At 37.3% G+C, this 115856-nt stretch overlaps 6 protein-coding genes, 1 non-coding gene and 3 pseudogenes across 8 annotated transcripts; 4 read left to right on the top strand and 6 right to left on the bottom strand.

Annotated features, from left to right (window-relative positions):
* The first annotated feature begins 12832 nt into the window (after positions 1–12832).
* Positions 12833–28633, top strand: LOC148959874 (uncharacterized; annotated as a pseudogene).
* On the bottom strand, positions 19559–21037 carry LOC135682973 (uncharacterized). The gene is made up of 2 exons (XM_065198098.2): positions 20910–21037; positions 19559–20584 (listed from the first exon to the last, which is right to left on the bottom strand). Exons 1-2 carry the CDS (start codon positions 20967–20969, stop codon positions 19559–19561), a joined length of 1086 nt encoding a protein of 361 aa, XP_065054170.2. The 5' UTR covers positions 20970–21037.
* Positions 28634–31702: 3069 nt separating the features above from the next.
* Positions 31703–44873, bottom strand: LOC148959873 (uncharacterized). The gene is made up of 2 exons (XM_089109717.1): positions 44796–44873; positions 31703–44345 (listed from the first exon to the last, which is right to left on the bottom strand). Exons 1-2 carry the CDS (start codon positions 44857–44859, stop codon positions 43900–43902), a joined length of 510 nt encoding a protein of 169 aa, XP_088965843.1. The 5' UTR covers positions 44860–44873; the 3' UTR covers positions 31703–43899.
* Positions 44874–51867: 6994 nt separating this feature from the next.
* On the bottom strand, positions 51868–71503 carry LOC135694779 (uncharacterized). Of its 2 annotated transcripts, none has more exons than XM_089109704.1 (2): positions 71389–71503; positions 51868–61179 (listed from the first exon to the last, which is right to left on the bottom strand). In XM_089109704.1, the coding sequence occupies exon 2, from the start codon at positions 53332–53334 to the stop codon at positions 51940–51942; it is 1395 nt and encodes a 464-aa protein (XP_088965830.1). In that variant the 5' UTR covers positions 53335–61179; positions 71389–71503; the 3' UTR covers positions 51868–51939. Both variants share the same exon structure in this region, with proteins under 2 accessions (XP_088965830.1, XP_088965831.1).
* On the top strand, positions 64596–65729 carry LOC135694772 (uncharacterized). The gene is made up of 2 exons (XM_089109710.1): positions 64596–65072; positions 65457–65729. The coding sequence occupies exons 1-2, from the start codon at positions 64596–64598 to the stop codon at positions 65727–65729; spliced, it is 750 nt and encodes a 249-aa protein (XP_088965836.1).
* An 8290-nt stretch (positions 71504–79793) lies between the features above and the next one.
* Positions 79794–83592, top strand: LOC148959872 (uncharacterized; annotated as a pseudogene).
* A 138-nt stretch (positions 83593–83730) lies between these two features.
* Positions 83731–93787, bottom strand: LOC135694966 (uncharacterized). The gene is made up of 4 exons (XM_065213873.2): positions 93601–93787; positions 93253–93424; positions 92833–92981; positions 83731–87773 (listed from the first exon to the last, which is right to left on the bottom strand). Exons 1-4 carry the CDS (start codon positions 93785–93787, stop codon positions 87631–87633), a joined length of 651 nt encoding a protein of 216 aa, XP_065069945.2. The 3' UTR covers positions 83731–87630.
* Positions 93788–102542: 8755 nt separating this feature from the next.
* Trnac-aca (transfer RNA cysteine (anticodon ACA)) lies at positions 102543–102615 on the bottom strand. Its single transcript has one exon. It is a non-coding gene; the product is annotated as a tRNA-Cys (tRNA).
* Positions 102616–102827: 212 nt separating this feature from the next.
* On the top strand, positions 102828–108651 carry LOC148959870 (uncharacterized). The gene has a single exon (XM_089109718.1). The coding sequence runs from the start codon at positions 103912–103914 to the stop codon at positions 104281–104283; it is 372 nt and encodes a 123-aa protein (XP_088965844.1). The 5' UTR covers positions 102828–103911; the 3' UTR covers positions 104284–108651.
* Positions 108652–113465: 4814 nt separating this feature from the next.
* LOC148959869 (uncharacterized) lies at positions 113466–115270 on the bottom strand (annotated as a pseudogene).
* Between the last annotated feature and the right edge of the window lie 586 nt (positions 115271–115856).

Genomic DNA, 115856 nt, shown 5'->3' with positions numbered 1-115856 from the left:
ACTTCTGCAGTCGCTGTCATATCCAAATTTCATAAAAATATTTTCTACTCACGAAATACCAGAAAAGCTGATTAGCAACAATGGACCTCCTTTTCAAAGTTATGAGTGGGCATGATACATGAAATAATGGGGTATCAAACATGTACCTGATACACCATTATGGCCCCAGGGTAATGCAGAAGCTGAGGCATTTATGCGACCATTAAAGAAACTACTTCAAACGCCTCAGATTGAGAGCAAGAACATAACTAAATAACTTTTTCAACTTTTTCTGAATTACAGAAGCTCGCCTCATTGTGTAACTGGAATATCTTCTCAACAGTTGTTGTTCAACAGAACAATAAGCGCAAAGATACCACATCTACCAGAAAGTCCAGTCCCAATAAACAAGCACAAAGACTTAGCAGGAAAGGAGAAAAAAATCAAACAGAAAGCTAAAGAGTATTATGACAAGAGAAATCATACAAATTATTCAGAAGTAAAGCTAGGACACCAAGTCCTTGTAAGACAAAAGAAGAATAGCTTGACAAGCCGGTACAGTACAAATCCATACATTGTAACAGAATTCAAAGGCTCAAGAGTCACAGCTCAAAATCGAAATCACAAAATTACAAGAAACAAATCGTTTTTCAAAGTATTCAAAGGAATAGCAAATATTAAAGACAACAGCTTCGAGGACAGTGAAAGTGAAGATGAATTCAATGAACAGAATAATGAACAGAATAATGAACAGAACCAGGAAGAAGAACAACCTCAATGTAGATATCATGTACGAAACAGGATGATGACAAACTTTCACAGAACAGTTGTATCTCATTAAGTACTTACCATGTTCAATATAATCACATAATATTTGTTTTGGTTTGCTTAGTTATGTAAATAGTTAGTTGAAATTTGAGTATTGATTCGAGAACATGGCGTTTCTTTAAGCATTTCTACATAGTGAGAATATAATAGATTCTTTGGCATAAGTTTCATATGGCTTTTCTTTTTTGACAGCAAGTCTTTATTATACTTAATGCTGTTAGATGTTCCAAAATCATCATCACATGTTTGATTACAGCCACGTACAAGACATTTCAGTTTAGTTCTTTCTCTTTTTCTTGGGTTCGCAGAAACTTTTTTGCTCATTTTGTTAATCACACGCAGGCCACAGAAAGAAGGAAGGTAGTGAGAGTGACCTTGCCTCACTTAGCACAGTGTGATACCTATAGGTATCTATAGACTACAGAGTATGATGATTTTGGAGACAACATTAAAAAAAGCGAAAGCAAAGTTTCAAGAACGGAAGCAAAGTTTCAAGAACAGAAGCAAAGTTTCAAGAACGGAAGCAACGTTACAAGAAATTTAGTACACCTGGAAAAGATTTTACAATGTGAACTGAAACATATTCTCAGAACTATGGGTTGCCATTTTCAAGAGGTTGCTGACAAAACTCTCATTTATGAAGATTTGCTGACAAGATTTCGGTCTGGGGGTGTCACAGCAACCAAACCTCCAATCCCCCCTCCCCATAGCCACAGCCTTGCTCTTTGTCAGATATTGACACATTGTAAAGTTGGCTAATATATTTGATTGCACCTGAATGTGCAATACCAACTAACATTGTGTGATTTTTATACCTTGAATAGAGAGAGCTCTAAACATTTAGAGATGATGGGGACTGAGAGAATGGTTCTGTGCTGTCAATGATCTTCTTCTACCTGGATATGTTGATAAAAAAGTTATAAAGGTGTAAATACAAAGAACAACAAAAATTAAAAGCAATAGAACAAACTTGAACGAGGTTTTAAAAGTTAAAAAAGCGATCCAAACATAAAAACAATCAAACATCAAAAAGCTACAATCCTCCCAGGTTGTGATGCAAGAAAAGCAACCTCTTGCCATTCTTTGGAAGAAGTCTTGATCGCTTCTCTTCAAAAATGTTTCCAGCCCCCGAAAAAGCCGCTCCGAATAAACACTAGATTAGTTTGGCAATATGGGGGAAGGTGGTTTTGTGCTGCTTTCACCAAAAGAAAGGACTTTCCATGCGTGGTATGCATGGCATGTTGACATACCTGTCAAGTTCTGCAGCTAGAACAGAATGTGGGACGCTCAGCGTCTCTTTCCTTTTCCTAACAATGGCTTCCAGTGTGAAGTCATCGTCACCTACATCATCATCAGACCCCAAAACATGGTCATTCTGCTCAGAAATTTGGTCATAGCATGCTGAAAAGTCGTAGTGAATCTCTTCCTGTAGAGTCTCCAATTTTTTTTCATATGCCCTGGTGTGCAGTCCTGTTAGTCTGTATTCTCTTTATTGTCACCTTTTTCTTCAGAAGACTTTAGCACTAAAGCTGCTTTTCTGATGTCTTCTAGCAGCATGACCTGTCTATTGCTTATAGTCAGGGCTGTTAGCCTCAGATTTTGAGAGTCGTGCAAAATCCAATACCAGCATTTTGGGTGCTGAACAAGATAAGATGCAGATCCCAGCTGAGAAATGCCCCCAAATGCCATTTTTAGACTGCTGTACTTGGTCCCAGGCCCCAGGCTCCAAAAGTGTTTATTGTAAAAATACTGTTGCTAGTTGTGATAACAACATTAAATTTAAAAGAATTTGGCAGTTTGATATGCTCGAAAAGATAAGATGCAGACCCTAGCTGAGAAATGCCTCCAAATGCTATTTTTAGACTGTTGTACTAGGTCCCAGGCCCCAAAAGCGGAAGAAATTTTAGTGGAAGAAATCTGATACCTTCATTTTCAAACCCAGTAAATGAACCGGATGTTGTAATGGTTGCATTTCATTTCTTTTAAAAGTTTACTTTCGGGCATGCATTATGAAATTCAGTGGACAGGATCTATTGTCTTGTTTAATAATAGCCCTCGATGAATGTGTGTCCACTTTGGCAATCACAAAATACATGTGGTAAGAGTTCAGATGAAATATCTGCGGGGGCCATTGAAATTGCAAACAATTCATATACGTTTTTTTGAGAAATAAGACAATGATACGTGGAAATGTCTAAGAAAATATTTCAACTGGTTAACCCCCATAGCCAGTTGACCAGACCTAGTTTAATGAGCAAAGAAACATTTGAGACAAATTGGGAAAGTTTTTGTTGTTGCCAAAAATCGACATCAGGTGTATTAGAATGTCCAGCAAGGAAAAGCACTCCCTCCAATAAAGGTTCAGAATGAAGAAGCATTGTAGAACAGCTTAAAAGGTTTCAGGGCATTGGTGAGCTTCCTTCTTTCCTTGATACAAGGACAGGCTTAACAAGCAACGAGGTACTAGCTGGCAATCTCTTGCAAAATGAGGCAAAATTTCATAAGCGCTGCAAAAATAAATATGACAACTACCATTACCGAAGGTTATGTAGGAAAAGAAAGAAACAAACAGCTGATGTTGAAATTGCTTAGACCCCACCTAGCACACGCCAAAGGTACAGCGCAGATAATTCCAAAGTTAGGTGTTTTTTTGTGATTTGGAAGTGAATTTGACAAACGCTTGAACACTCAGAGTTCTTCAATGAAAAACTCTTAGCCAAATAAAGCGAAGGTGACATGGTAACAGTGAGGCCTGATATCACAAAGAATGCCTTTCCGCTCTTTAAAACCGTCTGAGAAGCTTTCTTTGAACAAAATCTGTTCAAGAAACAGAGGACACTATTAGAAAAGGGATAGTGTTGGCTGAGATTATTGATTATCTTAGAGACATGGTAGAATCTTCCAATAATATTTCCGTATTCAAGTTAAGCAGTATCAAAAAGCTCTTTTGCGATTGTTTTGTGGCGTGTGGTGCCACTGTAAAGAAAGTGCATAGTACTCGTTTGAAGAATGACATCTTACATCACATCCCAGAGCTTGAAGAAGAAAAGCCAGGAAACAATGTTCTCCTAACACAGAAGGAAGAAACCGGTACCGCAATTTATCAGGCAAGTCTAGAGAATGACCAGGATGATGGAATTTGCCTTTCTAAACCTGCCAATATCATTAGGGAACAAGTATTTCGCATAAGATTGAGTGGTGCAAGGTAAGCGGTCAAATACCACCAATGAAAGTGCCCGACATAGCAAAGAGCAAGAAACACAGTTTCCACTTTACCTTGGTGGTTACCGTTGATGATTCATTCTGAAACAAGAGAGAAAGCATTTTCTTCCCTGAAATAGGCAATGAGAACTTTTGTTGGATCCTGTGCCACAAAACTGTTAAAAGTTGCAACTGCTTCTTTTAGCAAATAATTTGCATTCTCTTTCTTTGTTCCTTTTTTGTAGGGACATAGAGTTCTTTATTTGTTTTGGTGGCTGCAGCTGTTGAACTGTCACTAGAACAGACATTTGAGCCATCAAGCTTAATATTAATCTCTGAAATTTCAAAAGATGGCTCAGTGCCCTTGTCTGGGTCACAAGAATCTCTTGATTCAATAAATGGATACAGCTTCTTGAACCAAGAACCATAGCCTTTCTGGTTAATAAAATTGTCTATACCGCTTGCAGTCTTTCTCATCATGGCTGCTTTTTTGCAAGCTGCAACACATGCTTTAAATTTGATTCTCACCTGACCAACAGTAAATAGAAATTTGCTATTGCGGCTGGCAAAGCGATCTTGGACATCTTTAGTAACTTTTTCATAGATTTCTGAATTTTTTGTTGCTTTGTTGTTAATAAATATTAACTTTTTCCTGTAATAATCCCTTTCACAAATAACCTCGTCAAAAAACGTCAATGACCTCGTTTATGCTTTCTTCGGACCATACTGATTTGCGTCCCTTTTTCTTCTGGCTGCGTTTCAAAGTGCAAGGGAACCCTGATTTTTTAGGGCCTGGGTAATTCCATGTCAAATCACCCAGTAAAACTTGGAAATGTCACCCACTATCTCAGATTCTCTTCATTTTCTGTCCAAAGGTTAATCACATGGAGATAAGGAGATTTTGAAAATTTCAGTTCAATATCTTCTCCCGTTAAAAAGTTATAGATCTTTGAAAATTGAATAAAACCCCGCAAAATTTGCTTTTTCCGCCATTATGGATTTCGCAACTTTTCAAAGTGCCTCACAGATTCTTCAATAGCTACCTTTCAACAAACATTTTGGTAATAAGATTTTGTACTATAGTTATTTCGGCTATGGAAAATCCAAATTTTTCATTAGTTTTCCCTCAAAATTTACCTGGAGAAAGATATGACACCTTATTTGGAACAATACAAAACAATTGATGACGTCACTAAGTAAAAAGTACCAATTGGTAACTTTTGAATATCTTTTGTCTATTAGGTAGCACCAACTAGATATTTGGCATACATATACAGCATACAATGCTGTTTATTAGAAAAGTGTTTAGATGTTGGTGTCATGCCTAGAAATAGAGAACCAGATGTTTACTACTTTTGAATTTTCATTAACGCTAAATACCAGAAATATCAAGTTTGTCACATAACTACCATATGATAAGCAAGTAAATCTAGGAGAATTCTGAATTTTCTATTTTACCATTTGAATAACAAGTTCTGAATTTAATTCCACTATGATCAGTTTGAAACAAACATACACTTATGTGCCAACAAAAACTCTCAGATCAAAGCTATTGTAATGGGTAGAAATCATTTGAAGTATGTATCAGGAAAAGTCTTTCCCTCTTTAACTTTTTCAAACTAATGAGAATTCTGATGTTTGTTTATGATCAAAGCAAGAAACAATCAGGAAACAACTCTATTGTCAAGCCTATTGAAAAATGAAGATCAATCATAGCAGCAATTCTACAGAGAGAAAAGGAGAGGCAAATAAATACATAAAAGGACAATTTCTATAGGTCTTTCCTGAAGAGGAAAGGACACCTATACAAAACAGAGGAATTGTCTAAAGTGATGATGTCAAGTTGCATCATAATTCCCAATGCTTTTCAATCCTGTTAGGCAGGTGTGAATGGTGTGAGTCAGACACAATCAATACAGAATCACAGGAAACAAAGGAGACAACAATAGAAAGGGAAGTTTATGGTATTTTAAGTTCTTTGCAAATCCTGTGTTAGACTATCACACCAAGGTTGAAAAACGACATCAAGTTTGAGTTAAGCAGTTATCATTCATTCTGTTTTATTGAAAGAACAAGAACATAGTGCTCTATAATCTGACATGGCCTTCAGTAAACAACTTGCAAAATGTTCACGGGGAAATTTTCTAAATGAGGATTGTCATTTGCTGACATTTACAAGAGAAAATGGGTTTAAAAGCCTTACAGAAATGAGTGAAGAAGAGAGGGAGCTAGTGAGGCTTAGGACTATGATGGATAGTATTGATTCACAATTTCTGATATGTTTTCATCATGAGCAATCTATCTTACAGCAATACAAGACACTTCAAACCAAGTGTTGTGATCCCTTACACACGCACAAGAAAGCTGTAAAAGGCTCATTGAGGCCTATATCTCTGAAAGCATGGAATGAGTATAGAGCAGTTGGAATCGAAACAATTCCTGGCAAGAAATTATGTCCAACATGCAGACGGAAACTGACAATGATCAGAAACAATGACAGTTATGATAATGATTATCATGACGATAATGATGACACTGAGGATGTATCCTTTCAGTCTTTTGAGCGTCTGGATGGTAGGAAGAAATTAAACAGAAGTTTGGATTTACTTGATGTAAGTTCAATTAAAGTACACAGCATTCCAGCACACTCAAGACCCTCATACGGGAAAAGGAAATTTAGCGAAGCTGCAAGTAGGCTGGATACTCATGGCAAAGAAATAAAGGAGCAAATTGCTAAAGCCATTTGCATACCCTTAAGTGAGCTATCAGAAAGTCAAAAATATCAGAATGAATTGGAAGAGCAGGAAGAAAAGGCTAAGGATCTTGACAAACTTTTGGAACTTATGAAATACAAAATGAAAGTTTCGACCAGAAGTGAACAAATTCAGATTTTAACACTTGCACCACCATCCTGGTCAATCAGCAAGACACAGAAAGAGTTTAATGTTTCTGAATACATGGTAAAAAAAGCAAGATCAGTATGCTCAGCAAAGGGTATTTTTGGACTTCCAGAAAGAAAACGTGGGAAAAGATTGCCTGCTGAAACTGCCCAGCTTATTGAGAATTTTTACTGTAACGATGAGAATAGCAGGCAGATGCCAGGAAAAAAGGATTATGTCAGCATAGGAAGAAATGTACATGTTCAGAAGCGTTTACTCCTGTGTGACTTGAAAGAAATTTATGCATCATTCAAGATTTCCAACCCTCACATAAAAGTTGGCTTTTCAAAGTTTTGTCAGCTTCGACCAAAATGGTGTATCTCAGTTGGATGTTCTGGAAGTCACTCTGTGTGTGTATGCACCATTCACCAGAATGTTGTCTTGATGCTTAATGCAATCAAAATTAAAAAAAATAGGAATGAACTGATGGAAATGTTGGTCTGCAGTTTGGATTCCAAAGAATGCATGATTCATAGATGCAAAAACTGTCCTTCTGAAGACAGACTAAAAGAGTTCTTGCAAAAGGAAATACTTGAGGATCCTGATGAGTTTGGTGATGATTGCTACCTGGAAATCAAGTTCCAGCAGTGGACAACTGTAGACAGGTCACAACTTATAAGCCAATGCTTACCAGCCACTGACTTCATTTCTTTACTGGTCAGGAAATTAAATGATCTAACAGGACACTCATACATTGCAAAAGCACAAGCTGCTTACCTCAGGCAAAGAAAGGATGAGCTGAGGGATAATGACGCTATTGTACTCCTTGACTTTGCAGAAAACTATAAGTTTGTTGTGCAGGATGAAGTGCAAGGATTCCATTGGAATCAACAGTCATGCACACTTCATCCTGTTGCGGTATATTATAAGGCAAGAGGAAAGACCATTCAGCAATCTGTTTGCTTCATCTCAGATGATTGCTGCCATGACACAGCCTTTGTTTACAAAGTAGTAAAGGATACAATATCATTTACGAAAAAGAACCTGGTATGCAATCTAGAGCATGTTTTATACTTCAGTGATGGATGTGCTGCCCAGTACAAAAACTGCAAAAACTTTCTGAACATTTCACGGCACAAAGAAGATTTTGATGTTTCATGTACCTGGTCTTTTTTTGCAACATCACATGGAAAATCCCCCTGCGATGGGATAGGAGGCACCCTCAAAAGGCTTGTGTCTAGGGCAAGCCTACAAAGACCCTTTCAAGATCAAATACTCAGTTCAAAAGATGTTTTTGAATACTGTCAAAGAGAGATTCAAGGGATTGAAGTATTTTTCATTTCATGTCATGAAATGGGGAATGTTCGCCATACTCTCGAAAGTAGGTTCCGAAGTGCCATCACGATCCCAGGAACAAGATCTTACCATCATTTTCAACCATTAGAAGGAAGCATCATAGGAATGAAAAGAGTCTCATCAGATACTAATTTTGACCTTCTTTTTGATGTCAGACTTGGTAGGATCCAGGAGGAACAAGAGGAAATAAAAAATTCAGATTTTGTGTTGTGCAGATATGATGAGAATTGCTGGATTGGTATTGTTTGTGACATTGACAAGGAACATGGAGATTTTGACATTAAATTCATGCACCCATCATACCCATCTAGATCATATAACTGGCCATTACGAGAAGACCGATGTCATGTCCCATCAAGTCATATTATTGCACCACTGAATCCGCCAGTTACTGTTACTGGACGACAGTACAATATAAAAGATGAGGACATCAGACTAATTGAAGAGAAACTTAGACAAAAAATAGTTTGATAAGAACAGAAATTTAAGAATTTTCCTAGATTTACTTGCTTATCATATGGTAGTTCTGTGACAAACTTGATATTTCTGGTATTTCGCGTTAATGAAAATTCAAAAGTAGTAAACATCTGGTTCTCTATTTCTAGGCAAGACACCAACATCTAAACACTTTTCTAATAAACAGCATTGTATGCTGTATATGTATGCCAAATATCTAGTTGGTGCTACCTAATAGACAAAAGATATTCAAAAGTTACCAATTGGTACTTTTTACTTAGTGACGTCATCAATTGTTTTGTATTGTTCCAAATAAGGTGTCATATCTTTCTCCAGGTAAATTTTGACGGAAAACTAATGAAAAATTTGGATTTTCCATAGCCGAAATAACTATAGTACAAAATCTTATTACCAAAATGTTTGTTGAAAGGTAGCTATTGAAGAATCTGTGAGGCACTTTGAAAAGTTGCGAAATCCATAATGGCGGAAAAAGCAAATTTTGCGGGGTTTTATTCAATTTTCAAAGATCTATAACTTTTTAACGGGAGAAGATATTGAACTGAAATTTTCAAAATCTCCTTATCTCTATGTGATTAACCTTTGGACAGAAAATAAAGAGAATCTGAGATAGTGGGTGACATCACCTAGGTGACTTGACATGGAATTACCCGCCTGGCTTATGCCAAAATCTTCTGGATCTACGACAACATCGTCTTCAGATCCTTCCTCTTCGTCAATATCATGCTCTACATCGTCTTCATTGTGATTTTCTGTAACTATTTGGCCCTCTGGGTAACTTTGATCTGATAGGCTGTCGCTATCCTCTAATTCTTGATTTCCACGTAAAAACGATGGGAGTTTTGTTCGGAAAGCAGCCATTTCAACCAACAAGGAAACTAATGGAATTTTGGCGCCACAAGTATACACGCATGCGTGTTGTAATTTAATCACTCTTCAATCATTCAAAATCAAGATTAATCACAAATTTCTTTTAATTCGCTTCGGCAGGAATACGGCGCCTGAAACCAACCCGCATTTCTGCCGCATTAAACTAATAAATTTTTGTTTGGTTTCAGATGCCGTATTTCTGCCGCATTTAATTGACACTTAAACTTTTTCAGCCTTGTCAATTTAATTCGCTGCGGTGTATGAACTGGGCCTAAATAGACATTTCTAGAGAATGAATAACATTTTGGTAAATTGGATCTCAACTTTTTTGGAAAAATCACATATATTTTTACTTGTTTGCATGCGGCAGAAAAGTTAGAGATTTAGGACTAATAATTAGCACCAAAGATAAATATGAATGTGTAAGAACTATTTTTATTTCTTAGAGTCTCTCACAGGAAATGTATATTGAGATCTTCAGCTCAAAATATTAATTACTCTTTGAGCAGCACTGTAAAAAAGGAAGAGATACGTCCGTTTTTCAAAAACTTAAGAAAACGGAAAACTATGTTAGTACAACTTGTTCTTTTGGACAGAAACCTCTTAGTAGGCTCCAGACTCGTACAACTGAACCTACTTTTTCTTTCTCTTTGTCTTACAGTCCTTTTTTGATGGCCCTTAGCCTTTGCCTCTGCCTTTTTACCCTCTCAGTTGATCTTTTCTCTGCACAATACAATCACAACACAATACAATCGCAATCGCACAATACAATCGCAATCGCACAATACAATCGCAATCGCACAATACAATCGCAATCGCACAATACAATCGCAATTGCACAATACAATCGCAATCGCAATCAATTGAAATAAGGCAATTGTTTGTGTAATGACCAGGTCGGATTCCAAGCCTTTCAAGAATAGCAGCTGGCCCTTTCCAGGATACTATTGGCAACGGATTGACACTGCTGAACAGATTCAAATAAGGGACAGCACCACTGATTTGGATACCTTCTGATGTCCACATCAGTATAATGCTTCTCACAAAGGAATGTAGATAGTGTAACATCAAAACCATCACATCCATTTGCGGGTTTTATGAGACTACACCAACGAAGCTTCTTGGGTTTCTTTTGTGGGAAATTCTAAATATCAAGATGTGAAGTTTTGGAAAATCACGCCAATCTGCATACTTTGAGTTACTATTTCAGCATAACTAAGGCCCCTAATGCAAAAAAGGTTTATGAAAAAATGTGAACTGGGAGAGAAAGCTTCATGTTTGATATCTGACAGATTGAGGCTAGGGACATATGAGAGAATTATTGTAACCATACATCATACATAAAATATACCTGTCATCAAAATTCGCCAGGCACTTCATCTGATTCATCTCCCTCTTTCATGTCATAATCGTCATCTGATTCATCTTCACTGGAACTATCTTCTTCATTCTCACAAATTTTTTCATCTTCTACTCGATTGCTAATGGGTAATTTGGAAAGGGTCTCCATGACTTTAACCTCATCTCTTCTCACTCCTGCAAAAAACCGACATGGGCTACTTTATATCCATACATGGGATCATATAAGCTTGACACTTGTAAAAAAACAAAACCTCTTGAATGAGAGATCAGTAACAATATCAGTTGAGCATCTCCCATTGTTTAACCCTGGTTAAATGGGGAATGTTCCCTGTGAACATGTATTGGCTTATTAACATGTTTTGAAACTGATATTGCATCTAGTTACCCTAACAAAAACAGGAACATAAAAAATATGGAACATAAAATATCTATTTTCTTGTGCTTTGTTTTAATTTGCGAAGCTTGAATTTGTAGGCTAGCCATTGGTTTCCTAAGCCTCATGTTTTGTGTAGCATAGGGCTCAAATCTTGATTGGCTGAGAGCTTGCGCTAAGTCACGTGGTCTCTCTCGCCGCTAAGCCAATCACGGTCCCGGAAAGTGTAAACAAACTTAGGCCAAAGCCGAAAATTGGGCATTTTTACCACCCTCCATTAAAAAAATAACGTGTAAAATCTGCTGCGATAAATTTCAAATTTTTTCAACTACAGCCCTACACAGATAAATTTCCCACAAATCTACCGTGGAACATGACCTGATTTTTAATTGTTTAGAAAATACAGCGTCTCAAACCTAGCCAGCAGAAACATTTATATTGAAGGAGATTGTAATGAATGAATTAACTGTCAAAAACAACAGATTAACAAGAAAACTCAAATTTTAATTATTATTGTTTTTTCACAATTCATAAACCATGTTTACTTCAACTTTATACCTGGGAATTTTGATGAAAAACGATTTCATTCATGACTATAACGTAGGCCGACGCAACAAAATCAGCAACTGGTAGCTCTCCTCAGATTACGGAATTCAATTTTTTTTATTCTATGTGGTAAAATCTTGTAAGTGGTCAGGAAATTATATTTAATGGCAGTGCTAGTGCCCGAAGCGTTGACGTCCACATTATCCGGGTCACAAAATAGAAATGTCACTTCTGTTCTGTGTCCGGGTTATGGTATGTTCCGGAATGTTCAAAATGACATGTGCTTTGCACTCGAGTGACTCGAACCATAGTTAATAGAATAATCCCTGGTTAGGAATGCCAGCGAACTTCAGAAGCTGATGTCTTTGTTCCGCAAAAATAGCTGTCACGTGACATTGATAGTGCACACCACATCATCTCACGCGACACGAGATGTTGATAGTGTACATGATATTCTCGTTTTAAAGAGTACTTTGCCAAAATAAAGTTGAAACTAGAAATGCCGAGAGTAAATTGCGCTGTTTTTGGTTGTGGCACTTGTCAAAGATCGAAGGGCATAGGTATTTTTAAACTTCCAGCTGCCAAGGATGAAAAGTACAAGTCTTGGCGCGAGCAATGGCTCAGTCAAATTACTAGGACACGGGTTGTTGATGCAGATTTTAAAAGGCAGATATTAGAAGACAAAGTTTTTACTTGTGAGAAGCACTTCAAGCCAGAAGAAATCGAAATATGTAAGTCGTTATATTCTTGCGTTCAAATATATTTGTGAAGCTTTCTAAGTCTTAGCAACACTTGGGACTTAGGCCCATACTCGGTTGTATCTGTTGATAAAAAAGGCTATAATCCTATATCAAAAATAAGATTTGTCCAGCGTCTTCAAACGAATGGGACATTCTACATTGAAGATCGAACAGAGATCAGTTGTTGATTTTTGTTCTTGTTCTTTTTAGTTGAGACTGATAAAATGGTCAAGAAGAAACCTGTTTTTGGTGCTATACCAACGCTGTGTCTGCCAATCAAGGCCCAGGACAGAGAAGAAAAAACAGCCAGACCTTCAAGGAGCATCGTCCAAGACATTCCTTCTAATGTAAAGAAATACAGTTACCTGTCGTTCAAAGATTTTACAACAAGAATTCAAAAGTTGAAATCAATTAGCTGCTGGGGCATTCAAGTGTTGGATGACAGGGTTATCTTCAAATTGGCAGAAGTACCATATCTCTTACCAAGATATGAGATTCAGGTTGATGATAGCCTTGGGTTTACAATTTCTTGCTTTGGTTTTTTCCTTCCAGAGACACATTGTATTTACAAGGAAAACAGACGCTCCACGAGGCAAGTGAATATCATTGATTTGATCAAAACTGTTGAAAGTCATCAAATTTGTGATGGCATCAGTGAAGATATTCAACATGGGGAGATTATTCAGCATGTTATACCTGAGTCACATGACCCACTTAGAGATGACTACATTGCATTCAACTGTACAAACAGTAGAAGGCATGTATCTTGTGATGTTCTTTGTGACAGCCAGCCTTGTAATGGTTGTGCGGACTTTAAAGTGCTTTGCACAAAGGAAATGGCAGTGAAGAAAAGAAGACAACAAGTTCCTGCCAAACTTAAAGCTCCTGTTTCTTTCACATCACCCCAGCGCCTTAAATTAACACTTCAAGAACAGCGCTTGAAGTGCTCACAGCTGGAAAATAAAATTATGCAAATGACATCAGAGCTTGAAAAGTCGTCAATATTCATTGACAAGGAAGTTGGCCAAGACATAATCAAGATATTTGGTGGGACAGACGAAAAAAACATCACACCCTTCATGAACCTATTTTGGCAACAGCAACAGAAGCTTTTTACCTCAAACCCTAAGGGACTCAGATTCCATCCTATGGTAATTCGTTTCTGTCTATCTCTTGCAGCCAAATTATCCTCTTGTTATGAAGAGTTGAGAAATAGTGGCATTCTAGTTCTTCCAAGTCAAAGAACTTTGCGTGACTATCACAATCATATACGACCGAAACCTGGCTTTAATAAGCAAGTTATGCAGGAATTAATACATACAACACATGAATATTTTGATGTGGAGCGTTATGTAATTCTGCTCTTTGATGAAATGAAAATCCAGTCTAACTTGGTTTTTGATAAAGTAACTGGAGAACTAATTGGATTCACAGACTTAGGGGACCCGAGTCTTAATTTTGCAACTCTCCAAGACGAAGATGAACTTGCTTCTCATGTTTTGACTTTTCTTCTAAGAGGAGTCAGAACTAATCTGAAATTTAGCTTTGCATATTTTCAGCAACAAATGTCACATGTTTCCAGATTTTCCCTTTGTTTTGGGAAGCTGTTTATATTCTGGAGAAAACTTGCAATCTGTGGGTAATTGGTGCAACATGTGATGGGGCTGGTGCCAACAGGAACTTTTTCAAGATGCACAAGGACATGGCTGGTGATTACAATAAAGATGTTTGCCATCATACTGTCAATTTGTGGGCAAGGTACAGACATATATTTTTTTTCAGATGTTCCACATCTTCTGAAAACTGCATGAAATTGCTTGTATAATTCTGGTAGTGGCAGACAGTCAAGATATATGTGGAATGCAGGTAAACATTTACTTTGGCAACATATATCTGAAATTTATTCTCTTGATGCTGAGAATTCTTTGAAAGTGATACCAAAGATCACATATGAACATGTAAATCTCACTCCATATTCAAAAATGCGAGTGAATTTAGCTGCCCAGGTGTTGAGCTCCACTATGGCCAAAGCCCTTCTGCATTTTGGTGGAAATGAAGTCTCGGCTACAGCACAGTTCTGTCAACTCATGGACTCTTTTTTCGACTGCATGAATGTTAGAAGCACCACTGAGCATGTACTGAAACGAAAACCAAATCTTGCTCCATACAATTCTTCCACTGACCCAAGGTTTGACTGGCTACAAGGGGTATTCCTACAATTTCTTGTAGATTGGAGAGAATCTATAAATAGCAGGGAAGGAGACTTCAACAAGACAGCCAGAAGCAAAATGTTTATTTCTTGGCAAACATTTGAAGGATTTCAGGTAACTGTCTATTCTGCCATTGATGCTATTAAATTCTTGCTAGCTGAGGGAGCTGAATTTGTCTTGTCTGAAAGATTCTGTCAGGATCCATTGGAGGAGTATTTTGGAAATCAAAGAAAGCTAGGGAGGCGCTCCGATAACCCAGACTTGCAAGCTTTTGGTTACAATGACAATACCATTCGTATTCAGAAAAGTTTAACCTGTGAGAGTGGCAATACCCGTGGTCGATATGACAGGAAAACAAGTTGGCAGAATGTTTCCAATGACCCTCTTGCTATACGCAAGTAAATATTTTACAAAAGTTAAGTTGACATTATGTAGAAAAGCATTAGATGACATTGGCAACAATATGAGCTATATTCATTATTGGTCTACCCGGCATTAACTTTGAGTTATTTAAAAAGGAAATGTTTTGGATGCTAGCTGCTTGAAGATTTTTCATTTGGCACCAAAAAATATGTTAATTATTCTGTCAATAATTCAAAACAATCAAAACATGAGATAAGATGTAGACACCTACAGATAATTAAAACTCAAACCATGAATATTATCAGTTTAGACTATATAACAACATTATATACAGTATAAGAAGAAAATTCAGTGAAGTCAGAAAAACATAATAATACAGTAGCTATAGAGAAACCTGTTCTTAAATTATGTAGAGGCTTGTTAGTTTTTAAGTTGTGATATAGAAACGCTATTATTTAGCAAAATTGCTATGGTTCCTATCTTTATCCTGTGAATTTCCATCCTTGGTGTTCGCTTCGATTACATTCTGATATTGCTTATTTTCTTGGATGTTTGTATTAATCTTTAATTACCACTTTTTGGAACATGGCAATCTTTTCTTTATTGCCGAGGAAAACTTCATCAGTGGCAGTATTTTGTTACATAAGTTTTAGTTTGAGGCATTTCTTAGCTTGCAATTTGACACATAAAAAGAGAGTAGAATAAAAAAAGGTTACAAATTTCAATCTTTCAGAAACTTTAGAATGTTGATATAAGCAATTTAATTACATAAACATTAATCTGCATCATTTTTTTTGCTTTGTCTTCCTGTGATAACTTTAATTCCTTTCTCAAAGCTTTGCTTTTAGAATGTTTAGCTTTTATCTTGTGACCCTGCACAATGTCTTTAGCAAGCGAAAGGATCGAACCCTTATGTAAAGTTCTAAAATGCTGTTCGTTACATCTTGGGCCAAATTAATGTCAATTTCAAGTTCTGCAGAGTCAGCCAGATCATGTATGTTTCTTAGCACTGTTTTATTCTCCATTGAAGATTGCAAAATTTGCATGAAGTCAATCCTATGTCCAACCAGCATCTTGGTTTCATTCCGAAAACACTTTTCAGCAGTTAGAAGAATTGTCTCCATGTTTGAATTAATTCTCCACAAACCACCTCGATTCATCAATGCAAAAAAAGATTGCGTAGGGTTGCTGTCCTCAGTGTCCAACAATCTCCCTGCACAGAGAAAAGACATGCATTTTTGTGGCACATCCTCAGCCCAGTTTTTAGAATTTTTAAACTTCTTATGAAGCTTATGTAAAACAAAACCACCAATATAGCGTAAACCATGCCTTTCCTTTTCATTTAGTGTCAGTTCACCATCATAGCTTCCATCTGCTTGCACCTCTGATTTCCCTCTTTGTTTGTAGCACAATAGTAATCTGTCAATTACCTTGCATAAAAGCATAGAGGCAATATCTTGGTTTATACCAGGGAGGAACTTATTCGAATTTAATGCAATAGTTGCATAAGTCTGAGAATAAAACCTTTCTGCATTACCATTTTCCATTAAATTGTTAAAATGGTCTGCAAATGCTCTGAGTAGTTCTTCACTCAAAAACTGATTCTGATCAACTCCCTCAAGCTCTTTTCTATGACCTTCTGGGTAGCATTCATTGCTAATAAACTTTACCTTTTCCTCACATATAATATTGTTTAACAGTGAAAGATCCAGAGGGCTTTCTTCAACAGTGTTTTTGTGGCTTTTTGTGTGCCTCTGTAATCCACGCCTACTTTTGCAGACTTTTTTGCAAATATCACAGGTGTAGTTCCCAGTTGTTACCTGATGAAAAGTAAACATTGTAAGCAAATGTATACAGATAAATAGGTAAAATAATTGGTAAACGGACCATAGGTAGGAACAAACATGATAAACTCCTATCAGTTCTATTGACTGTGTAATGGTAACTGTCAACAATGACAGTTATCATATTGAAGATTATTGAAGGTTATTATTGAAGATTTCTCGCATCGTAATAACATCAAATTTAATTGTGCTTTGTCGTTGTGAACTCTATCAAAGCTCTCACTCATCGTTATAACATAAAAAACATTGTCTTAAATCAATTTGGTTGATATTATGCTTTCTTATCAATTACACTCTTTTTTTTATAAGAACAATTTTATAAGAACACAAGCCTCAAAATGGGTCAAAATTTAAGAACAAAATAAGAACAAGCTGAGGCTGAGCTACTGTAAAATGAAATTTTGAACAACGTTTTATCTCAAAAACGAGGATTTTAGCCATGTGTGGGTGCTTTTTCGATGAATATTAAAACATGGCGGCAAATTAAGTTTGTCTCTACGCCTTTTGTTGGAAAAAGAGGCCTGAAGACCTCACCATAACGAAAAGCTAGAAATCGCATTGCTTATACCCTATAAATTTAAGAACAAATTAAGAACCATCCAGCCTCAGATTTTCGGAAAAATTAAGAACAATCAGCCTGAACTCAAACTTACTGGTTCTTATAAAAAAAGAGCGTACAATTAAATCGAGGAATAAACTCTAGGTAGGCCAAGAGGGAATTATCAACTCGAAGTTTGCTTTGCAAAATCTATATTTCTCAAAGAATGGATGCAAAAATAACCTACTTTATCGATTGCTTCTTCAAGAGTATCTTCTAATCCTCCGTCCTCTTCAATCTGCGTCCATTATTGCATCAAAATCGTCCCCCAGTATCCAAAGCACATTATTCAACGTAGCCATTATCGCTATGCTGTGCACCATCAATGTCACGTGACGTTTGCAAACTCTCTTGCTCAACATCAAAAACAGAACAATAGAAATCCCTTCTGAAGTTCGCCGGCATTCCTAACCAGGGATTATTCTATTAACTATGCTCGAACTTGAACAGCCGTGATGTGCATCCATTCTTGCTGTTCGTGTACCTTAGAACGCAGTTAGTTTCTTTAATTTTTATGGCATGATGCAACCTTATAAGATATTAGCACTTTGGCTACAGTTTGCTAACACAAATGATAAAATTCATTTTTCGCAAGAAGTTATCTTAAGCACGTGTTTTAGATCTTAGGCCGACATGCTATGTCATCTTATTGGATTGTTCTTTAGTTCAAGATCTTGCATCGGAGTGCCGCTAAAAAGAAATTTAATACACTCATAAAAACTTTTTCCACTCAGTTTGATGATTTTTAAAACATTTGGTCACCATTTACTATTCCAATCTGGTTAGCAGTATGTGTGTGTCACTCGGTAGGTAGAACCTAAGCTGGTGATTTGGTGGTTTTTAAAAAAAACCGTTTGATTTGTGATCCCAGGATTTCTGAAAACGTTAAGCTTCTGGTCCTGGAATAAGGCCCCATGTAAATATATCTCTTTTTAACTCGAGGAAGGCGTCAGCAATGGTTGCGGGATCACAGCCTTTTTCGTAGGTAGTAAACTCTTCCTCACCATCGTCACCCTTTTCTTTATCGTCGTTATCGCGATCACCAACAATTGGCACCGAGTCTGGATTGAGAATGGATGCTGATAAAACTTTGCTTCAGATAAAACTTTGATCGCATCAACCAACTTATCTTTGCAAATGCTACAAATGCCAGGGCCAGAAGGAAAGCATTCCGGATGAAAGGAGTGCCCACAACCATGGAGAATTCTCATGTTTGTATTGATGGATGGTTGCACACAATTAGGTAGGTCGCATCGCTTTAAAACGGAGAGAATAAAAAAATTGCATGTTTTGTTTGAAATTTTAACAATTGTGAACTATAATGATACAGTTGATCTACAAAGAAAAATAATTGTTTGTAATTTGTTCATAGGTTAAAATGTCAAAAGCCTAAGAAGTTCCATTTTTCTACGGTATTCTATTTTTGGCACAGGTAAACATTGAGTGTAAAATATACATTTTGGATACATAAGGGCATATTTAATGTTCTGGGGCTGGGGCCATTAGATTAGAAAGTCTCTCAGCAGCAAGTAAGTTATTTTTCTCAAAGGAGTAAACGATATGACATAAATAATTTATATTATATGAGCAAATGTTATAATATACCGAATTACATTATATATATATGCACTTTTTTTGAACATGAACATAAGAACATGAGTTTCAAGATTGGTCAAAAGCTAAAAATAAAATAGGAACAAGCTGAGGCTGAGCTACTGTTAGATGCAAATTTGAGCAATGTTTTATCTAAAATAATGATGGTTTTTGGTCATTTGTGTGCTTTTTCAGTGATGAAAGAGGAAATTTACTGGTTCTTATCAAAAAGAGTGTACCTGCTTGGATTTGGTTCCTTGTTGAGAAACTGGAATCCAAGCGGAAGGACCTTGGATGCTACAACTGTGTCTTCTCCATAAAGTACAGGCAGTTTCCAGTATGTCATATTTTTGCTTTCCTAGCTAGTCGAGGCACCTGATATCCAGAATTGGGATTTTGGGCAATTTGCTTCAAAGTGCTGCAAATGAATTTGGCGGCATCCAATTTAATTCTTTGCAGTTTTGATCTGCTGAAGGTGTATTTTTTTGGAACTTCAAAAACAGATGAAAATTTTGCTGAAGTGGCTTTGGTGTTGTCAAATGCTCTTGCTTTTTGACGCAGAAGATCACCACTGTCGCTATGGCTTGACTGAGCTCGCAGTATGGAATGGAAATTTTCCACAGGGTACTCATCAAATGCATTAAGATTTGTCATCAGTGTGTTGAAAAGAGGACGATCTTGATTCTTCCAATGCATGGAATTGCTCAGCCAAATTAATGGTGCCTTATTGTAGTGGTGTCGTTTATAGCAAAAGAACATTATCCAACACCTGAGAAGTGATGTGGCATACTCCTCTGTGTTTTGCCTTTTAAAGATGACAGAATAGATAGAAAGGACAACAGGAAGATAATTATCTAACAGATTTAAAAGGGCTAAGTACTCTAGGTCTTTGCAGTTTGAGAAAGCTACAGTAACTTGCTCTCTGATTGATGTCCAACCACCATAAAGTATCTCCTCGATTAAAGAAATTCGACTTGCTTCTGGTTTATTTGAAAGGTGTTTCCTAGCACCAAAGATGAAGGAAAAGGCCTTTTTGAAAAACTCGATATTAAGTAGACAAACAGATTCTCTTGCATTTAGTTGAATCTGCAAGGGACCAATGAAAGGAACAATATTTTGTAAAGACAAAGGAGCAAAACTGGGGAGGTTATATTGAACCTGTCTCATGAAGAACTGTGCTGGCCAATCACCTACAAAAGGGCACACAAAGGAAGAAAGATAAAGGTGGAGACCCTGGTTTACTGCATGAGTTGCAGCATCAAGAAATTTTTGAAAGCTCTTAAGTGGAAGCTCAAGCTCATCAATTAGTCTACAGTCTTTCATCTGTCTAAATGTTTTGCAAGATTGCTGTTCTCGATAATCATGCTCCTATGGAAAAAGGGACACATTGATAATGTACACTTAGGAAGAATTAAATTTGTCTAATGTTATTTTAGATTTCAAAGCAGTTTTCTTAGGCCTCCAAAGTGCTTGGAAGGTTGGCTAGCAACCCATGTTGTTATATTACCATACCAATAATGAGAAAAAATGTATTAAGGTGTATAATTGCTCTCTTTTCTGTCAATGATTTCTAAGTAGTATCAGATTTATTTTTATAAGCATTGTTAAAATGTATATGAAACATTATGTTATGTTGATATGTATTGAAGTTAAATAAAGATAATATATATCTGCAAAAAAACTGTTGTCTAACCTCCATTCGTTTTCTTTCCATCTCAGGGTCAAAGAAGGTGGTTCGGATCCAGTGTGGCATGACAGAGGCATAAGTACTTGATAAGTTAGAGATGTTTTCTGACAGAATTTGTTCCAAGAGAGCAGAGTCGACAACCTTTGGATTTGTTGTTGAAAAAAGAGATGGAATGGCTGGAACACCCTAAAATCTCTTCAAGAGAAAAGTTGCCATACTAATTGCAGTCGAGGTTTTAGCATCATTAGGGCGGCTCTTTGTGTGAATATAGTATGGTCATCTATCATAAGAACCAGGAGATCTTTGTTTTCAACAGCTTCAGATACAAATGTTGAAACAGCTTTATCATGGTTGAATGACAGTTTCACCCGTTCTCTCTTTTGAGTTGATTTGGAGAGACTCACTCCACTTTTATTGAGAATGGATAGTCCTGTCTCACTTATCCCTTTTCCTACTACTCGTTGGGATAGTACTCGTTTGGAACCAGCTTTCTTTTTGTGACTGGCCAAAGACAAGCATATAGAGTGCAGCAACAACCTTCTTCTCATTCTGAAGCAGTTTACTTGGTGTCTGTTCTTGGACTGACATGGCTTCTAGAAGGGTTTGGAAAATGCTGGTTGCTCCTGCATCTTGGCACATTACCTTGACAGCCTTTGGGTCAAAAGGTGGTTGCTGATCATTGTGGCCATACTTTGATCACAACAGTTCTCTAAAAAGGGTCACCTCATGCTGTAGGTCGATGCTCCTGGAAAGAAGTGCCTTCATCTGTGGCAGGAAAAATGCAGGCACGTACACAAATTCACTACCCACATCAACATGTCCTAGTCCAACAATATCATCAGTTATGATTTCTGATGTAGGGACATATTTGACAAGGCTTGTTGGAATCAATGAAAACTTCTGGCCATTAATCACAGTTTCCTCAAAACATGGCACAGAAGTCTCATCCTGCTCATCTGGTATTTTTTCCAGGCCCGTGTTTGTTGTTGCAGTACTGTCCTGAGATGATGAGCTCTCTGAAGAAGCGAACTCAGATACAATTTCCTGCAACTGAAGAAGCATACCTGTTTTAGACTTAAACTGACACTGTGATAATCTGTAGTTTTAAGTTGATAATGAATTAAAGATAATCAACTGCATTCAACTTTTTATTGTTTTTTTTGTGAAAAAATATGAGATAAGGAATTACGAACTAAATATGTTTATATGGAATTACTAAATTCTGTTGCTTTCTCTAAAAATTAATCTCAGAAAAGCTTGTGACTTGTAACATATGGGTTATTGAAGAGTAATAGAGGTTTCCGTTCTTGTATAGATGGACACGCCCCCTTTTACAAAGTGTTTGCTTTTTTTCTATATTCAGTTTCAACATAGGTAATGATAAACAAATTTAGCTCACCTTAGCATAAGACAAAAGTTCTGTAAAATTCGGAGGCAAAAGAGCGCTTCTTTGTGCAGGTAATGACGCAATCTGTACAAAACTTGTCGCTCAATTTTCTTTCATTGCGTTGGTCGAACGCTTTAAATAAAACACTACTTCTTCCAATCCTTGCGTCTAAGTTAACGAGGTGTTTGGAATGGCTGTTCCATTCGTCATGGTGTGCATTGGCACAAAGTTTTCGTCAACTTAAAAAATTTAAGCAAGTAATTGGAAATAATTGCGTGACACAGGTACCTTTTTTCCCGCTATTCGACGGGACCCAGACCCTTTGTAAATTGACCTTTTGTTCATATGTGAGTGATTTAGATACGTGCTCTCCACGAGGACAGAAACTGTTTTGTAGGGGTTGGAAACATTAAGATGTTATGGTTTTTTTGGTGGAATTATTTTAAACGCGTGCGTTTGTTGGAGGTAAGTGGACCAAACCATGGTTATGTCAGACTGATTTTGTTGCGTCGGCCTAAGCGATAGTCATGAATGAAATCGTTTTTCATCAAAATTCCCAGGTATAAAGTTGAAGTAAACATGGTTTGTGAATTGTGAAAAAACAAGAATAATTAAAATTTGAGTTTTCTTGTTAATCTGCTGTTTTTGACTGTTAATTCATTCATTACAATCTCCTTCAATATAAATGTTTCTGCTGGCTAGGTTTGAGACGCTGTATTTTCTAAACAATTAAAAATCGAGGTCATGTTCCATGGTAGATTTGTGGGAAATTTATCTGTGTAGGGCTGTAGTTAAAAAAATTTGAAATTTTTTGCAGCAGATTTTACACGTTATTTTTTTAACGGAGGGTGGTAAAAATGCCAAATTTTCGGCTTTGGCCTAAGTTTGTTTACACTTTCCGGGACCGTGATTGGCTTAGCGGCGAGAGAGACCACGTGACTTAGCGCAAGCTCTCAGCCAATCAAGATTTGAGCCCTATGCTGTTTTGTGTACCCAACCATTTACAGCTAGAACAACCATTCAAAGCAGTCTGGCAAGCAACATCTTTTACCTTCAAGAATTCAAAAAATAAACAGTAATTTTTTGTCCCAAATAAGTGAGGGAGGGTCTGATATAATGTAATATAAGATAATATGAGTGGGTCTGATATACAAGCCAAATATTAATAAAAAGGGGAATCGTAATAATAGGGGGATCCCAAATATTTTTGTTTTTCAACAACGTTTTAACTGAAGCCATCAAAGTCAGATTGTCTTAGCTGCTTGTCAAATCAAAAGAAAATCATGTTATATCAGGTAGTGAATATCAGGTAAAGGAAACAATCATCTGACAAAAAATCAGGAATTATCATAACAAACAGAGTAAATGCCTACACTAAAGCCTTTATGGGCTAACTCTGTTTCACGTTCTTGTAAAACCATGGCGAATTCATCGGTCTCAGTGTGGTCATAAACAGTTGATGTTGATGCCTCTGTTTAGTGTTCGGTCTCAAAGTTACACAGATTTAACTCATAGAACACACAGGACTTTTTCTGCTCGCACAGTCATCCTCTCCAGCTACAAACAACAACCACTATAATAACAGGGGGCCTGGTTCAACGGGGCTCCCAGACTAGTTAAACTATTAAACATAAATACTACACTCTGTAGATGACGAGGGAGAGAGCATTGCGTGAAATAAACTTCTATTTACTTCTGTAAGCAATTAGAAGTAGTATTAAATAGGAAAATAAAGACAAATCTAAATACACTGAAAAGTAAACGCCAAAACTGTCCTTACTTGACGATGATCTCTCAACATTTTTCTTGAAGATGCCGTTAACTTATGCCATGCAGAAGGTTCTTCTTGTGGCGTTGGGAAGTTCACAGATGGAAAGGCAACAATACCAAAATCATCACGTTTAAGAACAGCCTGCATCTTACCCATAAATCCAGGCAAGGAAGATATTCTGTTTTCGAATCTTCAGCCTTGAAATGTTCGAAGGAAATAAGTGAGTACTGGGATGGGGTAAAGTTTGCAGATTGGAATATCAATAATCTTTTAACAAAAAATCCTTTACTTATCTAGTTAATCATAAGGTATTTACTTTATTTTCTTACTGGTACTGAACGTTTGTTGACTGATTGTCTTCATATCATTGTCTATTTCAATAAAACTGTTTTTGAATAAAACTTTGCAACAAGCTCTGGGAGCCAGCATTTCTCAAAAAACTGTGAGCATTTCTTTAAATTTGCTGCCCAGAATTCCTCATCAGGATAAATCCTTTCTAGGTGATAATCTTTCTCAGTAAAAACAAAGAAGTCACAATATTCCTTCTTGCAAACCAACATCTGATTTTGGACCTGATAATAGTGAGGATGCTTGTGACTCCAAAGGAACTCGTTGTTAACTGCTTTTAGGCAAAATTGTTTATAACCCGCTGCCTCAAAGATAAACTGATATTTTTTTGCTTAAAGGACATTTGATTTCGGTACAACCATTTCCACGGCAGCTTCATGACACTAGGCCATCAGGAGATGCTCCCATGAATGGATGATCCATTCAAATATGAAAGCCACACTCAGTAACTTTGAAGTTTTCATGCAAGTCAAACATTACACATAAATATGTTATCAGTGCAGTTTTCTCTTGCACACAACCCCAACTGGTTGCTTTGGTTGAGAACTGATAGCTTTCAGGGTAGCAAATCGATTTTAACGAGCTTTGGGATGGTAGGGCAACATTTGTATGGCATACACCGTTGGCTTTAGATGCAGTTATGCAACCTGCTCTATAATAAAACCATGCACTGTTCTTGGATTGTTTTTGCGTTTCACTCACCTACTTGCACCTGCCTTTATGTGCCTGTAATATTTATCTTTTGACAAACATCCAATATCCAGATAATATTTTGATATCAACTGGAGATCAAATAACTCTGTTGGGTGTTTCCATGTCAAATCAGCAAGCAAAACATTATTTTGACACCCACCATCTCAGAATTGGCTAATTTTGTGTCTAAAAGAGCCTTACCATATGACAATCACATCTGTACAAAAGTTTCTTAAAATTCAAAACCATTTAGAAATTACGGGGATTTTAATTTCATCAAAATTCTCCAAAAGTTGGCAGATGGTGGCCATTTTGAATTCCGGTAAGAAATTAAAAATAGAAATAAAACCTCAAAACCCTGAAGGATTATGTGTTTGGATGAATTGGTCAACAAAACTGTACTATTTCATGTATGGGGATTCTGATTATGCTATTGAATTCACCATTACTGTCAAACCTAACCCCCCAGAGTTTCATTTGTGCCCCCTGTTCTTTAATTGGGTACTTCCGATGTAATTTTTCTTACATCTATTCAAGTCTTGATAAAAAAATTTGACAACACCATTGAAGGGCAAATTTGGCTAGGGGGTTCCTGAGACATTGAACTTTAACTTAAATAAAAGCTGTGATGGTCTTTTTCTTCATTTTCAAGTTATTGGTATCTAAACTTTCACAATATTCATAATTGCATTTGCAGACTTATGTTAAATTAATCATCGTCCTTCATCTCATAAAACATATTTTAAAAAACGATAGGCTTTTTAATATTATGTCTCCTCAGTAAATCTTAAGTAAAAATTCATTGCAGGTTAGATTTTGCTGTGGAAGGAAAATCTAATTATATTTTCTTGAATCAATTTCTCTTCAGTTTCCTTAAATTGGTATTGCCTCCCTGTGTCATTGGTGCTGGAACTTTGCATAAAATGTCTAGTTCTGGTATATAACAGATATCTTTTCTTTTTGGCAACGAATAAGATCTGCTGGGGTAGCTTGGTTGCATAAAATTGACAAGAATGTCTTTATTTTCATTGTCGACTTCCATAACAAGTCCAATCAAGTACTTCCCATAATATACAGAAACAACAAATCTGATTCCTCTATTCTAACCTTTTGATCATAGTCAATACCTTAACCTAGGATAAGATCAAATTTGAGACTATATTTGTCATCATCAGAGACACGTTTGGCAACAATGACTGTTTCTGAGAGTGGGGTAAATTGATGAAACCCTCTTGTTCCTGGCAATGTTCTTGCTTCACTAAATTGACCAGTTAAAACATCACGCACTTTTTCCATTTCTGCCTTGGATATAAAATTGATTCAATGTTCTTTATTTCACTCTTACAATGCTGGTAAACTTCAAAAGCTGACACAAGTTGATTTGAAATTGGTTGCTGAAGACTGACTCTTGCTGTCAATCTCTTGATGGTTCCTCCGATCCCGTTGCAAGGAGACTTTCCATGGGATGTTGCAAAAAAGTTCCATGCACAACCAACTCCAAATTCTTGCCGATGGAGATAAATAAAAATAAAATTTTTGCAATTCTTGTACTGTCCAGCGCAACCATCACTGAAATAATGCACCATTTTAACACCACTATTTATGTTCTCTTTAACAAAATTTATTGTTAATTCCATAATCTGATGAACAAAACAAGTATCATGATTTAAATCATCAGAAATAAAGCAAAGGGCAGTATTTTGTAATGTACCCTCTGATTTATGATACCAAACTATAGGATGCAGTTTACATGCCTGTTGATTCCGATGATAACTTTGAACCTCATCTTGTACCACAAATGTAAAATTTTCAGCAAAATCAGCAAGAATTATAATTTCATTGTCATCCAGCTCCTCCTTTAGTTTTTTTAAATATCTGGCTTGTGATCGGGCAATAAAGGAATGTGCTGTCATGTCATCAAGCTTGCTGGTCAATGAAGTCGTGTATAGGCAGTGTGACTGTTATGAGTTCTGATCGATCAACAGTGGTCCATTGTTGAAATTTGACCTGCTGCTCGGTGAAATCATTCTCATCATCTGTATCTTCTTCTTCAAATGGGCCAACGAGTTGCTCTCCAGAAGTAGACTTTAGCATTACTCACACCAGGGCACTTTTCACAGCGATGAAGCATACAGGCTTTACTGACTCTGCTGCATACCACCATATTTGTCAACTCTTGGTACGTTTTCCCTATTTGGACAGCATTCATCATCATCAAAATGTTTTGGTGAGTTGTGCAAACACAGACTGAATGGGTACCAGCAGAACCAACAAGAATACACAATTTTGGTCTGAGGCTGCAAAATTTTGAAAACCCAAGACTCACTTGAGGATATTTATCCTTGAATGCTTTATAAAGCTCTCTTAATCCACAAAGAAGAAGTCGCTTTTGCATATGGACATTTTTCTTGATGCTGACAGAGTTTTTCTTTCCAGGCATCTGGCGGCTATATTCATCATCAGAATAAAGTTCCATAACAAGTGTTTCAATTTCCTTTGGAAGACGCTTTCCACATTTCCTGTCTGGCAATTCCAAGATCCCTTTCTCTTCTGACAATTTTTTTGCTGTGCGAACTAGGGACGATGAGAGTGAAAAAACTTCTTGTGCCTTTTGTATGGACCATGACGGTGGGATCATAGTAAGAATTTTAATCTTTCTTGTCCGATTAGATGTTTTCAGCTTCTCCTTCATTAAAAAAATTAGTTGATCCAAGTCTTTGCTTTTCTGGACCATCTCTTCTAAATTTTCAGGTAAATGTTCTTTATGTTCTTCTAAAGATTCTGTAGATACTGTCAATGATGCTGCAACTTGACTCTGAAGGGACAATCTTTTCTCTTCAAGCTTGCCTTTAACTCGGTGTATTTTTCTTTTACCATATGGAACCTTAGAGTGGCTTGCTACTGCATGTAGCTTGATAGGGCTAATGTCCATCGCCTCTAATGTGCTATTCAACTGTTCTCTGCTTTCAGCTTTGCAATGTTTTTCTATATCATCATCATCATCATCATTGTCATTCTCGACATCAGGAAACAACCCTTGGGGGTCTGTTGGATCAACTTTCACTTGGACACGATTTCAGACCTGGGATGAGCTTAAAGCTGGTATTTACGGACTTTTTAGACAGATCCAAGCTTATTTTTCGCAATGAAGACCTCGCAGCCTTTTTATATCTCTGAAAAGGATCACTGCATTTCTTCTAAAGACGAACATACTCTACAACAAGATTTTCCTTATGATTATGGCATATTTTGTCATCATCCTTCAATTCTGTGCCAACCCTCAAGCTTAACTCTTCCTTCAAAGCAATACTTAAACTGCAAACTGTTGTGTCCGCTATTTTTGGGGTTGTTGTTGTTGGAAGAGGAGGAGGAAGGCAGAAGGAGGGACTGCAGAGACTGACTGAGACTGTTTGCTTTGCAACTGTTATAATGTGATACTTGTTGTGTTATTTACATATATACATCAACAGCAAAAGGATGATGTCTGGTTTTCTTGTCTCGGAGACTTTATAATGGCGACGAGGATGGGATTCAAAATGGCGGCGAGTTATGGATTGCATGCAATGACCAAGTTTGACCCGGAAGATCACCAAGGGAATGTTTATGAAGCATTTTGTGACTTTATTGATTCTTTTCATTATGAATATGATGCAATAGCCAAAGAGCCACCGAAGGAAGGTAGTAACACAGAGAAAGCAGCATGGGTAGAGCAAGATAAACGGAAAATTTTTTTTAGGAAGGTTTGCCTCAAGAAACCTTCAAAGGGATTTTGAGGAAGTTGTTCCTGAAAAGGATAGGGGTAAAATCACTTTTATGGAGATGACAGCAGCACTAAAGGGAAGATATGATATCAGTAGGAACAAAACACTTGCCAATTTTGAGTTTCACAAGTTGTTTCAGAAGGAAAGTGAAAGTTTTGATTCTTTTACAGTAAGAGTAAAGCACGAAGCCAAAACATGTGAATTTTCTTGCACCAGTGAAACTTGTACAGTCAAGAATATCCTCACCAGAGACCAAATCATCATTGGAACATCGAATAATGAAATTCGCAAAAATGCCCTAAAGAACCAGTGGGACCTTGATAATCTGATTAAAGGTGGGAGACAACTGGAGGCAGCAGCAAGAGGGGCACAGAGAATCCATGAAAATAGTGAAGCACCTGTCTCCAGAACAAAGAGACCAGGAAAATACTCCAGAAAAGGGTCAAAATCAAAATATGAAGGAAAATTGCGAGAGAAATATTCCAACTGTCCAAATTGTTCATCGAGAGTATGTAAAGGAGGAAAGCAGTGCCCAGCAGCAAATCGTGAGTGCTTTGACTGTGGTAAAACAGGACATTTTAAAGGCTCGGCAATATGTAAAAAGAAGAGAGAGAAGATTAAACCTCGCACTCTGCGGGTAGAGAGCAGTAGCAGTAAGGATGAAAGCTCTGATACTGAAACATGCACATCTGAAAGTGACTCAAGTTCTAGCCAGAATATTAACCGTGAACGGTTCATGAAGAATGTTACAAAAATACGACGCATGCGTATTCGCCAGCAGATGCGCAAAACATCAGAAAAATCACGCTATCAAGTTGAGGTGATAATTAAAGAGCGAAGAGTAAGTGCATTTGCTGACACAGGGGCGGATATTTGTGTAATGTCTAGGAAACAAGCTAAAGCTTTGGCTTTGCCCCTTGGAAAAACGAAGATGAAAATACGCCCATATGGATCAAAATCAGTAAAATGTTGTGGTTACTATATAGGCACAATCATGCATGGAGAATCAGTTGCCAATGCATGCATATACGTGGTCAAACAGGATCTTGAAACTTTGCTCAGTGGAAGAGTTTCAGAAGAGCTAGGAATCATAACATTTAACCCAACTCCAGATAACCAACAGCCAAGTATCCGGCGCAACACAGAAATCAGAGATGACGTTAAAGCAAGCATTATTTCGCAATATCCAGAGGTATTTACAGGTATTGGTACATTAAAAGACCATTTTGTGAAGTTTCACATAAATGAAAATATTCCCCCAGTAGCTGCACCGGCCAGACCTGTTCCATTTCATTTACGGAAGAGATTTGAGAAAGAGATACAGACCATGGAAGAGAACAATATAATAGAAGAACATATAGGACCAGCACCATGGATTTCAAATGTAGTGCTCGCCCCAAAAGATGATGGTGGTATTCGGGTCACTGTTGACATGCGTCAAGCAAACCGGGCAATTGAATCAACAAACATTCCAATTCCCAGAGTAGAGGACATTAAAACACAACTTGCAAGGTGTCAACATTTTTCTAAACTTGATTTTAAGTCTGCATTCCATCAACTGGAGCTTGATGAAGAGTCTAAGAAGATCACAGTGTTTCATGCAGGTGACCGACTGATGCGGTATCGAAAACTTACTATGGGCACGAAACCAGCCTCTGGCGAGTTGACAAAGGCGCTTCTTCTGCTATTTCAGCCCATTCAAGAAGCACATGTTATCCATGATGACCTCATCATAGCAGCCAAAACAAAGAAACAACATGATCATGCATTAAATCGCGTCCTTCAAGTAATTGCAAAATCAGGAATGACTTTGAATCCTGATAAATGCATGTTTGATAAGGAGGAAATTCCATTCTGGGGACTACGTGTCTGCAAAGATGGTATTAAACCGGACCCAGAAAAGGTCAAGGCATTGCAACATGCCTCACGCCCACGTTCAAAGGATGAACTACAATCTTTCCTCTGTATGATCCAGTCAAATAAAGACTTCATACCAGACTTAGCAAGCAAAACAATGAACCTTCGGATGCGAACAAAGAAACACAGTCGCTTCACTTGGGATAAGGAGTGCCAAAGAGAATTTGACAGGTTGAAAGTTGCATTCAGAGAAGACACTCTTCTCCGCCGAAAAATTATGAAATTAGTAATTTCATGGATATCTATGGATTAAAAAATCTAATAAAAAGTCCCACTTGTTATAAATCTGCTGACAATCCCTCTTCCATTGATATGTTTCTAACGAATAAAACCTCTGGTTTTCAAAACACTACGACAATAGAAGTGGGATTGTCTGATTTTCATCTAATGATACTAATAGTGTTAAAGAGTGGTTTTGTAAAAAGAGGTCCAAGGATTGTGACATACCGAGACTACAGTAAATTTGATCCTATAAAGTTTCGCAGTGACCTTAGAAACAATCTAGCTAAGAGCAGCGAAGCATACTCTGAATATGAAAATTTTAATTCTGTAGTCGAAGAAGTTCTGAATAACCATGTACCTCTAAAACAGAAATATTTACGCGCAAATGATGCACCCTTCATGACGAAAACTTTAAGAAAGGCAATTATGCTCCGTTCACAGTTACGTAACAGATTAAACAGGCATAATACTTCTGAAAACTGGAACGCTTTTAAAAAGCAAAGAAATAGGTGTGTGAAAATTCTGCGACAAGCAAAAACATCATATTATGGTAACCTTGATATAAATTCTGTCACTGACAATAAAAAGTTCTGGAAAACTGTAAAACCACTTTTTACTGACAAGGTACAAACCTCTTCAAGTATTACGCTTATCGAAAATGAAAAGTTTATTATGAATGACAGTGAAATAGCTGAGATCCTTAATGAATTTTTTACAAATATCACAAAGACAATTGACATTGCCCCTGGTGAATGCATTCTCAATTCGACAGACCATTTGCTGGATCCTGTTGAAATTGCTGTTGAAAAATATAAACATCATCCCAGCATCCGCAAGATTAAGGATAAGGTAAACCATGGCACATTCTTCGAATTCAAACCAATTACAATGCAGGCAGTCAATGATGAATTATTGAGACTAAACACAAAAAAAGCGTCTACAATTGAAAGTATTCCTCCGCGGATACTGAAAGAAAACGAAGACATTTTTGCACCATTACTGACGACAATTTTCAATAATTCATTGCTCCAGAGAACGTTTCCTGAAGATCTTAAATTAGGAGACATAACTCCACTATTCAAAAGTGACAAAACTACAGAAAAACGAAACTATCGACCTATCACCGTTCTATCCGCATTATCAAAGGTCTTTGAACGGCTTCTATATGCTCAGATGGTCGACTTCGCGGATACGTTCCTAGTTCCCTACTTATGTGGTTTTCGGAAAGGTTTCAACACACAGCATGCGCTGTTGAGATTAATGGATATCTGCAAGAATTCCCTAGATAAAAAAGGGGTGGTTGGTGCCTTGCTAATGGATCTCTCAAAAGCGTTTGATTGCATAGACCATGAGCTATTAATTGCGAAATTAAATGCCTATGGTTTTTGTAAAGATGCTCAATTATTGATTTATAATTACCTGTCCGGTAGAAGACAAAGGGTAAAATTAAATGGTTCATTCAGCACTTCGCTAGAAACCTTTGCAGGTGTACCACAAGGATCAGTCCTTGGGCCTCTTCTCTTTAATTTATATATTAATGATTTATTCTTAATGGTAACTGATACTGCAGTATGTAACTTTGCTGATGATACTACGATTTTTGCAGCTGACTGTCAATTAGATAAAGTTTTAGAACGGCTAGAAACTGATGCTCTTATTTTATCAAAATGGTTTCCAGAAAACTTTATGAAATTGAATGCAGGGAAATGTCATCTTCTTACTTTTGGAACAAATCAAGATGACTTTAAGATCAAAATCGGTAAGGCCATTGTTGAAGAAAGCTCTGAAGAAAAACTGCTAGGGGTGATAATAGATAAAAATCTTAATTTCAAAAGTCACGTCTCAAATTTATGCAAAAGAGCCAGCCAAAAACTGCATGCTCTTGCTAGAGTTTCGCCATTTATGGGTTCTGATAAACTGCGTCTCCTAATGAACAGCTTCATAAAAGCTCAGTTTAGTTACTGCCCCCTAATTTGGATGTTCCATGACAGATGTCTGAATGCTAAAGTAAATAAAATCCACGAAAGAGCACTCAGAATTGTTTATAAAGACAGTCATGCTGACTACGAAGCATTGCTGACTTTGGATAATGCAGTATCAATTCACCAACGCAATCTACAGTACTTGATGATAGAAATATACAAAACCAAACATAACCTGAACCCTAGTTTCATGAGTGAGATTTTTGAAACAAGAAATGTACATTATGATTTGCGAACTAAAAACAATCTTTGCATTCCAAAAGCCAGGACAACTTCTTATGGTATAGAAACTGTGAGATATTTAGGTCAAAAACTGTGGCAAACACTACCTCACAGTATAAGAGAGTCCCAATCATTGGCAACATTTAAAAAAGAATTAAGAGCACACCCTATAGAATGCGACTGTAGATTGTGTAAAAAATTTATTGCTGGGTTAGGTTTTATTTAGAACATTATACCTTAAACCTTTTTAATATTGTATCATATATTTTTATTTCATACTAACTCTTATTAGATAGTTGGCCTTAATTAGCTTCTTTATAGCTATCAACCGTTCATTTAGTACACCAACTTTAAACAAATTATTTATTATTATTTATTATTATTATTATTATATATATTTCAATCCTGAAGAGGATACATTTATTTTTGTGGATGCGCATCTTTCAGGACTATCTGCAATTCTGATGCAAGGAGAGACAAGTGATAGTGCAAAGCCAGTAGCATTTGCCAGCCGTGCCACAACCCCAGAAGAGCAGAGATACCCACAGCTAGACTTAGAAGCACTAGCCATTGACTTTGGATTGCGTCGGTTTCGCTACTTTATTGCAGGAGGTCCTGAGATCAAAGTCGTTACAGATCATAAGCCCCTGGTAAGCATTTTTTCTAATGCTAGAAAAGGGTCGGTCAGAACAGACCGGATAAAGCTGCGTCATCAAGACATGAAATATAAAGTAATCTGGAAGGAAGGGAAAGTTAACCCAGCTGATTACCTTTCCCGACATGCAACACCATTTAGTAGCATCAGCAGAGATCAACAAAAAGAAACCAGTGAACTAGAAAAAACGGTCTGGCTTCTTCAATATGCTCCATACACCGAGTCCATTTCTATGAGTCGAATCATCGATGAGACAGATAAAGACAAAACACTTCATGAGTTGAAGAAATACATTAGAAAGGGATATGTACCAAAGACAAAGGGTAATCTCGCTCCATTCAAAAAGATCTTTGCGGAACTTACCATCTCAGATGAGGAACTGATAATGAAAGGAGAACGCATTATTCTTCCTGAGAGTTTGTGGGACATTGCCCTTGTAAAAGCCCACCAGGGAGGTCACCCTGGAATGAACAGCCTTAAACGCCGCCTACGCAGTCATTTCTGGTTCCCAAAAATGAACCAAAAAGTGGAAGAGAAAGTGGCATTCTGTAAAGAGTGTCAACTATTTACAAACAAGACAATGCACGAACCCATTCAATCTCACAGAGCGCCGGAACATGCATGGCAAGATGTAAGCATTGATCTGTTTGGTCCTATGCCCGACAGTAAGCATGTGTTGGTAGTTCTGGATAAAATGAGTCGATTTCCTGCAGCAAAGCTTGTCCCAAACACCGCAGCTAAGCCTGTCATTAAAGCATTGGATGACATTTATACAGATTTCGGTTATCCTGAAATGCATCACACAGACAATGGACCACCATTTGATTCAAAAGCATTTGCTGAATTTTCCCAAGGCAGCAGTATTGATCATGTTAAAACCTTCCCGTATCACCCACAAGCAAACCCTGCAGAAACATTTATGCGTCCTCTCGGAAAAGCGTTAAAGGCGGCCCATTTCAATAAAAAGGATAAACATACAGCTATTAAGGAAGTCCTAGCAACATATCGGGCGACGCCTCATCCTGCAATGGGAGTACCACCGGGAGATCTCTTGCTTCGTAGTGGGTATCGAAAAGATTTTCCGCGACGGCAACTGACTGAGCAACAGATACGCGAGGCTCAGATGCAAGACAGAGCACAACGTATGTCTCGAGAGGACCAAATGAACAGGTCGACCCATAGAAAGAAGTCCATCTACACTCCAGGGAATCTTGTGTACATACGGAACATGCAGCGGTGCAAGTTTGATCCCATCTTTGGGCCAGAGCTGTATAAAGTCCTGTGCACAGAAGGTAGCGGCCTGTTACTAGAAAGTTTGGCTGATAATAAAAGTTTCAGAAGGCACTGTGATGACGTAAAGCCTGCAGTTAGCCAAGGAAAAATCGAGGACCATACTATTTGGATAGAGAACCAAGCCCATCAAACAGAAAACGCGAACAACCAAGATCCGGTTCCAGACATGACAGAAGAGCCAGTAATTGCCCCAGCTGGCGTTACTGCGCAACATCCAAATGAGGACAGGGCTACAAGACCTCGGAGAGAAACTCGTTTACCTGCTAGGTTCAAAGACTACGTCCGTTACTAAAAAAGGGGAAGTGGTGTTGTGTCCGCCATTTTTGGGGTTGTTGTTGTTGGAAGAGGAGGAGGAAGGCAGAAGGAGGGACTGCAGAGACTGACTGAGACTGTTTGCTTTGCAACTGTTATAATGTGATACTTGTTGTGTTATTTACATATATACATCAACAGCAAAAGGATGATGTCTGGTTTTCTTGTCTCGGAGACTTTATACAAACGTATTCCAAGTCTGTAGACTTGCAAAGTTCAGAAAGCAGCTCACCGATGGAACAATTTTGATAAGAACACATGATTTCCAAGATACCTGTCTCTAAGGATTTCAGTAATACTAACTGGAAAGCAAATTCTTGCACCTATTTCTAAAGAAAAGAAACGGATGACAGGAATTTGCTTATTGTGAAATATTCAGATGAGTTGGGTGGTAAGCACTGCAATATGACTCATTCATTCAGCACTGTCATTTTAATTTCTATCTGAGTAGGTCTGATTTCCTGTTATACAGGGGTTTCTATAGTAACATAAATTATCACTTAGTAAAGATTACCTTCAGTCAGGATGCTAATTCTTGTGCAATGACAAGCCATTTATAGTAACTATGAAAACCCTTCCAGTACAATGCATGTAATCTTTAGCTTCAACAGGGGTAAGCTTAAATCTTTGAGAAGTAAAATTTCTATTTTTCCACGTTATTGTGGGCAAACTAAATTCTTATTAGGAACTTCATCTTTTTTACTTTTACTTAAGACACACATGCACCGTCGATAAATTACAGCCCAAATATTTATTAACTATATTTGCTAAAACTAATTATCACATTTAAATTACCAGCACCCATGACTTCTCCAGGGCCGCAATATCAATTTAAAGAAACTGAAGAGAAATTGATTAAAGAAAATATTATCAGATTTTCCTTCCACAGCAAAATCTAATTTTCAATGAATTTTTACTTAAAGAGCACATGAATCAAAATTGTTTAACTACTACATTTGTTCAAAAAAATGCGCTGAAAACGAATTTGATATTCATTTGTTGCAATTTTGATTCACATTGATTAGTTTTTAGAATCAAAATTTGAATTCCCCACCGAAAATGCTGCCCAAGGGTTCTGGACTGAGTTTAGCGCGCGTGACATCAGATTGTTTGCAAAAGTTTGGCAACTCGAGAGAACAACAACACATTCATCAAGCTACCGGCTTTGCGTATCAGAATAATTTCTTCCTCTTCCGATCAAGATAGCTCGTACTCAGCGCTACAAAGTGAGTCTGAGGAAGAACTGGACAGTAATAATGGTGAAGTTTTTACACGTTATGAGCCCTATCAAAACGAACCTCTTGCACCCAACACAGCTGCCGCTCTTGGCCTAACCGAAGAGCAAACTGTGGCGATGATGATGGCGGTGATGATCAAAGCACGCCAGCTGAATCATGGTGCAAATGTAGTCGAGAAAACCTCCAAGGTGCACGAGAATATCGTTGTTGTAAGGAGGTGGCCGAGGCATACGGAAAAGTAGTTTTCGAAGGGTTGCAGGATCAGTGTGTCTGCATTACTAAGCACGAAGATTTTGTTGCATTAGTAAATAAAAGGCTTCAAAAATGATCGGACCCCTCTAAAAAATTAACAAGGAGGCAGATACAAACAAAAGTCTGGCCAAACAGAAAACGAGTAAGTACCAACATATCCATAATTCGTCCAAAATTTACAACAAAAACGTACTTGAATTGGCCTAGGCCTTTTATCAACTCTAACAGTTTAGTAATTAATCTTCAGGATTTGACTGTAAACGATACCAAGAACATTGTTGAAATTTTCTGCTTGTTTTTCAAAAGGTTATTAGAGTAGACTGAAAGTTTTCCACTCTGGTGGTAATCATTTGACAACTACTAAAAAGTTAATTTAATTTATTTTAGATAGAAGGGAATACATGATATAAGTGACTTTTTCTAGAATGCCTACATTGTTTCTCAGTCTTTGATAGCTATAAGAAATTGATTTATTAAAAAAATTTTTATGTCAGGTATCTTCGAGCTGTTGCTTTCAGGTGGCTGGCACATTGGCTTTTTGGCTACTTGGCTTGGGGCAATACTAGGGTCCTGCCAGCATGTATGTACCACTACATACGAAAGAAATACCCTTCAAGGCAACATACTGGCTATGCAACTGCTAATGAAAGAGAATGGATCTAAGAAGTGCAGTTTGCTTGCTATATACTTATTTTACACATATATATCCGCATTATTTTTGAATTTTGGTTTTTCAATATTGTACTTAGTTTATATCAGATTGCTTATCAACGTTTCATGTTTTGACCTAACGTTAGGCATAACTAGATATTAAAATGCCTCAAGTTGATATGAAAATGCCCTAAAGGTGATGTAAACTCCTACCTTTATAATCTATTAGCTTTAAACCTTATTTATATTCTATTCATTTGTTGGCATTTGGTAAAATGGCTTACCTTTGATACTTATTGATAATACATATTAAGATACAAAATACAGGATGAAGTATCCCTGAACATAAGCATTGCTTAGGTACAAGAATTTCGCTTATGACCAAGCATGGGCTTGTTGCATTTGAGGCACTTTGGTTTTGATTTTCTCCTCTTTGAGCTATTTGTTGCACTTCCATGTGAGCTGTCTTTTGGTTCGCAGACTTTGCTTTTTCGGAGAAGCGTTATTCGTAGAATCTCGAGTTGGGATAGAGCCTTTCAACAGATTCCTTCTCCAAGCAATACCAGTGGTATCTTGCAAAAAACAGATCGATTGTAAGAAGAGTCCTCAAAATGTGATGAGCGCAATGAGACATATTTCCCATAGTTTTGAAAATTAGGCCGGTGCCGCTGAACAAATTTCATCCACAGTCTTCGGATAACAAGATCTTTAGGAAATTGATGCATTTGGATTCCTGGTGTGTAGCTTGTATTTTTACAGCTTAAACCACCCGGAGCCCTGCCTACACAGTAGCGGCCACCGTGTCGAGTAACTTTTTTTAAAGAAGTTGAAGATTGTGCTTCTGCCATGTTGTTCCGACCATGGAAACGGGTTGTTTGCAAACAATGTGACGTCACACACAAATTGCGACCGCACAGAAAATGGCGCACAAATAAGATGAAAAGGTAGCAAACAAAGTGCTTTGTAACTTGATGGATCTTTTCTTTTTTAACACAAAACTTAGCAAATATTCTTATCATACCTAAGGCAACATACATTAATTCGTTTCAGTTCATGTGCTCTGTAAGATTTACTGAAGAGACATAAAATAAATAGTCTAAAGTTTTTTTTAAAGATGTTTCATGCCTTGAAGGACAATGATTAATTTAACATAAGTCTCCAAATGCGATTATAAATTTTGTAAAAATTTAGATACCAATTACTTGAAAATGAAGAAAAAGACCATCACAGCTTTTATTTAAGTTAAAGTTCAATGTCTCAGGAACCTCCTGGCCAAATTTGGCCTTCAATGGTGTTGTCAACTTTTTTTATCAAGACTTGAATAGATGTAAGAAAAATGACATCGGAAGTACCCAATTAATGAACAGGGGGCACAAATGAAACTATGGGTGGTTAGGTTTGACAGTTATGGTGAATTCAATAGCATATTCAGAATCCCCATACATGATATAGTACAGTTTTGTTGACCAATTCATCCAAACACATAATCCTTCAGGGTTTTGAGGTTTATTTCTAATTTTAATTTCTAACCGGGATTCAAAATGGCCACCATGTGCCAAGTTCTGGAGAATTTTGATAAAATTAAAATCCCCGTAACTTCTAAATGGTTGTGGATTTTAAGAATTTTTTTTACAGATGTGCTTGTCATATGGTAAGGTTGTTTTAGACATAAAGTTTCAATATAAAACATCAAGCCACCAACATGTGTACAACTTTCCCCAAGACTTGCCATACAGTCGCAGTGGGCTGACAATACCTTTCCAATCTCTTCTGCAATTAGTCAGTACCTAACAACAAGGAAAAACATAATTGAATTATATTTATTTAAAGGGTGGACTTTTAAGGGATATATTATGCCAAGCCATTGTAAAGCGAAACTACCCAAGAATATATTGATATAATTCTGATAAGATTTTTAACAATAGCAAAAAACAGTTGTCCACATTTCAATATGTCAAAGTTTTCTTACTTTCACAAAAATTCCATTCTGATGTCCAAATTTGTACATGGGCGAAAAAATCAGGGCAGATAGGGGGTAATTGAATTGGATATTTGGAAAATAACAATTCTTTCAGAAACTCGTAACTTTATTGTTTTGAAGAATTCCTATGTGAAAATGAGAATTTTCCGAACCTTCAAAAATTGTCTGTCAGGGGAGTCAAAACTGGAGGCAAATACTGCTATGTGTTGCTACGTTACAAATACTACTTTCACAAAAATTCCATTCTCATGTCCAAATTTGTACATGGGCGAAAAAATCAGGGCAGATAGGGGGTAATTGAATTGGATATTTGGAAAATAACAATTCTTTCAGAAACTCGTAACTTTATTGTTTTGAAGAATTCTTATGTGAAAATGAGAATTTTCCGAACCTTCAAAAATTGTCTGTCAGGGGAGTCAAAACTGGAGGCAAATACTGCTATGTGTTGCAGAATAATAGCTTAGTGAAGAATTTCAATAGAAAGGTTTTCCATAATGGGAAACCTTACGTTGAAAAGAACAGCCTGCAAACAATATTAACGAACAATATGGTTGCTACCTACCTAGAAATATTTATACTAAACTTGAAATGAAACGTGAAATAGTTCCACGAGAAGCAATGCTTATCTTCGTTGAGACTACATATGTGTTCTACACCCCCCCCCCCCACCCATTATTATAATCCTGTATAAAAACAGGATAGGAATGGAAATTTTAACCTATCTATACATTTCCTCATAAATTCATTACAAAAAGGGATATATGGTACCACATATTTAAGTATGTATTAACTAAAATACATAAGAACACTATATATGCCCCCCCCCCCCCTTTTTACCACCGTAGTTTGTTGGGAAATTTTGCTAGAATGTTAGAAATTGTTGGAAAATTTATCATTAAAATCCGAATTATTTCATGAGATGATTATTATGTCTCTACTATCATAGTAGACATAGTAGAAATATCGTTGATGAAAAGCATTTCGAATAATTAATAATACTATAATAGAATTTTTGGAAGTTTTTTTCTATTCAATTTTTTTTTCTAAATCAAGAATAAAGAGAAACGCAGTACACACAAATGGGCCTACTTACTTGTGGAAAGATATGTTTGTTTGAACGGGAAGCAAGTCTTTTTTAGGAATCCATCCATTCTGGCAGCCAAAAGCAGCACACGACACTACCATTTTCTTATCTTAAAACGCTGAATTATCTTTAAATGTTGACAACAGTATATTAGATTAATAAGTGAGCCAAGCGCGTATACGGTGATAGTAGGCAATACTGTCCGCTGTGATTTCCCGCGTATTTTTTTGCCAACTTGTTGCTACCATTTTGGATCCCCATAGTTCGCACGCGTGATGTGATAGACCGCACATTCTAGCGTTACTATTTCTATGAGTACAACCAACCATAACCAACATAAGCAGATTCAATCAGGGCAAACATGGGCTAAACGTTTCATTGCTTATATTTGTTTTACAACCAAATTTTAAAAATGTTTTCATTGATAATAAAAATGTCTTAAAACGAAAGACTTTATCTATGACAGCATGATTCTGCCATTAGGGTAAATTTCATTGAAATGGTCAAAAATATGATCCAAATCCAGCATCTTTGCATGTTTCACATGAATTCCAAGCAGCAAAAAGAATTTCAATCGAGAGTCACTCAATTGTGCTCCTCGTGTATTTTTAATGATGCATAGAGAGCTGAAGGACCTCTTGCTGGAGGCAGTTGAAACTGGAATAACAGGCAATAGTCAGTAATCTGTGCAGCTCATAAAATGCATCACGGAGTTGACTAGTTTCCATTGTAAATTCAAGCAAACAAGATGGATATTCTTTGCCCCTTTTTCTTGCAAGCGGCCTTTTCATATTGCGTACTTCCAATTCCAAGTTGAAGAAGTTGGATTTGTACATTAATGCAAGAGGACTTATGAATAAGCAGTTGAGAAATATCGCTGAGCCTGGTGTTAATGTAGATACACCTACATCATGACTTTGTTCTCATGATTAAATCTGCAATTTAACTCAGAAAGGCATCTGTCGAGGAGTTGGTGCTCTTTTGCCAACAGTAGATAAAAGGATGCTGCTTTCCAAGCTCTTTGGCAACTTTTGCTGCCTCAAAAATTTTGTTTCCTTCACTAAGTTCAGCTCATTAGCAATGGTGTCTGCTGTCTTTTTCAAGGAATTGTATTCTGTTTCGCATCGGAGGGAAGACAAGCTTTCAATCATTGTGCTTAGAAAGCTCAGCTGCATCTGCTATAAAGTTGCCTGCATCTTTCGAGAAATGGGAAGCAGCTTTGCAGTGTAAAAGAATCTCCGTGATAACAACCAACATCATACAGTATTGCTGAATCATTGAACTAAGAAGGCCCCTCGCCTTGTACGCTCTTTCTCTATCTTTATGATTTATCCCTTTATCTTCCAACATTGCAAGAATAGCTTGAACTCTTTTCATTATTGTTCTACGCATTCCAGACTGGCATGACCATCTGGTGTCTGATAATTTCTTTAACTGCATTTGCTTTTAACCAAGCGTTTTTTGTACATCCATCCACTTTATGTGAACTGTACTGCCACTTATAAAACAGTATAGCTTTCAGAAAATAACTTCTGGTTCGTAAACAACTACTAGGTTCAAGCGATGATTGAAGCAATGTATATAGTTAGCCATTGATGAAGCTTCATCCTTGATGACCATTCACCACTCACATGACCATTCATAACAGAGGCGCCATCATACCCCATACTGCCCAACACAACTCCCAAATTGTATTCCTATTCCATGAACGATGTCAATAATGCTATCGGCAACCATTTTGGATTTGCGCCAGTAGCAGTGATTTCCTTGTAAACCATTCCATCTAAAAAGTACCTCAACACAATCTAAATGTGTTCCTTTTTTGATACATCTTTTGACTCATCCGCTAGGAGGGCAAAGTAAGTTACAGCATTAATCTCATCTCGAATCATTTCATGAATGCGGCATTTTTTTATGCAAAGATGTTCCTTTCATTGGTGGCAGCCCAGACAGAATAATTGATTGCCTGTGTTGTGGAAAATCTTGCTTAGAGGTCAAGTGCCCATATTCTATCAGAGACAAATCACCTTTGGATGCTGATGTTACATTGCCATACTTGAATAAAGATGCTAATATAACAAGTCTCAAACCCATTCACAAGTATTACACACAGTGCCAAGTCCAGATGGCTCTTCCGACATCCATACATGCCACTTTTATGTTTGGACCCCCAATGGTGTTTTTGCACAAATATTAAGCTTTGACAAAGATCTTTGGATGGGACTGAAGGAAGATTTTTCAGAATTTTCTCTTAAGTTTTATGTTCCTTCATTATTTAAAGAGTAGCATTGTAATATATTCACCCTCCTTGAAATAACGCACACTCCTTGGAGCTGTAGTAGTAGCACAAAATGAGGCACATAGCTGGGGGTGCAGGTTCATTTTTGAAAAACAACTGGGACTTTATTTTGAAGATTTATTTTCATACAATATGCTCAAAGTTTTTGCCATTGTAACAAAAAAATCATTACTTTACATATACTTTTTTCACGGATTAATGGTGGCTTTATGTTGCAAATGGCTGCACAAACTCTAATAATATCATCAGCCAATGGTAACATTGTTATGGGAAAAATATTTTTCAAAATTCGAAATGTTTTTAATCTGTTGATGGCACGCTCCACATGAATTCATAAATTTGCCATCTCTTTGGTTTTGTCGCATTCTGCTGATGTCATCTGTGACTTCACTTGGGCACCAGGTGGGACATTCAAGGAACAATGATGGTGCAACAAATCTTCTCTAATTTGAAAGCCCCTACCTGCCATAACTTTGTCACCATGTTCAAGTAAATTATAAAAACAACTGTTTTGGCAAATGTATTGGTCAGTTATCCTTCCTCCATAACAATCTGAAAGAAACATTATATAGCCTGCTATATCACACGTTGTGAGATTGTTGTATTTCGTTTAAAAGGTATTTGCGTGCTGATGATTTTTGTGTTTTCGCTTTCACCTGATGCTTTCTATTTTGGCTTATAATCTTTTAAAATCTTTCATAAAATTTTTGGTATGTTGATTTGTGAATTTATGTGTACCCTCGGATCCTGTATGCAGCGAGAACAATAGAAGACTATGTAGCCTCGATACAATACCAGTGTATGCACTGGTATATCTTTTTCTGGCCATGTCTATGTAGTTTTGTGGAGATCATCTTGCGATGACCTCATTGATTCGTGATGGGAGGCCAGTATGTTGCACATGGTCCTGGCGAACGTGCAACAGGCCTCAGCCACGTTGTTGTTTTTGTTGCTTTTGCAAATCCGACGAGAAATCATTTCTGTATCGGACATTGACCTCCGGGTAGAGAAAAATCAGATATCGACCTTTCTCTGCGTGTCTCTGAAATTCTTCAGATTTGTCCTGGTCGTAGAAGCTACTCGCCAGGCTGTTGGGTATGAGAGCAGTCAATTTGCCGTTCTGCTCTTGGTGTGCCCAACCATTATGCTGGCTGGGGGAGTGTGTGTTTTTTTCAGACCTCTTTCTGAGAGGGGAGGAGTGTGTGTTTTTTTCAGACCTCTTTCTGAGAGGGGCGGAGGACGGTTGCTTTTTCTTCGGTATCTTGTAACCAGAGAGGCCGTGCCTGGTGTTTTCGGTTGTGCGTTGGCCACATTTCATAAGTTCATCCTTGCTGGTGGTTTCCAGCACCATGTCCAGAAGTTCTTTTGTGTTATCTGTGCAAGTATAGGTATAACAATGTTGTGAGATATTACCCTATATATATACAGAAACATATACACACATATGAATATTTGTATACAGGTTTCACTCTTTGGATGATATGTATAGAAAACTTTTTGTTCTCGATAATTTTCTGGACAACCAAAACTGTGTAGTCGTGCCCGTACCCTAAAGGTAGGTCGTGTAATGTTTCATAGGTTGCATGATGTACCAATGTCATAGATATGTAGATACAAAGATATATTTTCCTATGTGTACGTTTGCTTTATATGTACACGTGTATATGCTTTGCGGATCCTGGTATATATTGATATAAATAAGATTTTTGGCCATATATGTAACGAGTATCATATGAAATACTGGTATAGAGTGCTAAACTTTCTGAGGAGAACGAACATTATATGTGTGAATAATTTGTTATTTGTAAAGTAGAAATGTAGTACCTTTCTTGGTAGTGGATGAATCGTGTGTGTCTTCGTTGTCTTTTGAAATGTAGTTGCTGGCCATTATAACGTGCTGATTTTGTAGATAGTCTTGTATTGTAGATTCGAGCAAAAGTGAAGCTCAGGGCTGTTGTATGCCTATTTCTGGAGCATGATTGATGGATCTTGTGGTTATCGTCATGTCAGGCATCCACAGTGATGATGTACGAACAGCAAACATGTGAGGGTGTGGCAGTAGACAAGCCTGAAGCGATCTTGGGTTCCACCAACGCAGCAATGTTTCAAACAAACCTTACAAAGGCACAACAACCTTGGATATTGGTTAACTCATACTAAATTTTGAGTATCATATGACATTGTAAGATGCCTCGATACTACACCATCAACACAATTATTATGTCACACCCACCTCCAAGGCTTTTTCTATTTGCGGTTTATCTGCATAAAAAGGATATCCCAATTTTATAACCATTTATCTCTTATGCAATATACTTCTACATTCAAAGGATGATACATGCTTCTATTGCCACAATATACATACTTTATATACACTGCCACAAAAAATTGACACACCTTTGCTGACATCATCCCTGGACGCAGGGGTGAGGGGCACCCAGGTGTGAAAGAACATACTGATCATAAGCCCCAAAATGCTATGTCTGGTTGATTAGCTGAGGAGCTAGCAAGGACTCATAATCACAAAATATATCATATATATCCCAGATCTTGTTTGGCACAATCTATATACATTTATAACACTCTATATAAAAGAGAATAAACAGTATAGAATGCCTATGCTGAAACACGCCCCTTTAATGCGGGTACAGTACTGCAATAGCACACTGGCCCCAGATCTTATTCGGTACAAGGCTGTGGGACAACGTCCAGTACAGTAGGGCTGCAGTTGGTATTACACCATTATTTCTTAGTTTTCTGTCAAGCCAAGCTTGTTATCATGTATGGTTTCAAACAAACCTTCCAGAACTTCTGACAGATTCTAAACCTTGTTGATGCCAAAGCAACTCCATCTGTGCAGAGCTTCTGTTTACGCTGATTGCCTCTGAAAAATGAGGAACACAAATTTCAATATTTACATTTACCAACAAACATGATCCAAGATTAATTTTTTGGTCTTTGACCAAGGCTGACCAGGTAAAAGACCACTATTTCTGTTATACAGAAACAGATTTTTTAAAAGTTTGAGTCCGTGATTTAATTGAAAGTTTTTATATCATGTTTTGTTACTTGATGACTTCTGTTTATTGTTAATCGATTCTCACTTGCATTTTGCACCTTTATCCCATAGAATATCATTTCCCTTTCCAACCCCCTGCTTTTTGAGTTTCCAAAACCTTTTTTGCTTTTGTATAAAATATTGAAGTAGTTTACATTTGTTTAAATGGTTTAAAAAAAAGTGCAAAATTCAATATTTGGGTTATTTTGATGTATTAAAGACGGTGATATGGAGCCCACACAGAGAGACAAGGAGTCCCTTTTTCCATAAAGCGAGTGCCCCTGGTGTTGTCGCGTCATTACCAATAACGTATCTCAGCTGTTACACAATAGAACATTGTTAGGCAGTTATACAAAATGAAATAAGAATCATATCACTCACCATGCTTTTTTTAATTCTTGCTTAGTTCTTTGTCTTGTTTTGTTTTGCAAACTGAGGGTAGAGCATCTCATTGAAAAAATGTTTTAGTGTTTTAGGTGTCAAAACCAGAAGGAGAGGGAAATGTACGGGAAAAATCAGTCGGAAAAAAGTGCTCTTGAATAAGATGATGGCTCGATATCTTTAAACTGCATGTTTAATAAGTAATACCAAGCAGCAAACTTCTGTTTGGGCAGATTTTTCAGGATGGCAGTCAAGCACATCCGTATCTTCCTCAAAGGGGTATTCGTTCCCTTTGCACAATGGTTTACCGTATCGCACTTACCTGTTTTAGAGTGAATGTTTTCTAATTTTGTTCTTGAAAATCATGTTTATTTTTGAATAAGCTTTTCTTGCAAACCAACTTGGGTTGGCCATATGATAACATTGTGAGTTGCGAAATTATGATCATAGCCGGCTCACTTTATTTCAAATTTTATCAATTTTATAATGAACCAAAAAAAATTTCTAAATTACTTTCCGACCTTTGATGGCATTGCTTGAGTTATCTAAATAAAACTTATTACAATTATGGAGGAAAAAAGTTTTTCAGGGGGACAACAGTGACCGCACGTGGTGAAACCATACAGAAGCCTTGTTCTATTCAACGGAAACACAACCACTTTACGTCACAGGGGTCACGTGACCACAGGTTCAACCACGTTTTTGTTGTGACACATTTTAGCTCGAGTGGGTGTTGGAAAACCCCTTTTTTGGGGAAAGTAAGTTGCAAATGAAAAAAACTAAGTTTACCATCGTTACCAGTGATGTTTCTTTGATGATTTAAGTGAATTAATATTTTTGTGTCAAATGCACTTGAAGAGTTTGCTCTGGTTTTTTTCCCAGTGAATATAGATAGCAGGGAAGAGCTGAATTTGCCTGCATCACAATACTGTCTGGCAGGCTATTCCATACAGAAACGATTGAATAAAAAAATGAAAACCTAACAGCATCAACCCTTCCGAATTTAGGCATGATCTTCAATGAGTTAGAGTTCCTTGTCATCGAACAAGTTGCAGGGGAAAAGAAAACGCTAGGGTCCAAAGATACCTGATTTGTAAACATTTTATGAACATATTTCAGTTGGAATAGTAATCCATGTCATTCAAGTGAGTCCCATTTCAGTTGCTTCAATAAACTGTCACGCTACAATCTCGGCCAAAACTCCTTGGAACACCTACATATTTTGATAGTTTTTCGTATATTTCCTGTGTTAGAGTGTGCTGTTTTGAAAAATATAGAGAAACTGCTTTTTGTAATCGATAATGACCCTAGCCAGAACAGAAGAGTAGCCAAAGATGCCCTACAAGATATTTGAGCTGATCTTGTCAAGATACCACCACAACAGTGGCGGCTTTTGCTAATGGGCATCTGGGCCAATGCCCCCCCAAAACGTTTCAAAGGAAATCTATGATATTCATATTTAATTTTGAAGATAGTCTTACTGTGGTTAATTATATAAGTTTGTATCTCTGCTAGAAAAAGCTCCTTGCTATCCCGTCTCGTCCTTAGCCTCGCTTCTGGCCTGCTAGTGCCTTGAGCGATGATGTCATTTTATGGGCAAAATTTGTTTTGCCTCTAGCCGACATGCGCACAAGCCAATTTTCGACCTTGAGTATTGCGAAACGCGGCCTGTGATTGGCTTATTTGGAGGAATTCGGGGCAAGAAAAATTTTTTCCCATAAAATGACATCATCCCTAACTACAACCACATCTATATATCCGTTTTCTTCTGCGCTCCATGACGATCAACATTGAACCATGAATATAGTGAAAAATTTGCAAACTCGACCTTTCTATCGATTATCGCTCGAAGAAAAACTCGAGGTAAAACGTTTGGGTCCAGATAGGCCTGATCTTTCGATATTAAACACTACAAGATCGGCAACCAGTCGTCGTTTTACAACAACATGGTACTCGAAATACAGTTGGCTAACTGGATGCAGCGATTCAGGGAAAGTTTACTGTTTTCCTTGCTTACTCTTTGGCGGGGCACTACGTGAAAAAGCTTGGACAGACACAGGGGTGAACGATTGGAAGCATTTGTCTGAAAAGGTGAAACGCCATGTTAAATGTAATAGCCATGTCGATAACTGTCTCAACCTTGCATTTTTTGGTCATTCCAACATTGCTGAACAGTTGAGCCATGCATATCGTGCTTCAGTTCAAGAACACAACCTCGAAGTTGACAAAAATCGCCACGTTCTTTCAAAGATTATTGACTGTGTAAAGTTTTGTGGTGCTTTTGAGCTGGCATTAAGAGCCCACAATGAGACAGACGATTCTGACAACCCAGGTGTTTTTCATGGATGTATGTGAACTTTGCTGCTGCACTTGACTCGGTTTTAAGCCAACATTTAGAAACTGCAACGGTTTTCAAGGGCACATCAAAAACTATCCAGAATGAGCTGCTTGATATAATGTACAAGATAGCACAGGAACAAATACAGAAAGAGATAAGAGAGGCCAAGTTTGTTGCAATAATATCAGATGACAAAACTGATGTTTCAAGCTTTATGCAGAACGTTGTTGTGCTCAGATATGTTGTATCTGGAAAATTGTAGAAAGGTTTTGGTCTTTTGCCAATTTACCTCAAAGTGATGCTGAGACGATATCAGCAAATGTGCTTAATTGCTTAGACCATGTTTTGCCAAGTGTAGAAGATAAGCACAAGCTTATTGCACAAAGCTATGATGGTGCAGCAGTTATGAGTGGTAGCCATAGAGGTGTCCAGAGCATTGTAAAGGAGTCTTATCCAAATGCTCATTATGTACACTGCTATGCTCACCAACTCAATCTTGTTCTTCAGCAGGCTGCATCCCAGATATCTAGGGTATTCTTTGCCAACCTGAATGGATTTTCAGCCTTTTTCTCAAGATCTCCTAAGCGCACTGCCTGCCTTGATGAGTGTGTTGCTAGAAGAATTCCATGTTCTGTGCAGACAAGATGGAACTTCAGATATAGAATTGCCTCCACAGTGTTTGAATACAAAGAAGATTTAATTCAATGCTTAGAAAAAACCATGTTGACTTGGAAAAGGACCAGGTATCAGTTCGAGAAGCAAGTGGACTTGTACGGTGGCTCAAAGACAAGGACTTCCTGCTTTATTTGGAATTCTTTCATCATCTAATGCCACATGTTGATATACTGTATGCTCAATTACAAAAGCGTCAGATATGTCCAGTATCTATCAAGAAGAGCATACAGTATTTTATCCATGCCATCAACAATGTTAGGGGAAAGATAACTAGTCTTTTTTCACATATACATTATGCTGCTCCTTCTGCCAAATGGCCATGTTATGAGACATCTGATGCAGAACATTCAAGAGTTTTCAGTGAAGTGTATGACATAATAATTACAAATTGCTGCCAGAGATTTGACTTCACTGATCACCTTATTACTGCTACATTATTTGAAAGTGACTCCTTTTCAAGGTATGAGCGATGCTTCCCATCAGATGTTTTGAAAAATGCCATTGAGTCATTTCCTTTCCTAGATGGAGTAAAACTGAAATCTGAGCTTTCAGTGTTATATAGCTGACAAGTGTTTCGAATTTGCTTTGGAGCTGTTGCATTACTTCAACTTCTGGTCGAAAATAACCTTCAAGATGCCTTCTCTGAAACTGTAGGGCTTTTGAAGCTTCTAATGACAATACCAATGTCTTCTTCTCAAGCAGAAAGGTGTTTTTCAACACTCGAACGTGTCAAGACATTTTTAAGAAACACAATGTCAAAGGAGAGACTTAATGCTTTGGCAATGCTGTCAATAGAAAAAAGTCTCATAAGGAACTTTGTGGACTTAATTCCAATGTGATAAATGCTTTTGCAAGCCTTAAAAATAGAAGAGCTAAATTCTTGTACAAGAAGTAATAATGACTCGATATAATTTTTTTCTCCATTATTTTCAATCTTATTGCGAAATGTTTCTGTTAGTATCAATAAGAAATCTTCCTTCAGGTTTAATGACTCCTCCTTGGTTTGAAAAATTAATTCTTCATAATATATTCCTATCACAACAAACAATAGGATGTTGACCTGGTTGGTACTTAAGACAGAGCAGTTGGCTTTAGCCACATTCACATGCCATTATGCTCCTAATTTTATGATTGACTTTCTATCTGGCAACAAAGATTTACTTTTCATGACTAGTTAATTAGAAAATCTAGAAAAAACCCTTAGAATGTCTACAACCAAGAGCTGGGGAGCATATTACAGATTGAGGGGGCTAAAAAGTGTTTTTGGGGTCTAAATATGTTAAAAACAAAGATAAGGGTGATTTGTTGATGGATTTAAGCACATTGTGGAAATAATTGGGGGGGGGTGGTCTGGCAAAAACCTATTATTAAGATAAAGAGTGTACTGTTTCGTGTTCTCTGAGGCCTTGTGTATTTTTATTCAGATTCCAAGTTTGCCAACCTTATGAGCAAACAATTTCTCTTGGCTGTTTCATTTTACAAACATAATCTTTTTAAGTTTTGCATAGTCTGTAAATTTTTCGATTTTGAAGTGCTGTTTTTTCTACTTTTACTTAAGGCTTAGGGCTGGTTTTTGTGAAAAATTGGCATGATTAAATTACTTTTCATTACATTCTGGTAATTAGGGTGAGAAATCACATTGCGCATGCGCTGTAGCAATATTGATGGTCTGCCCTCCCAACTGTGAAAGTCACGAGCCGCCACTGCACCACGATCACCAGATCTGAACCCAATAGAAAATGTTTTCCACATCGTAAAAAGGGAAAATGTTGAAAGAAGCATTACAGAAAAGGATAGAGAAGGAGGATTTCACAGCTTTTAAGGAGAGGGTGTTACGGATACTAGCCAATTGCAGTGGTTCACTCATTGACAGAACTATCATAACTATGTATAAACGTCTGAAAACGTTAACAAAAAATGGAGGATACAGAACAAAATAGTGAAATAATGTAAATTTGTATATAGCTTTGAAAAAAGCAAACATTTAGTAAACTAAAGCTTTTCGTCTGACACTCTTCAGAGTTTAAAACGTCAGAACATAGATCGAAAACTCTACGCTAAGAAATATATATACCCAGTTGTGGATCGAAATAGGCCAATCAGAAACACGAGCACATGACTGTAAAGGTTGACCAATCAGTGCCGCTTGCCTATTAGAATGTTACCAATGGAGTGCTAAGGTGAAAACGAACTCCTTTTGTCTACACAGTCGCGGTTTTTTCGTGCTTATGTAGATAGATTCTAAAACTGCTAGGTGGAACGACGATTGGGCTTTACCAATAATCCGAAACATGTCGCCATTATAGTTTTTTGCACAATCTGAGTTTTCTAGCAAATGCTGCGCGATGGCAGAATCACAGGTTTTATTAGTAATTTTGGATTTGCAAGACCGAGGTGGCTGTTCTCTTTGGGGATGTGTTTTGTTTCTAATATAAGATGGAACGTGTTGTTTTATCCTATCCTCCAATCTTTGGGTGGTGTGTCCTACGTAGCCAGAATCACACTGGCACGTGAATTCATACACAACAGAACTTTTTTTTTGTGGCAGGAACGCAGTCCTTTTGAATGGACGGAAGGGCCTTTTTTGTACTGTAACCTTTTTTGTGTTTTTTGTACGGTTTACGGTATACACTGGTGAGAAATCCAGTGTCAGATTTTTCAACCAAAACATCAAGAAATGGCAAGGAGTTATATTCTTCCTTTTCAAATGTAAAATGTAGGGCTGTGTGAAGACCATTAAGGCGTTTTAGGAAAATATCACACTCAGCCTCTGTTTTGAAAATAGTATATGTGTCATCCACATACGGAAAATAGACACCTGGCTTTTGGTCGCAGTCAAACAAACGCTCTTCATGAAAGCCAACAAAGATATTGGCCAATGCAGGTCCCACAGGGCTACCCATAGCGACACCATCCTTTTGTTGGTACATTTCATTGTTAAAGCTGAATTCAACTGAACATGTTGCAGTTTCCATCTGTTCAATGAATACTTCCTCTGAGAATGGTGGGCTATTAAGCTCGCTCCGGTACAAAGCGTCGGCACATATTTTGATGGTCTCATTCAAAGGGACATTAGTGAAAAGACTGCTAATGTCAAAAGAACACATGAAAGATGTTTCGTTTTCGATGTTCAAGTTTTGCATGAACTCAGCGAACGTAAAAGAGTCCTTGATACAAGGTTTTGAATATTTTTGAAGAACAGGGTCCAAAACTTCAGAAAGCCACTTAGCCAGTTCGTGTTGTGCTGAACCAATCATAGACAAAATGGGTCTAAGTGGGACATTCGGCTTGTGTATTTTAGGGAGGCCATACATTTGTGGACGTTGTGAACCTGTGGGTCTTATCCTATCATAAACTTCGTTGGTCAACACTTTTGAGTTAACCAGCTCCAAAAGGCGTTTTTGAAGTTTCCGCTCTAACTTGGCCGTTTTATCCTGTGTTTCGACGTCACCCAATTTTTCGAACTTTTCTTTGTCGAGGAGAATACTCTCCATTTTTTGGATGTAGTCCTTTTTATTCAAAATAACCACTCCTGACCCTTTATCAGGCTTTGTAATAAAGATGTCATTATTAGACCGTAGGGATTTTAATGCTTGAAAATGTTCTCTATGCAAAAGAAAATCTGAGTGGTCAATGGGAGAGCCGCTGTAAGCGTACGCCAAATCGCTTAGTCGTGCTCGTAATTTGTTAAATTCCAAAGCATCAGAAATATCGTGTCTGGCAAGTTGAGCGTGTAAAATTTCGAATTCAGCAAAAAGTTCCTCTCTGTTTATTCGTTGTGGTGGGATACAAAATTCAAGACCATTACCTAAGACAAATGTTTTGGTTCCAGAGAGAGAATAGTCCGACAAATTAAAAATATGTTTTTTTGAATAGCTCATCAAGCCGCCAAAACGTTTCCTAACTAGCATGCCATACTAATAAAACCTGCGATTCTGCTATCGGGCAGCCTTTGCTAGAAAACCCAGATTGTGCAAAAAACTATAATGGCGACATGTTTCGGATTATTGGTAAAGTCCGAGCGTCGTTCCACCTAGCAGTTTTAGAATCTATCTACATAAGCACAAAAAACCGCTACTGTGTAGACAAAAGGAGTTCGTTTTCACCTTAGGACTCCATTGGTAACATTCTAATAGGCAAGCGGCACTGATTGGTCAACCTTTACAGTCATGTGCTCGTGTTTCTGATTGGCCTATTTCGATCCACAACTGGGTATATATATTTCTTAGCGTAGAGTTTTCGATCTATGTTCTGACGTTTTAAACTCTGAAGAGTGTCAGACGAAAAGCTTTAGTTTACTAAATGTTTGCTTTTTTCAAAGCTATTTGCAAGTTTTGTACCACCAAAAGATTGTTTAAATTTGTATATATTTGTAAAACATATATGTTTATAAACAGCCGAGTAAAAAATGGCTAAAAATGCACACGTAAATCACAAACAAGTAGAATTTTTTACAGCGTGTTGCCCCTTCCCACCTACAGACATCAGCAAGGTAGAGAAAGTGTTTTGTGATTCCTTCAGATTTTATGCTTATCTCTGCTTTTGTGTGGAATCTTCAACTTAATCATGGTAGAAGATTGGCATATCAATATATTTCAATACTTAAAATCATTAGACCTTACACGAAATTGAATTGAAAACTATTGGTATTCAAATGTCACAGGGCCATTTCGTAGTCTGAAAATGTCTTCCCCACGGTTAACAGTCACGGTTAACGATTTTTAAAATGCCTGCAAAAGTTGTGTTAATGAGACAAAAAACAATCCAGATTTTGCCAAGAGGTGTGTTTGTTTCAAATGGTCTATAAACTTTGACTTGGATTTCATACATGCGAAAGGAGAAAATTGAGAAACAGTCCACGGTTTACACTTTTCTTGAAAATTGAATTTGATATGATCTAAGACTATTCCATTTTCAAAGGTTAACCGTGAGTTTTCACAAATCTTATCATTTTTAGGCAATAAATTCAGGCCAAACGTATATTTTTGGGTAGATTAAATTAGAAGACACCTTGTTGAGGAGCTTTGGGGCGAGAAAGTCTCTTAAATAAGAAATGAGATAAAAAACAGCCATGGTTAACACTACGGTTAACAGTCGTGCCATGTTTCACATCAACAGGGAAGCCTTGCGTGGCTTTGCCCCTGCCAAGGATGCCTTTTGTATTAAATAATGCCTATTGTGATTAACAATTGCTGATGTTAATCACAATTAACATTGATGATGCCTAATGTCACAAGATCATTTTGGCAAAACAATGACCACAGGCAGGAACACATTTCTGCACCCATTGATCAAACTGATGCTTGAATTTGAATATTCGCCAAAAAAACGTTCATCATCTCTGTCTCTCTCTTATCTAGCATGGAGCCTGCGATTAATTGAATTGGAGCCTTTGGTGTGGCAGAGACAGGAGTGTTCTGGGTGAGCTCAATATCCTTGCTATACACAGTTTTTGGAGCAGCGAAGTGTACAACGGCCCCCTTCAACAACTGCAGCCTATCACTCCATGGCAGAATGACAGGTGACCACCTAAAATCATTCAGAAAAATTACCTCCTTCTCCTCAACACCAAGCCACGCATAAGAACAAGTGGCAGGAGACAGGAAAGCATTGTAGACAATTCTAAGTGGGTCTAAAATGAACGTTTTGCCACAGTTCACTGGACCTGCAATATAAATGTTACGACCCTTGCCTCTACCCTTGTCAAGCAACGCCAAAATGGCCTCAGCAAAAACAGCTTTTGAGATGGGGTTGTTTTCCAGAATCTCCAAGTCACATTTGAGCCACTCGCCCTTGCAAATGCAAACAACAGATAACTTCTGCTGTAAGATCTCAACCCTCGTCATGTTAGCGCGTTGAAGCTTCTCTGTTGCCATCTCCATTTCCCACACAGTGCCAACCAATTCCTGTAACGTTTTTTCGCTTTTATTTAGAACAGATTCATACAGACGCTCATCATCATTTCCAGCAGAGGTCTTGGTTAGCGCAAGAAGATCTAAACGAGATTTTAATGCATTTTTTAGGATCATTTTGGCCACATCGGAATTGCATAGACGCTTTAGTTGTTTCAATGGTTTACCACCATTCGATGCAGATTTAGCCTTTGTGGCCTTTTATGTTTTTGGAGCAGCTACCTCTGGATGGTTCTCACTCTTGATGAAACCCTGATCCTCCTTGGCGACACAGTTGAAGGCAGTATGATACCCTGAATGTCTGGAAAAATTCACAATAATGTGATGGTGATCTTAAATGTACTTTTTTAATTTTAACCACCGTTGACATTTATCCAGTAAAATACACATATGAAAATGGTATGCTCCAATTTTTTGCATTTCCATACACAGCATGCCCATTTTATTACGGCGAATTTTGTAGCTGCCACCGTAAAAAACTCTGTTATAATAGCTGAGAATTTTTCTCTGTCAAATAGCTCAATGTTTGCGTTACTATATGTTATAAGATAAACTTTCCTTATAACACTTGTAGGTAAGATTTCTGGAGCCCCCTCGTCACTAACTTCAATTGCGCTTGCCATATCGATGTTTCAATTTTACAACTGCATTTACAAATGATACAACTGAAGATTGTGTTTCAAAAATTGATTTTTGTTGTCTCAACCTCCTTATCGCATAGCCTCATTTCAAACTTGGAACTGTGATAGTTTCATTCTATCATATTAAAAACCTATTGTTTCAGTTCATTAGTATGCGGTGACCACACTTTGCATGCGTATTCAAGGTGAGGACACTTTGTTCCTGATGCACCAGCTACAAGAATTGCAAATGACAGAAGAAAGTTTTGAGCTAGGATTCTAGTGCCAGGCATGTCAGGTTGACTTCTCCACAGTCTCTCCTTGTTCATAAAGTTTGGATTGGCACAAGAGGAGGCAATCTTCACCATAGTTCCAAAAACCCTTGCTTCTGCAAGCAGACCATCTTGTTTGCAAGCTGGGCAGACACGAAACAACAGAAGAAGTTGAGAAAGGAAAAACATAATAAATTTTCCTTCAATGCGAACATCCTTTGGTTCAGCATCTTCAGAACTAAAAGTGAAATGACTCATCATATACAGGCCTGGCAGTGAGCATTTTAGCTGGCAAGTGGACCATCACTCTCCTTGGTAAAGTCAGGCAGGTGATTTTTAGTCTCGAAAATCATCAATAAAGGTATATGAATAAACAACAGTTTATTATAGTGCAAAGTTTGCAGCAAATGAACGTCACCATCTTCTTTCCATCTATCTCCTCAATTTTTCTCCCAAAAACAGCCCCGTTGTCATATTTTTCGAAAGTTCTTAGCTCAACAGTTGATCCTTTCTGGTTACTCGCTATGTTGAAATGATACCATTAAAAGGTGATTAATGTTATTTTGAAGTCAAAACATAAGGTTTACAAAATATTTGTTCATCTACATACAAGGAAAGTTCCTCTATGAGAAAAGATGCATGAAAATATATACTTACTGGCTAGTGATTGTTTGATTGCAACTTTCTTTATTTTCATTTTCTTCTATATCTTCCTCGTCCACAATGTAATCATCATCCTCTGAAGTATCTACATTTCCACTTTCATTCACTATTTCATTAGTATTTACATCTAGATCTTCTGATTCCTTGTCCATCTCTAGTTCTAATTTATCCAGCTCATCTTCATTTCTGTGATGTGGCAAGACAATATCCAGGGGGGGTATGAAGCTAGGTAGCGCATGCGCATTCTATCGTAGCCATCAGACTGCCGTTCAATGCTGCTCAGCTGGTGTGCGGACCTCTCCTGGCCTAGGCAACAAAAATATGAATTGTTCAAACACTAAAAACAGGGTTCTGTACTAGGATGGTTGTCAACATTATTTCGAAGTAGCGACGAGGATAATGCTTCAGAGCACTGGTTAACTTGTCTCTGCTTAGCGACAAACGAAACCATGCAGAGAAGATACTTGTTATCTCAAGAAATACCGATCATTTGAAAAACCTAACATCCAAAAGAAGGCGTCAGAACGGTGGTTTAAGGATAGAGGTTCCTTGAATCCAGTCGCTATAAACTCTGTATGGATGCTGCTTATCATTGTGATAAACTTTGTAGCAAAAATGATCGCAAGCGTAGAGCATTTACACCATTTCGTAGCCCAATTTTATGGAATCAAATTATTTGGGACTTCGAGGATAGAAGAGAACGCTAAACTAACGAGTTTAGCAAACAGAGAACTTAAAAAACAATTATATCATTTACTTCTGGACTGTTTATATGTAGCTTTAAGACCTCATTGCCAAACTGTATTTATGTATACATGTACAGAACATGGAAGCCCAAATTTGACAGAAGATACAAAAATTGCTCATTAAGCAAGAAATATCAAATTTATATGTTATTCTTGAAGATTTAGCCCCTTGTACATTGACTGATTTAGGCCTTCCACTCTAGGAGCCAGGAAATTGGGGTTCAGGCTGGTTGTTCTTATTTTGAAAACTTTGTTCTGAACTTTTAACTGGTTTTGAGGCTCGTGTTTTATAAAATTGTTCTTATAAAAAAAAGGAAAAGTGAAAGAAAAAAGCAAACAAACTAACCAAGAAGCCAAAATCAATTTTATTATAATTATGATCCCTATTTATTCAACTCTTTCTTCCTTGTGTGTTTCTATGTTCTTTTGCACATGACTAAGGTAAATGAGGTTTTTTCAAACATAAAAGAGTCAGATTTAAAATTCTGTTCACTCTGTCTCAAAACCTGTTAAGATCAGTTAAATAGTTAAAGGACCTGGACTGAAAAAGAGATTTTAAAGGAAGTTCCCCAGGGGAAAGTCTTTATTGACCAATGTTACTATCTTCAATCCCTTTCCTTGATGTATACAAAACCAGTATACATGGGACATTTTATAAACTTTTAGTTTAATCCCTTAACACAAGATATGTTTCTATGTTCTTTTGCACATGACTAAGGCAAATGAGGTTTTTTCAAACATAAAAAAGTCAGATTTAAAATTCTATTCACTCTGTCTCAAAACCTGTTAAGATCAGTTAAATAGTTAAAGGACCTGGACTGAAAAAGAGATTTTAAAGGAAGTTCCCCAGGGGAAAGTCTTCATTGCCCAATGTTACTATCTTCAATCCCTTTCCTTGATGTATACAAAACCATTATACATGGGGCATTTTATAAACTTTTAGTTTAATCCCTTAACACAAGATATGCACAACAAAAATTGTGTAATATGGTAGTAAATTGTAGACAATTTCATTAAACAATTCAGTAACAAAGATATTTGCAAAATAATTGTTGTTTTCCTTGTTATTTTTGATGGTTTGCTTTGTGGAAAATATGCTAGATTGTTTCCTAATGGTACCAAAAGTTCCATGATTTTCAGAAGTACCTACTAACTTTTTCAATGAAATTGACGTTTTCTCATCATCATAAAGGTCATAATTTTATTTTGCAATGTAAAGATTTTTGATGTGATCCAGCCCTTTCAATTAATGAAAAATATTTTTTGACAATTTTGCAAATTTTCATCTAAATGTTATCATATGAAATTTTTGCAGTTTCTTCATATCAAGTTTGTCAAAATAAGGCCACAAAAAAGTTTTCACAGTCCGGGTAATAGCAATTCCAAACTCTGAGAAAAAGAGGGTTTAATATAAGTAAACTTTAAATATATTGATTCTTAATCTTTAAAGGAAGATAACTGTGATAAATACACATGAACACATCAAGACATTCCATTATCAAAAATCAACAGTAGGAATACATGTATCTATACTTGTGACATTTACATAAATTGATTTTATTAATTTTCATATTCTATTAGTTGCATTTTGTTCTGTTTATAAAAAAGTGGTATGCATATTGTTTCAAAAAAAAGAATATGCATATGATAAAGTTTTATTTGCATAATTCCAACATCTCAGACTTAGGCAAACTTGACACTTGCTGCAATATATCTTGGAATATCTATTAGCACAATGACAGCAACATCCATGTTTCTTCTTTGATTTCTGAGGCCAGTGAGCAATTACATCAAACAGTGTATCACTGCAAGGCACAGGTGTAATAGGAGTTCACAAGTTTTTTCTTATTATATAAGTTGTTTCCTCTAAGTATCTTTTGTTAAGTCTGCTTGGTGTGGAGGGTCTTGTTTGCTGGACATGGTTTATCTGCTGTGCTGAGTGCTTCTGAAATGGCTTTTATAAAACATAACAAAGGAAATTCTCTCCTTCTTTAGAGTGCCTATGTTTTTCACATGTCTAATTCATTTTGTACCATTAGGATTTATATTCCTTTGTGCCTCTGGCCTACAAAGAAAAATATTTGTGTGGTGAAAATGCACAAACAGCTAGAAACTTGCTTTGGTCATTGTAGGCAAAAGCCATCCTTGTGCAAAATGTAGAATTCTTTGAAGTTCCAGCTGAACTCATACCCCCCCCCCTTTAACTGCAAATTAATTTAACTGGGACAGAAAATATTTGTGGATGACCCCTAAACTTGCATTTAACTTTACCTGTGCAATTTTCCAAACTGATAGTAGAGTTTTAGCCTGAATTTTAAATTTATTTAACACTAGCACCCAGTATTATGTCTTCGTAGAAAAGAAAACACGTTCCAGGCATATGGCTGTGAACATGGCATAAGAAAACCAATATTGAAAGGCAACTTTAACTTTACATTTCTACACACAACACATATAAACATAGGGAATTTAAATGGCGGGTTCGTGAAACACCGCCAAAACTGACATTTTTTAAAAGGTAATTTCACCCATTAGCTGTGGGGACCAATGGGGACCAATAGAAATTTTAATAGCGTCAGACTTGTAGTGACCTAATTTACACATAAACTGAATATGTCCCCACAAAAGAAAGGAAATACACGGCCCAAGAAAACATACATTTGACCAAATGCGTAAGATGGGCCTAAACCATATGCGGATTACAACTCAATTTTGGTCATTTAAGTAATTTCAAAGCCATAAATATGAGATTAGGTTATACTAGGAGAGGAAATTAGAGGTTTCTAGGAACTCTGAGAACTTTGATGAAAAACTTGGATGACCTCTTACCGTTTGAAACTGTGCCGCAAATTTTGCAAATTTCGGCCATGAGCTTCTTCAGGAAAAATATCTACCATAAAAATATCTACCTAGCTTCGCACCTCCTCTGGACAATACCTAAGGCAGCTTGCAACCAAGTAATTTCTTTCCTTTCCACTTCTAATTCATTTTTGCATTCACCCAATAGTTGTGAAATTTCCTGTTTTCCTTCAACAGGTGCAACCAACCAGGCTTCTGTCTGCTGCATTAATTGCTTCACTCTACTGATTCGAAAGAGGTTTCAGAAGTGAACCGAATTTCTCAAGAAGAAGACCATATCGTTTTCGTACATCTTTAATTTTCTGTTTTATTCCACATACAATTATTAGGTGACTCTATGTTGCTCGTCTCTTACCTACATTTCGAGCGACTCTAACTCTACTTTAGTGTTTCTATTTAAATCTTTTATACGAATTTGCTCCAATTATCTAATAATACTGATTAATCTGCTTTGCTTACGGTTTTTACTGCGATTTAACCATGTGCCTGTGCATCATGCAGGATGTTGTGTGCATCAATTTCTGTTTCTACGAGTCTATTAATTTTACTGTATCTGTAAGTATCTAAATTGGTTCCTTAAACATGCGGATAACTAAATCTATACGTACTAATAAGTTACTAATTTCCCACAACACATGTGTGAGCACGTCTCCAGCACACTGTCTGAGTTGAAAAATCATTGATCTGCAATAAGAAAATTTTTTTCATATTATACAGGGATTAACTGTTTGATAATTAATTCATGTGTTAATTTAAGTCCATTGCTATCTTTAATACTTTCATTCAACTGTTTAATGAAATCACAAGAACAACATTTCTTCTTGCAAACTGACAATGATATGAGCTGACAGTCTTTCTATTTCACTTTACATGATTGACACCATAGTCAATAGAAATACTCTGGTCTGGAAACTACGCAGGGGGCTTTATTGTTTTGATTGTTCTATCCTTTTATTCGCAAAACGTGTGTGAATTTATGCATGACCCTGCGCATTACTGTGCTGTGATCCCGCTAACTGCACTGACGAATTATTCTGCTTGCGTTCTTGTTGACTGGCGATATGTTTTGTGTTATTTTTCATTGATATCTGAGTTACTTAGTCTTGCTTATGGTCCGAAAATTCTGATTAATGCCTGGAGAAAACTGCTGATTGAATGGTTGCGGAGTTGGTCGACGGAAAGGCAAAAGCACCCCGGATGGCAAGATTGGTTTGTTTAAACTTCCAGTCAGGAAGGAGGAAACATCTTCACAATGGCGACAAGAATTAGTGAATGTTATCACCAAATATAGAGAAGCTAATGACGATTTTAAAAGACAATTGAAGGCCGATTCGTTGCACATCTGTGTGAGACATTTCTTAACTGAAGACATCACTATACGTGAGTAAAGATTAGTTTTTGTCTCTGTAAATATTGATGCCCAATCCATCCACATCCATCAGGGCCAACGACGACGGGGGAGCCAGGAGGCCTTGCCCCCTCCCACTTTTTTGCAAATTATGCCTTTAAAAGGCAGCTCATCATGTTGTGCTTCGGTAATTTTTTCTTATCAAAGTTTGCCCCCACCCACGTTTTTGGTTTCTTCGGAGACCCTGTCCATCCATGATAAAATATGGCCTGAAGCTCCTTTGAACACAAACATGTTTTGGATTAAAAATTTTGTGAAATAATTTTGCCTCAAAAAATAACACCAGAGAAAATTTTTATATACTCATGTTCAATAATAACAATTATTTTTGCAGACTATGGAAAAAAGCTGACGAAAAAATTTTTAAAATTTGGTGTCCTTCCAACAAAGAATCTTCGAAAGAGTTTGGATACTTTTCAAAAAAGTGCATCTGAGAAGAGGCCTGCTAGAATAGTTGTGAGAGATATCGCACTTGAGACAAAACCAACTTGTTACTACAAAGATTTCAGAGATTTAAGCTCCAGGGTAAAGAAACTGGCCCTAAAGGATTGGCACGTTTTTTATGCAGAAGATAAATTAGAAATGAAGAAATTTCAGACATTCTACATCATTCCAAAATTTTGCATCACAATTGATTATGAACTTACCTTCTCTGTTTCTGTATTTAATTGGCAAATCAGAGTTATTCATTATATTTACAATGATTTCAAAAGAACTGTAAGATTAGTATCTGACTTGATCAGAAATTTAGACAGTGCCATAATTTGTGATGGGCACAATGTTGAAATTATTGTGGAGGATCTATCAGGCACCGTATTCCTGAAGAAGCAAAAGAGCAAACTTTGAACAGCTTGCCATTTCAAGCAAAATATTTTTATCGTGCTTATGAATGTCAGGTTCTATTCCTGCAGGCTATTCCTGCAAATTCCTGCAAAACCAAAAGCACCAGTAAGTCTCACTTCATCAAAGCGATTGAAACTGACACTTCAGGCAAATAGGTTAAATGTCGCCTTCTGGAATCCAAGATCAAAGAGATGAAGGAAGAAATCTCACGTCATAGTGTTCAAATTAATTCAGATCTGAGCCATGATATTCTTGGGTTGATTACAAAGCATTGGGATACTGTGAGCCCTTTCATGAAACTGTTTTGGCAGCAACAGCAGATAAATTCTTCCAGGAGTTCAAAAGGGCATAGGTTTCAGCCAATGATTATAAGATGGTGTCTTTCAATAGCATCAAAATCGGCAGCAGCCTATGATGAACTGCGAGGAACTTCTTTTCCTTCTTGCTTTCACTGTCACTAATATCTTCATCTTCATTGTCGTAGCTGTCCGTTGCTGGAATTCTCTTGAAATGTGAGACATTTCTTGTTATGATATGTCGTTGGTTTTTCGCGACTATCTTTTTTCCTTTTCGTTCTTGTACAATGAATCTTTCTGGGCTGAACTTTGGTACTAGCTTATTTGTCCTCTTTTGTAGACAAATAAATGTATCTCCCTCTTTTATCTCTGACTCTTTTGTATTATGTTTCTTGTCATAATATTCTTTGTTTTCTTTTTCTCGATGTTTTCCTTTGCTTGTTTATGCTTATTAAGTACCTTCCTTCTTGGCAATTCAGGTGGTTGTCCTCGAATTGATCTATTGAACAACAGTTCACATGGAGGTACTTTCGTTGTTACATGCGGCGTTGTTCAGTATGTTAGTAGGAATCTTTGGAGTTCTTGTTTCCAGTTCTTTCCTTCTAATTTTGCTGTCTGTAACTTTACCGATTGGTTTCATTAAGCTTTCAATATTCGAATTTCCTTGAGGCCAGAGTGGTGCACTTGGTTTCCACTCCATACCTAAAGCGTTGGTATTTCTCTTGAACTCATTTCCATTAAATGGAGGTCCATTATCTGTCTTTAGTTTTACTGGAATGCCATGTGTCGCAAATATACGGTCCAGCTTGGGTATTACTGCTGTTGCCGTTGTGGAATTCACAATTTCGATTTCTGGGAATTTTGAATAAAGGTTCTCTACTACCAATAGATATTGCTCTGTATTTGTTCTTGGTCCATGAAAGTCAATAGCTATGGTATGCCATGGAATGTCTACTGTTGGAGTTATTTGCATTGGCTCAGGTGAAGTAGCATTTCCAACTGCTTGACATGCGACACAATTTTCGACAATTTCACGAACTTTGTCATCCAGTTTTGGAAACCAGATTTTTTCTCTGATTAAACTTTTTGTTTTTTCTATTCCCTGGTGTCCTGCATGTCCTAGCTTTGTTGCTTCATTTTGAAGGCTTCTAGGAATCACCATTTTACATCCTTTCATGATAATATCTTTGGTATTATTTACTGTTATGTCTTCTGCACATCTCTTGTATGGCTGAAGCTCAGAATCCTTTGTATTAGGCCGTCAGCTACACGCTCGGAGGTGTTACCTCCGTTGCACACACTGCTAAGCTAACACATTATACTTCCTGTAAGCGTGTTTTTTCATACTGATTACATATCCGAAAAGTTCACATAATTTCAGGCTGCAGTTCTTACGCAAATACTCTTATAAGTGAACCAGTTTTCCTTGTCGAATTAAATGCGTGCGTGCTTTTGCGTGGGTTTATTTTGTCAAAGCTAAAAAATTGACCTGCACTCACAGCGATCAGATGGGCTAAAAAAGTGGTCCGTAAAGTAGTATCGCGACAGCAGTCATGGCTGCCGACTGTTGTTTGCTTCATATCGATGGATTTGAAGGGCCACTGACGTCTTTTACCCAAACAACATGGACAAAATTTATCGAAAGCAGGAGGAAATGGCTTTTGTTGAGTGGTCAGATGAAAGATATTGCTGTAAGGTCCCTCCAATTTATATCCGAGGAGGATGTTGATAAAACTTCAGATTACAATTTGGTTTGGAAATATCACATTCAGTGCTATAGAAGATTCACCGATAAACAGAAAATTGATCGAGCGATGATTCAACATGAAAAACGGAAAGCAGAAGTGGATGAAGGCTGCTCCACTTCATCAGCAGTTCATAGTTACGAACAAGCAGGAAACAAGAGAACTAGGCTAACAACCCAAATGGAAGTTGGAGGTGCTAAATCTAAGGCAACTGGAAGAGATTCTTTTGTTCTGCCAAAAATTTGCTTGATTTGCAAAAAAGCAGATTACTTCTACACTTGCCAAGTAAGTATGTTTCTTCATTTTTTATTTCTAGTTATATGTGTCCAAGGCAGAGTCATAAGGATATTTATATCATATCATAGCATGTCATTTCATATCAGAACATACAGATATTCAAAATTTCCCCAGTTTTTAGGTAGATTTTTCAAAGTGTCAGGGGTAGGCTCATTCTCAGAAAAACATTTTTCCCAAAGCATCACAAGAAATATCTCAAAAACTTTCATGGAAAATTCCTTCATGGGAGATATCTTTCAGGATGACAGTGGATTTGATTCCTAAATTAGTGCTATTTATCATTGGTTTACATATAATATAGCAGATAAATTTCTATAAAATGGTAAAATGTTTAATGACTGCATAAACTGAGACTTAGATTTTTCTTCACAGAAAACAAAAACAAGTAAGAAGCAAGCATTGACTCAGTGCCAAACAATTAATGCCGGAAAATTGAAGCTAGCTGCAGAAAAGAAAGAGGATGAATCGATTCTTATCCATATTAGGGATGTTGACTGTGTAGCTGCTGAAGTATGTTACCAGAGAAATTGCTATATGAGTTACACCAATTTCTTAAATTTCAAAGTCAATGATCAGCCACCAGTACCCAAAATTGCCCAAAATTCTTCCCCCATTGGCCCCCAAAAATTACAGAATTTAGTTTAGAGAATGCAAGAAGTAAAATTCCTGCCAAGCTGTCCAATTTTCTGGCATGGGCCCTAAATTTTTCTGATAAGGTGATTCAGGATGATGTGCAAATAGCTATTCCTGAAAAAGACCAGCTGAAAGTCCTTTCAATTGCACAAGACATCATATATGTAGCTTCAAGAGGCAATAGACAGACACCTAAAGCACTAGGCTTAGGAATGGCTGTGAGGCAAATGACTCGCTCATATCAGCTGACCAAGATACTGAATGGGTTTGGGAATGCTGCTTCCCATTCAGCAGTTTTGTCACTGGCTACTGCTCTAGCATATCAACAGCTAAATAGTGATGTTGTTATACCAAATGGTATTGTAAAAAATACCCTGACAACAATGGTTTGGGACAACATTGATTTTCGAGAAGAAACAGCAACTGGTTTTGGAACAACAATGTGAAGAAGGTGAAATTGGTGGAGACAATTTTGATGAAGACATTTCTTCGGAAGATGAAGAAGACATGTAGTTTAATTTTTGTCAATATATGTATTCCGCTATGTTTGGCCTGCTGTCGGCATAATTGTTTAATATGCTTTCATTTTATTTTGGAGTTAATGCCAAAAAATTATGGCAAAAAGTAGCATTTTCTTGCAAAGTATTTTATATTTCGCAAAAAGTTTATCAAAATACTTGGGGTCCTATACGTTTATAGCTCATATTTTTTTGTTTTTTAAGATGACTGCAAAAAAATTTCAAATTTTGAAATTTTCAAAAAGATTGCATTGTGACGTCATCAATCGAGAATATCCGCCATTATGGAAAAACTGCAGCCTGAATCGGTGTGAACTTTTTAGATTTGAATTCTACACCAAAAGTTGTCCCAGATAACGCATAAATTTCTTAGCTTAGTAAAGTGTGCAACGAAACCTCATTTCTAGGGATCATATTAAAGGTTAGCCGACGGCCTATATCCCATGTTCCTGATTCAATAGCTCTCCGAACTTTCTGTAAAATTTCGTCTTTGCGTGTGGCTTCCTTTACTTCTTACAGTGTCATGGTCTTTGGAACTGTGTTTTCGATAATATACTTCACATATTCCTCGGCCATTTGTTCTTCTTTACTTTCGGACTGACTCTTGTTGATTGGATGTCTACTCAAATAGTCAGCTTCATTTTGCGATCCTTTTTTGTATATTACACGAAAGTTGTAGGGCTGAAGTCTTAGAACCCATCGCTCTATTCGTGCTGGTGGCTTGGATCTAGCATAATTGAAGATTGACTCTAAGGCCTTATGGTCTGTGATGACATCAAATTATTTGCCTAGGAGAAATACGCAAAAATGTTCTATCCCCCAGACTAAAGCAAGGCCTTCTATATCGGTCTGTGAATATCTGCTCTCTACTGGAGTGAGGGCTCTACTTGCATACGAGACAATTTTATACTGTGTCCCATCCTTCTCTCTTTGAGCTAAAATAGCACCAACAGCGTGCTGTGATCCATCTATGATTAACACACTCTGTTTCTCTGTGTCAAAGTAGGCAATTACAGGTGCTTGTGTAAGTTTCTTTTTCAACTGGTTAAATGCTCTTTGTTCTACTATGGTCCATTTGAAAGTATTATTTTTCTTTGTCAACTCTCGAAGCGGTTGTGTCAACGAGGCATAATTTAGAATGTAATCGCTACAAGTGTTTGCCATTCCAAGAAAACTGCGCACTTCCGATGCATTCTGTGGCGGTGCAGTGTTTAACAGATGTTTGACTCTCTCTGGGTCAGGTCTGGTACCTTTTTCTGTGAAAATGAGACCATAAAATTTGATTTCTTTTTGAAGAAACTTGCATTTTTCTCCTTTTGCTTTGATGTTTAGATCTGAGAGGCGTTTCAGACAAGCTTCCAACGCTCTGTTATGCTTTTTTCGATCCTTTCCGAATATGATAATATCGTCAGCGATATTCTTTACACACACCTTCAATGTCACTCAAATTCCGTTGTAGAATATTTTGAAACACTTCTGCTGCACTGGATGTACCCTAGTTAAGTCTTTTATGCTGGTAAAGTCCTTCGTGCGTAGAGAATGTGGTGATAAAACGGCTTTCCGGCTCCAATTCAATTTGGTGATACGCCTGTTTAAGATCGATTTTGGAGAAATACTTTGCCCCATTTACTGAAGCCTTAAAGTCATTAAGGGTCGGCATAATGTGTCTTTCTCGTTTTATCGTCTTGTTTGCTTCTCGCACATCTACACATATACGTATTCCCCCGTCTTTTTTAGGAATGCAAACGATAGGTGATACCCAGGGCATGGGCTGATCGACAACCTTCTCTATAATGCCCTGTTCATTAAGTTTTTGTAGCTCCTTTGTGACTGCTCTTCTCATATGGTAAGGTATAAGCCTTTGCGGTTGCATTATCGGATTCACATCGTCTTTTATGTGTAATTTGACTTTTTGTCCTTTCAATTTTCCCTCTCCTTCGCAAACATTTTGATATTTATTCAAGAGTCCTTGAATATTTTTGTCTGTGTTGGCAAGCACGTTTGATTTGTTTTCAGTTGCTCCTTTGTGATTAGTTGTCACTCCATTCTTCGAATCTGTTGTTTGTGATTTGTTGACTTTGTGGACTAAGTGGATTAGCATCAGTTCGTGGGCGGTTTTTCCACTTAGTAAATTTCCCCTGGATCCTTCGACGACATAAAATTGCGACACTGTGGAGCATGATTTTGACTCAATCATACCACTAAAACAGCCTTTTAATGGAAGTGGTGTCGAAGATCCATATGCGAATATTTTTGTCTTAGCTGGTTCTAGCTTTATTTGATGTTGCAAACTTTCGAAGGTCTTGGAATCAATAATATTAACAGTTGCCCCCGTGTCCACTTGGAACGTCAAATCGAACGAGTCATTCAATTTCAGTTGAGTTTTTGTGGAAAGTTTACTTTCTCCTTCCACTGCATAGGCATATTCATCATCAGATGAGGTTGAGAATTCATTCTTATCCTTTTTAATTGCATGGGCTTTTCGCTGTTTGCGTGTTCCCTTCACGAAATTTGACTCTTTCTTTGTTCGTGATGACTTTTGAGGCTCCTTGCTTTGGAGGGGCTTCCTCTGAGGCGTTTGATGTTTCTTCCGACAGAGTTTGGCAAAATGGCCAATAATGCCACATGAAGAGCAAACTGCCTGTTTTGCTGGGCATGGTTTGTTTCTGTGTGGATAACTGAATCCGTATTTATAACAGGTATTCTCTGTGCGAATTTCTTTGACGTGCAGCTCTTGGAAACTGTCTTCCATACCAGATGCTTGAGCTGAGCTCATTTCCGCTTTTCTGCCATCGATCAGCATGTCTGCAAGCTTGTAATCTGGTTCTCAGAGGGCTTTTCTCCTAAGTCGAGCTGACTTTCCATTACACACGATTTGCATCTTAATTTCGAAGTCCTCGTCGTTAAATTTGCAATGTTTTGCAAGTGTGCGAAGTCTCGTGTGGAATTCATCGATAGTCTCCCCTGTGTTTTGTGTTGCCTGACGGAAATTGTAAATTTCGAATATTTGATTCCGGTCTGGTTCGAAGTGTTTAGTTAATGCCTCAAATGCTTTTTGCAAATCTTTTTCCTCTCCAGTATCAGGTAACGTTTTGAAAATGTTATAGACTTCGGGTCCAGCCTGATACAAAAGCAAAGCTCGTTGTCTCTGCGGTTCTTTGACATCGGCAGCAAGCAAATACGTTTGGAATCTCTCCAGCCAGTTTGTCCAGCAAGCTCCAGTGTTAGTAATGTCACTTTTTGGTTCGAAGACTGGCATAGGATTTATGAACAATTTTTTTGCGGTACAGAATTTGAAAATGGCTTTGAAAAAAGCAAACATTTTACAACATACTAAAAGCTTTTTCGTCTGACACTCCTCAGAGCATAAAACGTCAGAATAGGTTCCGAAAAAACACGGTGGAAAAATATATACCCATTTGTGGATCGAAATAGGCCAATCAGAAAAACGCAAGCACAAGACCGGTATAGTTGACCGATCAGTGCCGCGAGCCTAAAGAAAAATTACCAATGGAGTCCAAGAGAGAAAACGAACTCCTTTTGTCTACACAATGGATTTATGTTATTTGTTGCCATCCTACATTCCTTTTTCTCCTTTTAACTCGTCGCCATTGTAGACTTCGTAAGCAAAAGATAAAACACGTCCGTTCGGGAGATCGCTCCATATATAAGAATACAATAATATCATATGCGCAGGCATATGACGTCATACATTAATGTTAATAATAATATTGATAACTACTACAGTTGACACACTGTTGGGTGTTTGCTGCGGACATGTGACAACATGGAACTTGTTCCACCACGATAACTAAGACGATCTTCGCACAGCTTACACCTAACTTGTTTTCGTCTATTTTTGCAAAATATTCCCAAACCAAACTTGATCTTTTTATCATACTTCCAGTCGCTCATTGAACACAAAATTATGTCGAAAATGATTTTCACTGTTTAAATGAATGTTAAAATAAAACTTACTCAGTAAAGTACTAGCAGTTTTTCCGCTCTAAAATGACTCCTAAACAATGCCACATATGACTTCCTATTTATACGATTTTTCTAAGGTGATTTTAGCATCTTTACATCATACCTTACTGACAAGGGCCCCCTCAAAGCAAACTACGAAGCAGTTGCCATGGAAGGCGATTAACTAAATCACAGTAAACAGCATTCCCAGCCTATTTTAAGCGATTGATAAGTAAGGTTCAAAATAAACCTAGTTACGTAATGTCTCAACACCATTACCCAGAAAAGCTGCTCATATCTTTTATCGTAGACGTAAAATTCTTAGATTTGGAAGTGGCAAAAAATTACTGAAGTGCAGAAGACTAACTCATTGAAATTTGGCTCTATCAAAGAATGCAACTCCAGTAAATTATTCAGATTCGAAAACTATTTTTGTAATATTTTCCTTTATTATAGGAGAACCAATTCGGCGTACCCTGATTAGCGAATTCTCCCGTCCCCATATCAGGATCGCCTCGATGCCATATCTCAAGTGTCCATAAGGCTTTGATGATTCAGAGCTTTATAAATGCTCTTTGATAAACCTGAACCAATTCTTCGCAGGTTTACCAACGCTATGCAGACCCCCTACCCACCCAGTTTGCGTACGGATGCAATTTTCCCCGCAGCATGCATGCATTTTTATTTTTGATCTGTCATCGCTATTCGATCAGTCATCTTATTCAACTAGTCATTGCTATTCGATCATCAGTCATTGCTATTCGACCAGTCTTGCTATTCAATCAGTCACTGCTATTCGATCAGTCATCGCTATTCGAGCAGTCTTTGCTATTCGACTAGCCGTTGCTATTCGATTAATCGTTGCTATTCGAATAATCGAACTATTCGGTTACACCCGAATATTCGATTAGTGTATGACATAACCGAATACCTAGCCGAATATGACATCTATAGTTTTTGGCAGCTCTGCAGCAAATATGAGTTTACTTCCAGGAACAAATTACAAAAAATCAGGAAGCATATTTCTGAAAAGAAAGGTCACTTGGGAAATTCTGATGAGCAATCTGCTCATTTAAGGGTGGCTTGCCAAGAAGGGCTTATCCTTCATTTATTCTCAATGTGCCCACCCCCCCCCCCCCCCCAATAAATTTTGAAGTCAAGTCCCATTAGGCCTAAATCATACTTACTAGTTCATTTTCAGTTAGGAAAGTTTCTTGCTCATTCTCCTCAGGAACACTTTGATCATCGTTTTCTGAGACTGCAGGCAGGCTTACATCTTCCCGAAGAACATCACGTATCAACTACAGTAAAAGATTGTAAACACCATAAATTGTAAAAACCCAATCAACCTCATATGGCCTTAAAGTGCCATGAACAAGTAATTCCAAAGATGAAGTGGTTGAAGATTCAAAAACAACAATTGGTAACTTTAAGTTCAAAGATAAGACCTACCTGTCGATGGGCGCTGCCTCTGCCAGGCTTTGTTGCCTTTGCTGGCGATGAAGATGATGAGGGGCCATATAAGTCTTCCTGCTTCCGCTGCTGGGGGTAAATTGTTGGAAAGGCATTTATCCCATGTTCATCCTGTCTCAATGTTCTTGAAAATTTTCTCTTGAAACCACGCAACTGATCAGTGGTAAGACATCGCTCAAAATCTTTGGCAGTGAAATGCTTCAAACAGATTGCTGAAGATTTTTTATTGACTAAAAATTTTTTTTCCTTGACTAAAAAGTTAGCATCTGGTGCGTGTATTATGTCAAAGTCGTTTTTGCAAAATTCCAATTAGTTGAACAACATTCAGGAATCAGCTACAGTATTTGATCAGTTACGATTTGCCAAGGTTTCTCTAAAAGCATCAAAATGTGTTTTTCAGAAGAGTATGATTACACCGTCCAGTATATTTGCGGTAAAACTAATATCAAAGCTAACCTACTCTCACGCAACAAAAATGCCTCTTCTGCACAACCAAATTCACCATTTGGAGACAAAATTTATGCAACCTTTTTCAGCCATTTATTTCTTTTAAAGAACAATTATTGGAAGAACAGCACTCAGATCCAGTTGTCAATAGAGCTAAACATGCTGTAGAAAATAACCCATGCATTTTACAAGGTTGCTTCAAGAGAATCCAAAATCAACTCCAAATAGAGTACAGTGTTTTAACAAAATCAGGTCGTCCAGTTATTCCAACAAATTCGTTATTTCTGAAGTTCATAACACGGCACATTTTGGTACTGATATGTATGGCTACGTGAAGAATTTCATTTCTTTTTATGTACATTGTCAGCAAACTAAACGCAACACTGCCCCTCCTAAAGCACCTTTAGTTGACATGGTAATCCCTGATGCCCCAATGCAATTCATCTGCTTTGTATTGCATATATGCCTAAGATTAACAAAGCTTTCGAAAATTTTCTGCTCATAGGTGACATTTTCTCTAAATATATTGAAGCAGTCCTGTTAAAAGATCAAACGATGTCCTCGATTATTACAGCACTCTTGTCTAAAAGGATCTATATTCATGGTATACCATTATAAATCCGCAGTGACCAAGGATCTAATATAGATAGTCAGGCATTACACAAGCTTTGCAATGTATTTGGCATCAAGAAACAACTTTCATCTGCCTACCACTCTCAGGAAAATGGTTTCACAGAGAAAAATATTGGTAGCGTCAAGGACATCCTTCGCTCCGCCCTCTTACATTGTTCATTGAACCAATCCAAGTGGTCCACAATATTGCCTGAATTTATTTTTGCCCTAGATACGAGTGTCAGTAAGGCCATAAATCATGTACCTTCTGATCTTGTGTTTGGCAGATCTGCACGCCTCCCTATCGATGTTCTATTCGCTACTGCTGACCATACTTCGATGGATTCAAACAAACAATGAAGACAGCCTATGATGTTGCAATCGGCAATCTCCAATTAAGTAGATCCAATATGCAAAAACAATATAACAATAATATTCGTTTTAATGACTTTCCACAAGGTGCAAAGGTACGTTAAAGTAAAGTATTATAAGACGGCGAGAATCATAAACTAGCTCCCCGTTGCCGGGTTCCATGAACAGTCCTTCAAAAGTTACCTAGGGGAGTTAATTTCAAGATTGAAAACGACCAGACTAAAGAAACAAAAACCGTTCATCATGTCCGCTTAACACCAGTTGTCATGGACAAAAACACAGATCGTCCTGTTCAAGACGTGATGTTTTGTGATCGTTCCTTTCATCAAGATGATATTCTGGATTGTATCGCATCAAAGAAAAAAGACTCTGAATCCGATGAAGGAAGGGTGTATACCAGTTCTGACGAAGACTACACTATCGATACAAACAATGAGGTATTTCATGATGACAATGAACGACCCTACAGACGATATCATTTGCAAGAAAGAAGAGCACGTCATTTTCCTGAGAACATTCCATGGACAGCTATTGCCTTACACCTATATTCGCCTTAAGAACGTTACGTAATATCTGCCCTTGTACGTAATTCTGTTTTGTTGTGTTTTGGAAATTTCCAAGGCTACAGCTTGGAAACTAATGGAAATAGTGCTAGTAAATAATTTAGTCTAAGTTTAACTACTTATATTAACAACTTCAAAGATGGGAATGTAATTTATACCTTTGTTTATAAACATTAAAATAGCTAATGTCAACATTTGGGAGAGCATGAAATGACTGACCTAAAGGCATGGACATGAATTCCTGAGGTGACTTACTATCTCATGTAAACTGCGTTTATCATATGAAAAAAGCGAAGCGCCAAAATTGTTGATTTATTTTTAGCGCAAAACTACCTCCTTCATTGAATGCGCGTACAAAGTCAGAACTAGCAAAAGTCAAACCAAATGAACATGGGGGTCTTACTCTCCATGTATCTTTTTTAACCAACATGAAAGAGAGAAAGCATTCACCAAAACAAGATTCAAAATTGGAAAAGGCAGGAAAATGCTTCTCAAAAGATGAAATGTCACAATTTGACATTGATGCCAGTGTTGCCAATAAAAGTTACTCTACCACGCATTGTTTTTCAAATACTTTTGTATGCTCATGAAACATTCGAAAATCCTCTCAGACTTGTTGGCAAAGATCTTTACAAAATTGCAACACAGCTGAAAAGACCTATCAACCCAGAACAGAGATAAGCAGTAACTTTAGATATTTGGTTACTGGGGACTGGGGAATTATGAGCTTGTAGGGTGGTATTTTATAGTTAGCTGTAGTTTTGTTCATTGCGATCTATTTTTGGCGAGTCTTGTTAGGATAAAGGCTATTGTTGAGGTTGAAGGTGTATAATGAAAGTCAGTGTATAATGTTTCAGGCAATTCTGAAGTTCCTTTTCATTTATCATTTGCTTCATGTGATTAATTCGGCATTCATTATATTTTAGTAAAAAATGTTGCAAAGCTGAACTGTGTGATACTTCCAGGAGAGATGCTTATCCATAAGTATTTTACATACATGGTTCTTTGAATTTCCTGTTTGCCAATTCTGAGTTTGATGTTTCATGATAATTTCATTTGAGGGAAGTGAAAAAGTACAAAATTAGTTTTTCCGATATTAAGAGGAAGCTTGTTTGAGTCCAGCCACAATTTTACTTTCTTTAGTTCTTTGTTAACTTTTCTTGTAAGCAGAGAAAGATCATCTGATTCACAATAGATGTTTGTGTCATCAGCAGTTCACTAAATACAGAGAGGAGAGGGATTGATCTCTAATAAGATGTCCTCGAGGCAAGTCCTTTCTTAAAGATTGGTACTACCTTGGCAATTTTAAGGATATCAGGAAAGGTTCCTGAGACAAAAGATTCATTAATGAGAAAGGCAAGATCACAAGGTGCTTGAAGCATTTTTAGTAGCTTCACAGAGATACTACTGGCTCCACTTGACTTACCAAGTTTTAAAGACTGAATAGGAGTAGATTTTGAAGTTCTTTGGATTTTCTTTTTGATACTACTTGCAACATTAGTAAAATAGTTATTGAATTTAGTGGCTATTTTAACAGGATCTGATATTTTAATGCCATCTTTGTCTTTTAAAAATTAAGTGGTTTCAATACTTCCTGGCCTAATGCTAATTATGCCTTTTTTTCCTTTTCATAACATTTTCATGTTCTTTTTATGTTCATCAAAATACTTATGGTAGTAATTTTCCTTGCTTTCTCTTATTTCATTCACAATACGGTTTCAGAATTGCTTTCAGAACAGAATTGGTTAATTTGAAGTGATGGAATAGATTATCTCTAATTTTAATCATTTTGTGAATGTGCAGATTGATCCATGGTCTATTTCTAAGCTTCATAGCCTTTTTTGATAACTTTTTATTAGGGCAATGTTTGTCAATAAGATAGTGGATATTAAGCAGGAGGGTGTCAACTTTTTTATTCAAATCAATGGCATCATCCTCTGGAAAAGGATTTTTCAATAGCTGTATAGTTTGCAAGAAAGTTGTTTTCATTAAAATTTTTATTATCATTAGCAAAAACGGATGAAGCTTTGTACTCAGGGATGTTGCCATACAGAACAGCAAACTGAGGAAGGTGGTTAGAGATTAAGGATAGTATATGCTACTTTCAGTAGAATTATTTGTGTATACATTGTCAATGATAGTAGAGGAAGTGTCAGTAATACACAATGGATGTAGAATGCATGGCTGGAAGTGATGGGATAACATCATATTCACAAACTCATCTGTAGTAGTGTGACTATCATAATTTAGTAGATCAACATTGAAATCATCCATAATAGCAAATTGCTTATTTTCCTCTGCTAAATTTTCAATTACCTAAGTCCAATCATTGAACTTAGTGATTTCAGAAGGAGAACATTGTCAGTTACCAAGGTGAAATGAAATAATGAAGCATTATTTAAAATTGAGCATTTTAGGCAAATCCATTGTTTGTCTTCAGATTCATCTACAAAGATTTTCTATTCCGAATCAGAAATGTTGTTACATTCAAAGTGGACATACACCAATTTTTTCTATTTTATTATTTGAAAGTTCTTAATGAGAGATGATCAACAGCACACAAATTTTAAGGATCCGACTTATAGTTCCGATTTTATTGCAACTTTAAAGTGCGAAATCAGCACGTTTTTCGTTCAAATTGTGGTTAAGGGTCGCGTTTGCAAAGGTCTGGAGATGAACCTCAAGTGACGTAAAGTAAGGAACGATCTGCCACCACTCAATGGTTTCGGTCAATGAGTATGTACATAAGTTAAGCTGTATTTAGTGGAAGAACTTTTTTCTCAGATTCCAATGCGGAACAGGTGTGTTGAAGCGTGTTGCAACAATGTCTCAGATTGTGACAAAGGCATTGCTTTACACAGAATCCCATTTTGTGGTGATACGTGCCCAGAAGACATGAAACAACGACAGAAATGGATGGAGTTTGTTAAGCAGAAGCGGGCTAAATGGGTAGACACGAAACATAGTGTAATATATTCTTTGCATTTTGCTCCAGAGATGTTCGAGAGACGATTTCCAATGAGCGATGAAGGGGAGAAGCCACAGTTACCGTGGTTGATTCCCGACGAAATCAGTTGAGCAGCGTATCCTCCAATATATTTTCCTGCTGGTGAGGACGATAGGCCTAGTCGGAAGAGCAACCGAGCTCGAAGAAAGGTGGGTCACAGTGTCGATATTTAAGAAGCTAAGTGCATTAAAAGTCAATTTTATATCAAATGAAGGTTGCTTTTGTTGCAATGGCATGTAAATGGCGAGCTGTCTAAGGAACACTAGAAGACAAGCCTGAGTGCGAGAAGACTCTGGGGCGTTGGGCCCCTTTGCATGAACTTGATTTAAAACTATGAAATTTTTTACCAGAAACTTTCATTTTCTGACAACAAACGAATTTTATTGATGTTGAATTGATGTCCAAAGGGAACAACCTATTGCTCCAACAGGCAGCAACACCAAAGTAGTTTAGTTGTCAGCTGTTTTCATATTTTACCCTGACTACCTAGTAACTACTCATACTCATATATTTCTGCCCAATTTTTCTAATGACAGCTGGTTAAAGATATTCTTAAAGTTTCACCAAGAACAAGTCAACAAGCTGAATTTGAAAAAGCCATGCATGATAGTTTTGAAGCTGAAGATGTAAGCCAGACAGAGATCTTCGATGCTGAAGAAATGAACAGTGAGGCATTAGTTGAGAAGGAAGTCCAACCTTTTGAAACGAAGGGGCAAAACAAAGTAGTATGTTTGAGATTCTCTTGTCAGATTTATTAGTATCTAGTAATTTATCCAAATGTACCAAAGGCAGAAAGTCAAGTCAAGTTTGGGAATAATTCCTGATGAGAACAGTACAACCCAACATTTAAAGCGAAGTTGTCTCCAGGCTTACATATGGCATCAATGCACACAGCAGATGATTAAGTATCCTCCATTAACTGAAACATGGGGATGGAAAGAAGAGGAAACGGGGATAGTCCCAATTTGGTATACGTGCAGCCAGTTTCCCCCAAATAACAACCAGTCTGACACTGGAAGTGGTGATGATGGAGCAGAAGTTGTTGGTGGAAGTCAAAACAGTGAAGCACAGATAATAGTGACTATGACTTTGATGCTGACTCAGATGACTAAATTGAGTTGGACTATAATAAAACCTTCATATTTTTCAAATTTTGGTATGATTTTTTGCCATTTCATTATGTGAAATTGGATTCTTTTATTTCATAGAGCCCTATCCTTACTTGTGGGACTCTGTCGTTACATTTGTGTAACTTTTATAAGGTTTCTGACCACAGTAACTTTGTTGGTATGGAGCGAAGCGCCAAAATTGTTGATTTATTTTTAGTTCTACCTCCTTAAGAGCACCATTTTGAACTTTTGATGATCATTCATGGCAACAAACATGTCTACGATGTAATAGGACACTTTGATGCCAAGTAATGCTTTTCTTAGAAGATTATATCGGTGCATTATGGCCAAAACAGTGTAAAAAATCCGCCATTTTGAATTTTTCGGCAAATTTCAACATGCCCCAAGTCTTAATCTTTTCCAAAATGTTTCTTGGCAAGGAATCCGAAGAGAAAACCTTGACAGTAAAAAAGGCCTAATTTTTCCAGCAAATGACCTGTCTATAAGTCACCACAAATTTTCTGTAGACCAGAGGGCTGTTAGAGACAGATTCTCAAAGTTAGAGAAATATTACAGAAATAGAATGGTAAGTGAGGAAAGGGCAAGTGGGATATCCCCTGAAATGACAGAGCTTGATGAAGCTCTTGAAAATATTCTTGAATTAATGTAGGAGGCATCAAAAACAAGGAAATGTATGTACAAGAATCAGGAGAAAATTCAGCAGCAAGTGGCAGGGGCTGTTAGAAAACGATCCATGGAAACATTGGCAGAAACATTGGAAAGAGAAAGGAAGGGACGGGAAAGATAAAGAAAAGACGTTATGTTGGCTTAGATACAATTGATTATCTGAAAGACAAAAATTGAGAATGAGAAGCATTTAATGGAAAAGAAGTTAGGACTAAAAGAAAGGGAACTTACTGTTAAAGAAAAGGCTTTGAGAAAAAAAGAAAAGGAAGTTGAAGGGAAAATACATTGTTGTAAAAGTGAGAAGTGGCAAAATAATATGCTGCTGCAGCTTGAGGAAAGAGTCAATTGTTTAACTCAGCAACATCAACAGCAGCATATTATTTTGCAGGAGATCAAAGAACAAACTTCTAAAATACTTTAAAACTTTTCAAAAGCTTTTCAGACTAAAATGGCATGAGATGGAACATAGAGGTCTATTTTTAATTTAAATTTCTCATTATCACCTTCAGTTCTCTTCTTTGCCCCCCTCTGCCATCAATGTTATGTTTATCCTGCTGGTCAGTTGCTTCTTTTGCTAGTACTTTTTGCTTATTTACCATATTTGCTTGTGTCAAAGCTGCAGCTACATTATTTTCTCCAAAGACAATTTTTATTTTATGAGTTGTTTCTATTCAAGATTGAATCCTTATTTCTTAAAACATTTCATTAGCAAGAATTTGAATATTCCAATATTACTAATTTGAACATTCAAATGATGGCTCAACATTGATGTATTTCTCTAAATACACTAAAAGTCGAAAAATATTTTGAATGCCAAGGGTCAAACCACTGCGGTTTCCAATTGAAGATTCCATTTCTCGATATTGAAAGTTCTTTCTTCCATCCTAATAGAATGAAAACATTTTTCACAGTCGCCTTTCAATTGCTGGAAAAGGTGATGGTGTTCTCCTAGCAGCTCCTGCGTTTTATTTATAGGGTGAACACCAAATCTGCGAAAATACCAGTCTGGTTACACAATGAGAAAAGATAAAGAAAAGTGACTGAAAAGTGAATCAAGAGGAAGGCAATCATTGGAGCAGCTTGGTTGGTGCAAAAGCTCAGAAGCGTCAAAGACCCAAGAAGATGATTCCCTCACGTCCTGTTGAGAAACAGGTTGAGGGAATAACTGCCGAGCATGAAGTAGAGAGTGAAACAGATTGTGAGCAAAAACAAGATAAAAAACGAATCTGCACCAAAAAATGATTTGCCAGCCAGTGCAAGTGCTACAAACGTTGAATATGAGGCAAGAGACCATCATCGATCTGTTTTGATGACACTTCCCAATGGAAGCAATTCACTCACTGGCTGTACTGGGTCCTCCAGCACACCCAGTAAGCTTTCCAACAGATAGTAAGGGCCGCATTTTTCCAACAAGCGTATTTTAAAAAACTATGCCCAATGGAGAATCAGTAACAAGAGATTGCCTGGTTTGGAGTAAAACCACTAGAAGTCTTTACTGTTTTTCCTGTTGTTTGTTCAATGAAGTGCCACTTCTGCTGCCCGTTCATTATTCAGCCGCAAATTGGCTATAATGACAACTGGAGGAATTTGTATGACAAAGTTAAATCTCATGACCAAAGTGTAAACCATGCAAACAGCTACATCAGCTGGAAAAATTTTTTGGTGTCACTAGAAGTGAAATCTGGAATTGATAGCCATTTTCAGAGAAAATTATGCAAAGAGAAAGCTCGATGGAGACAGATATTAATATACAGATATTAAAGGCTCTGCTAGGTGTGACATATTTTCTTGCAGAACGAAATCTAGCTTTTAGAGGTTCAAGCTCAACAATTGGAGAAATTAACAATTATTAACAATTGCAACTTTTGCGTTTGTTGGAATTGCTTAGTTCATCCCATCCAATTATTAAGCAACATCTTGATGGCATAAAAGAGCATCAGATAAGAGGTCAAAGGAAGCAAGGCATTATTTTTCATGGCAAACCCAAAATTAATTTATAACATTGTGCGCAAATCAAGTTGATCTCCACAAATCTTATTATTATGGCCTCATTGTTGATGAGACACCTGGCATTTCTCACACAGAGCAGTTGACTTTTGTTTTGAGGTACGCCATACTGAAGTGTAGAAACTGGCACGTTGTGGAGAGATTTCTCACACTAAATGATTTTGAAAAGAAGAAGGGGAATGAATTGTGAAAATTCTACAAGAAAGGAATATCGATTTAATGCACTGTTGAGATCAAGGTTATAACAATGGTTCGAATATGTCTGGATGTTATAAAGGTGAACAAGCTGTGATTCTTCAGAAAAATTCACAAGCAATTTATCCTCCTTGCAGTGCCCATAGTTTAAATTTTGTGTGGTTTACATGTTGTTAAAGCGTCAAATGAAGTCAAAAGTGTGAGAAGGAAAAACCGCAGGATAGGCTGTCCGCCGGATTCTGTGAATCTTGCAATGAGATTTTAAAATGAAAGGTATACAGGAACAAAGCAATACGACGACGAGAATCCAATGTCACGAAATAAATTTTCAAAATAAATTAAATTTAAGAGTATACTAATATTTCGCCCCGGCATACAGGGCTTCATCAGAGTAAATGAAACAAACGAGTGAATGGATTTGAAATGTGAGATGGTGGTGCCGGATTGGTGGATGTTGAATGGTTTGAATGCAGCGCAGTGGAGAAAAAATGGGATGATGGAAGTGGGGGAGGAAAAGGTGGTGGGTGATGTAAGGGGATGTGGGTGGTGCTATGGAGATTGATGCAATGGGATGATAATGATGACTATAAACATGAAAAAAAAATATAATAATAATAATGGAAACATTTCATTTTCAATTCAACTTAAACTACAATTACAAATCTCACTATTACAAGGTAATTTGCAATTGGCTAGCCTGGTTTTACAAGAAAAAAACTATAACAATCATAAGATAAAAGGAAAAACTGAGAAAAATTAAACAACCAAAATTAAAACGGATGTAATTCCGGATTTGTCCATGGTTTATTTTTCCAACAAAATATGTAGTACGTGGTACGGATGGCAATGTTGGAAAGTTTAGTGATGAGATACCGTTTTTGTTGTTGATCGATGGAGAGAGAGTCACACATTTTGAAGAAGGAGATGCAGGAATTGCCAAAGATGCCAAGAGAGCTCATAGAAAGATTCACAAAAGAGACACATTTGAACTTTCGCTGTAAGTCAGATAGGAGAGGAGCATACTTGCTGTGTTTTCTTGTTGCATTTGTGTCAAGATTGGATTCAAAACCAACAGTAAGCTCTAAGATGTATAGGTAATTGTTGTTAGTCTTCAAGAGAAGATCTGGGCGAAGGTTTTCTCCAGTTATGTTTGATGGTGAAAGATAGCGTAGATAGCGTAGATGGTAGATTCATTAACAGCTTTAAGAGACATAGCTAGAAAGTTTAAGATAGAGTTATGACGCCAGGTGTATCGGCCTTGTTCCAGGTATGTTTTGCAGCCAGCAACAACGTGAAGGAGGGTTTCTGGCAGAAAACAGAAAGAACAGTCAGAAGTCTGGCTCAAGTTCCACTTTTTCAAGTTTTTCTGTGTAGCATGGGTATTGTTTAGGTACCTTATGGTGAAATTGGAAATATTCTGAGGCATGCTACTTTGCACCTTGGACCAAAGTTTGTTTATTTGTGGAAGATCCTGGTTAAAAAGATGTGACAATAAAGATCCTTGGGAAGTTAGAATGTTTTGCAGACGATCTTTATGTTCTTGTTGGACAGCCTTTAATGCTTTTTTTGTGTTCCTATATATATCATATTGTATATTTCTGCTACTGCTGGTATTTTTCCATAAAGAGCAAATGTTATCGTTTGGTGAAGATTTCAATGCGTTGCGTAAAATAGTTTGACACTGTAGGAATTTGGCGGATGGTAAAGTTAGGCTGAGTCCAAACTGGTTTTTAGAAAGAATAATGCTACTCAAGGTAGCACTTATTGGGAGGTCGAGCCACTGGCGTATGTATTTGGATACGAGGCTGTCAAGATTCTCGACAACCCACGTCTTTGAAAGAACTGCTACAGTAAGGTTCCAAGAGATTTTAGAAAGAACAAAGTTGTGATAAAGAAGCAACTTATATTTTGCATGTAGAGGCTGGGGATCAATTTGTTTGAGCATGTTGGACAGTGATGATAAAAGATTAGATTTATGTTCTTGGTTTGTCATTTCAAAGTCAAAATGATGACCGAGGTACTTAAAAGAATTTCCATTCGAGACAGGTGGTATAGATTCGTTGTTTATGAAAAGCTTAGGTTGATACTGAAGAGAACGTGTGGAAAATTTCTTTATTCCAAAAGTGATGTATTTATCGACACGTATGATCATGTTAGCCCATTGGCACCAGCGAGTGAAACAATTCAGTTGAAGTTGGTTTCCTTTCTTATTGCTGGTGATAACAGCAGCATCGTCTGCGAATTGAAACCAATGGACTGGTTGAAACATACAGTCGTTCTGATCATGTGGGGAGAAACCTAACTGTTTGTATTTTTCAGCTTTTATGTACTGTATGAATGTGTTGAAGCATAGATTAAATAGTAGAGGACTGAGGCAGTCGCCTTGAAGAACACCGCGGCGGACTGGAATAGCAGGAGTATTATAGTGGCTTGTGATGATAGAGGTTTTAAAATCGGTGTAAAGGCTAGAGATAAGAAGTTGTATGTTGTCAGGGATATGATGGTAAGATAGTACAGTGGGTATCAAATTATGATGTACTTCTCCAAATGCATTTTTAAGATCGAGAAGAGTGACAACTAGTGAGCGTTGCTTGATACGAGCTTTGTTTATGACCTGAGCCATCATGGCAGTATGCTCTAAGGTCCCTGAAATATTCGAGGTGAAGGCTTTTTGTATTTCGTGCTCAATGAGACCATTAACTTTAAGAAAGTTGAATAGACTGTCACGCAGGCATGATGTGAAGATTTTCAAAGGCAGTGGCTCAAGAGTGATTGGCCTGAAGTTTGCTGGATCGTCATTGCTACCCTTTTTGTGAATTAGGATAGTACATGCCTTTTTCCACTCTAAAGGAACTTTTCCAGAGAGCGAGATATTATGAATGATATTTGTTATCAAAGAGCGTGAATATGGACATCGTTTAGAAACAATGATGGAAATTTTGTCACGGGGACATGGAGTGGCTGAAGATTTCATACGCCGAATTACTGATGTGATCTTTTCATAAGAAGGAGGCTCCAAAGGAAAAGGGTGGTCAGGCTCCCTAAGAGATGGAATCCATGAAGGAATAGAAAAGTTTTTTTATGGCAACAGAGAAGAAAACATTTTAAAGAAATACTGAGAGCATTGATCTTTGGAAAAGGATAGCAGCAGAGTCGAGCTTGTTTAGAGAACGTGTTTGATGTATCCCCAAAAACTGTTTGAAATGAAGTTATCATGATTTGAGATGTTTTTAACTACGGTAGAAGCAGATGAGTTAAGTCGTTGTCGTAAGAGCTGTGAAACGTATTTAATATTCAATGACAGTCACGCCGTTTCTTTTCAATAACTGTAGTTCTTTTTTCAATTTTTTGGTAGCATGGTCTTGATATTTTGCAGCAAGTTCTTCATTTACTTCTTCGACAAATCCGCAAGTATCTCTGAAATAATTATAAATTGCTTATAGTAATAATAATAATTGTGATGGAACTGAGAATAATGGAATGTTGATGATAGTAATGGTGATGATGATGATATGGTGAGGGTTGTGAGGGCGGCGTGATATTGTTTTGTAAAGTAAACAGTCAGTGGTTCTGTTCATGCCGCTGGGGGTAACGGTGTTCGCCAGGCCAATGAGATATTGCTCCTTAGCTCGACGAATACTCTCTCGTTTGTCATCAAGTCTAAGTAGTGGTGTGATGGCAAGGTCGTGGATGGTGTGTGCTGGGCTGCAGAAATGTTCTGCAACACCAGACTTGTCTTCTTTTTTGTTGATACTGTCTCGTCGGTGTTTGTTAAATCTGTCTTTAAGTCGTCTGCTAGGTTGTCCAATGTATTGGCAGTTTTTGTTTCCGTTATGTAGACAGCGTTTGCATTGTAATGCGTATATGACGTTGGTGGAGTTGCAGTCCAGTCATTGTTTTATGTCGTAGTTTTTGTCAGTGTTGGAAAAATTAAATGTTCTAATACCGTCTGTGATATGTTGGCATGTTAAACAGTTAAGCCCCGTTCAAACGATCTCGGCGTTTCACTTGACTTACTCTAGATTTTTGTCAACAGTAAAAGTCAAGAGCGTTTGAACACCTTGTTGAGAGCAGTCGAGCGAAGTCAAGAGCAGTCGAGAGCAGTCGAGCGAAGTTTGAACACGTTTAAAAAAGTCGAGCGGAGTCACACAACATTCCTATTGTTCAAGGTGTTGTTCAGCGTTGTCGAGAGCGTTTGAACACCTTGCTCAACAAAGTCGAGCGTGCGCATGCGTTCTTCTGATTTTCTGATTTTGCCCGCCAAAACACAAAACAGCGAAGTTCGTATTGTTGCAATCGAAATGGAGGACGAATCATTCACAGTTTACAGCATTCTCTCTCTGCCTTCTCAAGAAATCAGTTTAGGAGAAAATGACAGTGAAAATGGCAATGACAGGCTGGAGGATCTTGACGAGAGGCCAAAAACTGTCCTCCTCCAGCTGTTGAACAAATCAAAACAAAAAACGAAAGCCTCTTGCGAAATTTGGAAGAAATCACCAAAGACTGAGTCGAAATGGAAAAATGGACTCAACGAAGTGCCAAGTTGTCAGTATGCTTTCACAGCATCTTGCCACTTCACATAATCGGACGAAATCGAGTGAAAAGTTGAGATCGTTTGAACAACCCCCGCACGACTACACTCAACACTGCTTGACAACGCTCAACAAAAATCAAGAGTAGTCGAGTGAAAGTCGAGAGCGTTTGAACAAGGCTTTACGTCGCGAGTGGCATTTGTATGAACCTATGGAATCGCTGGGTGTGGCATTTTTAATTTTGGCACGAACCAGTAAATCCCAGAGGTTTTTCGGTCTGCGGTAACTAAGTATGGGTGCGTCTGGGAAGGCTTCTTTACATGTGTAAGAGTTTGGTAGTATGTCAAGGTTTTGTTTGAGTATGGTGGATAGCTGTGGCAAAGCTGGGTGGTAAGTAACAACAAATGGCGTGCAATGATTAGTGCGTGGTTTGGTGGTCTTGAGGCAGTCTTGTCTGGTTTTCTTAGCAGCCTTCTGTATTTGTTTGTTTGTCTGTTTGGGTTTGTAACCCGGTTTTGTCAAGTATTGCAGTAGTTGTCTCGTGCGATATTTGAACGTTTCGTCTTCGGAGCAGATCCCTCATAGTCTTAGGGCAAGACTGTATGGAATGGATTGTTTGGTGTGTTTGGGGTGTGCGGAGGTGCTGAGGAGATATTGGTGTGTATCCGTGGGTTTAACATAGAGATCTGTAGAGAGGGTATTATCATTATTGATGGAAATAGTGACGTCAAGAAAATGTATGGATTTTTTGCATTGTTCTGTGGTGAATTTGATGGTGGGATGGGTGTTGTTGAGTGTATTGATGAAGTTGGTGAGTTTGTCTTGTCCGTGTGTCCAAATCATAAAAATGTCGTCGATGAAACGCCACCACACAAGAGGCTTGTGCGGGGCTTTGTCAAGGACTCCTATAAAGATATTGGCGTAGGGTGGTGCCATTCTTGTACCCATCGCTGTGCCATGTTTTTATAGAAAAAAGTTTCCGTTGAACTCAAAGTTGTTATTTGTCAGTATAATGTTGATGAGGTCGCAAACAGTTTCTGTAGGGGGAGTTTTGGAGGTGCGTTTGTCAAGGTGTAACCTGGCAGCTTGGATACCTTCTGTGTGAGGGATGTTGGTGTATAAGGATGATACATCAAGGGTGACAAGGAGAGAGTCGTTGGGAAGTGTGGAGATGGAGTCGAGTTTGTTAAGAAAATGTGTGGTGTCTTTGATGTAAGATGGCAGTTGACCAGTGGGTTTAGGATGTTGCTGATGTATTCTGAGATGTGCTCTGTAGGATGGCCATTAGCTGAATGTAGAATCTGGAGCATGTTGGTTGTTTGGGTGATAGGTAGGTAAATGTTTCTTCGTTAATGTGGTTGTCTTTTTTCATCAGTCGTAAGTAATTGGTCACTTTTCTCGTAACTTTGTTGGTTGTATCTTTGTCTTGTTTTATGTAAAAAGTCTTGTCGCTCAGTTGTCTGTTGCATTTGTTAATGTAAAACTGCGTGTCCATGACTATGACTCCTGACCCTTTGTCCGCGGGTTTGATGACAATGCCAGTGCGTCTGGTAAGGTTTTTCAGTACGTTCCATTCCGTGTTAGAGAGGTTATCTGTTATTTTAGTCGGCTGTATGTTTTTAATGTCGTCGTCGATTTTGTTGATGAATGTGTCTAAAGCCGGATCTAAGCCTCGTGAGGGTGTCCAGTTGCTTTTCTTTTTGTATACAGTGGTCGTATTGTTGCCAGAAGAGTTTCCATGTTCTATGTCTTTATTCTTGTCTTTGTCGTTGTTGTGGAAGTAATGTTTTAGTCGTAGTCTGCGTTTGAATTCAGTCAGATCTGCATTGAGTTCGTTCCAGTCTATGTTTTGTGGGGTGGGGCAAAAGTTGAGTCCTCTTGACAGTAATGTAAGTTCGTCATTGGTAAGGGGGGAAGTCGAGAGGTTTAGAACAGTGTTGGTTTCAAGTGGTTGTGTCTTTTGTTTTGAATGTGTTTTTCTCTTGGCTCGTCTCGTGAATGATGATGGTGATGGTGATGGTGATGGTGATGATGATGATGATGATGATGATGATGATGATGATGATGATGATGATGATGATGTTAATGATGATGGTGATGATGATGATGGTGATGTTGATGAATGTAGCGATGGTGATGTAAGTGGGGGTGAAGGTGATAATGATGGGGGTACTGGTAGTCGTGAAAGTGATGTTACATGTCATCTCTGGAACAGGTTTGAATATAATATCGAAAAAGTCAGGCGTTATTTTTTGAAAAATTTTAACTTGGTAAAAGGAAGTTTAAGGTTTCTTTTTCACAAAAGGGAACTAATAATTAGAACATCTATTTGAAAGGTAGAAATGATATGGTTTTCGTAAAAATTTTTCACTATGTTCAAATCTGAGTGTATAAGCATGACAAAATCAAACAAGCAAACAGGTTATCAAGATAAAGCAGGTGAAGGACATTTTCCTCGTGGATGACCATTCATGGGTTGATGACATTTGCAACAAGTGCTTGTGCAGTGTTTCTTTTTGCTATTCGTCTGTTGCTGCTCATCCTCTTTAAGTTTGTATTGCTGGTTTGCTGTAAACATATTGTTAAAATTATTGCATTCATGTGGGAAATACAAGTTAAAATACCTAAATATTTTCTTATATTGCATTCTTTTATAAGTTTTTCTAGGATACTATGCGAGGTTCTATGTTTATTACCCCAATAAAGAGTTATGCTCCAAATGTCACAATTATATTCAACTTTCAAATGTACAAAGTTGTTGTTTAATTATATATATTTTTTGCTATTATTCATGGACATGCAACACCCATGTCCATTTTATCTATTTAATTCCTATAAATTTATTCTTATTGCATATCTATTTAATTCCTATAAAAATGAACACTAGTATCAATACAATCAAATTTGGTAAAAACAATTTCTATACCGTATGCCTAACTATCATTGCTGCGTTCCTAGATGCGAAAATGATTCAAGATATCAAAGTAACTTGTCATTTCACTGTTTTCCGAAGAATGAGGCAACCAGAAAGGTGTGGATTGCAAAAATTCGAAGAGACCCCGGACGTGCTTTCAGCATTACAAACCACACGGTCATGTGCTCGGCCCATTTTAGGCTGAAAGAGTTGAAGACGTCTCAAGCAGGAAAGAGATCACTAAAAAGTGGTGCTGTACCCACAATTTTTTCATGGCAGGAAGAAAAAACGAAAAGGAAGTCTCCACAGAAGAGGAAACTTTTGGTGAAGACGGACTATGGAGCTGTTCGTTACGAAGAAAACGAAGCCACTGCTGCGGCCTGCTCAGAGGGTGATGATCGGACAGAGGAGCAACTTTCCCTGGAGGAAAAACACGAAAAAGCTTTGAAGAGAGTTCAGGAACTTACAAAAGAGGTCGAAAAACTGAAAATGGAACGATTTGGACTTTATAGATATGCAGCTAATGATGCAATGATTTGCTTTTATACTGGCTTCCAAAGTAACCAGTTGTTGAGACAGTTTATTCTTGTCATTCGCCCAACTGCCCTTAAGATGACAACTTGGCAGCAAGTCCAGAGACAAAGGTTATCTGGCAAGGCAGTTACAAAGAGCACTGATTTTTCGCAACATGCATCATGTTTAGAAGATCAGCTGTTTCTTTTCCTCTGTAAACTGAGGCTTGGCTCATTTAATCAAGAACTTGCAGACCGTTTTAACACCTCAACATCTACTGTGAGTAGGTACATTATAACTTGGGCCAATTACTTACACTTCTTTCTTGGGGCAATACCAATTTGGCCTTCAAGAAAAAAGATTGATCAGCATGTGCCAACCTTTTTCAAAGAGCAATATCCTGCTACAAGAGTTATTTTGGACTGTAGTGAAATCAGATCACAATCTCCATCAAGTCTGGTCCTACAGTCGGAATTATATTCCAATTACAAGGGCCACACAACTTACAAAGGGTTAATTGCAATATCCCCAACAGGGGCTGTGACCTTTGTTTCACATTTATACACTGGAGGAATTTCAGACAAGGAAATTACTTCTGTGAGTGGAATTTTACATTTGTTGGAGGAAAATGACTCTGTCATGGCTGACAAAGGCTTTGAGATAGAAGATCTTTTGGTTAAATACAAGGCAACTCTAAATATTCCACCATTCATGAACCCTACAGGGCAGTTTTCAAGTGATGAGGTGGAGAAAACTCAGTCAATTGCAAGGTTGCGTATTCATGTGGAAAGGGCTATAAGGAGAGTGAAGGAAAATCATCTTCTTGACAAGGTTCTACCTTTAAATATAGCAGGGACAACAAACCAACACTGGACAATTGCATGTCTGCTTACAAACTTTAGAGGGGACTTGTTTTGAAAAAGCATTTTTATAGTCATGTTCCTATATCAACATAAAATTAAGAGCACTACAGTAATAACCTTAAAATTTAAATTTTTTCAATTTAAATTTTTGTTAACAATGGCTGGCAAAAAGTATTCAAAGTAAAATTTATCAACTTTTGATATAACATTTAAAAAAGTTGTTTCATCAAAGTGAATTCTTTCAACAAAGTGGTCTTCTGGGCACCAACCATAAAATCACACCACTTCAGGCCCGTTATCCCAAGCTGACCAATTACTTGGTAGTAGTACTCATGACAATCATTGAGGTGTATCTTGCCATCCTTTTTTTTCAGGTATGGTACTTCTGTGATTGTTTGTTTATCAGGGCACTTTATTTCAAGAAGACCGAAACATGGGTCTTCAGCTGGATCATATACTTTATAATGAGGTTAAGTCCCTAAGTATGGTATTCCCCAGTTTATACAAAAACCAGCTCTGTAGAGATTGACTCCCCTGTTATTCATATATGCAGAAGCAGCCATTTTCTCTCACAAGCAATGCCTCTTCTCATCGCAGCTGTTTGTATATTTTTTGTACTTACTAAATCCAAAGCAAGTTTTGCAAAATTATCACGACGTGAAACAATCCGTTTGAACTTAGTTGATGTTATTCTACTGCATCTCATTTCATGCCATAAAGGAGTAACTGATTGCTCTCTGGTCTCATTTTCAATTGAAATAGCTTCCTCTTCGGTCACAATGTTCTTTTCAAAAATTTCTAAGCTATTTCTGTCAAACACAGTCGAGTAGACTCTACTTAGAGAATACAACGGAATGGCTGGGAAGGTAGGTGTATCTTTAAGCTTGCAAAAGTTGTCAACTTCCTTCAGTGGAAAATGGTAACTGATAACTGAGCCTTTGGGTAGCATTCCATAAGAAGATGAAACTAGGTTATCTTCCTGATCTGCATCCAGAATGTAGGAAAACTGTGTTTTTGGGCCACTTGCAAAGGATTTTTTAAAGTCTGCAATAAATTTTTTTGCAGAATAATCTTCATCTTGCAAAGGGTTATACACAGTGGGCTCAATGCATATGGAGTTGTCTCTTTCTTTTGTCCTCTTGTCTTCAATTTTATCTCCTAAAAATGAAATTTAATTTCATCACTTTCAAAGCTTTAAAAGACTCAAATTTGAAGAAACAGATTTGAGCACACAAAGGTTACTTCCTTTAAGCAGTAAAACAGGTTGGGTTGTTGATTAAAATTGTCCTAACATTTAACAGAGTCCTAGAAATTAAAAGAGATAAACAATAAATAAATCCTAGATTCATATTAAACTTGAAAAATATATAAAAGAATTGATACAGAAAATTTAGACTCTTGTCTTTGGGGAGCTAGTTCTCTAAAATAAACCCAGCTGGATAGCAAAAAGTAATCCAGCATGACAAACAGGCTTTGAAAGAATTTAAGGACCTATTTGCAAGTTGAAATAAAATTAATCATACACAAAATAAAACAAACCATTTGACTGAAGTTTCTTCTTTGCAAATTTCACAGGCTTTTGAATCTGCAGAGAAGAAATTGGCTCAGGATTTATATCTTTCGTTCTTGGCTTGTGCCAAGTTTGAGGTAATGATGTTTTGGAAACATTATTTGGCAAAACCTGCAATGTATAAAAAAATAATCTAAAGGTACTTGAGAGCAAGAAGAAATATGTATCACAAAGCTAAAAAAGAAGACATTATTGCAGATTTTGTTTCATAAACATGTACAGATTAATACTAAATTCATGTTTTGCATTAAAGCAACTTTAAAGTATTATGCTCTAAAACATAGCTTGATAAAAAATATTTTTGACTAATTGAAGTTGTGAGCCAAGGAACGAAAATAACAAATTGATTAAAACCAAGGGAAAGGTAGGAACACAATCATTTACACGGAGAATAAGATCTACATGCACCTTAGAGTGACAGCGAAAAGACCCACCCAAATGTTAACTAAACATGGAAACATACCTTTAATCCTAGGGATTTGTAGTGGACAATCTGGAACAAAAAGGCAGACTTGTGATTGCAAACCCCTTGCATGTGCAACTTAATGCGTCTACATGCACTTTCCCGGCATCTGAGGAAAGGAGAACAGCCAAAGAATGCGGTTTTTCACTTTTTCTCATCGAATGGTAGCACTTGCTCACTATTTTGCATTGCGTGATTTCGGTTGTTTCATTGATTCTTTTCACTGAAACATAAAGAAAAAGATGTCAAGAAACTGTAACTCATACTACAGAGAGGTAAATAATCAAAATATAAATGAATCAATGTAGTAAATTGTACAACAGTATTGATACCAACCCTTTATGTTGTGGATGTATCCTTCCGTAAAGAATTGGTACCCTCTCTCTTTGATTTTCTGTGGTACCTTCCCTAAAAATTTATACACATCCTCATATGAAATGTTAGGCACGGACACAAGACTTCTAGTCCACGACGACTGCGAACCCGAAGCACTTTGCTGCTCAGCAACATCACAGAATAGAAATGACCAGAAGGGTCACTCGTGTCGGCATCCTTTGTTGCAAGTTCACTCGATTTTTTCTGGCGCCGCGCTGTCTGTACATACAGTTCTCGTTTTCAACCGTCATGAAAGGAGGCTAGTAGTCTAGGATGTTGCACAATCGAAGGCGTGTTGAAGCAAATTTCAAAACAAGCTCCCTTGAATATCACTGGGGCTGCACTTTATACCATCATGAAGCAAAAGGAGAGTGAATAAATCACAGAGGCGCTTAGTTCGTTATGAATCGTGAGTTTGGAAACAATATTTAAATTCCCTGTTAGCTAATAATCAATACTACAGACTTCCTACTACAGTTGTGAGATGCGAGACCACCATTGATAGCAGTATTTTCCGGTTATAAAGCAATATATACAGGGCAAGATACTAGTTTAATTCTGGTTCAGATCGTTGAATTTGGTTTCCTAGTCCCATCTCACATTATTGTGTTGTTTTTCATCGATGTGCTTTGTTCGTGCTTATTGTTTGACATACTATCCTCGTTTTGGTGACGCATGCGCGAAAAAACTCACGCTGAATCGATTGGCAAAGAGTGACCCTTCTGGTCATTTCTATTCTGTGGCAACATGCTGTTTTTCTTGTTCTTCTGGTGCTTGATTATCACGATCCGCCATTGTATCTGAAGCTCGAAAGATTTCTTGCCCTGGTGGCCTTGTTTTCATAGTAAGCGGCGCAAGGGTGAGATGGGTGTATTAGACATTCAACAATTAGAAATACAATGAACACAATATTCCAATGTTCTGCTTACTATATGTTGGTGGAACAGCTACTTCTTTGACTACTTCTTCTCCAAGCTTGAATTTTGGGTACACAACATTGTATTGAAGTGAACCATCTTGCAATTGGTTTTGCTGTCTCAAAACATTCTCATTGAAATGACAAATGGCAAGAATATGCCTGAAATGACAAATGACAAGCTATCAAATTAGATATTTCACTGAAATTCAAAGAATCATATGACTCAAAAGTAAATACATATGAAGAAATAGAAGAATACACAGAAGAACAATTTTTCTAAATATGTTAAAATATCCAGCTCTGTTTTAGGTAGATTATTAGGTAGTGACATTCTTGAATGATTTTTTCCTTGAATGACAATGAAAAGTTGAAAAAAAATTGACAGAGACTTTGAAATTTATGAGGAATAGTTGACATATTTCTTTAATACCTGCACTTTGTACCAAGCCAAGAAAAGTGTACCATTTTTGGGTGCGATTGGTTTAAGAGGGAATGAAATGCTTCCAGACAGCTGGTTTGTGCATCACTTGAAAGTTTGCGTACATCCTCAATTACTTGATGGTTCAGAATGATTGTTTTCAGACGGTCATATGGCTGAGTTCCTGTGGAGAATTAGAAAATATTTGGTAAATGTTGTATAAATTTCATTTATTTGCAATATGATTAATTAACTAGTGTGTGCATAAAACACTTAGAAGTTCCTTTAATTAAAATTAAACATTCGAAGAACCTCTTCAAAAAAGAGATGTTTGCAAAAAAGATTAATATATAAACATACCAACATAAATCCAATCCCGTGCCTCTAGTTCATCATGAGCACATTCCTTGTAGATTTCATTAGGATGATTATCATGCTTGTCAGCAACATGCCTGATCAAAGACGTCCACTTTGCAACAATGAGATTACCAAAGCCTTGCTGTGTTGAAGTGGCCGACCAGTACAGGTGTTTCTTTATTGCCTTCATCCAACGTAATAAAATTTCGTTTCCTTTCTCCGGTCCCACAGTTCTAATCTTCTTAGAAATGCCTTTGCAGACATGCCAAAGATCATAGAAATGTGTTGTTTGTGGTTCACATTCATGAATCCATTTGGCAATGGTTCTGTGGCGGTCACTGACAAATATAGATATGTTTGAATTGTTATCCTTAATAAACTTGAATGCACGCTGTGCCCCAATGGCTCCATGTTGTTACTACTACCAGCTTGGTTTGACTGGAAATAAATAGGATTCAAACTTAATTATTCTTATCAACTTCATTAAAAAGTGGTGACAGCTAAATCTTAGAATTTTATCATTATACCACATTTAAAATATAAATAGATGCAAATGAGAAATATATATGCATGGGGCTGAAATTGTGGCACAGATAAATTTTTTTAATGAATAATCATTTGCCAAATGTTTACTGTCATTCTTAGAGTTTTAATTTAACTACTCAATTAAAGCATTTTAGAAGAAAAACTAGGTAGAATGACAATGGCTGGTTTGTACAAACCTGTAACAGTTCAAAATGGACCAATTTTGAGATGCTATTGCAAAACATAGTATACGTTCCATATTTGGCATTATGTCCCATGGAATCAAATCGTTCATCACCTGACCATGTCACGTCGTTAAGATTTTGCAATCTTTTGATCAGATCACTTTGGTACTTTTTCCATTGCATGATAACAGAAGAAAACAGCAACTTGCTCTGATGTTAAAAGTATGTCCTTGGAGAAATGGCAGATAAACCCATATGCTTGAAAGCAAGAAGTATTTGGCTTATTTGAACTTCAGACATGAGAATACCAAAGCTCATCATCACATTTCTCGCAGGATCCTTCCCAAAAATAAATGGTTGGCTGTCCAATTTGTAAACCTTGCTACAGGTAAGACAGTCCTGCACAACTGTTACCATTGAGCCTCTTGCCAGCACTTGAACTTTTGGTTGTTCATGTTTGCAATTAAAACAGAATAGGCTGAATATCTGCACAAGCATGCTGTAGAAAACAACAAATTTTGTCACTGCCCCAATATTCATCCTCAGGCCCTGTGTCACTGTCAACCCTAGAATAAAAATATCATCAAATTATCTTCTACCCTGTTTTTAGACAACAATTGTAGTTCATTGCTGATATGATAAATGGAAAATTAGATATAAACTGAAAGGAAAGTGAATCTTGGGAAGTTAATCTACTTACCAAACTTTGTTATTTTTTGATTCATCAAACTCTTTATCATCATCAGTATCATCAACATCCGCATCATTCTCATCATCTGTAGAAAGAGCTGAAGTTTCTAAGGCCCAGGTTAAACGTCGTGCTTCTCATGCGCCGAACCTAATTGCTGAATTAAGTACATGAGAAGCTCGACGTTTAACTTAATTAAGTTCGACAGAATCGATTAAGTTCGACAGAACGTCTCTGGCTCGACTTGTTCTGCCGTGCCGCACGGCAGTAGCACGACACGAAGTTAAACGTCGTGCTTCTCATGTGCCGAACCTATCGCATAAATTATTTTTAATTATTTTGAACGTTAAAACGAGGTTAGGCATGCGCAGATGAGATAGGAAAAAGGCGCCAACATCCTTATGATCATAATACCATGAATCACATGGCTGGCAGCAGTTCTGCTTATAACAGCTTCATGCAAAAACTGAATAGTGTCAATGAGACATCTGAGAAAACTTTCACGAAACTGTGATGTTGAGTTATGAAAACTTTATTATCTAACAAAATACTCTTAAAAGTTAATATCTTAAAGGTTAATATCTTAAAAGTCAAATTGGAACCATAACTGTTAACAAAGAATAATGAAAAGTCACTGTGTTCAACTCTGTGTTTTCATCTATGATCATTTCTTAGAAGTCTCAGCTAATTCTTTTGCCAATTTGGACTCAAGAGTCTTCCTTATTTGAACTGCCTTGTTATCACGTGCATCAAAAATCTTTCTGCTGGTACTCATGAGAAGAAGGTCACGGATTGTTGCTGTCTCTTCTTTGACTGCTTTGTGGGTCAATTGATACATCAAACTTTGAGAGTGTCTCCACAATCAAGGCAAATATTATGTAAAACTAAACAGGCTAAGGTAGCAACTTTGATTTCGTAGACATTGCCCTCAGACTTTCGCAACAAGAACCGCCATCTTCCTTTAAGCTGGCCAAATGCTCCCTCAATGACCATACGGGCACGACTCAGTCTGTAGTTGAAATAGCGTTGTTCTTTTGTCAAAACAGCATTGGTGTAAGGTTTCATTAAAAATGATTCAAAGGGGACGGCAGAATCTCCAAGAATAAGAGGGGGGATTTTAACAGCATCTATTTGTTGGCAGATCTCTGGAATCATTTTTCCATCTTTTATCTTCTTCCACAAAGAGGTTGATTGCAAAATGATTGAGTCATGGGAATTCCCAGGGAAGCCACAACTTCCCCAAATGAAACGATATTTGGCATCCACTAATGCCATTAAAACAATTGAATAGAAGTTCTTGAAATTGTGATATTCTTTTCGAGAACTTTGGCCACCAGGTGGGCATTTAATGGGGATGTGGCATCCATCAACAGCTGCCCAACTACAGGGAAACTGCCAAAGCTCTTCCATATCTAATATCTTGCTCTGGAATTCATCTTCAGTTTTTGGCATATTATTAGATACGAATTATTCCCAAAGACAGAAAACAATTACTTGGGTGACCTCGTTGACAATCCTTGTGACTGTTGAACGTGCTAGGCCTACCATTTCCCCTATGCTGTAAAGATAATCCCCTCTACCAAGACGATAGAGACAGATTGCCAAACGAAGTTCTGGAGAGATGGGTTCTTTAGTAAGCGTTTGTCTCTCAAGTTGCGGTCTTATTCTTGTCAGTATAAATTCAAATGTCGATCTTGATACTCTTAGTGTTTGCTTGAATCGTTTATCGTCGTAGGTAAACCACAGTTTCTCCCACCAACCTGTATTTCTTGGCAACCTTCTGCATGACCTAACCCTAGCCCATGATGTTGTCAACTCGCCAAATAAATACGTAGCTGCCAGCAGAAACGACCTCAATGTCAGTAGCCTCTGTTGTAGAATAATGGCCATTCCTTTAATCAACAAATTTCGACGCTTACGACGCTTTGAAATTAAACTTTTCAACAGTAAGGTTTTCGCTCTGCGAGTTAAGGCCATTTTGAAAAATTATGTTGATCTTTAATCGATGGCTGTTGCTTGGATACCACCCCGACCGTAATTTTCTGCGCATTAGGTTCGACCATGGTTCGACGTTTAACTTGGCGGCCGCGCTAACGTCGCGCTTCTGGTGAACTCAATTGTATTAGGTTCGGCACATGAGAAGCACGACGTTTAACCTGGGCCTTATTCATGGTAATCCATATCCTCCATGTTAATGTCTTCTGTGGCATCCATGCATGCCTCATCATAATGGTCTTCTTGCTCATGCTATATGTAACAGACAATTTAATTTTTTTCACATTTTATACACAGTTGTTAATGATGTGGGTACAATTAAAAAATTGTCCACTTCTTGTTAATGGCAACTAGTACTTTATAAAATCTGAAAAACTGTCCAGTTATAAAAAAAACAAAAAACAAAGACATGATGACAGGAACCTCAGAAGGAGGGCTAGGGGGGCTTCACCCCCATCCCCCAATAATTTCCAAAATGTACCTGAAACTATACAGAAATGCCTTGATCTTGGTTTTTAGCATGCTTAGCCCCCCAACAAGGTTTTAGCCCCCTCAATCTGAAATATGCTCCATGGGCCTTGTATGCTGGAGCATCTTACCCCCTTCCCTTTGATAGTTTATGAGTATGCATTTAAATTACAGATACATCCAATTAAAACTGGAAAGAGAAAGAGGTGAAGTGTTTCAGTAAAGTACAAAAGTTGTGCGAAAGGGTAATTCTATATTCAATGGCACCTCTGCTTTGAGGTTCAGATTGCGATCCCTTCATTATGTCTAGCATTACAGGCCTACCTAAGCATTGTCGTTTGAGATGTCAGCAGCCAGTTTATTTTCTTTCATTTTCTTTCTCAGCCGCCACAGTGCTTTGCGCGAATTTAGTAACTTTTTTTTCAAAACACTGCAGCCTTGACACACATAGATTAAAGAAGTAGGCGGGGCAGGGACCTCGTCGTTATCACTACTAGCGGCTGTTGCCAATGAATCCTTACTCGCATCTGTTGCTGCTAATGAATGCCGTAGTATCTTGAATAAAAAATTAGGAATTTTAAAATTTAATCTAACTTTGATTTAACTCGCTATAATTCAGTTGAACAACACTTTAGCCAAACAACCAGTGAAAAAAAACCGAGTAGAGTTTGTTTACATTTGCAAATGAATGAGTCTCACCTGTCTGGTACTCCGGGCAGAGGCCTCTTCGCTAATTTTTTCAACAGAATTTGCGATGTCAACAGTAGGAACAGCGTCAAACTTTAATTTGTTCCTTATGCCAAGTTCTTTTGCGATATCTTTATTCATCGCGAAGCAGTTATCTTCAAAATGAACAGAGCAGAGGATCAATGATGACGAAGGGTGCCACTTCAGCCTGTGCCGGCGAACAAAGCTTACCAACTTCAAGTACCTTCCCAAATCCGAATTTTTATCAGGAAAAGTGTCTATAGAAGCCCCTTCCATAAACTGTGTGTTTTTGCAGCTCTGGCCTCCAGGTCCTCCTGCAACACAAGATCTTCCGCCGCGTTTTGTACTAGGTTTCTTGTTCCCGCTATTAGACACCATTGTGATATCTCTGCTTGATCATAACTGTGACGTCACAGAAAGACAATTTTTTCACACGAAAACTATCAAAGTCGCGAACTTTGAGGCACCATAACTTTAAACTGAGAAACCATATAGAGGTTCTGTTTTCAGTTTTGTACTCAGCTGATTGTCAATAATTGAAAAAGGAAATAAAATTTTGGACCATTTTTTCATTGCAGTAGCCCTTTAAGACGAAAGTTCAGGTCATCTTAGATATGATTTTGATCAGATAAAATCACACACAGGACATGAGAACAAGAAATTTTGTTATTTTCAAGGAATATTCTCTATTGAATGATATATTAAACCTTCAAAATGCAAATTTAAACAAGTAGCCAAGATACTCTAACTTTTAGAATAAAATGTTTTACAATCAATCAACATTAAATTAGAGTTCAAGAATCTTGTTAAATAAACCTTGATCTTTTGTAGCATATTCATTCAGGTCATCTTTTTGGCTCAGCTCTGTAGATACCCGTGGACCATTAAACAATTGGCTAGATTGGTGCTGGGCCCTTTGTGTCCAGCAGCCTGATTGCCCAAAGTGGTTCATTCCAGTGGATGCCTGAAAACCAGATGACATCCATTTGTTAGGTTGTGAATAGTTCATAGCCCCATGATCCTGTCCTAAATAACCCATCTGAGCTTGGATTATCACATTACTAATCTGATTTTGTGCTATCTTGCTGGTAGTTGGATCCATCTCAAGAAGACTCTCTGTCACAAAATTGCCAAACATGGCTGCAGCACAATTCTTTCCTCCCTACTTTTTTATTAGCCCTCTGCAAAATTGACTGTGTCAAAACTTTTATGAGGTCAGCGTCATCTTCATTCTTCCTCTTCCTTGAATTCTTTGTTACACCTGTAACTGCTACAATTTCATCTTTATTTGAGGGCTTTGGCTTTGCTGACTCTTGTGTTTTCAGAACTATTAGAGGACTCAAAGTCTTCCTGATCTGGACACAAGAAACCAGTTTCTTCATCCACCTGGTTATTTGCAGCTAAACTATTAGCATCTTCGTGATCGTCCTAAAACGAAATAAATTGACAAAGTCGAGATGATATCAGATTCTTTTTTTACTTTTTCAGACACCCTGTTCTTCAGCAGAATGGCTCAATATATCAGCTGAATTTGAGTTGAAGTGGAAATACTCATGCTGTGTTGGGGCAATTGATGGCAAACATATTGCCATTCAGCAGCCTGACAAAAGTGGCTCAGAATTCTTTAACTATAAACATTTTAATAGTGTGTTGCGATTAGCATTGGTAGATGCCAATTATAAGTTTTTATATGTTGATGTGGGGGCAGCAGGGCGTGCAGGAGATGCTGGAATGTTTAATAACTCAACATTAAAAGAAGCATTACTTAACAGGTCTCTTCATACACCACTGCCCAGAAAAATAATGGAAAGCTGTATCCATTATCATATTATTGGAGATGATGCATTGCCAATGAGCTTGGCTCTCATGAAACCATACCCTCACAGGCATTTGGAAGAGGAGAAGCGAATCTACAACTAAAGACTGTCAAGGGCAAGAGGAGTAGTTCAATTTCAATTCAATTTTAAGTGTATTCTAAGCTTAATTACAATATACTGATCTAGTCAAACAATTTATCAAGATACAATTCCAGTTATACTTCAATACATACAAGGTTAAGATATTTAAAATAATTATTTGTATCTATAAAGTTATAGCTGAATGACACATGGAAATAACCCATAGGGGCTTTCGAGTCATGTGCCATCTTACATGAATTTTACCCGAAGTAATTATAAATCAATACACAATATTAATAAACAACAATAACATTTTTTTTAAAACTTTGATAAAAATTAAAAAGTTGGTTTCGAATATGATAGTTAAAACGTTACTCTAATCTATTTGTTTGTGGGAAAGGGGGAGGGGAATTAAAAAGGGGATAAAAAAGGTGGTGGAATGCTTTTAGACTTTGTTAGAGTTCTTGTTTTTCTTTGTGTGCCAATAATAAAGTATATGTAGTGGAAGGGGGTACTAGTATATTGAAATCATAAATTTTTTCAAGGCTTTAGCAAAAGTTGTTTTTGATCCTGATTGTCTGATGTCTTGTGGAATGGAGTTCCAAACATCTACACCAACATTTTTTATGAAATTTTTACCAAATTCTGTTCTGAAACTTGGTTTAATAAAATTTCCTGAGCTAGCATATCTTGTTTTGTAATTATGAGTATTTTTGGCTTTTTTGAAGAGTTTACTGATAGAAGTTTCGGCTATACTTTTGTTAATATCATACATAAATCTAGCACACTTTAGTTTGTAACAGTCTTCAAAATTTGAAGTGTTTAGGCATTTAAAAGGGCAGTTTTAGAGGCACTACCCCAGTTTAAGAGCCCATAAAGAATGTTTGGTAATACAAGAGCATTATATATGTCAAGCAATATTTTTTGCGGTGCAGAATGTCTTACTTTACTTAGGATCCCAATGCTTTTTGAGATTTTTGTATTTACATTTGAATGTGAATAGTTTTAGTTGAAGAAATTGCTCAGAAACGAACAGTTCCTACCATTGTCACCAAAAAAAATTTGTAAGAAACTTAAAATTTCTGAAGCAGTTTCCGATATCATAAATCAGCAGAAAGGTACACTTCCGTTTCCACCAAGTGCCACATCAGAAACGTTGGCGTTTCTTACAACAGAAACGTTGGCGTTTCTTACAACAGAAACGATAAGAAATGTAACATCTCCTATGCCATATTTACAGAATAAATTTACGTTTCCAAAAAACCCCAGTTTCTTACTTACAGAAAACTTCTGAAATTTAATTTTTTTATAGGCAAATGATACAGAATAAATTGAAATTTCCAATAAATTCTAGTTTCTTACCTACGGAAACGGCTCAGAAATCTATCTTTTTTATGCAAATGATACTGAATAAATCCGAGTTTCTATAAAACCCTATTTCTATTATCCTTTTTTTACCTTTGGAAACGGCTCAGAAATTTCAGCTTTATCTTATAAACAAAATATCATATTTATTAAAAAAGCTGGGCAAGTTGAGAAAATATCAGATAAATTTAAAAAAAGATGTATCAAACTCATTTCCTTGAAAATTATCAGAACATTTAATGGAGAAGAAACCAATAATACTACTAGCAATAAAATAAGTTTATATTTTATACAACTACGGATAAGAAGAGTGGACTGACATGACATGTATGGACTGTAATGCCAAGTTAAGATAAATCAAAACCAATAGATGAAACTATTAAAAATAAAATGATGGAATAAACCTATTTGATTAAGTTCTTATTATAGAAAGAGTTCTTAAAATTTACCCATAAATATGTTAGCATAGGAAGGTGCGCATACTGTGCCCATTGCACATCCTTTCATCTGTAGAAAGTTTTTGCTATTGAAAGAGAAGTTATTACTTGTCAGGATGAGGGTTAGGAATTTGGTAATCACTTCAGGATCTGTTTGTAGGTTACGTTTGTTTATGGGCTCTTGTAAGGTTTGTCTAACTGGTAGTACCCCTTCGTTAGTTGGAGTATTGATGTACAGTGATCTAACATCCATAGATATTAAAAATGTATTATTTGGGACTTCATTTATGTTGTTGAGTTTGATGATAAAGTCATTAGTGTCTTTGACGTAGGAAGTTAATCGCCCAGCAATTGGTTGTGAATGATAGTCAATATACGAGGAAATTTTGCTAGAATGACAATCTATAGAACTGATGACTGGTCTTCCTGGGTTTCCTTTTTTGTGAATTTTTGGGAGTAAATAAAATCTTGGTGTCTTTGGCTTTTTGAATATGAGTCCTTCTCCTTTTTGTTTTAATAAGTTGTTTTCTCCTACATTTTCACAAGCTTTATAACATCGAAACAGGTAAAAAGGCATAGAAAATATTTATCAGAATATATTAGAATACATAATAACGACCAAGTTTACAGACAACAGGATTTCGAAGATAATTAATAGAGAGTGCGGGAAAAGAACCGACCCGAGCGAGGCTCGAACTCACGACCCCTGACTTTGTACGTCAAGTGCTCTACCGCTGAGCTATCGGGTCGTGCTTTCAAGCCAACACCCAAGGCCGAGTCATTCACCCGCACTGCCACTCTCTTTTACCAGATACACAGGGGAACCATCGCAGCTCCATCACAAAGTGCAGAGGACCTGAAGAATGAGAGAAGACTGCCCACACCAGGAGGGCCATCGCAGCCCCAACACTGGATAGGGTTGAAGAAACCCCAACACTGGATAGGCCTTGGGTGTTGGCTTGAAAGCACGACCCGATAGCTCAGCGGTAGAGCACTTGATGTACAAAGTCAGGGGTCGTGAGTTCGAGCCTCGCTCGGGTCGGTTATTTTCCCGCACTCTCTATTAATAATAAAGACCCAACAAAATTTTCCCCTAAAACGTCCTTACAGGTAAGGCAAGGGTAACGCATTGATAAAAGTTACAATTTGTATTTACTAAGCAGCTTGCATACTTAGAATAAAAATAGCTGCATCTAAATCTACAGCAGGAGTTGATTAAAGATGGAAAAATATTAAATGTGTACCATGATTCCAATTCTGGGAGTCTGACTGTGTACATGCTGTGTCACGACTTTGTTTTCATCACTTCTGTAGGCCCACAAAGCTACGGCTTCCTGTTCCAGCTCTTTCCTCGTGTATAACTAATCAAAATCGATACTTAAGTTGTTCTCCAGAAACAATGAACAACTAACGGCTTCTAGTCGATGGAAAATAACTGAGAGTACCATTACTTTAAGTGCTGAATTTGCGAATTGCCGTCGTTCTATTCGGTTTGAGGTGAGACTATCTGTAATACACTGTGACGTCAAATATACATCACAGTGTCACCAAACCGAAACATTTTTGCAGGTTTATTCAATTAAATTGTTGAAAGGCAAGAGCTTATATCTGACAAACTATGGAGACTTTTGAAAAACGTATATTAAATTCTTGATCAGCGGGTTCGAATCCTTTAGATTAGTCAGTAAAATGCAATTGCAAATTTTGGCTGGAGAGACCCTTTAAATGTAGCTGCACGTAAAAGATACTTCAAGAAAATAGCTGTTATAAAGAACTAAAATATTTAGGATATCGCAGCAGCATGATAGAGTTTAGACCCACAGCATTATCTGCCAGTAATGTACCTTGAAATAGTGAACTACTTCGTTTTTAGCTCAAGTCCATTTTACTCAATGAAGGAGTTCAAAAACTGCAAAAGTTTGAAATTCTATGGACGATTTGTTTCTGGATGGGTACAAAAAGTCAAAGTCTTGTTGTTTCATGGCAGCTTAGACCAACCAAAATCGATTGTTGCTGTACGTGCCAAAGTCAACCACAGCCAGTGAATGAGTGAGTGGCCAGTTTATGGATGGGTTATTTCTAGTGAAGAAGGCAAAGTTATTTCTGGTCATTGCACATGCATGGCAGGACTTGGAGAGACATGCTCTCATGTTGCTTCAATTCTTTTTTATGATGAGGCAGCTGTGCGAGTAAGGGAGACGGCAACAGTAACTCAGGAAGCAGCCTTTTGGAAACTTCCATCTGCTAAAAGGCCTGTTCTGTATGCTCCAGGGAAAGAAAAGGACTTCACAACAGCTTCACAAATGAAGAGGCAGTTAGATGCCGATATTGAACGTAATGTTGAAGCTGGATCAAGTTCATCAGTCCCTATACCTGTCGAAGTTGGTAAAGAAATCAGATATGCAATGTTTCAATGACTTCTTGAATAGCATATAAAGATAAAAACCAGCTTTGCTATCTGTATATCCTGGGTATGCTGAGAAATATGTCCCAAATGTCCTTCAAGAAAGATATCCTGCTATATTAACAGAGTTTTTTGACTTCATGATGATGAGTTTACCTTTACCAGAGCTGATAAAAGTTTGCAGCAGCATGTCAAAAATATAGCTCTCGCAAAAAGTCAAGCAGAGATGGCTGATAAAGAAACCAAAAACCAGTCAAGATCAATAGAATGCTTCTCACTAAAAAAATTAAATCCAAGCACAGATAGCTGTAGCCCAGACTAACTCGTGTGACTTTTCTGTTTGGACTCCAGTTTAGTGTCACCTAGAGAATGTGCCATGAGATGAAGAATTTTGGCAGAAAAATATTCAGAAAAGTTATAATGCCAGAATTATTTGGCTAGTACTTCAGTAGAAATGTAACTGAAAATGCATGTTATAATCTTTCTTATAGACATTATTATTCTAAGCATTATGTTATATGGATATTTTAAGAACAGTTGGCTTTCTGTTGTCCTGTGAATTTGAATGTTACATCCCTTGTCAGTTTTTAAGAGCGATATTAATAAACCATACATTGTATCACGGTAAAATAGCCTGAAGGCAGAATAGACATGACTGTTGCAGAACACTTTCTTTGGTTTCTTTTATATTTTGAAAGAAACTTTGTTTAAAGCATGGAAGAAAATAAGATAGGTGCTGCATCAAAAAACACATAACACTTGATGCTTTTGACAAATTTCAACCGTCTAAAAGGAACCAAAAGCCTACTGGAAGTTGTAGTTATCTTTAATTAGTAGAGGCAATCAAACATAATTTGTTTTAGAATTTGCTTTGAGCCGCATGCTTTTTGTCAAGAAAACCCAAGGTAAACAGAGTGCAATTAAAAAGTGTGTTTGCTCAGTTCACAAGCCAAAGACTTTTGAAAAATTCCATTGTCACAAATACTTCCAATAAAGCCATTAGTTTTAATGTTTGACAAACAGGTTTACAGCACTTTTTCCCTTGTTTGCTATGTTTTTTGAATAAATGTTAATAAATGGGGGAAAGTGACATTCCATTTGTGTTTTTGAACTGCCAATTTTTACACATTGCACAAGTAGCGAATTATAACAAGGCTTTCTGAACAAGGATACAAAGCACAATTAACCTTGGTTCTTTGGCGGTCTATGAGTTAACACACTTTTTGGAGATCATAAAAATATACCCAAGTGGGTCAACTGTGAAGTGAGAATCGTAATAGGATTGGAGGTTTGAACAGGTTTCACGGTCTCCTGGGTAGAAAAAAGATTTAATTGCGTCTTTAGGAAGAACAGAGAATTCTTCAAAGTCATGCATCTCTACAGCAACCTTGGCACAGAACAACCAAAGTTCTGAAACTGGGCGGAATGCATAAAGGGAGGGTCCATTAGCAACTGTCTTAAACCTCAAAGATTGTCAGGGTAGTATAGTATACTTATTGGTTGTTAAGAAAGCAATGTTATCTTGAAGAGAAGGCTGAAAAAGATACCAACACCATGGATTGATATAGATGAAGGTGTTTCTTGGAGTTGCCAATGCCCAATTTGGTAAATTTATTAGAAAACTCAAATTGAGATTGCAAGAATAAGGCAATGCATCAATAATTATATATTCAACAATGTAAGATACAGCAGGATGCCCTACTACAAGAAGGGCTTTATTTACACCAAAGGGTTTATTTGTCCAATGCATCAAGCAAACTTGGGCCAGTGTAACCCTGTAATGGTAGGTTTTGCAAGTAGGGACTGCCAGTGAAAAATATTTTTGCAAGACGGCATACTGTGGCACCAGAATCAAACATCATGGGAATTTGCTGTCCATTTAATTTTCCTGTTAACCAAAGCAAATTAGGTTTTCTCTGTGGAAAAGATTGAGATTCTTCTTTTTGGGAGGTCAATGAAGCATTGCCCGCTTTCCCAGTATGACCCTTTACTGGGGCCCCAAAAGTTTCCCGACTGTTGAGGAATATTGGCTTGCTGCTTGTAAGCTAGGCAAATACCTTGGCTACGATTTAGGCCATGGCAAAAATAGCACTGAATAGGTTGCTGTCTGTCTTGCCTTGCGTTTTGAGACTGAAAATCCCTGTCAAAATGCGTTGAAAACCATTGCCTGATTGCCTACGGTCGCTCTGCAGGGCAGGAAAAGCTAAGGCACCATGCTGATGTTGAAGTTGCTGTGACGGCTGAAACGGAAGTCAACAGTTGAGCCCATTAATTTGGTCTTGTTGTTAATCAAGCTTCCGCATTGTGAGTTGACTTTGATGCTCAAATTTGCTGGACAAGGCAAGAATGGCGTCCAGTGCTGTATTAGATGGATTCGCAGCAGTTAAAACAGCATCAGAAAGCCCAGTGACAATAGCACTGTTGATTGTCCCAGAATGTAAAAAAGATGAACTGATGCATTGCCGTAAGCCTTGAGAAAATCTTGATGGGTAATTTTGTCATTATACGGGTTGGTGCAAAAGATGAAGATATTTCTGCTAAGTGTATTAGAAATCACTTGTAAAAACTTGCGTTTGACCGCATGGTTTATAATGTCAGTTTTGGCTTTTGGATTGGCGGCTCTGAATAACTGTAAAAAAATGGGTCATGAATTGTTCTTCGCTTTCATTGATCTAATGAATGCAGTGCTCAAAGGCAGTCATGTGAGCTTTACGAATGGTTTCTGAATTGAAAACTGCGGTGAGTTCTTTCTTAAGCTCACTGAATTTCTGAGGACTGCCTTTTTCATATTCAAATTGATCTATTAACACGGCCATTAACACAAAGCATTAGAATTTGGCCAACCATGAGGTCGTCAGATTGGAAGAGGAAAAACACAACATCTGTCAAAGTTTCAAAGCCATTGTTGCAACATTTCTCTGTGATTATTATGTCAAGACTATGCACCTAGATTTAATTAGATCCAAGTTAAATAAATACATGTTAGTTTTGTTCAACAGAACAAGCTGATATTTTGTGACTTTTGTGACAAACAGAACAGTGACTTTTGTATAAGTTTCTCAACATTATCTTCAGTTTGATGACAAAATGTAGTCATTTGGGTCCTATATTTGGGGTCTTTTGGTACAAAATTACTATTTTCATCCTTACTCATGGCCAGGTCAAAATGATTTTGAATCTTCTCAATTTTCCCCACAAAGAAATCTACAAATTCATTAGCAAGCTGCAGAGTAGAGTCATGTTTAGGAAGGGGAGACTCTGTCTTTTTATTCAGCATATTGTTCAGAACCTTGAACAATTCTTTTGTACTTTGTGAATTTTCTATCACTAAATTAGAATAAAACGCTTTGTCTCACTCTTCTAGCAAGTTTCTTAGGGGCCCTTTACATGAGACCCGAAATGAACTCATGCCAGCATGAGTTCGTGCCGGCATGAAAATTCGGTGAAATTTGCTCGCCGTTACATGAAACCCGACATGAAACTGTCGAATTCTTTCGCATGATATTCACGTGACTTCGTGCTTCTCAAAAAAGAGCGGGAAAGTTTAAGAGTAAATTTTTAAAATGGCGGCAGAGGATCCAAGTAAACTTCTATCCTCATTAACTTCATGCCGGCACGAAAAAACGACATGAGATTTTCGTGCCGGTGTCATATGCGTTTCGGTAACCTTATGCATTTCGGTCCGGGTACTCAAACGCATGACCATTTTGGTTATGCAAAAACGTACCCAAGCATTTAAACAATACGGTATCAAAACGAATGGTGGAAATTAGCATGCAAAACGGTCCGGGTACTCAAACGCATGACCATTTTGGTTATGAAAAAACGTACCCAAGCATTTAAACATAAGGGTACTAAAACGAATGGTGGAAATTAGCATGCAAAACGGTCCGGGTACACAAACGCATGACCATTTTGGTTATGCAAAAACGTACCCAAGCATTTAAACAATACGGTATCAAAACGAATGTTGGAAATAAGCATGCAAAACGGTTTGGGTACACAAACGCATGGCAATTTTGGCTATGAAAAAACGTACCCAAGCACTTAAACATTCTGGTACCAAAACGCTGACTACAGACCCAAGGGTCTGTGGTTCGAGTCCCTGGCATGACCAAACTTTCGACCAGAGAGTGGAGAGTCGCCAGCTCTCTGTAATTCCAGGCGAGGCATCACGAGGTGTGGTCATATCGAGAGGAAGGACCATGACACTACTCGATAAGCATAAGCTTCTCGGTGTCCTTAAAAACTACCTTCGGGTGCTAGGTAGAAACAAATACAAATAACATTGCACTACGATGAAATCACAGGATTTGAAACACATTGCGTTTCACAATGTTACACTTTTGCATAGGGTACCAAAACGCATATTACACCGGCATGAGTTTCATTTCGGTCAACACGATGTAATCACAACAGTAGCTCAGACCAGCACCCGACATGAAACTCGTGCCGGCATGAAAACTTGTGCCGGCATGAGTTTCGTTTCGGGTCTCATGTAAAAGGCCCCTTAGCCTAAGCTTTTGTTAAACAAATTTGTCTCTATCAACAGCTGACTTTGTTCTCCTCCATCGTCTTTCAAGTCGTCTCCTTTTCTTATTTTCTTCCCACAGGTCACCAGTGAAGCTCCGGCGCTTATTTCGTATGGTTATTATTTTTTCCTGCTCAGGTGCATGTTTATCAAGGATTTTACATAAAGTGCTATCATATGCCGTAATGAGGGCATCAATGTCAGTTAACTGTTGCAATGATTCAAATTTGTCACCAAGATCAGAATTAAACTGCTCAAAATCAACCGTTTCAGGTGGTCAACTGGAAGACCTAAAAGTCAAAGCTTCAAGGACCTTAACTAATATTTTTTACAAATTTCTGAAATTTCCAACAACAAAACGTTTTGTGACACCAAATTAGATAAGAAGCTTAAGACACCCATTCCACTAGCCCTAGTTAAAACCAAAACTTGTTAAAAGTTATCCATTTCTGCGTTGCATTCCTACTTACCCACTTGAAAAAGAGTTTGAAACGCGTCTCAGAGTGGGTCAGTTTTAACCTGGTAACTTTTGACCGACCTGCGAGTTAAAGAGCCATGGCTAACCGGCAGGCGTTGCTTCAAGATTAGCCATATCTCCTTTCGCTAATTACTTCTTGACTATCTAAAAGTCACGCCTGGCCTTAATGTTGTCTTGTTGGGTAACATACTGTATGGAACCGAATTTGTTTGCAAAATGAACCGTGGGGCACAAAAAAAGAAGAAATTGTTTATTGTTCAAAATTGACGTTTGAAATTTGGAATACACGAAAGATAGCACTATCCCCCGAAGATTGAGTACTAACAGGCAATGAGTTCGCTCTACTCCTTCTGAATCGACTTGGGGACAGCAGCATCCAAATGATCTCATCGTCAGCTTTAGATCATGATTACCACAAAGAAATACCAAAGGATGGTGGTAACAAATCATAAGTATCTGCTATTTTAACTTTCATTAAAGATGCCAAACTTCTTCTGCTCTTATAAACATTTTTGTATGTATGAAAATGTGAAATGTTTTGTCATGCATCCCGCAATAAAGTTTAGTACACACACACCAAACAGCAGTACCTATGTGATATAATTATAAATATCAATCACCCTCATAATTTCAATGGTGATGATAATCATTTTGCTTTTAGATCTTTGCATCCAACTAACCAACAAGAAATCAGAATATTTATAAACTTTCTGTGCTTAGGCATTTTTCTAAATTACTTTAAAATTCACATTAATGAACCTAATTGTTTATTATTAAATATATGTTTACCATAGGTTACTTGAATCGTAAGTTCATAACCAGCAAGCAAGTCATTGGCAGCATGAAGGTTTCCTTTTACGAACAGGTTCTTACAATATATACTGGATATATATTTATATATAAGCTAATCACAAGAAAAATATTGTATATATCAAAAATTTATTATTATTCCTTGTAAATGTTGACAACTCTGTTATAAGGTTTATCAACAAATATTGAAAAAGGCATTATTAGGAAATTTTAAATTTTTGCTAAAAAAACAAATTGGAGCTTGTTTAATGGTAGAACCTGTCATATGAGAGGGATACATACCCCTTGTTTACTCTTTTTTCTCGTGTTATTGTAAAAATTGAAGGCTATCTGTGTTATATATGTTACCATCACTATATATATCTAATAGTAACAGTTTAATAAGACAATAAGCTTTGATAATTACCTGGAAGCTTGCAGGTATGTGACCTCTTTTTTAATAGCTCGATAGGCAGTCTGTACAAATTAATCCTTTATCTTCCTTCAGCCTTTTTGCATAAATGTCCTAAAAAGACATTCTTTGGATCTACTTTTCCTTGAAGAATGACAAGATAAGAATACTGCCCCACAAACTATGCTGGCAAATTTCCTGCCTTGCTTTTAAACAAGGAGCGGTTAAAGGCTCAAAATTGGTTTGAGTTTTATTCTAGCAGCATAATTTTTTGACTTCCTGGAGGTTTCTCAAAAAGGAGATCTCGCTAAAAACCAATCATGAATACTTGAAGTTTTCCTTAATTTTTATCTGTAGTAAAGTATCACTGATAATTTTTTCGATGCCAGATCAATTAATGAATATCTTCCACATTTGACTTTTTGAATATCTTCCACATTGGCTGACTTTTCCGTTTTCTTACATGACTTTGCAGACATGATGAAAGCTTGACTGCTCCCTTGCAAAGCAAGGCAGCTCGTATATATTTTTTCAGGTCTGGGGCTCCTGAAACAATTTTTACAACCAATATTATAAAGGAGTATTGTTATGGTTGTTGCTAAGGAGAATCCAAAGATCTCCTTCACTTAAAATCTAAGATAAATACGTTATTATGAAACAAATTAACGCAATTTCACAAAAGATGCTGAAATTAGTATTCTTTGATTTAAAAAAAGTGAAAAAATGTTAAGGGCATGTTTTTTTACATTTCTTAATAGGGTTCCTACCTTAAAGGAGAACTCACACGCAAAAATATCCTACCTTGAGGGAGAACTGATACACAAAAATAACTTTGGCTTATTCGATGCAGAATGTGTGGCTGACTTAAAATCAGCTAAAATTACCATTTTAGATTTACCATTTTTCTGATATTTGCACTCAGGACCGTCGAGAGGGGGGGGGGGTAGTTACCAGGGGACCCGGGGCCTTGAGGGGCCCGTAGAAAATATGTTTTGTATTTTTGGCTATGAGTTTTCACTTAGCAGCATTGGCAGGGCGGGCCCATGAACAGATAGATATTCGAAATTTAATCTTTCAACACGGAATCAACAAGCTGGTCTATAATGAGGACCTTTTCTTGTTAAGGTTTATAATTAAAACATTGACGATACGATCATAAAATACTTCTCTGGAAGCCGAAAAATTTGATTGCACTTACATATATCTACTTTTAGGTCAAATGTTTTAGTTATTGCTTGTTTGGACTTCCTATAAACGTAAAAGTCAATCTTCCATTTACGGCGTACACCAGAGAAAAGCACATGCGAAGAACCAAGACAAATCCATACGCTATAAAAGTCTTTATCAAAATCACTAAGCGGGATCACGATCCAACCAACCCCTGCGATGTCATCTTACAGGCACAAGTATGGTGGTCAGAAAAGGCAGGAAAAAAGATGCGAGAAAAAGAAGCAAAGAAAGCCTCTCGCACATTGTTTGAGGTAGGTGCTTACAAAAGAGACAAGGAAGGTGATTCAACTTTAAATAAACCTGGTGAAAGCTCTGTTCAAAGCACTGCTGAAGAAGAAGAAGACACAAACGGCTTGGCTGCTTCGGTAGACCATGACACCACAGAAAGTAGAGAAAGCACTACTGATTCATCATTAAATCAAGATACTGTTCATAGTGGATCATCTAGTTTTGATGTCGGCACATTGACCGGATTTCCAACGATAAAGGAGTTAGAAAAGGTTGTTAGAACTGGTCATTTGCCTCATTCTCCAGAGTTTCCCAAGGATTGCGACGGCGACAAATTCCAACAACGTTCCTTAATGTGAAGCAGCAAAATGGGGAGGTAGTAAGACGAAGCTGGCTTGTTTTCAGTCCTACAAAGGCTGCACTCTATTGTTTGCCATGCAGGCATTTTGGGCACACTATTAATAATGGTTCAAAATCAAAATTGGCTTCTCCTGATGGTTGGAGAGCGAACGACAGCTGGAAAAGATTGTGGGAAAAGATTAAGGATTTCGCCATGAGGAAAGCAAGAAAAGCAGTTTTTTAAACATTAAATTAACTCTGATTTTTAAAACTGATTTGTTTTAATGATTTGTTTTATATAGTCACTAATTACATACAAATACAAACCTTAAAATACAAATTCAAGTGTTTCAGGGGCGTTGATTTCAAAATTCATGCCTTTTACAGTCCATCTAACTGCATTGCTAAGGGCGTAACCCAAAAAAGGTTTTTGCAGCCTTCGACTGTGGGGCCCCATGACAGTCCCAGCCCTGGGGCCTGGCCCGTCTCTCGACGGCCCTGTTTGCACTTTTATCCATCAATTAATCACAGCCTAGATTCTGAAATTTCCCAAAGCGGAAACAAGCATATTGTCAGAAGTTGTTAGAATTCTTGAGTGTCGTCGCAAGCCAGTCTGCAGAGCATGACAGAACTCGATGAGACCTCACGCAGGTAGCACAAAATTTCCGGCATGCAGTGCGTGCACACCTGATTTTTCGCATTTTGTGGGCGGTTTTTTATGTTACTGTAACATTCACATTTTTGAAGATTGTTGTTGTTGTTCGAAATATTTGAAATCTTGAAACGTACTTGAATCGCAGACTGTATGCTATGTTTGACTATGAATTGCAGTATGAATGTGAATATGAATCGAAGTTAAGTCTGAATGGTACCTGGTAAGTCTTTTCATTAGACTTGGAAATGATGGAAATGATGGAGACGAAAGAAATATCAAGTAAAGGGAAGATATTTCTGTTTTGATCAGAGCCGCACTAAGGACTTTGGGGGCCCTGGGCTCACTGGTGTTATGGGCCCCTCCTAAGTATGCAAAGGTGCTGAGAGAAGATACTTGCAGACAGAATTAAAAAGGCATATGATCAATGGATTAGGTTAATATATAACTAAAAACAAACAAAACAGAACTACAGCAAATCTCGAAAAAGGCAAACAGAAAATTGATTTAACGAGTTGTAAACAAGTAAATAGGTTCTAAAATTTGTGTTTTCTTGCCTTAGTAAGTGCAAATTTTCTACTAAGTTTTTGAACATCTAATTTTCTTAAAATATCCGTATTGGATGCCATCAAACACAGTGCCACGTTTCTTTCTTGTGACATTGTTGAACGAAACTGGTTCTTAACTCTTTTCAAAAAGGAGAAGCTTCTTTCTCCAGAGGCAACACTGCAAGGCAATCTTAACAATAGCCTCAAAGCGATCATAACATTGGGAAATGTGGCTTGGGTATTGTTATTCCTGACAAGATTAAGTAAAAACTGCCCAGTTGATATTTCTTTAAGCTCTTGCTCTTTCATTCCTTTCCCTCTGCTGACTCTTTCTTTCCCTTGCGCTTGTTTTTTACATTCTCTCACTTTGGTTATGTATTTCTGAAGCGGTTCCTTAGCATAATTGAAAAATTGCATCATTTCGTGCTCCATATCATCATCAAAGTTCCCTGGATATGCATGTGTTAAGGCCTTGCACCCTTCTGAAATTTCTTCTGTTCGTAATGCACAGATAAACCCAAATCTCTGTTCAATAACTTCATAGCTAGCTTTTCGCATGGCAAGTTTTGTTTGTAAGCTGTCGATGATGGGCAAATACGTGCCAATGTAAAATTTCTCTCCACCAACTAACTCCACTTCTTTTGTTGCACTTTCGTATGCCAGTCTCGGTCTTTTCTTTTTTCTTTTCATTCATCTTTGAATTGCTGTTCGGTGCTGTCTAGAAACGTTTTGGCCTTATCAAGATACCGTTGGTATTCTTCTCTATTTCGCATCCCCGAAATGAATAGCTCAAGACTGTTCAATAGATCGATTGCAGAAGGCATCGTCAGGCTCACTGTTTGAAGTGACAAGTTACTTATGCGTATTCGCTTTAGAAGATCATTCAAAAACACAGCCATCAACGCAAACTCCAAAGATTCGAGTTTTTCTGATAAGGATGTTGCATCATTTCTAGTGGACAATGTTTGATCTTCATCAAGTGCAATTTCATCCAGAGTTTCTTTTATAGAACTTGGTGCCAGAACTAATGCTCTTATAGCATCATGTCTTGCAGACCAGCGAGTATCACATATCTTTTTAACAACCAATTCACTTTTGGAGAGCTTTGATTGCATAGTGTTCCAGCGATGCGTGGAGGCTGCTAAAAATAAATACACCTCTTGTACAGTTGAGAAAAAGGATACTGCTTGTAAGCAGCATTGGGCTGCAGCATTTCCCACTAAATTTAAGGAATGGCTTGTGCAGGGAACATAAAGGGCACATTTGTTAATTTCTTTTATTCTTGCCTGAACTCCAAAATATTTTCCAGACATGTTTGACGCATTGTCATAAAACTGACCGCAACAATATTTAATATCCAGTTTTAACGAGTTCAATGTTTCAATGATAGCAGTTGTCAAAGATTCGCTTTTATGAGACTTTATTGGCGTAAAAGTGATAAATCTTTCCACCGGCTCTCCATCTTCGATATATCTTAGTACAATTGTTAGTTGATCAATGTGAGATACGTCCGGAGTAGAGTCCACAATTATCAAAAAGTATTTTGCGTTAGAAATTGATATCAGAATTAATTTTGAACAATTTTTTTGCGGTACAGAATTTGAAAATGGCTTTGAAAAAAGCAAACATTTTACAACATACTTAAAGCTTTTTCGTCTGACACTCCTCAGAGCATAAAACGTCAGAATAGGTTCCGAAAAAACACGTTTGAAAAATATATGTCCAGTAAGATGGATCGGTTTCGAATTCTGATACTCATTGCAAGACTTGCTTGTTGTCCACTTCATGTTCATTTACACTAGTGCCTTCTCTGGAATCGGCATTTCCATTTCCACCATGTGTTTCATCTGGATCAACTACGGCCTCATTAACAGAATTATCAGACGTATCATTGTCAAAACCTAGGCTAGTATCGTCTTTGTCTAATTTCTCACTAGATTGATTGGAATTCGATTCTCTTTGGGCATCTCTTGCTTCAGGTTTAAACCCAAAGGTTGATAGCTGTGGGATTGACTTCAAAACCTTTTCATTTGATGCTTCACGATCTTTTTTCAATTTCCTCTTTTTTGCTCCACTCGGATATCTTTCACTCGTATTGAAAACGTAAAGTGTGCATGCAGACAAGCCAAAAATTAGTTTTCTCAAAAAGGAAGAGTCAGTGGCAAGTTTTGCTCGGCTTTGTGTTTGAAAAATAAACAGGAAATATCTTTCTCAAGGGCTGAATAAAGCATAGAGTATTGACACATATTCTAATATCAGATTTTGAGAAGTATTGTTCACGAGATGAAGTGATACTACGCAAATAATATGTTTAATTAGTCAGGCTTGCCACCCTCATATGCCAACACGTCGGCTGTGATACTCATTATGGACCGCATG

This window comes from Rhopilema esculentum, chromosome 8 (assembly GCF_057945365.1).
Source record: "Rhopilema esculentum isolate cy_ngs chromosome 8, ASM5794536v1, whole genome shotgun sequence".
In the NCBI taxonomy this organism is placed as follows: domain Eukaryota; kingdom Metazoa; phylum Cnidaria; class Scyphozoa; order Rhizostomeae; family Rhizostomatidae; genus Rhopilema; species Rhopilema esculentum.
The sequence above is the reverse complement of the archived record's forward strand: the minus strand, read 5'-3'. Positions and strand labels throughout refer to the sequence as shown.

Coding starts and splice junctions, on each gene's coding strand:
- LOC135694779 (XM_089109704.1), bottom strand. CDS start 53,334: ATGCTAGTTAGGAAACGTTTTGGCGGCTTGATGAGCTATTCAAAAAAA.
- LOC148959873 (XM_089109717.1), bottom strand. CDS start 44,859: ATGGCCAGCAACTACATTTCAAAAGACAACGAAGACACACACGATTCA. Junction 44,346..44,795: donor TTCATCCACTACCAAGAAAG/GTACTACATTTC, acceptor ATACTTGCACAG/ATAACACAAAAGAACTTCTG.
- LOC135682973 (XM_065198098.2), bottom strand. CDS start 20,969: ATGCCACACTGGATCCGAACCACCTTCTTTGACCCTGAGATGGAAAGA. Junction 20,585..20,909: donor TGGAAAGAAAACGAATGGAG/GTTAGACAACAG, acceptor CTTTTTCCATAG/GAGCATGATTATCGAGAACA.
- LOC135694772 (XM_089109710.1), top strand. CDS start 64,596: ATGGCTGCCGACTGTTGTTTGCTTCATATCGATGGATTTGAAGGGCCA. Junction 65,073..65,456: donor ATTACTTCTACACTTGCCAA/GTAAGTATGTTT, acceptor TTTTCTTCACAG/AAAACAAAAACAAGTAAGAA.
- LOC148959870 (XM_089109718.1), top strand. CDS start 103,912: ATGAGTGAGTGGCCAGTTTATGGATGGGTTATTTCTAGTGAAGAAGGC.
- LOC135694966 (XM_065213873.2), bottom strand. CDS start 93,787: ATGAAGGCAATAAAGAAACACCTGTACTGGTCGGCCACTTCAACACAG. Junction 92,982..93,252: donor TGGCTTGGTACAAAGTGCAG/GTATTAAAGAAA, acceptor TTGTCATTTCAG/GCATATTCTTGCCATTTGTC. Junction 87,774..92,832: donor AGCTGTTCCACCAACATATA/GTAAGCAGAACA, acceptor ATATGTTTACAG/CAAACCAGCAATACAAACTT.